The sequence below is a fragment of the Syngnathus floridae genome, chromosome 14 (genome assembly GCF_059516105.1).
Source record: "Syngnathus floridae isolate MCC-2025c chromosome 14, RoL_Sflo_1.0, whole genome shotgun sequence".
Classification (NCBI taxonomy): Eukaryota; Metazoa; Chordata; class Actinopteri; order Syngnathiformes; family Syngnathidae; genus Syngnathus; species Syngnathus floridae.
In genome coordinates, this window is record NC_142426.1 from 4,558,729 (window position 1) to 4,686,435 (window position 127,707).

Below are 127,707 nucleotides of genomic sequence, written 5' to 3' on the forward strand. Positions count from 1 at the left end.
TCGCCATTGCGATTGGTTGGCGGGACAACACTTTGGTGGTGTGCTCAACTCCAGTCCAAAGTAAATCACATCTTTGTGTGTTATGCTTGTCATAAAAATGTGTTTTGAGCGTATTTGTTGGCACACGAGGGGATCGGGGACTCATTGAATAAACAAAAAAGCTGACAACTTGTCTGATGTAACACCGTGACCTTCCTTCATATTCACACACGATGTATTTTCTTTTTTTCGAACATTACGATTATTTCCCCGCGAGACAACCGCACGTGTCATCTCAGCACTTTACCTTTTCTGATACCCAAATAGCTGCGCGTCATGTGACAGCGTCACTTAAGATTGAATTGAGGATGCGGCAAAATGAATTTTCGCGTTATCTCAAGAGGCCGGAAGTCATCCGAAGACATCAAACCCGAGTTTTTTGTGGTTTTATCGGCAAGCCTGACAAACCTAAATCTTAAAGTTCATTCAGCGGTATCCATTACGCCCGCCCCGCCTCCCACCCTGGGGAAAAGCGGCAAAGCGTCAACTACTTTGTCCACATTAGCCACGTCCCCCAGCTCAGACAGGCACACTTGGTCACTGTCCCAGAAATCACAGTGCCCCAGTGGCACCCCGAGAAAGTTAGACAAATGGAAGGCCAGAGTTGAGGAAAAGTAGGGCAGACGGTCATCATTTACTGTTTTTTTTCTTTTTTTTTTCTTTGTGGTTGGCCTGTGATAGCAAGACACCGTGACAAATGGATTACATACTGTGTGAAAGACATGGCCCTGACACACAAAGACAGTAACTGAGATGAAGAACAAGTGGAATGTTTACTCATACAGTTCTTGTAAGGAACCTTATGACAAAAATGCGGACAAATTACAGGTCGGCCTACCAATAGCAAAAATACATGTGTATTAGGAAACGGAAACTATATTAAGGACAATACGGAACCCCAAAAATTTTTTTCCAGCTAATCGGTCAGTCAGCTAGATGTTAGTAAGTTAGCCAAGTTAGTCCTGCTGCCATTCTATCTTGTCCGTTCATAGGTCAATACTAGCTACTGAGATGGTGAGCGAATGTCTCAAACCAAACTATAAATAGGAGATTCACAATTTGGAATGATTTTTTTCCAATTTTGCTGGCAGTCTAAGCTGATCTAGGTTTGTGAGAGAGTGAGAAGAGGTTGAAGCATAAGCGCAAACAGGAAGAAGGCTGTCCTGCAGGTCTTGGCTTGTCCAGTGGCCACAGTGAGTCTCGCAGGGGGAGAGAGCAGGATGACAATCTGTCCCACAGCATGACCCCGCCATCGCCCGCCTCACTGCACTGGCTCTTAGGGAGGACGGGAGTGTGTGTGTGTGTGTCTGTGTGTGAGTGTGTGTTGTTCCCTCAACGCTGCGGCAGATCAGATGCAAGATCCAGGAATCCATTCTACTATGTGCTTCTGCTAATGTCTGCTCATTGTGTGCATTTCTCTGTTTGAACTTATTCGGGTGAATATGACTTATGAGGAAAATCGCTGTTGTGTGTAGAAATATGCTGACTTATACGGCCACGTCTTTAAACAAGTTTCCTGACTGAGCTCAACTTTTTTAAATGAATAGCATTAAAAAATGTCTTGAGCGATTGTGCCTTGGGGTTAAGATTTTTTTTTCTGCCCGATCTACTCAATGGCCACCATGAAAATGACATGTTTGTAACCGTAATGCAGTTAAGCTAACAGTTAGCTTTTTATTGATTCTTCGATGACTATTACTGGAGATGCTATGTAGCACCAATTTGGTCAGTTTTGGTATTACGGCAGATTTGGGGAAGAGTTTGCTCATTGTTGAGGGAGATTTGATGGACTGTTTGCACACATTTCCTCGTTGTGTGGAGTCCTCCACTAAGGTCTAAAAAAAAATAAAAAAATCTGAAAACTGTGTGCATTTTGGCTTGAGCAACCACACACAGAAAGAAAATGCCTTTCCCTTGCTTCTTGACCTGTGACTTGTGGTTTTTTCCCCTGATTAATACACAGAGGTTCTATTTGATATCTCCTCAAAGGCGTCCATGCTTGTCAGTGGTAGTACAACAGGAGACAGGCCGGGAGGGAGACAAAAACACGGAGAGCAGAGCGGGAGGAGAATAACAACACACACATATTCAGAAGAAGAAGAAGAAGAAAAAAAAAAGCATCTGCTCAAGCAAGACGATGTATTTTCATGCATCCCTGTCTTAAATGTCAAGATTTCTTAAACCTCACTGACTACAGCATGGACACCTCTCCAAGGTCCAAGAGAACCTGCATTTATTAATAATTAGCTCGAGACAGACATATTTCTTTTTCCGGAGAGAATAAAATTTCACAAGTTCTTTTCCAGTCATTCTTTTTTTTGTTGTTGTTGGCCCGAATCCCGTCGAGCGATTCAGACGTAGCATCGGCCTGGCTGCTCCCTCCTCTCCTTAATCATGCCTCTAATACCCTCCAGATGAATAAACAGCGTCATCCCGCCTCTCTGCGCCAGCCAGAAGGCTCCTCTCTGCGCTCTTGAATCCAACTTCCAAGCAGCAGCAGCGGCGGCGGCAGAAGAAGACGGGACGCGAGCAAAAAGATGACAGATGGAAGGGTGGATCAATGCGGAAAGCGGCGCAAACGGCAAAGTAACAAAAGCCACGGCGAGATTTCCCCGCTTTTCCCAATAATTCGTCTGATCTCTCACTCGACACAATTACCACTGTGATGAGTCTCCTCATCTTTGAGGAGACTCCTACGGACATGCTTGTAATTTTTTTTTTTATTTCTTCTTCTTTTTGTTTTGGTGCAACCTTGTCACCTCACACTGTGTCCACAGACTGCACAGGGAGGGGAGGGGGTGAGGAGGTTGGCGGGTGGTTGTGTGCGGATGCTCCCTGGAGAAGCAAACAGACCCTGGACCAGCACTTCCCTGGGCCCACTAAAGCGTGCCAGAAGATTCCCGCCATGTGTGTAGAGTATGTGAGCACAAATGGCTGACAGATTTCAGGGTTAGCTTTTTTTTCCGCCTGCCCTCTTGCATTGTAGCTTGATGCTAATAAGCGTCGCGCAAATACATGATGATCATCATCATCGTGAGGCCGGACGGAAAACAAGCGAGCGAATGACTACGGGGCATTTTTTACTTATTCATCCATCACTGCAAATTGATTTATTCTGCTTTAGCTATTTATCAGCAGAAAAAGATCAAACAAAAAAACAACTTTGCTGAATGACAAAAGTTTTAGTAGTAGAAGACAAAAGGCTGATCTTCCTTCCTACTCCTTTTTCACAAATTCTTAATGGGCGGCTATGATTGGAATATACAGTGAGGAGGCAATAAAAGTGGCATGGGTGCTTAAGTTGCTATCTGAATTTTACAACTAGGGTGACCTTTAATTAAATTTGCTGTGTAAATATGCCGATGAATCAGCAAGGGACATTGTCAAACCAAAGGTGGGAAACTCCATCGGTCAGGTGGCATCTTCTCAATTTGCATTTCTTTTCAGGTCATGATGCGGCCTGGGCGAGTATTTGGTTGGAGTTTGGCTAAGCTGTTTAGTTTTAGGAGCTAAAATGCACAAGTAACAAACAAATTTTGTCCTTCCAAAAATTCATGGTTATTGTAATGCGACGTGACAAAAAGAAAATGTGGCTTTCTAAATATGGAATTCTCTAGAGCTGAGTGAGCACTCTGCTTTGGCCTTTTATACGCGAGAATGTTAAAAGAAGACGCTGGCAAAGGCCACTGTGGGTATTTATATTTCAATGGCCTTGCAGGCAACAATGTTAACATTATAGAACTGAATTTGTTCAATTCAGGTTTTTGCGTGAACATGGAATTTTGGTCACCAAGATGTTGGCGCTGAAGTGTATTTTCCGTTTGTCAAATTGCTAAATTTTAGCTAGAAATGGCAAAAGCCGTTGAGAAAGGACTTAAGACACCGTTTGCCGTGTCATCAGCGACTATAATTATAAAGCGATGATTTATTTGCTTTTTGAGCCAGAAAGTTTAGCCTAGGAAATATTCACCGCCTTTTTTTGATTTAAAAGAACACATCAGATCATATCTTAAAAACGGACTGCTGTCATGGATAAATAAGTGAAACACATTTATGAGAAAATGAGTAAAGGTATTTCACACGACGCTTTCTATTAAGATTGGCCACACATGAAAGCAGCCATCAACTCGGCCTCTGGCAGCCTCAGCTAACCTTTATCCTATAGGGTCTAATTAATGTTGGCCTTTTTGAAGGGAGGGCCGTCCGCTGTTGACCTCTTGTAGGCCAAATCCGTCCGTTTCGCTGCTGAGCCAGCCTGCCTCTCTTAGCCACCATCAACCGTAGTAGCGCAGAGTCCCTATTAAGACCTGCGCTTGGAAGCAAACCGTTTAATTATTTACCAACAGAAGGTGGGGTGGGACAAGGAGGGCCTATTTTTTTTTTTTTTAGTTTATAAATGAAGATTTATTATCATTGGATAGCGTGGATGAAGAAAAAAATTACAGTGGTTGTTCAAGACACACTATTTCAATTTATGATGTCGTAGAGTGAGAAAAAAATTATTTCATTCATACAGTTTGTCAATTTGTCTTTATACACTGAAGTGTTTTTTTGTTTCTTTTAATAATACCAAAAATAAAAATGGCAGTGTTCTTAAATTCAATTTAAAAATTGATTCGATATGCAAGTACATTTAGTTACGAACTTGGTCACAGATTATTCTCATAAGTCAACACCCCCCACACTGTATTCTAACATTCATAAAGACACGAACTAATCAAATGGTGTTGAATTATTGTAGCATCGTATTTTTTTTTTTAGGTCATGGAAATTGACTTGGCAAGATTGTGTGTATTATTTTGACTTGCCAAGTTTTTCAACGCGATCTACACAAAGGGTTAACTCGGGGCAAACTGTTTGTATTCTATCTGCATTTCTGCACAATACAACAAAACATGCAGAATACAAAAGGGAATACATTTGGTGGTGGGGGGGAGAGACAGAGCAAACAATAAGCGCAACCACATGTGACAGAGTTTGACTCTGTGTGCGCATTTTCAACGCGTGTGTGCGTGTTGAAGTGGGAGACAACTCGCCGAGGAGGGGCGGAGGAGGGGGGGGGGGGGAGATGAAGACAAAATGCAGAGAGAGAAGCAAGACAGGAGGGCAGTGGAGAGAAAAAGCAAAAGGCAGCAATCACATTTGCGCGCGTGCACATAACAAAAAGCTCGACAAAAGAGGAACACACCGGGGTATTTGCGGAGCTGTCGGCAGCTGTAGGCGGGATCCTATGAAACTTTATTAAAATCGAGGCCCGTCAAGAGGCGGAAACTAGACGACTGGGGCGACGAGAGGAGAAAGAAAGGAAGTTCCGATAGAAGGGAGAGAAATTCTTTTATTTCAGCCGTACATCAAGTCACCTCCCTACTGATCTGTGCTCCCCTTCCTGGTGTGGATAAAGCCCTCCCTCGGGGGGGCCCAGGGTAATTTCCAGAAACTCAGGTATTAGAAAAGTCCGCTTGGGGACCTGCCACAATATACCTTCACAATTTCAGATGCTCTAGAAAAGAAAAGTGGGGGTGGTTTGTGGTAAAACCCCTAGAGCCCCCCCCTACCCCCCAAACCACTACCCCAGCTCAAATTTCTGAAGTACAGACATATGTGTGTGTGTAGACGGTGGCCCCCCATGGGATTGAGCACCAGCAATAGAAAATCCACTGCATGGAGAAGAAAAAAAGCATTTCCTCTCTGGTCTGGCAGGAGTGCTTTTTCTCCTCCTCCTCCTCCTTTTCCTCCCCTGGCTCCCACCAGAGGCTTTTTACAAAACATGTGTTGCTGACATGTTGACAGATTGCTCAGTGAAGTGTTAGGCGCGTGCACACGGCCGGCCATTTAGAGGAGGGGGGGACATGGCTTCCTCGCCAACATCCTCTACCTGAGGCACCATGTTTTATACATCATGCGCACAGAGTCTCCCACCCACCCTCACGCAAAAGAACAGGAAGAGGGGAGGGAAGGATGGGGGGCCGCGGTGGGGGGGTGGGGGGTTAATATGAAAGGTAAGAGAGTTGCTCACATCGTGAAGAAAGCAGTCAGTGCAGAATATTTCAGAAGGGAGGGAAGGAAGGAAGATGGAAGGAAGAAGGAAGGAAGGAAGGAAGGAAGGAAGGAAGGAAGGAAAGAAGGAAGGAAGGAAGGAAGGAAGGAAGGAAGGAAGGAAGGAAGGAAGGAAGGAAGGAAGGAAGGAAGGAAGGAAGGAAGGAAGGAAGGAAGGAAGGAAGGAAGGGAGGGAGGAAGGGAGGAAGGGAGAAAGGGAGAAAGGGAGAGAGGAAGGAAGGAAGGAAGGAAGGAAGGAAGGAAGGAAGGAAGGAAGGAAGGAAGGAAGGAAGGAAGGAAGGAAGGAAGGAAGGAAGGAAGGAAGGAAGGAAGGAAGGAAGGAAGGAAGGAAGGAAGGAAGGAAGGAAGTCACCATCATAAAAAAAAAAAAAAAACTCCCTCTACTTTACGCCGTTCGTACTGTTTGCCCTAACCCTATCGATGTTTCCATCAGAGGATGGCGTGATGACAACGGTTAAGAATGACTGCTGTTAGATGGATTCATTAGCCCGCGTCAATCCAAAACATGCTACAAATGACGTGTGTGTTCGGATTAAACAAAAAAAAAAAAAGGCCAACAGCTCCCGCAACAGACTCTTATCAGGTTATATCGACAGCGCTCGTCCTAATCGCCCTGCGGCTTCCAAAAGTGCTGCCGTGGCAACAGGATGGAAATGGGGATCATAATGTATTCATGGTGCCGGCAACCTAAGGGGATGCGGCACACGTTCTCCGGGGACCGCACTTTACCCGGAGCCAGACGTGTCTGGGCAAAATCACTCCGCACAAGACGGCAGCGGAATACTGAGGAGCCGTGACAGGATAGAGGGAGGGAGGGAGAGAAGGAGGCAGGGAGGGAGGAGACTCGCACAGAATAAAACAAAGACAGAGGCACGAGCTCGGACGGTGAGTAAACAGCACCTTCCGGACTGCCGTCGGAGAAATGTAACACAAAAGAAGACGAAACGAGAATGAGGGGGGGGCTCCCACCTTGAGAAGCCACTCGCTCAAGTGGCGGGGAAAATAAATGGCAGAGGAAATGGGAGGAGATGATCGGGGCCGCAAAGGAGACGCGGCCCTTTGGCCACGGGTGAGAAGGAAATAAACAGCCGGTGCGGTAAATGAACAGGAGAGGACGGACGGGGAGATTGATGGCCCAAGCGATGGATGCTTGCTTGCCAGAGAGCCCGCTTAGCCAGCCGTGCGCATCCTGAAATCAAATCCAAGGACCGGTGAGATGATTGCTTGGCCGAGACGCACTCGCTGACCTTCTCCGGCCTAATCAATTCCCACGCATGTTCCTCTGTACACAAATATAGGCGATAGATTCATATGGAAGTGAAGAGGGTCACGCCATTAGAAACATCTCTCAGTGCTCAATTTGCGGCGGCAGTAGTTGGTCTGCAAGGACCCATCTGAATCATTAAGCGAGAAGTGAATCCGCCATCTTGCGTTGCCACTCACTTGGCCGGCCTTCATTGACTTCGCCACCCTTCTGTTCCTAATATTGTGACCCGTGAGTACACGTACGTGTGGATTCATCCTGCAAAGTGGAATAAAACATTGAAGAAAGATCTAACTTTAGGCTGCATTTTTATGTCAAGGTCTTTTTTTTTTTTTTTCCCAAGCGTCGCCTCAAGGTGCTAATGCAAATGCGTTGCAAGTCTCCCGAAAACGAACAGATTCACCCGCAAACTCTTGCTCGCCGCACTAACTATCCTCCACACGTAGTTCACCCTCAGGCACTGCACCGAGGGCCATAGACAACTCCCTTGTCTGTCCTTCCTCCTTTCCTTGTAGCTGACAGGGTCTTGGACTGCTAAGCTCCAACGTGGACACTTGTGTTTGTAATGGCGGCGCAATCAAGGTGGAAGGAGGAGACGTGAACAAAAAATAAGGTGAAGAAAGTGATATGCATTCATACAATACTCAAACGATAAATCAAAAGTTACTCGTACTTAACTATTTTCTATCAGGTGCTATATAGTCAAAACTCCAACTAAGGTTTTGTTTTGGAAAAATATATGGCCATGCTGAGCACATCTCAATCCACTTCTACGCCGGAGATTAGTAATCATCCAGGGTCTTGGTATTGATGTCCAGGCTCAGCTTGTTTGCATATTTACTGGCTTTAGAGTCCAGTCGCCTGAGGTAAGAGGCAAATTGCATTCCTGCTCACCCCCACGCTACACACACACACACACACACACACAATCAGTGGCACGCTTTGCATTTGGAGAACCCCTTCCATCCTATCCTCCAACCTTAACATGCTGATCAGTCATCTTGCAGCGAGCATCCGAGCAGCGATCTCATTTGGCTAACATCATCACAGCCTTAATCTGGTTGCGGAGAGCAATCAGTTTACTTTGGAATTAGGCATTCCGCCGGCGGGTCCACAGAGAGGGAAGGCTCGCAGGATTTCCAGCGTGCAAACCAAGGCGCGGAATGCATTCCCGCGTTTGATTGGGTGATAACAACCCACACGGGCGCCGCGTGAAGAGGAATGAACGGCCAATGGGAGGCCGGAATAATCAGGCTCTTGGATTAAAATACAATCACAGCACCTTTTTCATTCTGTTGACTTTATTGGTGGGATATGTTCAACAAAGCCTGGCGGTTCACCAAAATTGCGAACAATCTGCTGCAAATCCACAGCTACCCAGTTCGGAATACAACCAGCCATTTTTTAGCATATTGCTTTTTATGAATTCAATTGTCTGCTTTTATCGCAAAGAGGAGCAACAATTTGATTTTGCGCAGCCTTGGGCGAGTAGCCGCCACTCTCTCTTCAGAGAGGCTCTCCGATCGATCCATCGATTGCTCGGAAACGATCACCGGGTAGCTTGCTTGCAGGTAGAATAGATCAGATGACCTTTCCCTTCTCGGCCGCCACTGCGCGCCACTCTTAACGTTACGGCGACAAACTCTGTTGCTTGGCGTTCCGGTTCGGCTGTCGGCGTCAGAGAACCTCATTTGCGAATGCCACCTTCCAGTCGGAACACGGCAATTAGCGCTTCAATGGGAACCACACACGATATTTGAGAGTCCCAGACCTTGTGGGTGGCTCGGCTCTCCGTATCCTGAAGTTTAGGAGTGGCCGCTCCCCCGGCAGCAGCCCCCCCTATTACCCCACCCGAGCGCTACAGCCCGGCCAACAAAAACATGGACCCCAGGGAGAGGTGGAGGAGAAGGGAAATGTTGAGTCCACCATCGACCCAAAAATTTCCCAAAGGCGAGCAGGATGCCGTCACAGCTGGCTCTGCTCTGTGCAGCATTAAAACCTCAGCCGCCACCCCCCCGGGAGACATAAACCTGTCGGAATGGTCACTCTTTCCACTGCCCTCCGTTTCCCTCTTTCCTCTCCTCCCATTACGGGCAGTTTTGGCATAGATGCCATTGAAGGAAAAACAAGCCTATGGGGATGGATCAATGCGTGCTACATTTCCATGCAAACTTTTATGAACTTTTTGGGAGTTGAAACAGGATCCAGTCGGGCCACTTGACATTTCCGCTTGCTATAGCGTCAATCGAAAATGAACAAAAACATTCAAAGACCTCCAACGAGACACAACTCGTTGTTGCCAGGGTAAAGAGTGAATTGCGATACATAAAATTAAAAAAAAAAATAATAAAAGTCTATCAATAGGTTCCACGGCAAATGCAGCAGCTAGCAAAGGCAGCTCTGTGAGCTATTGCCATCCACATCCGACGCTACGCGAAGGAGGTCGAGTGAAGCCTGCGGGGCGCTAAAGGACGTGTCATCCAAAGCGCCAAGCCGACGCACGCAGGTGCCGCTACTGCCGCACGTGTGCGTGAGTGAGCGAGCGAGCGCTCCGAGCAGATACGAATAAAAGCGGCGAGGACGATGAGGTAGAGTCGCCGTCGGGCTCGGTCGTACGAGTCGAGGCTTTCCGTTCTTTTCATTGTTTTTCAGGAGGATACGCGGCTTTCGTCTGACAAAGGCCGATAAATACTTTATACGGTGCATAATGTGGCGGCGGCGGGCTGCACGGCAGGCTGAGAAAAAGAGGGGCACTCTCATGAGGGCATATGCTTTGAATTCCTAATGACACTCCTGTTAATGTTAGCGCCACGGGCGCACCGAGAGCCAAAGCCTGCGACTTGAAAGCTCCCCCTCGTCTTTTTCCTTCCTTCCCAACCTGGTGTGGGCGGGCGGTCCGGACAGGACCCCGGCCCGGATCGCATGCCAGAAGTGACCGTTTTGGCAAATCCTTGTAATCAGCGTGCCGTCGCTTTATAAGACGCAGATCTAATCGGGTCTTGCTCTTGTCATCTTGTGTGAGCCATTTTGAAGCATATTTAGCCTCGGCACGGTCTTCTTGGCATCGTAGATGTTGGATCAATGCAGAAAGTACGGCTAATGGGATCCTGTTGGAAATTGTTGCAAAACACGGCCCGGCTGCCAGCCCAGCGCGCCGCTCATAGTCGCTCGCTCGCTCAGAGTGATGTTACTAACTATTTCCATGTGGTCGACCCCAAGGCTTGATGTAAACGGGAGGAAAGCATGTATGGCAGCTTTCGGGAACGCTCGCCGTCAGATGGCATATTACAAACATGTCGGCGCCGTTTCCATCACATTGGTCAGGATGTTATTGTTTGGAGCGTTCGCGTTGCCTTCTCTCATAAATCCGAGATGCGCTTTATTGAAGCCGAGCGCGAGCGTCTACGGGGAAGAAGGGGAGAGAAATCTACATAATATAAATCCATACGTGGCCCAGTTATCTCTCTCTGCTTCTGCGTCGCACCCTTTTCTGATTGATTCCTTTATCTGGGGGAAGCAGAAGACATGCTCTGTTTGCTCGCACAGTGGCTGGCAGGAAAACAGAGAAAGACACTTATTAAAAAGGTCATCTCGCAGAGGGTTAAAATAGCCGGGCGCCGATCCCTCCAGAGGGGAGGGGCGGGGAGGAGGGGCTAAGGACACAAGGAAAGGTGTTGCTCCGGGGAGCCGTAATGAAAGAATGGCTACAGATGTGCCTGCCCGTTTGGAATTCAACTTTTAGAGCCTGAAATCTTATTTCTCTTTCCTAGTTTGCTTCAAAACAATTTCACTTCCTTTTGTGAGAGACAAAGCGATGGTGAAGTGTTGTTTTGGCGAGCCCTGCGGAAAAAAAAAAAAAAGAGCCTCCGGCCTCTCGTCTCTTCCCCAAGGCGGCAGGATGCTGATCCCCACATGGAAATCTGATCCGCAGCCATCCTGGAGCCACGGGGGCCAGCCCGCCTCCCCCCTCGTCTCGCCTCGCCTCCCCTCGGAGCCCCTGAAGTTGAAGGGGTGCTCTGGTTAGGGGGAGGGCGGGGGTGGGCATTCCTGCAGTCCCACCCCAACTCTCCAGAGGAGCATTCTTGCAGCCGTGCCCGTAGCCTTCATTTGTGATCTCCGGGGGAGCATTCCTGAAGCCCTGCCCCAGCCGGCCCGGCCGGTCCCCAGGGGACGCATTCCTGCAGCACTCGCTCTCCTTCTCCCTTTCCTCCCCTCCATCTCCCTCCCTCCCTCCCTTGCTCGCTCCCCCTCCGGCAGCCTCTCGCCTTCCTCTGCAGTCCAGCATTAGCACGATCGATAGCGCCGATTGCATCTGGGACAGAAGGCAATCCATAGCCGCGCGCTCCCTTAGCGCACTGCAGTGGTCATGGCTTAAGTGCACCGAAAGGTGTTATACCTCCGCCAGACGGAGTGGGGGCCGGCCGGGGGAGACAATGGTCGCCATTGATCGTGGTGACATGTAACATCTTTTTCTTACTCGGGCGTGGCCCGCATGCGCTTCGGACTACTTTCAGAGTTTTCTGTCATTCCAACGTTGAATATAAGCCAGACAACTTTGCATGAGTCTGCTCTATTGTTTCTGGCTAACAAACAATAGCAATGTTTTGAGCACCTGCTTGATGATTGTGGGTTATTTTTTGCACGCCGAGTCACTATAAACAATTTTATGTTTGTTAGTCATCATAGGGCAGCTCAGCATAAGCAGGAAAGCAGCTGGCGTTCTGTACATTTGCAATCTAACAAACCATGTCATCCAAAAGGCAAAATATGTCCATTTTTCTTCCCCCAAAAAGAAAAGGTTTCAAATGTGGATCTTTTCACAGGTGCTGCTTCTTGACTAGAAAATGTTTCCAATAAAGCATCCATCTGTGAGCGGAAGCTGGATGTAAGGCAAATTAATTGGCCATGGATGTCTACATAATGCCGCAAAGGAAATCTCCTCCCATATTTCTGACTCTACACTAACACAAAGCTACACACACACACACACAAAGCTACACACACACACACACACACACACACACACGGAGCGGTACTTAGTATGCCATCGCTAAGTTTCTTTTTTTTCTGCCACTGTTGTTTGAATACTAATCGAGTGTTTCTGCACAATCACAATGCCCTGATGGCAATTAGAATCTTTTGTTTTGCTTTCTGAGGGGGGCTCTTATCTAAACTACGTTTTTTTTTTGTTTTTTCTATCAGCATCGAGCAATTAAGAGTTATTTGTCCGTAAGATTGACATTTATAAAAGCCCCGGCTTCATTAGATGAAGAATATGGCCGAGTCAGTCGTGACCACAAAGTACAACCGGCGCCCGACATAAAAGCTTCGGATCACATCTCCAACTCTCACAACACCGCCGACTATTTCGCCACAAAATAAGTCTAATTACAGCAAAGAGAATTTTAATTCCAGCCCTTGCCGCCTCTTAAATAATGCCCTTTGTGTCTTGATGTTCCCAAACAGGCAAATCAAGAGTTAGACGGATGAAACTGGATTAGAAGGACAACCGTGTTAAAGAAGGTTCAGCGCCGATACGTTCCGCTGAAAGGCTTTCTCTTGGCTGGCGGTGAAAGCCAAGCGTGCTTTGATTTTTCACAGTGGCTCGTCGCTCTTTACAAATGCGCACACCCGAGGCCAACAAGCACGTGCATGCGCACGCCTGCCATAATAATGCACACCAGTGTGTGCCAACGGAAGGAACAAATGAATCGGCACGTTTGCATTGTCACTCGCCGCTGTAGCTATCCGGACAAGCGCCCCAGAAAGTGGATGACTGGATAAAAAAAAATGGACGGGAACCCTACCTTAGTACTGCCTCTTCCAAAATGTTAAAAATAGCACAGACAACACAAATCATTCATGATTCATTGCAAGACTTCCCAACTGGAATACAATTTGGAAGCATCGAGCAGACGCAGCAGCAAAGAGTTGCGGGATTTGCTCGAATGTATTTATCCATCCTTAAGAAATTCTGTTTGAAGTCATGGGTGAGGCAAAAGGAGGTGCACTACTTGCTTGCCACCAGCAAGGGCACTGTAGCTTCAATTTGTTGAACGTCAGATGCGGCCAATGTTATACAATTTCGGTTTCTTTGTGTGTCTTTGGCATGTGGAGAAATTGACAATAAAGCTGACTTTGACTTTGACAATAATTACCAGGATTATTGAATAATCGTTTCTTGCTTTTTTTTTTTTATAGTTGTAGGCTGTTTGTAAGTATATATTATATTATGGGCTTCTATGCAAATGTATATAAATATATTTTACTTGATGACAAGGCTGATTCAATCACATACGCTGACACGGCAATAAAAGTCAAGTTCAGTTCTCCACAATATTACACTATGTTGGGCGCGAAAATATTTTGGAGGAATTTAGTTGTCAAAATGGATTACGTCCACTTGATTTTAAAAAAAGGACGGTGACAGAACGTCGGGTGTGCAAAGGAGGACAGCATGTCCCGGGCATGGGAGGAAGACACACACATGTACCCAGAAAAACCTTCAAACCACATCATTAGTTCTCCCGGCCCCCTTGTCAGAGTATTTTTAGCAGCATTCATCCATCAACAGGTCAATGACACACACTGCCAATGGCAGCCTTCCTTTTTGCGCGTTAGCATCGGGAGGCCGTTTTCTAGCCTTGCCTTTATAAGGCGGCGCTTTGCAAACTCCACTTTGGGGACATTACAACAGTTCATTCAACTCAAATTAAATGGTATATCAAATCAAAATGAATTGAATGAATTGGTCAGCTTTAGAGATCGGTACCAATTGAAATGCGAAAGGTACGGTAAGCCGTGACAACGTTGTGCTGTCATTAGCTTGAAGTCAAGTAGCGTGAGGACAACCTATTTGTACGCCACATCTGTATTGATGTGCAGCAAACATGACTAATACGCGCCAGGCCGAGCCAAAGTGGCAATCTGGCGTGGGCGGCGCTCCCCCTCAACGGCGTATTCTCCGGCGAGGGTGAGAAAGTGAGTGGCAGAGTGGCGGGCAGGCGCGGTGGGCTGAGCGTTGTTTACCTGTCAGCTGGCATTGATTAATCTTGTGTTCGGTGAGATCGCTCAGCGACTCGAACACCTGCCGGCAGCTGTCGCAGCTGTGCGGCGCCGGCTCCTCGTCCTCCTCCTCTCCCTCCTCGACTTCCTCGGGAGAGAGCAGCCTCTTCTTCCTCAGACGCCCGCTCTCCGCGTCCTCCGACGCCCTCTCGGGGGCGCACTCTGGATCTGGAGAGCCACGGGAAATGACACAGTTCAGAGAGGAAGGGAAAAAGAAAAACGGGTGACTCACCAACATCCTTTGGGCGGCAATAAACTAGCTTTGGGTTTAATAAAAAAAAACAAAAAAAAAAACAATAATAAAAAGTTTAATAAAAATGCAGGTTCACTTTGGACCTCTGTAACTCAACCACTTGTGCCATTGCAAAATTGTAGGGCAGGTGAAAGACACACACACTCATACACACACACACCTCTGTTATTAGAAATGGTTTTATGCCGCGTTTGCCCTGCTTCACCCAAGCAAAACTTCAGTATATGAAAGCAGACTGATGGGAATAAGTGTAGTTAATAAATTGTGGACTACAGCTTTTGGCTGGACTGGACTGGACCAAAAAAAATAAAAAATAAAAATAAAATAAATAGCAGAATGTACTGTAGTTGTGGACTGCAATAGTCAGGAGACAAAACATATTAAGGAGAAATTGCAGGCCAATACACACAAATGTGACGTCTGAGCGTGTGTGTGTGTGTTCTACTGCCGCCATGACACACTTCCCTAAATTATTCAGCCTGGCTCGCAGGCAGCAGCGGGTCACGCACATCAATATCCTTCAATCCATCTGCGCGTTTGTCTCTGGCCGGCGTCGTGCAACCGGAAAGCGGGAAGGATGACCACCGACGTGCCGCTTTTTAATCACAACAACAAGAAGCCGAAAAGCTTGCGCGGGCCGACGTGCGCTTTATGAGCGAGCGGCGAGCTGCGCTTTTCGCCCCTCCCCTGTTGTGAGCAATGCACTTCATAATAAAGCTGATTAAAAAGCCGGCCGCACTTACAATCGCGGCCACCCTGGCTGAGACCCCATGGGACAAAGGAGCTGGTGTACTAGACTGGCAGCCATTTTAAAGCTCCATCATGCACGCCTGGACTCCAAGTTCAGCTTTTTTTAGCATGATAAGGTACCAATTGTCTAAAGTGGTGCGCAAAAGAGGAAAAGGTCCTTTGATTATGCAATGATTTTGCAACCTTTTTTTTTTATCTTGCACTTGGTAAATACTCTATTATATATATATAATATATATATATATATATATATAATATATATATATATATATATAATATATATATATATATATAAATAAACACACACACATATATATGTAAAATAGAAAAAGATAAAGAAAAATGCAAATAAATCAAAACTTTTTTCAAAACCAAAATACTGAAAATTAAAAAAAAAAGTCCAAATGAAATCAAAAGTAACTACAATGAGTCCTTGAAGGGTTAAGCGGTAATGTAAACATAAAACAGCCTACAATTGAGCAATAATGAGCATAAGTGCTGCTGTTTTGGCTAGCAACTGAGTTCTTAAGGGCTGAGTTAATACTTTGAAGTGCATTCGTTATGCCACACAACTCACCAAGGCCACACAGTCTTTCCCCACCTTCTACTGCCACCCCAGCAAACCTCCCCAACTCAAAGTATTGATGCCACATCACACCCTCCATTGTCCTTCTCTCCTGCAGACTGAACATGCCCTCTAAAAATATCAGCCCGGTGGTCCCTGGTGGGAGCATGCAGAAGAGAGCGGAAGGTGTTTCATGAAAATGAAAATCCCAACTCAATCCTCACAGACGTGAGCGAGCGAGCGAGCGAGCCTTTGTCGCTCTGGGGGCCAAACGGTGCACAATATAGACCTCAGCTACTGACACCGAATGACAATAGGTACTTGAAAGTCAACTCTTTTTCGAGCATATGCCTGTGAAATCCTTTATTTTATTTACTTCAAATGCTGTTTAGAATACCTAATTTCTCTAATGATAATGCTAAATCTCTTCTATTTCAGCACGTAATCTTTTCTGGCAATATTATAGACTACTAGAGTTGGCATTATTATTAGTTAGCCAACTTAATGGTCAAATGATTGTACTGATCATCATTTTAGTATGGGGCAAGGTTTGTAAATTTTAAACAGCAATGTTAGCGTGACATGAGACAAGGTGAGAAAGTTCCTGACGGGCCCATTAATCAGACAATTAAAGAAGAAAAACTGTGGCTGACTCCAGCAATGGCGGGGAATTCATTCTCATTGTAAGCGAGTGACAAGCTTGTGTCAGCAACATTACTTACTTAAAGGTAAAGTGTAAAAATACAAAATAGATCAACAAAGTTGACAACTTAAATGTGAGGCAAAGTGCACAAGTGCCTAACAGTAGGGTTAGCACCAATGCTATTGCTAACACAACATCAGAGGTGGTTCACAAAGCCCACAAAGATTGAAAAGTCACTCATATCTTTAGCAATCCCATAATAAACAGAACTGTAATTTCTGATGCAATAATGAATGCAACATGTTGGAGGTGGCAGGGGCAGATAGGACATCTGCTGAGGGGAGGAGAGGGGAGGGGCCAGCCGGCCAGCACTTGACACGGCAAGGTCACGTCCAAGCCTGGGATTACAGAGCCACGTCAATACTTGAGGTTCCTGCGCCCGTGGGCCTTTACAGTAATCTATCAGATCAGGACATCTCCTCACAGCCTCTGCGGGCCGGACAGCAGATCAATAGCGTCGCGCGCAACCGCTACCTGACGATCTCGCAACTCAATCTTGGGAGGCAAAAGACCCCTTTTGCAACATCCCTGCAAAAAAAATTCTTAATGAAAGGGATGGAACGAAGATTGGATGGAAGGATTTATTCCTCCCTTTCACTACCTGTCTCAGTATGGGCGGGCCACCATAACAGGGGGGAGGCAGGGGGGTGAGATCCCCTGCCAGGGACCCTGTGCTCCCTGGTGGAGCTAATGGAGCGCAGAGGAGAATATCACTTCAAGGCTTATAAATATTTAAGTGCAGAAATATTCAATAATATAAAGGGTGGGGGTGTCCAGGGGGCTCTTGGAAGCATAGGATGAAACTTGTGGCGTAATAAATGTCACCAGAACGCCACTAGAGAGTCTATCATATGATGGATGTCTTCAGTTTAGGGTGGAGAAGATCAGGACGACGACGCTACATTTGAAATTTGGGGAAAGTTTTTTTTTTTTTTTTGCAGGTGGTAGTTGGTGCAAAAGAAAACGCAGCGGTTTCAAGCCGAGCTGGCTCCGTCAAGGCTTTTGAGCTTCTTTGTGCACCCGTTGGAAACATAATTACCCGCTCAAGCGGCTCTCCTTATTTCCCCATCGCTTCCCGGAGATCATGATCCTCTGATGCCCCACCCTTGCTTCCTCATCACCCCCTCCTCCAAAACCACCCCCAAGTTCAAATTAAGAATTTATTTTAACCAGCGAGCGGCTTCTGTCGACACATGTCGGCAGGCCTGATCAAAGGTGAGTGCGCTCCTTTATCAGAGTGTGGGGGGGGGGCTGGGGGGCTGTCAGGAATAGGAGGACATTAAGATTGAATAACCTTCACATGCTTGGCAGCACCTCATTACTTAAATATCTAAAAACTTGGGTACTATCTATACGCACATACAGTACATCCACAAGTACAGTAGGTCACATTTGCAAGCTTCACGCATTGTTAACCACTATTAATAATTAAGTGAGAATTTAATGCATACGTCTAATTCTGTGTTTGGGATCCCTGTGAAATTCTTCTTGGAAGAAAAAAAAAAAAAAGAAGATGAATCATGGAGATGAAGATTGGCAAAGCGACGAGTCCTATTTTTGAGACACGACGACGCCATTTTTTCCAGAAATGGGAGAAGGAAAAGGGACGGAAGCGGGAAGAAAGAGCGTCGTAGCATGTGGTTTGAATTACACTCAGCCTCGCAGTAGCGTCTTGAGCCTGGCTCGGGCTGGCGACCAAAAAGCCTCATTAAGTCTCGCCGTTTGCTCTTTATGATGCCGTCTTTCTGTCTTTTGTTGGCGTTTGGCTTAGCCTCCTGTCAAAGATGAATGAGAAACAGGAAGCGGGGGGCCTGCAGACCACTCATGGGGGTCGTCCTCTTAGAGGTAGCTGCGATTAAACCTGAAGCTTGTCGGGGAGGGGGGGGGGCTTAATGGAGATTGTGGCCGCGTCCATCAAAATGGCAAGCTGGGCTGTCACCAAGTAGTCTTAGGGCCGTTCTTGAAATGAAAATAATTATATCACCAGGTAAAGGTCAGAATGTTATGGAGCGATGTTTTAAAAAGCAAGTTCCAATATTTGTAGAGAATAAAGTTGTAATATTAGGAGAATAATGGGATAATATTCGAAATTGCTAGAATACTAAAAAAAATATTAAAAAAAAGGAGTGAGGATAAGTCGAATATTGCGAGAAAAATAAAATATCTGTGGTTATATGGTAAATGTTGTTTTGATTATGAGCATGAAAACAACATTCCCAGAAACACACGTTCAAAAAAAAGTTGAAGTTGCTGCAGTAAGATGAAAAAAACGCATTTGGTATGAGAATAAAGCCATACTATTATGAGAAAACAACTTAAAAAAAATCTCCCAAAATACTACAAGAAAAACAATATTCACAGTGGTAATAGGAGGATTTTTTTTTTTTTTTTACTTGAGTGAAGTCAATATTATGGGAATAACACACTCAGCAGCAATGCAGGTTACTCAATAAAAGCCTCAACAACAGGAAACGCGTTTCGTCGTCAACTCAACAAACACACACGCACACACACATACACAGACACATGATCCACTTTCCAGACAAAAATGATGAAATATGAAATGGAGCATTACCGCTCGGAATGGCGGCGTGCCCGGGACTGTGCTGCTGCTGCTCCTCTGTCACATTGTCTTCTACTGCCACAAACCCAGAAAGAGAGAAAGAGGGAAGGGAGGGGGAGAAATAGTCAGGCAAAGATGTGCTTAAAAGTGCAAAAACAACTTTGACACACTGAGATTTCCCTCTTTCTTTTTTTTTTTTCATTTGGCACTGAAATCATAGGAAGGCGGAAAAAAAAAAAAAAAACCTGCCGGGATATTTCAACCGCTTTCGGCAGATTGGCGATCCACACAAGGCTTGTTTACGACTTCTTGTGGCAGCAAGGCAAACAACCACCACGTAAATAACATTCATGAATAAAAGACGGCTCCAGTGAAAGCTGCTTCGGTGAGAAGGTTCGTGCATCAGGCTGCGACTTAAAGGGACGCTGACTTGAAAATAGATGTGCCAAAACAAGCAGCACTTAAGTCCAGAATCCAAAATAGGGACAGTTGATCAGCACTCCAGACCACAACATGGCCACTCCTCAGTGAGACTTTTTGTCATCCTGACCACCCCACAAAAAAAAATTCTAGCTACGTCCCTGCCTAGCAACTCGGATAACTTTTAGGCAGCGACGGCAAGAACGAGACAGAACAAAATTCCGGCTTTAACATTGTGAGGTTTCCAAGCGGCGTGTCAAGTAGGAGCAGTGAAATGGATTTTAACAGTGGGAAGAGAACAAAAGCGTCTCCCACCTGTTCCATGTAAAATAAAGGCCTCGCTGAGGGCTTCTCATGCCTCTGCGTTCCACCCGTGAAGTTGAATTGCATTCTCCATTATGTATTTTCCAGCCTTTCATTTCCGCCAGCTCGGAGTGAAGGGGGAGTGTGACAGGACCTCCCGGCAGGGGAGCCCGCCCAGCCCGCCATTGACTGCCGACGCAGGAAGTGCAGCGCTTTTAAAAGCGCGCAAAATATCCTGTACTTTGCATAATTAAGACGAGATCCTATGGCGGCAGAAGCCTTTCGACTCGGGGGAGCGCCAGTCACGTGCGAGTGGGGAGTCCAAGCGGGGTGAAAAATGAAGAGGAAAAGTTTGGCTGTCGCAAATGAGAATTGCAGGAGCCGAGCACGGCAGAAAAAAGAACGAGGGAAAGGTCAACGTTAACAGAAGGAGAAATGTACTTCAAAAAAACATGTCACAATATTGCAAGAATAATGTTAGAAGTGGCAAGAAAAAAATGTACAATGGTGAAATTGTGAATTAAGGAGAATAACGTAAAATTACAAGTACAAAAGATTTTAACAAAAGTTAAAAAAGAAAAAAAAACTACGACAAAGTTGCAATATGTGAGAATTTTGTTTAAATTTAACAATGTCAAGATAAAGGATAGTATGGGATTATTAGAAAAAATAAAACCATTACGAAACTAAAGTTGCAATGTTATGAGACATAAAAATCTGGAAATATGATGACAACTGAAATAGTCAAGATATTGAGATCATTTCTGCGTTCGGCATTTTTTGAAAATGCAACATTTCTCGACATTACAACAAAACCAGAATTTTAGAGGAATGAAGTCGCAATTTGGACCCGAGCAATTAATTGGCCGACCGATTTAATTGGGCAATATTGGTCATTTAATATTTCTGTAAGATTATGACATTTTCTCGTGTCAAGACTTCTTTCCCGTACCTTTACTATGGTGTGTATTTTCCTTTCTGCGAGTAACTACATTTTACATCCAGCTACATCCGATTATTTTGTTGAACCTTTTGAAAGACTGCCCATGAGCACTCTAATTGTAAATGTTGCCCAACGCCGCATACGCCAAACAAATCAAGGCCTCAGCTATTAATTAGCGGCGTCATTTAATGCAAAGAGGCGCGGTCGGACAGCACGGAGGGACGTCCCCCGGCGCCGCCGCAGAAGACGGAATCAGCCGAGGCGCTCCCGCCGGAGCGGGCCTCGGTGACTGACGCCCTGAGAGTTTAATGAGTTTCTCCGCCGCCGCCGAGCTCCTCGCGCCTGAGATCATTTAAATGGGGCCAGGGATGGGGGGTCCTAATAAATCCCCCGTGGTTCCATCAGAGATTGGTGGTAGGGGTTTCTCTTTTTGTTTTGATTACCATCCCTGTTGGTGAGATGAGGGAGTTCAGGCAGAAAATGTTCTTTTATGATACCATAAGAAGCCCTGGCGGTCAGGGAATGATTTGTCGCCCGCTGGAAGCATATTAAAAGTTTGCTCATTATGACAACTTTGAGAAGAATTCTGCATGTCTCTAAATCGTCCGATATCAGCGCGAGAACGTTTTGGGTTTGGTTAAGCGCACCTGGCTTGTGATTCTGATGTTTCGACTTGAGCTCATTGAGTCAATGGAGCTTAAACAGCTTGAAATTTTAAGATTGAAATCTTATATATTTAAAAACACCCAACCACATCATGTAATGTCAGAAAACGGATAGCTTAATGCTAACATATAATGCAAAACGCCATTGACATGCCAACGCAAATGAGAACGTTGTTAGGACGATGGAGTGGGCTACAATTTGGGGAGGGCAGCAAATACAAATATACGAAATATTATCTCGTACCGACACGGAACCGATGTGACGTGTGCTCGTGCGACGGCACAGTCAGTGCTATCAGTTAATTAATGTTTGACAAGTATTACTCGGAAAAAAAAAGCATTTGTTGATACAATACCAAACCCACACGGGATCGCTCTCCTTTGATTATCAAAGTGCAAAGCGGGGTAAAACAAAAAAAAAACAACAACACCTAATCCCACAACAAGTGTTGCAGCATTAAAGGCCACTAATTAACCGAGCAAGCAAATACCAAACACACACACACACACGCACACACACACACACACACACACACACACACACACACACACACACACACACACACACACACACACACACACACAGGAATGAATGGAGGCTAACTGTCATTTTACTGTGAGTGACAATCCCCCAGATGGAATGTTTCCCTTTTTGGGGATGAATTAATTGCGTGCAGACAAAGCTACACAGATTATCCATTTATTGACTCTTAATCGGCGTTTATTTGAAGAATTTGTAAGAAATGACAATAAAAATTCCACAATACGTTTCAACAAGGTTGACTAGCTGCGGATTTTCCTATACCTCGTGATTATAAAATGCTATGTAACTCATTCTCCCTAAGTAAGCATTAAGAAAAAAATGACTTAAAGAATTAAGAAAGTTCAAATCTTTTGCACAAGTGTGTCGATACAAAAATGAGGTATGAGCACGAGGTCAGAAGCAACAGGTCAGAAATTGCAACCCGGAATACATCCCATTTCTATTTTATCCTATCCACTTGTTGCTTAGAAAGCTGCTCCGACGTACGGTCCACAAAGTTCAGCAAAATTCTGTCGATTCACGCGGACAAATTCACCTTGCCATACAAACAAGGCAAATCCATTAGCAGCGAATGGCTGCCGATGAGCATTTTGTGCAGATTACATCGAGCTTGCTTTTCCAATAGCAGCTTTTGGATCCCCAATTCAGCCGCCTTTTTGTGCACACGCGTGACTCATCCGCTTGGTTACAAGGCGTCCGGACGATACGGTGGCAAGCACAATGGCGCTGTAATCCGCCCTGACTGACCGCGAAGGAGATGCTCGCCACGGGGACTACAACTCAATTTAGCTGGGGGTGCCGCAGGTCAACCCTCTTCAATTAGGCCCGGGAGGAGGCGGGTGGAGGACACGCACACATGACTAACTTTCTTAATGAGCATTATTTGAACTGATGATTAGTGTCATAAATAATTTGCAATGGAGCAGCATGTTAATCACGTTGCATAATGTCTGTAATCCTTCATTTATATATAGAAGGGAGGATTCATTAAGAGTGCGGCGCCGTGATTGCAAATGTAGCGCCGAGTCAAGTCAGACGAGAGGGATGCAAATAAGCCGGGCGACATCTCATTTGGGTTTGCAAAAAAAAAAAGGCAAACGCGGTGGGGATCAATCACTGTCTGGCGATCAGACCATCCATGACAACAAGACAGACGCACGCCGCGAAATAAGAGGAGATATCGGCCAGCTCCCGTGACGCACCCGTCCGGCTCGCCTCAGCCGCGTGTCAAGCGCGCTGACAGCCGTGCTAATGGGATTTTTTCCCCCCCTCTTCTCCTTTAAACCAACGGCTCCATCATAATTTCCTTAATGATAATCCTAACCATATTTTTGTGTCACATTAGAAACGTGTTAATGGGTGTTATGCCACGGTCCATTAACGGCCTGCAAGACGGCACGGCACGTTCTGAGGCAACCGCAATGGAAATAGAGCTCAAGTATGCCTTCAAATGCTAATGCTAATGCTAATGCAATGCACAGTGTCAACATTCCAAAAAGGGGCAAGGACTAAACGCTCCCTGATAGGATGTAGCTACATTTAGGGGGGGGGGCTAAAAGACTAAGTTAAGTTGCTACAACTTTAAAATATAAATTAACATTTATGGGCAATATATTAGTTGGTCGAACAAAGCAAACAATTCAAATTTGCTGAGTTAATTGGTATCTTTAAGTTGGGGGACAACACAAGGGACAATTGAAAATCACTTGAGCAGAATCGAAACTATTTTGTTGAAGTGCCCAACTAATTTACCAGCTACCTCGTGGTAGAGTGTCCGCCCTGAGACTGGAAGGTTGTGGGTTCAAAGCCCGGCCGGGTCATACCAAAGACTAGAAATTGACTATTGCCTCCCTTGCTTGGCACTCAGCATAAGGATTGGAAATGGGGCGTTAGATCACCAAATGATTCCCGAACGCAGAGGACAAATTTCATCACACCCAGATGTGTGACGATCATTGGGACTTTAACTTTATAACTTAACATTTTATTGAAATTTGGAGTTCCAAATCTAATCCATCTATGAAGAGTCCAACGACTTGATGTAGCACCCAAAGTTCACCCACGCGGAGGCTAATTGCAGCTCCTCCACAGCATGAAATATTTAAGGCCGACATGACACGGCACCGATTTCAGCGTCGCACTCAAATGCAAATGGCGCGGAAAATATATTTATATATGCGCATGGCCGACGTGGAAACTCATCTCTTCGGCCAATAAACACGTCAGCGGCGAGGGCCTTGAGAGTGCGGTCTGTGCTTCGAATGAAAACATCCACGCTGGCTGGCGCGCTTCATTCAGGAGAACGCAGACGACGGGACGGACAACGTGGCAGTCGTCGCTCGCGTGCGGGAGATCCGCTCGCACATGGCGTCTCACGGATTCTAGAAACATCTCGCGTCTGCATATATGTGCTCTCCTCGCTCCCTTTTTATTCCCCCGAGCAATAAGATTGCCCGCTTTGTCTGGCATACTTAATTGAAAGACGAGCTGCAATGTTGCCTGTCCTTTTCTTCTTGTCTGTCTGTCCTGACGGGACCAAGAGCAGATTTGGACACCCTCAAGCAGCCAACGCTGAGGAGATGGCCAAATGAAAGAATGCAAGGCAGCCGTGCTAGCATTAGCTTGCGCTAAAGTCTGGCTCGCCAACGTTTTGGAAGGTGACAAATTGACCTAAAATCGATGTGAAAATTAAATAAGAATGAAACCCTAACAATTGACTCCAAAACGCTGATAAACATTCAATCCGTGGAAAATAGGGGGAGGAAGGGCACTGACACCCCGCGGATGCGATCAATGACGTCATCGATGTATCGCTCATAAAACGCTAAATATCTGACGATGCGACCCCACCGATCATATCCTAGAATACACGGATCAACTTAATTCGTCACAATGACGACAACGTTCCTCGAAAATCACAATGTCCTACGACTACTCGGTACTTTTCGGAACAGACCCCCGCGGGCTACTCATGTGGTCCATGCCACCATGACCTTTGCCCTAAAGGCATCAAAAAGTTAAACTGCAGGCAAAAATAAATAAATAATCTTGCGGGCAAAAAGACATTTTCGAAAGAGCGAGAGGAGATGACGGCGCTTCCTCTCTGAACAATAGCGAGGCAGACGGAATGACAAGGAAAGTTATTGTGGACATCTGTATAAGTGTAGCCCCCCTTCCCTGAGGAGTCACACAGACAAAGAGCAGTAAATAACATCTGGCTCTCCCCTATTTTTTTAAAAAAAAAGAAAAAATCGACGACGACCTGCTTTCTTTCGGTCGGAACGAAGACGTAAAATGTTGATTTCTCTGCGACGATGACAAAACAAACTGGCTTCATTTGCATACTAATTTGCTCACTCTGTCTCTCGCTCGCACAGCAGTCTGAACAGATGTTTTGCATGGCACACTTGTAGCATGTAGCAGGCTGCAAAAACGCACAAGTGACGAAAAACAACCAAACAAACGGCTGTAGCGGGAGGAAAAATAGGACGGCGAAGAATCGAAGACGTGCACGCACTCTCGGGGGGTGATATTGATTGCAAATGGTGGCTGCACTACTGCAGAGCAATTCCTTTGTGATGAAGACTTCCGAGGAGGAGTGACGAGGTGGAAAAGATTCCGATGCATGATCACAAAATTGGGGACGACACAAAATTCAATGGCTGCCAGATGGATGAACCAGAGCTCAACCCCCAGCCCGCCCTTGCCAAAGTATCCATCTTTGCATGTCTGCATCTATTTCTCTGACCACAGTGCCCCAAAAAACACACAAAAAAAGTTGAATTTTCAAAGTTCTTTTCGAACATGTGTCCAACTTTTTGCCTCAAAGATAATGCACACACACACGCATACGTACAAAAAGTCTCACTTTCATCCTGCTTGACTTTGCTCACGTGACTGCCGTGCACGCCATTCCTTTACTTAAAGTTGGCTGCTTAAGGATGACTCCGGATGTTTGCGTCTGTATACGCACAGACGTGCGCGCGCGCACACACATGCGTGCGCACGCACGCACGCTCGAACCCGCCCTCAACGAACCGGTCCAAAATGATTTTTCCATGCGCAAAAAAACATATCCAGCAAGCAGGAATGCGTCCGCAGCAAAGCAACATTTCAGCTGTTGCTGGTGTTATTGTTGAAAAGAAGAAGAGCAAATAAATTGTTTTGGGAGCCAGCTTACCTTTGAGGGATCTTGGCTTCGCTTGCTTGCGCCGCGACATGATCCTACACAAAACGTTGAAGTTGACAATGTGCGTAAAACGGCTCAGTGGCAAAAACGTCTCGAAATGCGCGTGGGCTCGACCGCGGCTGCCTCGCTACCATCACCGGCGCGCGACGCTAAGCGATTTATTTGGAGGAGAAGAATTTCTTGGCTTTTGTGATGAGCAGGTAGACAAGTCGTGTTTTAAAAGGTCCGATTTCCCCGGGAAAAGTGCGAGAACGTGGCTCTGGTGGTGCTGGTGGTTCCGTCACGTGCTGCCATTCCCCGTGAAAATGTCACGCGTGTGCACGCTCAGGAATAAAAAACGCAATATTTGCTTTTTTTTTCTCGCCCCCCGCCACCATCATCATAATCATCCGCGGTGGTGGAAAAGAGCTCTCCGGTATGAGAGTGCAAAAGAAGAAAAAAAAACGTGCAACAAAACAAACCACCCTTCCGTTAAAAAAACGAGAAAAGGGGACTAAATAAGAGTTTTGGGGCGGGTTATCCAGCTAAGCACACGAAAAGTAGTCGCGCGTCAGAGGACTAGAGCTAATGTAGAATTAGGTGCGCGGATGTGCTCCGAGTCTACGTCTAAATTGCTCTTAAAAGGAGGATGAAGAAGCAGAGAGAAGATGGAAGCTCCCTCCTCATCACAAACCTGCAAGGTCTTGGACTGCGCTGTCGCTCCGGTAGTCCACATAATAATGGAAAATGGAAGCAAGGCCCCCAAAGCCATCAGGATGGCTCCAGAGGGGGCCCCTACCCCGCAGGGACTCGCTCTGTACGTAATCACTGAGGAAATCATTGTCAGCCTGCCTGCACTCACACACAGACAGAGAGGCATGATTAAAATCCGAGGGAGCGCTGCAAGATGTGGACGCCTGGATTCGCACCGGTCTCCGGATCCGGAGTCGCGCTCCCAGCCCCGCAAAGTAGAAAGTGGGCCTGGCGGGCTGGCTCGCTGGCTGGCTCGCTCGCTCGCTCGCTGGCGTCGCCTCTTCCTGCAGTCCGCCGGCGGACACTCCGTCCGTCGATCAGCCCGTACAGCAGACGGACTGGTCCCCCTTCTGGTGAAAGAAGAAAGACACGTTTACCTTCAGTCATGCACGCACGCGGTAAAACACGTTTCCCTCCACATCAACTTTTACGACTTTATAAAAAATGCAAAATGCATGACATTTTTATTTATTCACTTTTATTTTGGTGGGTTTTTCTTTTTGAAGATGGATGGATATGCAGACAGGTGAAAGACAGGTAGCTACGATGAGATACAGATAGAAAAATGCGATATATAATACAATAAAAATAGACAGACAGGTACAATGTGCTGCTTTAAATATGATATTATTAAGATATAATATCACACGTAAATTCTGCACGGCCTCTTGTTGCTAGGCAGATTTCAATCGCTGGTACAGTAAGATTAAGTGAATATAAAATGTGTATGATCTTTTATCGGAGCTTACTAAGCCTTTCCTGGATTTTTTTTTTCTTTCATTATTTGCACAGGGAGGGTAGGGCGCCCCTCAAACAGTCTTCTGCGGTGGATGGAAATTAGCAACACCCTTTGATAGTCTTTAGTGCAGTGCAATTTGACTTAGTAAAAGCAAAACGCACACCATAAAAGTCAATAGTTAAAATTAATGATGTGACTCCATAATGAAGCTGTCTCTATTCTATAGGGTATCTCTACCTTTCAATCTAAAATTTGGAGTGCACAAGCCAAAGTGGTCGAAGACAACAACAAAATAGAAGCGGGACCTGCCTACACATTCTTGCGCATAGTAAATTGATGGGGAAAAAAAACGTGATGCAACGATTGCACAAATATTTATAACAAATTTAACTTGTCATCTCACAATGTACATCAATAACCATGCCCAAACATGTACATTGTAAAATCGAGCCGTTGCTTTTTGTAGACGTAAAAATCTGAGAGGATTTGACATTCATTAATCTATCACCAAAAACAGCAAACTAAATAATGGGTCGCCGTCTAGTGGTCGACAGTGGTATTACACCCAAAATAAATGGGAGACTACAAAATAGTCTGGATGCCCCGAGGCACCATACTGCCATTCACTGGTTAGTCTTGGTACTACAACAAACACTTGATTTGAGGGATTCTGAGTATACACCACGGAACATAAATCAGTAAGCACACGTTTATTTATTTTTTTCATCATGTGAGGGCTCGCTTACGTTTTAAACATCGGTTAAAAATCGTTTTTTGTGTTTTAGCGTTCAAGAGGGACTTGTGACCTACATACACCTACAAAGCTTTCACTTTGCATGCTCAATTTTCATCCTTTATTTAATCTGTACCCCTTGCCTCTCAAATGAGCCCCCTCCTCAACACACACACACACCCCACCCACACGATGCCACACAAACCAAAAGATCAATAAGACAAAGCGTGACAGGGACTGACGTGAGGCGCTTTGCTGCGTTCAAAGGCCTCACAAACTACAGTAAACTTGGTAAACACGCATATATGAAAGGACTATTTGTCGGCGCTGGGATTCTGTCAGGAGGTCTCAGCCGCCTTAACGCTTCAATCCCAACAATGCTTCCCCTCACAAAGTTCCCTCTCGCTGTCTCGACGCACTGTCAGACGTCCCTCCCAAAGTTTTACCCCCCAACACACACACTGCTCTTCAAAACACAAACAAACATCCTCCAGGGCTCTTTGCTACTTTCATTAGTGACAAAGTAACTGGGAAAAGGCTTGACTTGACTCACTTCAAGTCTCTTAAGTCACACTATACTCCCTTAACCACAAGCCCCCCCAACCCCCCTTCCCACCATCACCCCACCCATGTGAGGAGGAATATTACTCATGACGCTCCAAAAACTGTCTGACTCTGCTTGCCCCACAGGAATTACTTTAGAAATGTGGAGAGAGAAAAAAAAAACAATCACATCTGCATTTATTTCCCAGGAGGGAGATAAATGGATAGCCAAAATAAATAAATCTGTTTATCCAATTTGGACTATGAAGACTTAAAAGGGATAGTGATTATTTTATATGGACACAAATGTAAATGCAACTTTTTATATCTTTGCATTTCTGTGCAATGGACGAAATTTTGATTGAAAAAAAACAACAACCTCATTTTACATTGGCATTATGTGAATTCATACTATTTTGTACTTTTCTAGCATTTTTATGGAAATATTATTTGGAGGGGAAGAAAATGAACAACTTACCTGTGCCTGTTGTTTGTCCTCAGCTTGATTTGTAGGCATTTAATTGTCGGGGCGAGTATACACAATGATGACTAGTATTAATCTTAAAACTTTATCACCGGGTCTAATCAGGTAGTTTGTCGATATGGCAGCTGCGTACAAAGTGACGTGACCCAGGAAATACAAAACTCCAAGTGGAAAGGTGACACAGGCAGACAGAAAACAGCGCCGTCTGCTGTCAGGTCAGTGCACCCGCCATATTGGATGTGGCGCTTGACTGAACTTGTACAACGACTAAACTGCACAAAGTTGATGCTAGAAAGAATTTAAACAAAAAAAATGTGTGCGTGCGTGTGTGCGCGTGTGTGTTGGATCATTTCAGCCTCCACTCTGTCTCTCGGCAGGGTCGAGCTGCTCCCCTCCAAGAATTGTCGGACCTCAACTGGAGGCTTTTCCGTGACCTTTTGGCCTCTTCGTACTCTGTCCATTTGGCTCCCCCCGAAAAATACAAGATAACATGAAGAAAAATAACACCTAAAAGTCACGACTTAACTTTTAAAAGAAAGTTTGAATCGTGATGACTTGTGAAGAAAAGAATAATCACTGAAGGCTATTGAGAAGACTTTGCTTATAAATGGTGAAAAACGGCATCTTAAAAAATGCAGCCGGTCAATTACGCTTGTTAGAGGAGGGCATATACACAGACACGCATGTGCACCAAACACACATGCGCACGCACACACGCACACATTTTGACTTGCCTCATTAAAACCCATCCAGCAAGCAGAACTCTGAGATGTGAATGCCTCCCTTGAGGAGCACAACACGTTCGTTTCCAGAAAGGCGAAATATTCAACTTTTTTTCCCTCCCTTCCTTCTCCTCCTCACTTGCTTGTAATTACTGACGTTGCCGGAATGCATGACCCCGAGAATAAGGCCGCGTCCTACGAGAGCCCACCAGACACATCACCATCTCCGGTCCGGCTCTCCGCTGTGCGCACGCTCCCCCGTCGGAACGCCACCCACACCGGGCGCGAGTGAGGTCGAGGCGGCGCCCCCATCACCAGAAGGAGCGCCCCACGGGGACTTTACACTCGCTCTAACGAGCCAAACTCCCGAGGCTGAGCAGAAAAGAAAAACAGCTACGATGATAAGTGACGGAGAGCGCTGCAACTGAGGCCTTGTCTCGCAGCAAACTGATTAAAACAAAGAACAAAAAAAAAAAAAAGCATTACAAGTTGGCAAGCTCGAGCCAGAGTGCAGCTTTCCAACTTTGTTCTCGTATAAATTGTTAAGCAATTAAACACTGGCTCAAGTATATATATATATATATATATATATATATATATATATATATATATATATATATATATATATATATATATATAGAGAGAGAGAGAGAGAGAGAGAGAGAGAGAGAGAGAGAGAGAGAGAGAGAGAGAGAGAGAGAGAGAGAGAGTCAGAATGTGTTTGACTTTTCCGATTCTGCTGTATCTGTAATCTGTAATCTGTAGTGAATGGTCCTCCTGGAAAGTGACCTTCCAGTCACATATCCACAACTTCCATCTTCCCAAGCCAAGGAGCCCGCCGAGCAACTCCCAGACGGGGTCATTAGCGCAGCGGTGTCACCGGGCAGCAGATCACGGGCCAGAGAGGCGGGCGGCGAGAGAGGGGGACTCTTGGCACCGCGGTGGCTGCTGTGCGCTTTGACATTCAGGGCTGGCTGATCTATGGGGCTGGGGAGACAGTGCCCTTGCTCTGGGTCTTAGTGAGGGGAAGGTCCTGGCAACGTTACCCTTGCTCGCTTACTTTATCATAAAACTCAGGTCACGAGACGCCGGACGGGCTCGTGTCCGCGTCACGACCTGAGCTGCAGGACTGCGACATTCAGTGTCCTTTTCAAGCAACAATATTTATAAATATAGCAGATATATACGTGTTTCGATACTTATATGGAGTTAATGTAGTCTAATATACAGTGTTGCTCCACTAGCATTGCTGTTAGCGAGTATTCGGACTGTAAACATGCTAACAGTAGCATTCCTACAAAGTTAGCATAGCATCTGAAGTGCGGGACATTTTAAGTCACTCTTGTCGCCATCTCAATCAACGAGGTTGGGCGCCGCCACAAAGCTAGCTGCTACTTTCATGCCTATTTAGCAACTTTTCCGACCCCTTTAGCGACTATTAAGAAATTAAGTAGCAATGATATTATTCACAACCGATGGATAACCCGTGCAAGAGGCACGTCCCCTCACAACGTGTCCTTTAATGTATCTCGCACACAAACATCAATGAAAACATAACCTCCTTTCTTGAGATCATTCCTAGTTAACAATATTGTTGTATTCCTCACAAGTTGCCATTAAGTATGCACAAAGACATGCGCTTGGCACACGGCGCCATGTAACCACTACGGGACGGATTCACGGCGCGATCAAAAATCATTCTGCTGGTTTTTATGTCCTCTTCTGAAATGGCTTTGACCTCCAACTGCAAAATGGCCACCACATGCCAAGAAAGACAATCCCCCCCGGGGGGCCTTACCGCAGTCCAGCATGGTCATAAAAGACACACAAAAAAAAATCCTCTTGGCACCGTCACGTAAAGGCAACATGAAAAAGTTTTTCATTAGAAGATGAAAATAAGCTGTTTGCAGCAATTGTGTTTGTCCTATTTTGTTGTGTTATTTGTTGTAAGATGTTTTCTTTATATTATGATATTTTGTTTTTTTAATCATGAAATATGTAAAAACAAATCAGAGCAAAACAGTATTCTTCATGATATTTGGACTCACTTCAGTTTCACCATTTCATGAATTTCTTCTCGTTTGTTTTTCCAGCGTTGTGGCTGTGTAACGCGAGTTAGTTAGTGACTACTCGAGCCCCCCACTAAAAAGCTGCTGTTGAGAGTAATGAGCAATAGCGCAAATGAGAGCGGCCATCTTCTCCTCCTCAGCAGCTCCAATTTACTCCGGCACATTATCCCTAGAAAAGTGGCAGCTGTGCCGGAACGCTCGCGCGAAGAAGGCGAGTTGGAGAACGCGGGCCCGGAAGGATTAGGGTTGACTCTCGCTCCCGAGCGACGCCACGCGCGCATTATTCATCCCGCTCTCCTCCTCCCCTTCCTCAGCCCTCTTCACCTTTTTCGCTCCCACCAGCCCACTGACTCGGCGTCTCCCCCGTGACTCCCCCTCGCGCGTGCGTCCCTGACAGTTGCATAAGCCCACAGAACCTCTCTCTGGACCACGGTGGCCGGGACGGCGTTAATTAAAAGAAAAGGTTAACACACACGAGGCTGGCGGGAGGCACATTCCTGTGGGGGGGCTCCCTTGGTGGAGCATCTGCTCGGTCCCCCCCCTCAGAGAACCCCCCCCTTCAGGAAAATTGTAGGACCCGAGGACATTTGCCAGGGTGATTGCGTCCGACAGGGACATAAAGGATGACCCTCAAACTAAAGAGGCTGCAGCATGTGCTTCCACTCACCTGTCCGGCTCGGGCCTTCTTGCTTGGGAGCTGATTAGCGTGTCCCAGAGAAGGTCTCACCTCCCTAAACACCGCCCCCACACACACAAACACACACACCTTCATTAAACAGTGGGACGTGTGCCAGCTCCAAGTGTCATAAAGCAGAGGAGAAGCAGAAAGAAAGCTTGAGAGAAGACAGCACCGGAAAAGGCGCCAATATGGAGGAAGTTGCGGGCACGTTTGACGTACGGGATCATTAAATAATGATGAATTATCACTTCATTGGGTTGGAAAAAAATACATATTCACGCGGGGAAATTGTTGGCCTAGTTAGCCTGGTATATGCTCGCCGTTTGGCATCAGGTGGGACTTTGTGATGAATGGGTCACAAATAGCTGCGAGATTAAAGCACTGCACCCAATGAGAAACGCAAAAATGATTTTCAGAGGAAAAACTCACACTGTTGTTTCATTTAGGTATTTGAGACACAGATGAATTCTAGGGTGACGTTTAAATACAAGTTGTGCTTGCAGACAAAAATAAATAATAATAATGTAAAGGTATTCACAAAATAGTGCCAAAATAATCAACATCGCAGGAAACGTCATTTTTTAAATAAAATGTGATTTACTTGAAAGAAAATTGTGATTTACACACACACACATTTTATGTAATAGATTCCGACTCCTCACTTTTAAGTCATTCCCATAAACACACAAATGCTTTTTAAGACAAACGAGAGGGAGTGAAAGACTTTCCTCCCCCGGACTAAACAATCAGCGATAATTAAACATCTATCCTCAAAGAAGTGCTCCCACTGGAAGGTTGTTTAGTTTAAGGATGTTCTCAGCGGCTTGACTCACAAGGGAACCCCCCCCCCTTCGCCACGTAGGAAGCTTTCTACCTCTAACAAGGCTTAATGTTCAAGTAACAGAGCGCCTGATGAAGTCTGACAACAAGTTTGTCTTTCCGAGTAGAAATCAACAATATGGAGTCAACATTTGTATTTACTGCACCTCGACTTGCTGCACAAACACGACTTGCCGGCAAGTCTTGAGAGAGTCGAGAAGGAGGAGGCGGCGCTCAAAAGCCTCGGGTCCCGTGCCATGTGACCTCCTTATTGTAACGAGAGCATTTCTCCTCAAAACTCTTGACTGCTGAGGAGGGGGAGGAAGAAGAGGAAGGGAAGGAGGGGTATTCTTCAGAGGAGCTCTTGGAAAACTCTGTGTTGAAATCCCAGATGAAGTCCTGTCAGAGGGCTGACACGGAGCATCCGGGGAGCGCTGGGGTGGAGTGGTGGTGGGGGGGGGCTTTGGTGCTCCGGGTCTGGACACTGGCCTAGTTTCCCTCCGACCCTGCACCACAAAGCCCCACCTCATCTGTTCTTGACTGTCATCCTGACCTCATTGAACCAGTCTTGTAATATTCCCCATCACTTTGGAGGTGACAACAAAACACAGAAGCCCCTCAAGTAACAAAAGAAGATATCCAATTCAGTTTGAAATGAAGCTGACACTTTCAAACTAATTTAGCCTGTTTTTCCAATGGATGACAGAACAGTTCACTCCTGGCGCCATCAGAGCGAGCGAAAACTGAAAAAGTCTAGATGATTCCTCTTGCTCACCTGAAAAAAGGCATTCAAAGCTCTTCTGTCATGTTCATGTCACGGCGTCAAATATGTGCTTTTAGTGAAATGTCAGCACGGGCGGGCGTAAATGCTGCTAGTTTGTGTCTTGTAGCTAGTTTGATGTGTCGGCAATCCCTTTGCTAGCCCAATAACTGGCTCACCCCAACGCTTCTCTTTCATGCTGCCTCCTTTATTCTCATTCTTGGTGGGATTCCTCCAGAGGTACATGGTGTGCCTCTTAATTTCCCCTGGGAAGCGTGCGGGAAACAGACACTAGTGATTTTCCAGAGGATGAAAACATTGGAACAGGATATCTGCGGCACGTGTACTGTTGCCGGGTCAGATAAGCAGTTAAGCGGGCGGGTGCCGTAACTTGTCACGAGTCTGTGCTTTGCATCCGCTCTTAGCTTTCCTGTCTTTTGTCTTTCTAGGGAGTCAGCACATCTCCGCCGGAGAGAGAGAGAGCAAAAGAGAGAGCGGATGGACCTCGGGGGAATCATGTGGCCCGACGGGTTTAGTTTGTACAACCGTCACATACCTGCGAGGGGGGTGGGGGGGGTGATGTGAGCGGCTGCTCCTCTGAGGAGCAAAAGTTTCTGCCATGTTTACTGTCGTGTTCTAAGGTACGGCAACATGGCTTCAAACACATCAAACGCGTCTACAGGAATACTGATATTGGGAATGCCGTGGGGAAACGCACCAAAGGCACGAGGAAAAAAAAAAAAAAGAAACAACACACAGGCTCGTGCGTGCCCACGTCTGTGCCCCGAGCGTGCGGGAACCACACACAAATGCATCCATAATTTAAAACAAGCATGTTTTTTTGGTGCTAGCAAATAAATGTGAATGCTTCGAGTTAGACATCATGTTCATCGTGAAGGATTTTTATCCAGGTACGACGATCGAAGAAACTAAATTGCATAAAAGAAATGGTCAATGTTGTAAGTCTTGTTGCCATGGAAACAATGCTAACTATTGCATGGATGGTAAAGACACTCAATGGGCTTTGTTCACATTGTTGAGAGACAAACGTAATGGAAGATGCCAAACAAGTGACACCTCTGGCCAGCTTGGTGTGAATGCCAATGTTTGTCCACGTGCCCTGCGAAATTAAGGAATGTCTGTTTTAATAATCACAAGCGACTGTCGTCAAAAGATCTTCTCAAAAATATTGATGGGGGGACAAGGCAACCTCTCAGCATCGACGTCTGTGAAGATGGCTACACATGATTTACGGAGCACCGCTGATGGATTTACCGAAGGGGGCGTTTGTTTGCCGCGCCTCCGAAGGCGGGAAGACGAGGCCGCGCGTCTCCGCCTCCAGTCCCGACTCGTGGGGACGTTGGACCGGATTAGACGGCTGACAGCTGGGCCACATCTCTGGAGGCTGTTGAGGGAGGAGCACCCCCCCCCCCACCACCACCACACTCGCTGCCTGCTCGCCTGTGCACCAAGTGTCAATTTGAGCACGAAGGAAAGATGGAGCGAGCCGAGGAAGTGAGTAAGTGAGGGTCCGCTGGTGGTCCTGGGTGGGTTGATATCAGTGGTGCATGTACACCGTTAGGCATCAGGAAACACACAAAGCACTCCACCAAGCGTAGACGTCTTGACCTCTCTCCTGTGATGATAATAGTGAGCACCACATGCTATCGGGCCAGCATATTAAACAGGCGGCATTAGCTTTCCCATTAATTGTTCCACAATCATTTTTTTTTCCCTCGCCAAAATCAAAGCTTTTTAATAATGCAAAAAAATAATAATAATTCTCGCCTCGGGTGGTATCCTGTACAATTACAATCAAGGTAACAAAGCTGCTCAAAAATCAAACACTGGTTTTATTTCCATTTGGGTTGATGGGAGACGTAATTAAATGTGACTTCTCTAAGTGGTGGAATTGTTTGACGGGCTGACTTCCAACACGGACGTTAACTTCCACATGAGACGATTTTGATCGTGGCGTGCACAACAACAGCCGCCATTTACACGAGTATGACAGATGTTGGTCCGTCGCCGTATACGAATGTTGCCTAATAGGTTCTCTTGTGTTTCCTTCGTCGTGGCGAGGACGTGGGCCGCAGGGCCGCAAGTGGACTTTATTAGCCCGCCATTTATTTTTATAAATGAGAGACGGGGCCGCACGTGGGGGTGGAGGCCAGTATGCAAATGCGGACCCTCATTAAACAGCAGCCGCCTCTGTTGTTTGTGTTCCATTAACGAGGCGCAAGCAACCGGGCTAACTAATGACAATGTAATGATCAGAGCCCTCGTGATGAAGTCATCACAAGCCTTGACATTTACTCCTTTTTGATGTCATCGAACCCTCACGTCCCACCCGAACGCTCAAGGGGGTGTTGTGATTGAGTTGAAAGACTGTTCTGTTCCTGCTTCCCCGATGATACGAGGTACACAGGTATGGGAAAGATTCCATTATTTTCCTTAATTCGTCACATGGCTAAGGTAAATCTAAAATCCATTTTGGTGCATTGTAGAAGGTGGAGATGTTTATTTTTTCACAGTTTCAAACGGAGGTCCCACTCTGCCCCAATATCGTATGGTGTTCCACAGAGTTCAATTTTAAGACCCCTGCTGTTTTAATTGGATTTGCTACCCTTGGATTTGAACTTGAGAAAGCATGCCAGATGACAGTATGTCTCTTTAAGCAACATGTACGCTTTCTCTGGAAGGCCTCTTGATCTGTCTGGAGGAAATCTGAGACTCTTGAACCTCTGAAATCCCTCCAGAGCTGTAAATGTTCAACCTATTGATGTTCAGTCGGTGAATGAAAGGCACTAACTTAACCATGGGCGGGGTCAAAGTCAAAGTGGGGGTGGTCATTATTTAAATGAGCTGAATACCGACGTCTCAATTTGGTAAAAGGCTTGTTGAGAGACATTTTCAGAAACGGGCAGATTAAGATTTACATGGTTGTTTAATTTCACACTTGATGGGAAAGCAAGCACTCCAGAGACTCAACTATTTGTATAAAAACAAAGTCAATTTTCCATAATATGTCCCCTACGAGTCTTATAGTAGCAAAAACACAATACCTCCCTATTCCCATAAAAAAAGGGGGAAAAAAAAGAGGAAAAACTGCAACCACAGCAGTTCTATTTTTGGGGTCTCTTAATTTTTCCTGATGAAGTTGGGACGCTGCCGGTGTGTGCGTAAAGATGTTTATCTGGACGGCTTTGGTGGAAATGAGGAGATTAACCCCACATAACTAGCAGACATCTTCCAGTTGATCTCAGCATCATTAGCGCGCATTAATAGCCCGTGAAATGTGTTTTTCGCCCCTCCCCAGTATCATCTTAATTACATGACATCTGACTTGGCCATCTTAACGAGGACTCTCTTTGCTTTGGGACTTGCGAGGTGCGTTTATTGAGTCTTCCACACCTTATCCGAAAAGACTGTCTTTGGCCATTAGAGAGACAGATTGACACAAGTGTCGAATAAATCTTCATGGCACTGAGTCAGAAATATAAATAGAGCAGCAAAGATAGATTTGTCTGCCGTGTTGATGAAGTTACCTTTGGGGGAGAACGCTAGAGTCGGGGGGGTCGGGGGGGGGGGGGGGGGGGGGTGCACACTACCTTTTTAGTAATGAGGACAACTGCAGACTGTGTGGTCTCCTCATAAAAAATGATAGGTTGGGAGGTACCCCACCGAAGGCCTTGCTGATTTGGGGGAGAACCAGCCCCACCTGGTGGCTTCATATGGAGAAGATGTGTTTTTTTTTTCCCCTATCAGACACATCACACTTCCTTCCTTCCTTCCTTCCTTCCTTCCTTCCTTCCTTCCTTCCTTCCTTCCTTCCTTCCTTCCTTCCTTCCTTCCTTCCTTCCTTCCTTCCTTCCTTCCTTCCTTCCTTCCTTTTTTTCTTTTTCTTTCTATCTTTCTTTCTTTCTTGAAAGCAAGGTCCAATTACATCTCTATTGCTAATCAATGTGAGACATTAGGGCGTGTATAAATCACACTCGGCCGGGCGGTTAACAGGGGGATGCCACCGGGGACGTGTGAGCAAAGCAAACAATGTGACGCTCGGACTAAACAATGAAGACCCAAACACCGTTCTCACGTCCACAAAGCAGATTCATTAGACAGATCTATTACGATTTTGTCGGGATGTCTGGCATTTTAATGGCGTAGATGGGAAAAATCGTTTGTTTGCATACAAATGAAATTTTCCACATTTAAAAGAAATGAGAGGAACCACTTTGATTGCCGCTGTGTTCACACCCACCGAGCGCAGACCACCCTTTCTTGAATGCTCCGGCTTGCTCGCCAGGTCTAACGCATGTCACAAAAACATAGCTAGCCTTTAAGTCCATTATCTTAATGCAAATGTAAAATACAACGTATATTCCCAAGTGCAATTTCTCCTTATTAAAACTCACAAAAATGTTGTGGGCTTTTTTTTTGTGTGAAGGCTTTTCTATTTATTTCTAACTGCTTTGCGTGTTGTGTTCTGTTCTCTCCAGCAGTATTTTGCAATCTAGGCCCAAGTGATTATTTGCTATTTACAGCGACTAAACAAGCAAAGAGCACCAGAGGTGTTTGTCAAATATCTGGGAGTAGCGAGGTTCCTGTGTACATTTTTAATTGAAGATGTCGTTATTGTGCCCCGAAAAGCCTCGCTTGCAAAGTGCACACGCAGGCGTTTGTAAAGCGAGCTCACTACAGACGGGGACCATGTGAAGAAGACTCTTTGATGTCTTTGGGAAACGGGCATAATGCATGTGTAATTAATAAGCCATTTGCATATGATGAACTGGGGCACTTAGTCAATGTTCTTGGGATACAAATACCTGAGGAAAACAATAACAGTAGAGAAAAAAAAAAAAGGATGGGGGGAGACAAATCTACAGCCAGCTACGGATTAGAAATACATTAGTCGCTAATTATGTGCTAATTGGCAATATTTTACCAGGTGTTTGTACTTAACTGGTGGTAATGCCCTCTTGGAAGGAGCGCATCGCATCGCAGTATCCTCCCCGGTATCTCTCGGCCCTTGGTGATTAGGATGCAGCCAGACAGCTCCAAAAAGAAGGATGATCATATTAATGATGGGGCTAATGACAATGAGTTGGAGCATAATGACCTACCTCACTAGAACACTTTTGGGTTATACATACGTATATAAATAGCACTTTTCCAGAAACATTTGGTCATTTTAGATGTTAATGAATGAGATGTTTCTATACATCTTTATATTTGATTTTGCATGGAAACTCAAACGTCACGTCTCTGGAGTCAGTCCACTTTGCAAGAGTGCTGACATGGACTAGTAAATGTAATGACGAAGACACAAAAAGACAAGCACGTATCATTTGGGAGTCGATTACAGATGCGGCAATAAAGTTCGCAACAACACAGCCCACGTCGACGCTTGTACATGTCCATGCGTAAACCATTTGGCATATTATTTCTTTCATTTTTTTTTTTTTTATGTTGGAGATTGTCGCTAGTTATCGTTATGACGATGATGCATAAAAAGCCTTTGGTGGTTTATGACAAGCTGTGTATTTTACGCTCCATATTGCACCCTTGTGAGTGTTTTCTTAATTGCATGTTCCTGTTGAGTACACTTTATTTTCTACATCCTGTACAGCACTGGCATGTATGGGCCACTATATTAGGTACACCAAGCTAATGAAATGGAATTAGAAGACCTATGAATGAAATATTTGTTTTGCTACGAGTCTCAAATGTTAAATTGACAAAGAAAACTGAAATTTGCTAAGTGAGGAGGTGCCGTTGAGATTTTTGTGTGATTTTGCCCCAGTTTGTCGTCAAAGGATTGCATCACGCATGTCTTTTACCTCTTGTGACTCAACCTTTCTTTTCTTTCTTTTTCCTGCAGCTCCCTCAGCATAGTTCGACCTTGACTGAGAGGCTTTTTTTTTTTTTAACTTCCCTGAACATAAGCGTCGCACTTTCCCGTAATCCTCTGGGAGCGCTGAGGTGAGAGCTGTGGCCCACTACAGCACTCCAAGTGGCTGGCAGCAGATCAAAAGCAAAGCGGGTTCTTGAGCTCATTCCAATTATAACGGCACACACTATCGGGTACAAATACAAACAGCACGTAAGCGATAGTGCCGGTGGCCTGTAGGAGGGCTGCCAAAGAGCAGGCGGCATGCTAATCAGGATACCTCTCGCCATGGGCTAGTCGGGTCATGGTCTCCCATCTTGCCCATTCCCAGTCAGGCAGGGAAAAAAGGGAGAAAATTCCCGACCGGGACAATCCAAGGACATAATATAAAAGCAGCGCTTTTGCTCTTTCGAGTAAAATGAAGTAATGCACGAAAACATACCCCCTCCCTCCCTCGTTTGGATAGCCCCCTCGGAGCTTGGCGGCTCTCCAGAGCCACGCCGGGGCAGTGGAGCAACAGCAGGAGCCTGAGAGAGAATCGCACATTGTGCACGGCAGGACCTCACCAGCGGAGGCCTGCAGGCACAACTCTCAAGGACGCGCAGAACTGGGGCAGAGAACTTCCAAGCTTCCAACTGGCAGGGTGGAACCACACTGTGTGTGTGTGTGTGTGTGTGGTGTACTGGCTAAAAGTTCCCTGGATTCATCCAGGAAACACGAGGGTGATTTAGACCATGAAACAAAAACACATTTATTTTTGAGGACTTTTCGAAAGGATCCATTGGCCAAATACGTTCTATCGCTAAATTATTTCTGTGATGGTTCCAATAAGAATCCATCTACACTGACATCTGTCCAATAAGAAAATAGAATGATAACATTACTGAAGATGATCGGAGCAGGTCGGTAGTTTGGTGGAGTGCGTCAGGATCTCAAAAATGTGTTTTGTTGTTTTAAAACGGCACTGAGGCACAGCCAGCAGCAGTCCAGTGTGGCACAGGTTTACCGCGCCCGTCACATCAGGAAGAAAAAAAAAAATATAGGAACCACGCCGATGTGAGATGGACTACCCCCAACCAAACGTTAGCACATCGACCCGCGCCACCATCCTGGGCTTCTAATGGAAGCCCCGGGCATACAGACGCCTCCTCGACTTGGACGCAGGCGTCAAGTAGCGCGCTCCTCATCACCGGACGCAGCGGGCCGCGCCGTCCTCTTTATCTCTCCCTAGGACGGGCTTTTTGGGAACATTGCAAGCTCACGTGACCAAATGAGCGCCTTCTAATTTGCGGCCTCGGATTAAGGCTCGGCCGGACGCCCGAGAGAATCAATGGCGTTATTTCCCTAAAACACTGATGTGGCGAGAAGCAGCTCGCGGGGTGCTTTTAATGCCGCCGCGGTTCCAGTGGCGACCGGGCCGTATTGATTGCGCCCGGGCGCAGCTACGTGCATCTTGCGGGGATGGATCTATTTGTGGTGCTCTGGGCTGGGATAGGGGGGGCTCCGCCGGCGGGGCAGAGAGCTCGCTCGGCCAATGCCAAAAACATCACAACGGCCATGTTTACAGATTACCCAAAGGGAAAGTAAATTACAACAATTATGCAGGCGGCGGGAATACCGATAGAAGCGTAGCCGCTCGTTCACCCGGAGAGTTGTCTTTGCCAGACGAGAACGAAGACAAAAGCGCGCACTCGATTTGATTTGATGGCTAAACCCTCAGCAAACGATGGGATTTAAACTAAGGGGGTGGGGGGGAACATCACATGCATGCAAAATAAGTCGAGGTTGTCAGCTTCAAGAAATCTTTTTGTCTGGCACAATGGCGAATCAGCGCTGTCGTAGCTTTCGAGACTTCGGGTCATTAGTTGGAGTTTTGAGAGCAAACTCCCGGTAATCACAGGACAACGGCAATTAATCATGAATGTAAACATTTGGCAATTTGCAGCACAGACAATCCATTTGCTCTTGTGTTATCGCTATCGGTGCGAGCTAGAAGAAGGAAGAGTCTTATCCAAAAATCACAGGCCTTTGTTTGCTGCAGCGCTGACATATTCATGACCGGGGCCATAATAGTCAGATTCCTGTTGGAGCCCCCAGGGGGAGCGCAGAAAATGGTGTCACATCCAATTACTGCGGCACACTGTAGCAGTACGTATGCAGCCATCTCCAGAAATCACAGGTGCGCACACACATTGCGCTTTTCAGGTTGCTTGAGAAGCATTCTGAACGGCCCCACGCACGCTCAGCCTTTATGAAGATTGCAAGAGCAGTCAAAAGAGAGCGGGCTTATTTTTTTTAATGCAGACAGAATGCAGCGGAAAGACTCAATTTGAACACATTAAAATTTTGGTTTCAGGTCATTCTGTTTCCCTTAATGCACAGGTGTCCAACTCAAGTCCCGGGGGCCAGATACGGCCCGCCACATCATTTTATGTGGCCCGCGAAGACAAATTGTGCATGACATTCGTGTGTCATTAATAGAATTGCAAATTGTCTTCACTTTTAATATATATTTTTTAAAAATATTTGACCAGTTTTTATTCGTCTGATTTGAAAACGAGTTCTTTGTCAGTTTGTTTTGTAGATTTTACTGTGTATAATATGAGGTGCTCATACATTTATTTGGGTTGACAGTCATAATGGCCCTCCGAAAGAAGCTATGACTACAATGCGGCCCGCCAAAAAAATGAGTTTGACACCCCTGCCTTAATGTTTAACAGACACATACTCCCAGGAGTAAAAATAATTTTAAAAAAATTCTCCACAGTTGCATGAAATTTACCCCTACTATAAAATGACACTTTTTAAATAATAATAATCATAATTTCACTTTAGCCGACAAAATGGAAAATATTATTTTTGGAATACATTTTTGAAAATAAAAACAGCTCGACAAATCATATTTAAAATCCACTTCAAAATATTCATCACTTGGATTTGCAACCTGGCACCGTTTTGAGCGTCTGATTATCTTTGAAGATTAGAATTCTGCCTGCGCACCTTTTTGTGCTTGCCAACGAGGGGAGCAAAATGACATTGTGATCATAGCTGGCAGGCAAGACGTGATCTCTCGCTTTCTTTCTTTCACTCTTCCTCCCCACTTTTTCCTCACTCCCCCCCTCATAGCCACGTTCTCCGTGTGATAGAAATCCTTCGGGGAGGTATAAGAGCTAGTTATGGGGGAGATGCAGCAGGCTCCACAGTTTAATTGGAGATGTGTCACACTAAATAAATGGTGCAAAAACAAGCGCTGACTGGAGGCTTGAGGGAGGGGCCCTGGGGATGCTGCCCTGTTTTATTGGGCAGGAGCTTTGCACCGCTCCAGGGTGAAACGGGGCCAACCGACAAAGCTGCGGCGTGCCTCCCAATGACAACATCTCGCCGACGACAAGGTGTTGCATACGTGCAATTCATTACATCGGCAGCATGGGATATTTTCACGTGACATTGCGCCATCTTCCAATAGGTGGCAACCAAATCAACCAGTTTATCAAGAAAGCACACGTTATTATAAGAACAGGAAATCTTACTGAGTCGCCTTGGCACCTCCTCATCCTCCCCGAAAGGCCTCAGACAGTCGCAGGAGGAGTGACCTTGCGTAACCCCGGCACCGGCTGCGAGGGCACAGCTGAGGGCAGCATCTGCCAGGCTCGACTGGGAGTGGAAGTAGGGAGGGATGGGGGAGGGGGGGCAGCCACCACCATTGCCAGCTCTGCCAAGCCACGAGCCGGGTTCAGGGAGCCCCAGTGGCAGATGGGTTGGGCGGGGCAGCCAGCTGTGGAGCAGCAGGACGATGGTGGTGGTGAACTGGGAGGTAGGCGCCGCTAAAATCTGAGCGGCAAACGTAGCACCAAAATATTTTGTTAACATAAAGACTCAAGTTCAAAAAATGTACAGTGAAGAGTTAAGAGTAGACAAAAATTCGAGTTCTATAATAAACCAAAAATTTCCAATATTAATATCGTTAAAAAAAAAAAGAAAACAACTTAATAACGAGAGTGCAAAAATACATTAAAGATTCCTCCAATTTATTATCAGAATGTACAGTATAACATTACCATGACACAAATGTGAACGCCGTGTGGATGGGAATGCAAAAAATTTCAAAACAGCCATAGTGTATAGAAACAATAGGAGAGGTCGGTGTTGCCCTCTCCACGCCACGCCGCGCCGTCCACGTACGCATCAGCAAAAAAGCCGGTGAACACAAACTGCACAAGCAGCCATGAAACTGGACATGAACATTACGTTTTACTTCTTATCTTAGATGATGTGACAGCTGTTAACATTCACGTACGACACTACTTAAAAGACGACAGCCTACACACGTACTCCGATGAAGGAAAACATTCCAGCATTGCTAGTCGTAATATATCGGAAGGAAACTACGACTTCTTCCATTTGCAGGAAAATGAGGCCAAACTGAAAGGAAAGAAAAGGAATATCTCGACTCGTATCATGTTATTCTTATCCCGTTAACGGATTTCTCGTCCCTGCTTCATACTAGCAAGTTTCTCATAATTTTCCTTTCGTTTTTTTTCTTTTCAGGCTGGCCCTTCTACACTTTCTACACGACCAATACGTTCCCTTGGGTTCGACATACCTTAGCACACCTTTGGCCACATCTCGTCAAATTGTGGCAAAAGACATCTTTTTGTTTATTTTCTCTTCACCACCGAAGTTGGCACAGTTTATTTAGTACAGCAAATGTCTTTTTTTTTCTATATAAAAACACGTTCTAGTGGCAAGTTTGCTTTCCTCCTAATTACAATTTGAGGAAAGCAATTGCAAATCGTTTGAATGGTTCAGTTCATAACAACAACAATGTGCTGGATAACCCTCCCCCCCAAAAAATAAACATTGTTGACAGACAACTTAGTACTAGCTTCCAATGTCTTATACAAATTCATGTCTCTACAAAAGAATAAAATAGATTTTTTTTACATCATCACATACATCGAGACGTGTACCTGTGCGGGCACGTGTAGACTCCAAAGTCTAGGCCGTGCCCCTCTAGCCTTTTACACACACTTTCCACCTACTGCTGGCATTATTGCTTCTTCTTGTTAACAGGGATCCGAAGCATGAACCACAGTAGAACCACTTTTGAATCGTCTGTGAAAAAAAGAAAAAAAAAAAAACTCTGGCGTGCAGTCGACGTAATGCTCAAGGATAAGGCAGCTCCATCTTTAAGGCACTGCCGCTTTGAGACGTACTGGACCACAAAAAAGGAGGAGGGGATGGTTGAAATGTTTATGAGCCCAAAATAGGGAGGGGAATGGATTTGGGGTTTTTTTTTCCGTGTTTGTTTGTGCTGCTGTGACTCATATCATCTGTGTGGGCGTTTTTCATTGCTGGTAATTTCCATACTGGCCCTGTGAGGGAGGATGGGGGAAGAAAAAAAAAAGGTGACAGGGCTTAAGTTACCTGTTTAAAAATACAAAATGCATTAACACACACACCAAAATAAAACTGAGCTATCAAGCAACATCTATAATTGACTTGACTGCACACCATGACGTATGGCTGCGTTTGCATGTATCCACCAGCAGATGGAGGCAGATCCTCACAAGTGGTGAGCTCTTACAAAAAATAAAAAAAATAAACACTAGTGGAGAGAGGGAGTTTTGCAGCAGGGCTCTCTTGAATGATGGCTTGAGCAGTGTTTCTCAAAGTGTGACCCACGGGCCACTGGTGGTCTCAAAGAAACCCCAAGTGATCCGTGACATTGGACAAAACAGTTAAGCAGATTGAATGGTTGTGTAAAAGAGAAGTGTACCTGTTGGTTGCTTTGAATGACGAAAGGAATTTTTAGGGCCGTGCCGTAAAGTCCCATTTTGGTATTTTGATCTTCTTGTTTTTCATGGTTTGCATTTGGGAAGTTTACATCCAAATTGGTCACCTGTGCAATCTTTCAAGTTGCAACAGATTTTGTGTACAAATGATGTAAATTAACAATTTTTTTTTTTTTTTTTTAAATCGTGTGAACAAGTTTGAGAAACACTGTACTTGAGGAGCTACTTTTCAATGAGATAGATTCAGGGCAAGGAAGTAGTAAGCTAATGTACATCTAATCAGGGGTCGAAGTGTGTTTAATTTAAGAGTATGACTTGAATCCAGGGCAAAATACCTAAACTTTTTTCTTTTTTTTTTACACAGATCGGGTAAAGCCACATAAATGTGTTTTGGCTCTTGGCAAAGCATGCTGTGTTCCCGGACCTCAACTGCGTATAAATTCGACCCCTGGCTAACCAACGGTGTTAAAAAGGAATACAAATGTCTAATCTTATCAATCACCTTATCAAAGAAAGAGGGGAAGAAAATAAAGGAAAGAAAAGAGAGAGAGAGAAGGAAAGCATAAAATGCAAAAATTGAGGCTAGGTGTTCAAAACATCTAGATTGGACGTTGAGGTCTTCACAGCAACCATTTACCTTTGCTTCTTATAGAGCTAGTCAGGGGGTTCAAATCCCCGGGCCTTTATTTCCTCATGTGCCCCTGAATATTCAAAGATAAAGATATCAAAGTGTAGCTCGGGTCCCCGACACGAGAGCACAGGATATTACAGGGCGAGAAGAACCACGGCAGTTAGCGGCAAACCTAAGGAAGAAGCCTTCATATTTGATCCCTGAAGGGGAGGGGCATGCCACGTTAGCCAGAATACACAACCGAGGTTAACACAGGAATGGCAGTAGCGACAAACATGAGTAAGCGCAAATACGATGAGAGCATGCACAAAATACACACCGAGTCAAAAAATGCGGGACGAGCTACAGTTGTATCGGATCTCGCCGCTGGCCGCGCCGGGCGCATACTCACCTGGTCGTAGCCGTAAGGGCGCTGCTGCTGGGCCTGCGGGGGTCCGGGCTGAGGGGGGCGATAGCCGCCGTACTGCTGCCCCTGCCCCTGGGGGTAGTTGGGGTACTGTCCCGGAGCATTCTGGGAAGGCCCTAAAAGGCAGATTGGACCAATTTGGTGCAGTTGCATCTCAAGTTTGAATCTTAAACACTTTCGGCGCAAGAGTGCCATTTTGGTTTTTTTCTGAGCTATTCTGTTGAAGAAGTCTGATCGTTTTAAACCTTAGCGGGTCTGTGAAGCTTTGAGGACACCACGATGAAATACGGTAATGCAATGCTTCATCATGAATTTTTAGTTTGGGTGGGAAGAAAAAAGAAAAGAAAAGAGAGACTCTGACATAATGAGCAGAGTTGGCGGAACTCTAGGGAATCCCTTCCCAACCATTAATTGGATGCCATAAAAAGTTGATGGATGCCAACCAAAGGACGTCCCAAAACCGGACTCATTTGTTTAGGCGACGTTATGCCGCCAGCGATTCAGGTTGGGGGCCAACACGTTAGCTCCCTTGTGGAGGGAGACATCAAGGAAATGATGCTGGTCTTCATTAGAGAAGCAGACTTCGTTATAAAAAATGAGGAGCGGGCAAGAGAGGGGAAAAAAAAAAAAAAAAAACTTTTCTCAACCCTCGCATGGTGAATCCAAGATGTGCGAGACTAAGCAAAGCCTCACGATGCCCACGCAGCATCATTAGGTGCTCGTAACGCCGCTCAGCAGAACCCGGTGAGGGCTGGCGAGCAACCAGCATGTGTGGCAGGCAGATGGAGCTCACCTCGCAAGCTTCGCCTGGCTGCGAAGCTCATTACTAACTTGAGCTTTGGCCCGCACTCAGGTTGAGGGATGGAAAGTTCTGGAGGGAAATGGGATGAGGGGAAAAAAAAAACTTCCTCCTATACTAGCATTGCATGAAGACTGACAAAATGGTGGTTCCGCTTCATTGCAATCTCTCACTAGGAAACCGGAGGCATTGATTTTCCTCTGCAGATGTTACGCCGAGAAGGTGGTATTAAGACTCACCGTAGCCCTGCTGCTGTGGCGGGTAGGCCTGCTGACCCGGGTACTGCTGTTGAGGTGGGTAACCCTGCTGCTGTGGGGGGCCTTGCTGATAGGCCTCTTGCTGTTGGCCGTACTGGGCATTCCCTTCGGAGCGCAACATCAAGACATGTGAGCAAGGAAACAAGCGGGTCCCAAAAAAAATGCAACGCATCGGTAACAGAGCAGAGCTGTTTTATACACGAGATTGTGCAGGTGTGCCTAATAAAGTGCCCAGTGACAGCATGTCAACACCAGGTTCATGTTAGTAGGAAAAATATTCCTGTCCTTTTCAAAAGGGAAAAAGTCATGTTATGTGTGAAAAGTCATAGAAATAGAGTGTTAGTAGAATGGGGGGCATACAAAGTAAATGTTAATTAAGAAAAGAAAGTAAAAAGGCAATGAGGCTGTTACGAATCCACGTGAATGCAGTTGTGCTTCGCAAGCGTGGTGGAATTGTTGAATGGACTGCTGATCCTTGGGGAATGGCAAACACTATTTGGAAGCGATGATGTCATTTATTAGGCCAAAGTCACTTTTTTCATTTTACCACCTAATCATAAAGGTGGGCGAGGAGGAGGGGGGCTTTGAATCACGCAGTCTCTTTGCATCATTTGTGTGTTAACACAAGGTGCTGGGCTGACTGGAAGGATTTCTCCTACCTTCAGAGGCTCCCTGTCCTGCGTGACTGTACTGGTCCCCATAGTAGTCTTCCTGCCCTGGGTACTGCTGAGGGGGTCCTACATGCACATACACAACATACACACAAGTAGATTCAAGGTGCTGTTGGAGCGACCGGCTGTGTGAGGATGAGGAGGGAAGGTGTGGCATTTGGATTTCCGACCACTATTCTGGAATTGTATTGCATCCCGGATCAGGAGGATGTTTTGCGGGCAAGCCGTGTGGAGATGTGGGGAGAAATGGGAGTGAGAAGTGTAGGAAAGTGGGTTAGGGAAAGGGAGGAGGAAGAGCCACACTCACGCGCACACACACATGGGAATTGGGTTACCTTGCTGAGGCGGTCTATACGGGGGCATGGGCCTCTGCCCCATGACGTGATTGCCCTGGTTCACCTGGCCCATCATGCCCATGGGGTTCTGCTGGCCTTGGTAGTGCTGGCCGCCCCCGCCGGGAGGCATGTTGTACTGCTGGGAGGGAGGCTGCTGGTGCATCATAGGGCCTGACACGGATAGATAAGACGGAAAAGCTCAAGAGCACGGCGGCGGGAGACATCCGTCAAAGTCGCAAGCCAGCGCCTTTACCTTGATTGGGCTGCATGTTCATACTGGGTCGTGGCCCGTAGTTGCCCATGGGCTGGCCCTGCGTCATGTTCATCTGGCTTTGTGCCGGCATGCCCTGCGACGAGGGGACGGCGTGGTTGTAACCGCCCATGGATCCGTGGCTGCTCGGGGGCATGTTCATAGAGCCGGCGGGCATGTTGGGGGGCTGGTTGGGGCCTGGACCGGGGCCCTGCATGGGCATGTGATTGGGCCCTGGGGGTAAACAACATTGACAATGCGGACAACCTGGCTTACGAGAGGCGCAACAATCAATCGACAACTAATCAATTAGCAAACTAATTGCAAATTATTTCCGCTAATCAGTGAATCTCAGATCTTTTTTTTTCATTAAAAATTGTCCAAATGCTCAGAATTTTAGCTTTTCCTAACAGTAAATATCCGATTTCAATGTCATTAATGAAAAGAGAAAGTGTTGAGGTCCAAGACAAACAGGTGACATCATCCTAGCACAACCTCCCTTGCAGGTCTGCGCTGTTGCTAAGCAACCCAAGTGAGAAGGACTGAAGGGAAACGGAAGGGGAGGGGGAGCAAGATGGAGGGAAGGGCCACTTACCAGGCATTTGTCCGTTCATCTGGTTCTGCATGTGTGGGGCAGGTGGCCCGCAACCCACCATCCCCTCGGAGGGCATGTTATGACCGTGACTGGGCTGAGGCGGACCTCCGCTTTGGTTCATCCCACCGGGGCCCATCGGCATGTTTTGAGTGGGTGGCTGCAAAACACAACTGAATTCAACTAGAGGCAAGATTCGAACCTTCAGGTCAGAACTGCAAGGCAGACGCCCTTAACACTTGTCACAGAACGTATGATTACTAAAAATCAATCACTGTGGCTCCTCTGTTTAAGACAGACTTCTGTGTGGACAGGATTTCATACAAAAAAAAAAGAGGGAGAGCTATCATCATCAGCACCTTACAAATATTCCAAATCATGTACACATACTTACTGCTGGTAGAAGAGACTGCATGTTCTGATTAGAGTCTGCTATTGTGGCCAGGTACACTAAATTTCTGTGCAGTATTTGTTGATACCTGTCGAAGTGCAGGCAGTTATTAATAGCAGTCCATTTTGAAAGGGGAACTCCAACAACAGTGGAGGACAACTCACTGTGAACACTCTGTTGTTTTGCCCTTGCTCTGGAAGTCCATAATACTCTGAATCAAATGGTTATTTTCGTCAAGTAGCTGCAAAAGCGAGCAGACATATAACAATTATCCACTGCGAGATAGATTTTTCACATACAAATCTAAATGAACGATTTGACCGCAGTAATAAAAAGGGGGCGTTTAATTATAAAACGTGCCTTTGAAGCTAACAAAAGAAGCGTCTTGCTAGCTTGCTAATAACGAGCTAACACAATACTAAAAACGAGCTCGGTATATAAAATAAATTTGAACGTGTGAGTGTTTTATGGTCTGCACATGGCAGGTTCAGATTCACCACGCCGGGATTAGCATCATTGTGCCCAATCCATCCATAGCCAGTCGGACTCGAATGGACTGCATCGATTAGCAATAGCGGCTAGCAGCGTCTCAAAAAGCACAGCCTCCATTCTGCGACGCTTTCAAAAAGACGAATTACCTTTTGTATTCCAGCGGGGGTAATATCACCCTTGCCACGCTGTCTGTGAGGTACGAACGCCACCGACATGGTGATACCGGAGGAAAATTATATGACCGATATCATAAACCGCAAAAAAGTCGCGCGTACACTTAGCAAATCAGTACTGCACAACTCCGATGATTGAACACACTAGGACGACGTTGTAATGCATTCGTCCGATTTAGGGGGGGGGGGATATATGAGATTTGAAAACCTGTTTCGAAAGTATTTATGCGATAATGCCTGTGCGGTGATTCATATGGCATTTAATGACCATGTAAAACAAATAATACTTTCAACATTGTTATTATATTGTTATAAACACATATATGCTTTCACAATCAAACTCGTGTGTCCCCTATGCTGCGTGTAATGAAACAGCCCAGAAGCCACAGGAAATGGACCCCTGATTTGGGAGATTAAAAAAAATAAAAACGCTGTACTTGAATATTTTTCTTAGGTTATCGTTGACATAAAGAATTTTTTTAAAATACAATAATTAATTTTTAAGTACACATCAACATATTTTTCGTGAAATTAGCTGGTTTAACGAGTTACAATTTTCGTATTAGTATCTTTTCCGAGTTCAGAGTTCATGCGCATGCGCTGTGCTCAACTAGCGGCATCGTTCGATTTAGTGGCTCACGGCTAAAAACTAGCTGAATCATTTGGCTAAAGTCTCCCATTGACTCTTCTTATTACACACTTCTTGCGAGGTTATGGCTGCAAGATACGATAGAGCCATCACCGTCTTCTCCCCGGATGGCCATCTCTTTCAAGTGGAGTACGCGCAAGAAGCTGTAAAGAAAGGCTCCACAGCGGTCAGTTTGGAAATGAAACTAAAAAAGCTAAAGCCAGCGCTAGCTAGTTGGTTTTCCTTTCTGTTGACGAAGCTCAGAGTCCATTAAAGTCCGCCTTACGAATTTTGCAATAGGCTTAAATTGTAGGAATTATGTCCTACACGGTTGTTTCGTTTGAGAAAAACTTTTAACCGTGTGAATGTGTTAGAAAGCTGCCCTAATCAAATTAGCGGATCAAATTTGACCCGTGATTTAACTCATTCTGAAAATACTTAAAGTCTGTAATTATTACCCAATATTGTTTTCCATAGCTGACATAGTATTTATTTATATCCATGCAAACACTGTTTTAAGAAGTGCCATAGGTTAGCATCAAGTCGCTGTGTCATGCTCTCTGAGAGCTTTCAGTCTCCAAGTTATCAATTTGACAAAAATCACCAGAGCACCGTTATTAAATATTAATTTAAAATTCAAAAAAGCAAACTGGTTGTCTAATTACAGTCACATTTATAATAAATAAATGTCACTGTCCTTCATCATTAAAATTCCGTAGCTTTATAATATTTAAGCGCCATGTTTTATGTTAAAGCCTTTGTTCATGTATTTGGCTCAGGTTACCACAAGTCAATCTTCCATAAAACCCACAATATGTTGCTTTTGTCTGTGTGTGTGTGCATATAGGTGGGAATCAGGGGCAAAGATATCGTCGTCCTCGGAGTTGAGAAGAAATCGGTAGCAAAGTTGCAGGAAGAGAGAACCGTCCGCAAGATATGCGCCCTCGACGAGCATGTCTGCATGGCGTTTGCAGGTGAGCCATGGAGGACAATTCCCAATAATTCATGCACGCAAGTGTTAAAACGTAGTTTGTCTCTTGTTTGTTTGCTCATTCCTTTTCACTGACCTTTTTCAGGGCTGACGGCAGACGCTCGTATCGTGATAAACAGAGCGCGTGTTGAGTGTCAGAGTCACCGCTTGACTGTGGAGGATCCCGTCACTGTGGAATACATCACACGCTACATCGCCACCTTGAAGCAGGTGGATATTCCCACTATGTTCAGTTGAAATGGGTTGCAAGCTGACTGGTCACATCCATGTGTTTTAAAATGTTTTTGATTTTAGCGTTACACCCAAAGCAACGGTCGCAGGCCATTTGGCATCTCTGCTCTGATTGTCGGCTTTGACTACGACGGGACCCCTCGGCTGTATCAGACCGATCCGTCGGGAACCTACCATGCCTGGAAGGTGGGTGATGGCTTTGGCCTTGTAGTACTCACATGTCCAAATGTTGAATTGAGAGCGCCATCTTCCGTCTCCTGTTAGGCCAACGCGATTGGCCGCAGTGCCAAGACGGTGAGGGAGTTTCTGGAGAAGAACTACACGGAAGAAGCCATCGCCGGAGACAATGAGGCGATCAAGTTGGCAATCAAAGCTTTGCTCGAGGTGGGTTTAATGTGCTGGGAAATACAAAGGAGAAAGCAGTGGAGGAATAAAGTAGAAGCAAAAAACAAAAACTTGGAGCTTATTTGCTGCATCACTCTAATTTTCTTGAACCTTTGAGATCATCATCCATCTAGTCTTCAAACCGTCACTTTGTATTCCTTCAACAGGTGGTCCAGTCGGGAGGGAAAAATATTGAACTGGCTGTAATCAGACGGAATCAACCACTCAAGGTGATTTTCATTCGCGCCTCCTCAGTTGTACATTCTGTATTCGAGTTCCATCTAAGCTCATCATGAGCATCTGTTTACCTGTGATCAGATCCTGGAGTCCAAGGAGATCGAGACTCTGGTGGCTGAGATTGAAAAGGAAAAGGAGGAAGAGGCTGAAAAGAAGAAGCAGAAAAAGTCGACTTGAAATCTTTTTTTTTTTTGGGGAACTTGGATATGGAAGTAGCCTTTTGGGGAGGATAAAGGGGGACTGATAACTCATTTATTTCACTGTAAAGAAGTGAATCCTAACTTGAGATGTACCATCCCTCCAGCTGTTCCAAGTGTGTAAATACTCATACATACACACAGCACTCAAGTTAGGCTTCACACACGGACATTTTTCTATCATTCATCTTTGCAAATGCTTGGATGGTGACAAATATCACATGTCCAAAACCAACCGTTCAGATTTGAAATTGGGAATAAAAGATGACTTGTTTATAAAGGTCTTCATTCATATCATGGCGCAAAAAAAAAAAAGACAAAACACATCCCAGTAGAGTGAGATTTTTAGTGGGCTCGGAAAGAATGTAAACCCTGGAGGAAGCGGGGATATTATTTGCAGGTATTAAAATATTCATACATATTCTACTGGTGTGACACGTCGCAATCTTTGATGTCAAATGGCTAAATAGTAAACATGCATGAAGTCATTTAAAACATCTTCAATACCTGCTTTGTCCAAAATCTTTTCCAAATAATATTCTGTGAAATTATTTAGTTGCTAATATGGGTTGCATGTCAATTTTGTAAGCTGTATCGCTCGTCCTCAGCCGTCATTTTAAAACAAATTAGTGAGGGAGGTGTGAAAGCAGCACCTAACTGGGGGAGTGGAGGGCTCCCCCTTTTCACCTTAAATTCGCTTATCAAGCCAGCGCTGCTGTGAATTCTCGCCGACACAATTATGGCCGGCGGTGTGGAAATGGCGTTTAATGGGATCCTGGCCTCACACCCCAATGGGAACTTTCGGGGACTTTAATCTGGGAGCCCCTTTGAAAAAGTTGTGCTCCGCTGTGCCAAGGGGCCCCCGGGGGGCTTCCCTCCGACTCTCCAGCAAAGACATAATGGTGAATTCTTAAAGTCCTTCATTTAGAGTCATCTCCCCGAGACAGGATTTCCTGAGTGGATGCGTTGGCTGCCTGGACAAAACCCAAGTGCACTTTGTTTGCCATTTGTCTTGTTTGGAGCTTCTGCACTGACCAGTTTGTGGGCGCCAGGATGCCGTAATGAAGAATAAGTCATCTCGCCATCACAGCGGGCGTGACGTCACTCGCGTTGGTCTGCTGCAACTGAAGGTTTGTCACAGCTGCTCGTTCGCCTTACATTCCTTAGATAAAATAGAGTGAAAAATAAAATCTTTAATATACTTTTCATACCTACTATTACTAAATATTTTACTATATACTCCAGCTTTTCAAATTAAAATACTCATTAATATTTGGCCTAATATGCAATGATGTACAATAAATTGAGCGCCATTTCACTTTCTAATGATTTATTGAGAAATCCCAGTTAGCACTAAAGCTGATAATGAAGTGAGTCGGTGGCTAAGCTTAGCCGGACATTATTGAAAAATGTCTGATCTGGCCCTCTCAATCGCCTAAGCTTATTTTGTGCTTCAGCAAAACTCTTTTTTTTTTTTTTTCCAGCTGCTTGTGGCTATGGAGTCTTGTCTTTCTTCCCTCCCACTATTCCCCTTTCTTTATTTATTTTTCCAGCATTGTTGTTGGCCATAATCAGCTACTGCTGCTGCTGCGCCTGAGGATAAAGTCCATCTCTCTCATCGCCGGCTTGGGCTCATCATTATTGCAGAAGATAATGGCTTCACCAGAGGTCATCAGCGGAGGAACGCGGCCCGGGGACATGTACTCTCCGAGCAAGAATGCACACTGCTGCGGGCTGTCAACTGAGTGCATTGTTTGTATGCAAACACACGCGCACTCACACACACACCTGGATTTTAGGCTTGTTACACATATAAAAATACTGTTGACCTTTTCACCCCCCCCCCCTTTCTGCTTCATCTGCCATGCATTTGCAGTGGACTCAACACTGTAAACAATTTGGGGTTTAATCAACACACTTGGGAGAAAATAGGTCTTTCAAATCAAACCTGGGGTTCAAACCATCATCAATTCTTATTTCACAAACGCAATACGAATCAGATTGTTTACACTAAGGTGGGGTGAAAAAAAAAATGACTTAAAGCAACCTGTCCGCCAGAAGATTGGAAAATTATCACAATTACAGGCAAGTTGTAGATGTTTATATTTTTTGTGAAGGGGGGGTCACATCTTAGTAGTACTGACGGGGGGCTTTTTTTACGACGAAGGCGTCTATGTGTACCTTCACCAGCAGAGAGCAGTGTTGCCTCAAAAGCACCATCATCGACTCGTTTTTTCCCCTTTCATCTGGCTTTTTTCATCTTACAGACTGACAGTGTGACACCTATATCTTGCAGACATGTTTTTGTCTCTTTACTTAAACCCACGCACGCACACACGCACACACACACACAACAATGTGAACAAGGCAATCCGTGGAAAGAGCGTTTTTTTTTTTTTTCTTCAAATTGTCAGATGAAACAGCAGCATGGCTTGTGTCCCCAAGCCATGGCCAAGCTGTCAAAGTGTGTTGGGTCGTAAAAGGCTACGCTCTCAACACTGTCCCTTTTCTGCTTGTCACACGTCGACAGCTACACACATCAACTATTTGTGTGTGTATAGCCCATTGCCCCCCACCCCCACCCCGCACCCTGGGGGCACTTGCAATGTAAAGTTAACTTTGGGCATATCTGCACGCCGGCTTACATATCCAAAAGCAAAAAAATAAAATTATGTTTGCTTTTTATGCCCCCCCTCCCCCCTCCTAGCTGCAGGGAAGCATTTTAAATGTCATTCCATTATCTCCTATCAAAAATCTCATCTCCTCTGTCCCTGAATCTTATTTTGAAGTCTCCCTCTCTTTTTGATTTTGAGCACACGGTTCAGTAACAGATACGGCTGACGGCTTGATGCCTTTGTGTCCGGTGAAAAGTGCAGGAATACTAATAGTTTGACGGGAAACAACACTGAAGACAAGGTTTTGGGTTTCCCCTCAAGAGTCAGCTGTCAGGGCTTTTGTCCCGCAACAGAAAATCCTCCTCTAATTGAAAGTTGATACTGAAGAAGAAAAAGACAAAGCAAAATGTGGCCGAATGGTAAAAAAAATAAAATAAAAATCAGTGGGAGGGCTGCAGGGCAAAACGCCATCGCCTTCGGGGCCCGACGACCTCCCGGCGGTTTGGCAGAAGCCACTCACACATCACATGACATTACTCGGGATGAGGTTACAGGAAAATGTCAGCCGATGCATAAGGAGGAACCATCGGCCCGTAGGATGATTAGATTGCCCCGGGGAGGCGCAATCTTGCATTCCCACGATTCCTCTCTTTCCACCCACGCCCTCTTTTCATTGTATTTTCGCTCTTGCTTATTGCATGTTTTCAATTTGGACAATATTTGCACTATTATTATTAAAGAATTAGTAGACCCCTTTTTCCCTTGATGCCTAACAAGCCACCTTCAAAAAAAAAATTGTTTTTCATGCAAGTCTGTCTATGTTGCCCCGCCTACTCTCGGTTAGTCAATTTTTTCCCCCAATTTAAAACAAATGTTTTCCGTGACCATCAGAAGAAGACGACAGGGTAGAGGAGACGGCAGGAGAGTTCAGTGCAGATGTCTGAGTACGTCTGACAGAGAGGACAGCCCCCCAGGCAGGTCCCAGCCCTACAGCACTCAAAATGACACATGACTGCTTTGACTTTTGTCATCCTCTGCCCCTAAACCCAAGCTGCCAATACACACTGAGGCAAGTCGTGGACACACACACACACACATGCTCAAAGACACAGTCACACACTGTATACTGCTTGGATTACATTATCTGTATCCCCGGGACACGAGCCCTCCTTGTTGGATGACATTTGGGCTTGCACAGCACTAAGGTTACCTTTTTTTTTTTTTTTTTTGCCCCTGAGTTAAAGATGCCTGTCTGCGGCATGCATTTGAAATGAAGGATGGAAGGGGAAGTGGGAAATCAGATGAGAAAGATTTCCAAAAGCACTTTGATCAGGGGCATCAACAGTCACGCGCAAACTTGTTAAGCAGTATGTAAATTTGGGCTGATACTGAATAAAGTTGCCAGAATGGCATGAATCCATTGTGCTGCGATGATCAAAATAAAAGAGGGCTTCATGCGCTGCGGGGCAAGAAAGTCACAGACATGAAGGCTTCCCCCCCCCCCCCTTCTTTCCTCCTATCAAGGGGCTGATGGGATGCAGAGAGGAGAGATGGAAGGCAGGGAAATGAAAGATAGGGGGGAAAGCCTGGAAGGATCTCAATCTAAATTAGCAAGAGTAGCAAGGAGAGTGTGCTGAGCGAGACACATAATCGTGATGAAAACATCAGCACTCACCCCGTCACTCGTCGGGCCAATCTCAACGAGAGCTCAAATCGTATCGGAAAGTGGGAAAGACGGAGTTCTGGCCAAGATTGGTATTTTCCACCAAACGTCGTTAAAAATCAATAAGCAACTTGCTCTCGTACAACACACCGAAATCCCCGAAAGTTTGGCTGATGAAATTACTTATTGATCCGACGTTCACTTCAAGTACCTCAAACATCTTACGTAAGAGAGCGGAAAATCAATATTCTTTTGATAAAGAGCAACAATCCCTGAACATTTTTGCGGATATTGTTTTGAAAATCACGATTAGGAGAGACTTGAAAGAATGAGCTGAGCGCTCGGTGCTGATTAATGCCAGAATTGTAGACAGTTTAGCTGAATTGAACCTGAACTACATCAGATGTACTCTGTTATAAAAATAAAAAAAATCAATAAAAAAACTAATAAAACATCCCAAAGTATTCTACGGCCCTCCTCACATCAGCTGACACAGACATACAACTTGCCGCCCATTTTGTCTTACTCTCTTCTTGTTCCCCCATCACTTTCTTTATGTGTCCCTCGTTGCCTCTTTTGTCTCCGCGACTGACATCGGGAGATGGATGCTCGTTGTCACGGGGACTCTTGTCGCCTGTCAGCTTTAAAGCAACGGGAAACAAAAGGATCACTTTCACAGGTGGGGGGAGAAAAAAAAGTGGATGATTGTGTGTCACACCATGGAGTGACTGTAATCTAATAGTCACTTGAAAGTGGCTCTGGATCTTCACCCTGCCTGGCTACCGAGTCATGGTCAGTAAAATCCTTGTTCCGAAAGTAATTATGTGAACAAGCTGATTTGGTTGTTCCATTTCACATCGGATGGATGTTTGCAGTTAACGAGCAAACACAATGGAAACTTTTGTGATTGCTTCCTAATTGGCGAAGTTATGCGCCCAATTGAAAGTCACTTTGCTTTTATTCCGGCGTGGCCTTGGCCTCCCTCTAGCGCAGTGTAGCGCCTGTAAATCTGCCTCCCTGCTGACAACAAATAAGCACACACAGAAGCCCCCCCAAATACAAGCTTGACGTTTGCAAGGTGAGGAGGAGGAGGGGAAAAAAAAGCTCGGGCCCTCAGGTGCGTGCCCTCGTAGTCTTCCTCTGTGCACCTGCACCGGCTCTCTCAAGTATGCCGAGTGTCTTTCGGCGCACAATGGAAGGCCCGCGGCGCCTCTCTCCAGCTGAGAGCCACCTCTCTCCAGAGGACGGGGCCAGGCAAAGTGCCAGCACTAACAACTGATCCCGGCCGATAAAGGAGCCAGGTTGGCCGGCAGGAAGGAAGTGACTCGGCAATCCTCCACTTTATGTTCCCTTTGAAGGGAAATAGTTTTCAAATGTAAACAGTAATTGATTGTGTGTGGTGCGTATCTGTTCGTGGCGCGACGGATCAAAACATTCATGGTTCGGTTTGGATCGCGGATTTAACTCGTTTTCTGGATCAGTGAAAGAAAAACAGGAGAGATGGATTTTGCCCATTAAGTAAAAAAAAAAAAAAAAAAAAAAAAGATTCAACACAAAATGTCAACTATAGCCAGCAGGGCATTCAATGCTAGCGGCTAGCTGATGGCCGCGAACTTACACCATACCAAAGAGCGACATCGTACTAAACGTACTAGAATTAGCGATTGAATATGATTTTGGTTGGCCTTATCCTGATGTACTAAATTGCGTCAAGGCAATCAAAAAAAAAAATCAAGCTAGCCATCACCCCACCAGGCGAGCCACCTTCAAAATAAAAGTCCACTGAGGCTTTTAAATTGACCAGTGTCATAGCCAATGTTGTGTAGACATAGAGAGCACACATCTGCATGATCTGACCCGCTTTTTTTTTTTCTTTTTGTGAGGCACGCGATGCAGCGTAGTCACGGCAGGCCGCATGAGCCAGCGCCAGATCATTGGCGCACTCACACTGCTGGGGGGCGGCTGACTCCAGCAGCGGTTCGGCGAGACGGCCATGGCGGGTCAGCCAGGCCGCGCAGCTGGGAGGCCCCGTGGCCAAACGTTGACCTTCTGCGAGCGAGTCAACTTTACATGCAGCTGCACTTACGATGAGCGAGAAGTGCTGCACCTGCAAGTCCTCTCGAAAATATGGCACGGTGTCAAGGAGGACACTTGATTCCCTAACACCAGATGACTCAGTTGGACTTCGGAGGTTCTGCTCTCAGTTTAAGTGTAATTGAAGCAAATTTGTCAAATGACTTTGCAGGGCCAAGTTGAGCATGAGACTTAATTGGATTTCCATCGCCGCCTGAAACACAACTTGGCAGACTGCAGGGGAGACTGGAGGTGACTCGGGGGTGGTTTTAATGCGGCATTTCACACGCCACCCACGACACCTGGGCACGACCCCCCCGAGCCAGCCAGGGTTTCCGTATCCTGCCACTCGGAGTCAGCGAGTGATGCCGTGGTGCCAAAACATCGTTTTTCTGCTCATTTCAGCAGGTCAAGGTTGGCCTCCATTTTCCTCACATGCTTGCCTGATGGGGGGGGCGGTGCCCCCCGGCAAGGTCGATCAAGCGTTATTTTTATAGCATCACGCTAGTCAGTACACTTTTCTGCTGGCTTTCTCCTTTTTCCGTCTTATTGTACACTATTGATTTCTGTCAGCAGTAAGCTATATGTCCATTAAGGCACAGATTTAATAGAGCGACAATGGAAAGCGGCTCCATTTGTTCCTCCAGTAGTGTAAGTGTTCATTTTGAGAGTCTGATACTAACCCTGGCCAGAAGCGAGCGCTGGATTTTTTCGCTGTAAATGGAAAACGCCGGAGGGCTTTTTCATTTTCTGGGCCCAGACGTTCCCTTCATGGTGTCGGAGCCCTTGTGCTCACAGAGTTCATGTTTCGCTGTGGGCCTTTTCTTTTTATTTATTTATTTATTTTTTTTATTCTGTATTTTGTTTTATCTCATAGCTTAGACTAGCAGGGCTTTGACTCCCAGGGGACTTTGGCGTAGCAAGAGCCGAGATCAACAAAGTGAGTTTGTTTATGCCGGCTGTGTCCGCATGTTGTCGACTTGCACGTTTTCTCCGTCTCCATTTCCTGCCTCTCCTTGCCCCAGGGGAACGCAGCCCTCTAATTGGATCTTGTTCTAATTGAGCCTAATACTGGAGCGAACCGGAGTTGGGCCCTGTGGTGATGAAGAGCTGAATCAAAACTAAGCACAAAAACTTTAAACTGTGTACGTGTGTGTGTGTGCGCCTGTGTGGGTGTGTGTATGAGCTTTTTGGCCTGCATAGTTTTTGCTGATTTTATTTAAGTACAGTGGTTGACTTGGAGGGGGAAGGGTTGGCATGTTTTTTTTTTATTTTTGGCTACCTCACTCATATACAACTAAATCACATTAAAATGGAATATATTCCCCTTCAGAGAGAAATGTTTTCATTTGGTCAAATGTGGTTTTGAAGACTGTATCATTCTTAACATTTCATTTCGGATTTGTGGATTTTTTTTTTTTTAAAGCAAATTATTGCGTCATTGATCCCAATTAAACAAACCCCAGCTCAGTTGTGATTGAATCTTTATTTATAATTTAGCAAATAGGAAAAAATATAAATATATATTATAGGATTTTTCTAGGGACACAAATGTACATAAAAAATAAATACATTATTTATTTATTTTAAAATAAGTTTTATAGTTTTTTTTAATAGTTTTTCAAATCATATTTTATAATTTAACATTATTTCAGTTGTTTCTCGCTGACAACCCCTAAAATGCTGCATTGAAGCTCGTAGAAAGTTTCAGATTTGCCAGAGTATGTTTTGGTGATGCAGTAAAATCAGAAACATTTCCATATTTGTCTCTTCATAACCAACCCTCGCGCAAATATCACGTTTCACAAACATTTGGGTGCATACAAAGTACACCAGGTTATGCATGCGGCAGTTTTACCAGACGTTAAACACACACACACACACATACAAATGGAAATGAACAACAGCTGCTAAAGGGCAAGGAAAGGAATGAATACATTTTTGCCTCCAGCTAAGACTGTTTTTTTCTTTTTTTTAATATATTCCTGTCTCCCTGTGAATCATCTTAAAACAGGAACAGACACATCTTTAACAATCACACTTTACAGTGTGTCAACACTGTTTTTAAAGCTGTTTGTTCATATTTGCCTTCTGCATACTGGAATGAAAAGTCACATTTTAGACAGCTTAATTCTATCCATCCATTTTATTTAAGCAGATAATTCACGAGCATGGCCGCTTTAGAGGGCCTTGTTGTCAGCCGCGAGTGTGCACACTCACAAAAACCCTTTAGGCAATATTCTAGCAGACATAAGCTTGAAGCACTTATATGACGCTAGCTCATGTAGCAGCCATTTTTTTCAGGTTGTAGTATTGGTATTTTATTTTGACAGTTGACAGTTGAGCAGGATCTGTGTTCAGCTCAAGTGCCTTAAACGCAGGGGTGCCTAATGTATGGAAGTTGACTTGAAGTTGAATAAGGTGACTCATTTGCTGTTTTGCCCCCCACCCCCATATTTATTGAGACTGGGCCTTAAAACCAGGTGCCTCTTGTAGTCCGAAAAATGCGGTAATTATTCAAATATTGCAGTATAACTGTTGTAGCAAATTTAGACATATTTCTTTGCACTTTAAAGGGACTTTAAGTCCACGTTTGAGTCACTTGTACTACTTGTACATGCCTGAAGAGGGGAGCTGGGTGTCACCCTCGTTTCCATCCAAATAGGTCACGCCTCAGCGCCCCGAGGCCGTGTGCCTTGCCTGGAGCCAGGAGGACGTGGGCATGGCGAATGGTTCCAGAACAAACACAGCCTTGGAAAAAACGTTCTCGCCCTCAGGGGCACTGTGGCCCGGGGGCAAAGTGCTGATTGGAAACAGTTGAAAAGAAGAACTTTAGGCGGGGCCGGGCAGGGCGGGGGATTGTTTGGTTGTTATTGCGAAAGCCACGCAGCTGCTCGGGAGCTTAGAATGTCGGAAAGATGAGGGCACGTTGTGGCCTCGAGGTTTTTCTAATCAACATGAGACTGTACATGTGCACACTTAGTTTATTTAAAAGTTGTGGGGAAGTGCAGGACCGCAGTGCAACCTCCCCGCCTGCCCCCCCTCGGTCCCCCTAGCCCCCAGCGCTTTGTGTTGGGAGCATTAAACAAACAAACAAATGGTCGAAGAGCCCATTACTCACAGAAAGTATGCATGTGTGTTTATGTGCTTTTGCACCCCTCCAGGGCCCCGCGGGCTTCCACGTCGGCCCGTGTCTTGAAGGTGAGAAGGCCTGCTTGATAATTGAACGCCGCCTGGCACTTTAACAAATGTATTGAAAGGAGGAATCGAAAAAGCCGTTAATGAGATTTAACGCCCTGGGTGGTGTTGGGGGCGATCCTTCTCATAATTTTCCCAATCTAATAGTTTTTTTGTCAAACGTTGTTTTGTTTACACCCACATAAGACACTCAAAAGCAAAGGTGGTGCAAACAAGGCCCGCGAGCTGGATGCGGCCCTCCAAGTCATTTTATGCTTGCAGCAATCTTTCTTTGGCTTTTGTTATCCATTCCAAAAATTATAATAATAGTAGGTGCCAGGTGGCAACGAGAAGTTTACGTACAACACGGCGCAGCTCTGCTTCTGACCAGGAGACACGCTTCTGATTCTGGCTGGCAAACCTCATGGCTCGCGACATTGTTTTGGCAGAAAACCAAAGTTGCAAATGTGAATATTGGTACATAACCCCGGCCCCCCCCCAAACAATACCTAGCATGTCGCTAATGCTAACTTCAAGTGGCATTTAAGCAGCCTCTTCTGGGCCTTTCAAATGGGGCCAAAGTAATAAGTTATTCCAGGTTACTCTATATTTATTCTATAGTTAACTAAATGAAATAATTAAAACTAAAATGGAAGAAATATTTTTGTCAATGAACTAAATATTAATGGACAGATTCAAAAAACTATCAAACTAATACTAAACCTAATAAAAACAAAACTAAAATACAACATCCGTCCGTCCGACCATCCATCCATTTTGTCGCCAAACTAAAAATGAATAAAACTTAAATGAATGATATTTCAAGATCTCAAATTCACTGTTAATATTTTTATAGCATACCAATGTTACCCAAGGTACGTACCAATTTCTCACGTCGTAGCCACAGCCATTTACCGTCTGTAGTTGTAACTTTCAAACCGGACCTCTGAGGGCACCTGTAACAAGTTTGACCCCGCCCCCATCCCAAGAAAAAGTGAATTCTTTCAGACGTTCCAAATGAAACAAAGGGTAAAAAAAGAAAAACGCCAACAACTGAGTGGCGAGTGGCAGCGCGCATGTCTTTGTACTTGGGTTTGTTTACCTCACAAGATGGCTCCTGGCTCGGAGAATGAGCCATGAAAATGGCTGCTGTGGCTGGCCCGCGGTGCTCCGTATAGATTGGACTTTTCCACGTGGCGGCGGCGGGGGCTGCTGGGATACATACCCAAGGGGATGTGCTCTCATTAAGGACAGTAGCCAGGGGCGCTTTTTACACTGCTTCCTGTGGTCGCTGACCTTCTTTTTCTTTCACACGGAGGCCTCGCGGCTGCTCCGCTCTCTCTGCTTCTTGGGCTTCCTTGTCGCTCCCGACGACGCCCCCGGGGTTGCGTCACGTGGCCTGAGTGACTCCTGACCCGCCCCGCCCCGCCTGCCTGCTGTTTGGCGCCAATACAGACGGCGCGAAGGGTCACATGTGCCCCCAAAATGGCGGCGATGTCCCCGGGCTCTGCGAGGAAGAATTTTCCCGAGTTGACAGTGTCAAAACATCATGTCAAAAATGACCAAGCGGATGTGTCATCTTGAAGCGGCTGCGGCAGAATTCATGTGGAAAAGGTTTGTATGCTGCAAACTCAAAGCTAAATCAGTGATGGGAGATATTTTGGAAGACTTTTGGTGCTTCATTTGGGTCACACGTGAGTCACATGAGGCACCTCAATGTGAGATAAGAGCCGCCAAGCAAAGCCCTTTGCGGGAGCCATTTTTGGGTTCTCCAACTTGAGCCAAAATGGACACCGCGAGCCTCACTAAAAAAGCAACGGAAGATTCCCCCTAGCCAACCTGTGAAGAAAGCTGCTGTGATTTTTTTTTTTTTTTTAGAATATTAAATAGTGGCATGTACATTATGTATTATACTAAATCATATTTCAAATATATATTTACATAAGGATATTACTATATTGATTTGAATTTAAATGGGGGTTATTTGATGTTAAACTATAATTTTCTACTTTTAAGTTGAAGTATTATTATGGAAAAATAAACTGAAACTAATCAATGAAATGGTTTTAATTGTATTATTTTTATATTATTAGTGGGAAAAATGATTATTAAAGTCAAAATGTATTGCAATTTCTTACCTAATAAAATGAAATGTTATAGTTAGCAGCGGTTTTGAAGTGTTAAAAATTGTCTAAATTTTTCAATGGGTAAGCCTATAGAGTTAATCATTGATTAGAAACTCAGGGCTATTTGTTCTCTTCCTGAAGTTTCATTTGAAAAATATTAAAATATTTGAACTCTGCAGAGCTTCCTCATTTTCACTGTCTTTTAATTCTTTTTTTTCCCTTCAGAAGAACGATTATGTTGAAATGATCCCTGCAGGCAAAGGCACCGTCGTCCTTCACTCGCAAGCAACTCGACCGCTTTCAAAGTAGCCTCCATAAACTCTCGCTATCCCTCCCTCGGTGTGTCACCAGATGTGTGAATTTGCGTTCGCACAAGTCGTGCACGCGCACGCACGCACGCTGTACTCGTACGTTTGCGGTTGGCGCAGCTCGGCGTCTCCAAAGCCCCAGTTTGATGCCCTCGTCTCACGATATCCAACCCCCACTCGCACTGCATCCCCTCAGGCCTTTGTGGGTGTGTGAGTGTGCTTGTATAAAATGGCTACTGAACCAAGAGGGTATTGTTTCTCTCCGTCAGGGTTGCAAAATTGAAGGTTCACATCCGAGCGCGTGCTCGCGTTGCATACCGAAAGTCGAAGCACACAGCAAGGCGTATTTAGACCCTGTATAAAATTTGGACTTGTCTTGGCGGTGATTGAAAAAACAATGAGCTTTTGTTCTCTAAGTGGTGCAAAAAAATGTTGTGTAAGCCTGAAAGCACTGAAGCATGTTCAAAGTGCACACGTACAGTATACTGGTTGAGAGACCACACACGACGAGGGCAATAGTAGTTGGAGATGAAGAATTCGAAGAAGCTAGGCTAACAGTTAGCATATCCGGTCTACATGCTAGTCACCTCATTCCTGAGGGCTCTGATGTAAAAGCAATTATCGGCTTAACTTCTTGTAAGACACAGGAAGTAGCAGTGAGACATTTGTTCCATCACATTTTGTTAGATGACCCTAATAAGGAAAACCTGTCGAGATTTTGTTGGGTTTCCAAATTGCAAAACCTACAGGCCTTTCAAATCCAAACCAGGGATCTTTTTTTGAGTGTACACATTGTAACTCCTACCCTTGAACCCCCCCCCCCCTGCGGCAGCCCTTCACACAGTTCAAACCAAATTTTGAAGACGAAGCTCCCCGCACAGCGTTGCTGGCGACACCGCCGCCGAGCCGCAAACTTGATCGGACGGCATCGGGTCGTGCGCTCGTCGGTCTTCGCGTATGAGTGAAGCGTGGAACGAAAGCGACAGCGGGCAGCAGGGACGAACCCGTCAGCCACTCAGATCACATCAGGTCTGTCGGGACACATTGGAGCATAGCGAGCCTGATGGGCTTGTAGCCCGCGGGGGTGCGAAGAAGGCCAGATGACATACAGTCGCAGAGGGGGGGGGCGGGCGAGGACGAGACGAAGAATGCGGGATGGCACATCCTCGCTTTGCTTTTAATGCTCAATATGTTCCAACGACACGCGTCAGCCCCGGCGTACACCATGCACTAATTATACAGTAGCGCCGCACACATACGATAAAGTATGCACGCAGACATGTCTGCCCCCCCTCAGAGCAAGCGCCATAAACACGTAGCCTGGATCTCCCACCAGATAAGCTGCATCTCCCACAACATGGCACATATGCTAATGTGAAAGGCAGGACTCTTTTCTTTTTTTTCTTTTTTTTTTTTTTTTTTTTTTTTATGGGCTGCACACGATGCATATGCTCGTACGTGCGGATAAATGTGCAGACACGCTCGGGTACATATGTCCGCAGGGGCTGAAGCGGGAAATAGACACTTCTCTTCATGCCTGTTCTTTAATTGGGGCATTTATTGTTTTTTGTTGCGGCTGCCGCTGCTTTACTTCATTAAATTAAAGGCGCACGTATCAGCACAGCCGCATGTTTTCAAGGTTTGTATAAGCAAGAACGCTGCCCTCAGCCATTAAGTTGCAAATTAGCATATCGTTTTGACTGTGGGAAATGCCAGCCCAAGACGCTTTTTTAACATTTTCACACTAATCAACTTGACTTTAACATGTTGGATTTGAGTTTGATTTGCTTTCATCACAAATATTGTCTCCCCCCCCACCCCTCTCAGATGTGTGTGTGTCTGGGCATGTGTGTTGACTCTATGTCACGTTAGCATATTTCAATGCGCGTGTTTGTTTTAGGTGGAGGCTGAAAAGGACAAATTGATCTAATGTTGAATATTCCGTATTGGTTTTGCTGTAATTCTTTTCTAATTCTTGGTTTATTCAATTGCATTTCCTCGAGGCTGCTAGGTATGGAAATAAGCCCCCACCCTCCCTCCCTCCTTCTTTTTGCCTGTGTAAATTGCTGCTATCACCTCGAGCCTTTTGAACAAGATTACCCAGATGGCCTCGCATGGTGTGCCTGAAGTTTTATTTTTCCTCCTTTGCCTGTTTTCTCCCTTTTGTTGCTGCAGGGGAGAAGGAGAGCGAGCCGGGAAGCCTGCTGAAGGCTGCGGGCCGAGCCAGGAGGCTGCAGCTGTGGCAAAGAGAGATCTGGGGGAACAAGAAGAAGAAGAAGAAGTGAGTTGGAGGAGTGTGCAAGTGCCGTGGGCTGAATCAGACTGGTGCAAGGGGGTGGGGGGTGTTTTGTGTGTGAGGAGTTTGCGGGTTAGTTGAGGGACTAAAAATCTGAAGGCAACAATACCAGCTATTATTAACCCCCCCCCCCCCCCTCACCTGCATCGGCTGTAAATGGGACTGGGATAAGCCCCCCCAGGCTGGTAGGTATACAAACGTAGTGGATCTGCACACATGTTTTGAGTAAAGTGCTCCCAGAGTAAACACATATTTGTTCAAAACGTACCTGGTAATCAGGTTGCGAAACCCTCGCAGAGGCTTTCCACCAAAGAAGAAGAAGGCTAATCTAAAGCCAAGATCAGCAAAGATCTTCCTCATCAACCCCAGCCCCCTTCGATCTTCTGCTCTTGTTGCCCTCCTGACCTCTCCGCAGACAAGTAGCCTCAAGGCCAGTCAAGGCTTCACATTCCCCGGTTGTGTCATTCCGAAAGGATTTGCTCACCTCTCGAGGAATTATGAAGATCCATACAGCCAATCATCAAGCTACCACTTACGACGCTGTCCACCAAAAGCAACTAACTTTCAGCCTTACTGTCCAAATCCAGCCCGCCAACTAACGGTGGCACCCTCCCACCAGCCAAACATCCAAATAATAATAATTCAGGTTATGATAGATAGCCACCCGCCGCGCCAGTGGTTATTGTTGCGCTAGTGCTAACGTTCGTCATTGGCTTTCCGCTCAGCGTGGCCTGGACATAATCTGCTGCTGGTTTTAAGCCCCGAGCAAGAATAGCATTTTCATACATTAAGGTGGCACACAGATAGAGAATTATGCACAGCTAAAATGTTCACCTGTTTATTATTCGAGCATGCTACATCCAGACTAATCTCCAAAAAGAACACGCCCAACCTTCAGATTGCTGATCTTGGCCAGGAGGCAACAGTGGAAGGAGATGCTCACCTGAGATAAATGAGGAGGGCGAAGAACTGCATATCGTAGGATATATGCTTATAAAAATTATTATTGCATGTAGCAAAGCAGCAATAGAAAGTAATGTTCCTCCTGAATGCATCACTTGCTTGTTCTTTTTAAATTTTTTTGCTTGATGTTGCGAGTGAGGCAAGGAGTGCAGGAATCTTCAAAAAAATATTTCTCCAAATGTACTATGTCCAAAAAAAAAAAAAGTAAAATATCCAAACAAGACAAAAATATTAAATTAATCAAAAGTGAAACAAAAAAAAGTAACTAAATTGAGCAAGCCGGAAGCCGATTGGAAGACGCAAAGAATAAGACAACACAACAAAACATGACATAACAACGAAACGCAAATCCAAACAACAAAATCTCGGATCGTGGCACAGATCGACTTATGTCCCCGCAATCAACAGTTCCTCGCGTGGCGGACTCTCACTGTTTGTTTGTTTAGTAGAATTTTGCTCTCTGTCATAATGAAGGACTCCCCCCCCCTTTTTTTTTTTTATCTTGTTCTTATTTATTCTCATGGCTGGAGGTAGAATGTGGTGGTTGATGAGGGGCTGAAATGAACCGAGCCTTAGCCTCAGCCCGAGGGCCGCCGCGCATATCTTAGCATAAGTGATGGCCGACCGCGGGGCTCAAACGTTGCCGAGAGAGCCCCCAGGACAGCCGGCCCTGACAGATCATGTATTTATAGGTCTGTTGAAAGACCTCTATTGTGTCCCACATAGCCCGGGAGCACGTCTGTCCTCTGTATTATAATAAAGCCGGTGGCCTCAGCGCTATGATGGATGGCTGGCTCTTGAATGGCGGACTCCGCAATCATCGGAGCGGTTCGGGTCCGCCCCGCGTGAAAGGATCCCGCCGTAGAAATGTAACCTCTTAATCAAGGCCAGGTATCCCGTCTTAATTGTCAGCCATGGGACGAAGGCGCAGAGAGAAAATGAGTGAGGGCGACTGCTGTTTTTTTTTTTCCTGCGCCAAAGGATACATTTGCAATTATCTCAATGGCTTTAAAGGCCCGGTGGGCTTTTTCGATACAGGTTAGAGTGAGGCACCTATGGCATTTAAAGGCTGGCCAGATTTCATTGCTGCTCAAATTCCATCACAGCCTCCGCTCAGCCATTTTGCACCACCACTGTAAAATGCAGCGTGCATATATTGGGAAAAAGTATCTGCCAAAAAAATGGAAAAGTCACACACGGACTTGGCAAAAACGAGACAAAGCTTGACTTTTCGACGCCTTGAGCCTCACGAGGCGAGTGGTGTTTGAGCTGTTTCCCAATCGCATGTTCTCCTCTTACCTCTGGAGTAGAATATAAATGATACACTCTGAGCGTACAGTCAATGCCAAAGGGCCCGCAGGGGAAGACGCAGCCCCGTCTCGGAAAAACCTCCTCACTGCAAGCGCGCCTCGACTCCAGCCTTGACTTTTCTGACAACGGTAAAAACAATGAGCGAAAAGTGAAGAGAGCTTTACCTCAAATCCGTCGCTTGAACAGAGAGATTTTAATGAGGGTATTCATTTTGTGTAGCGGTCAAGGGCTGGACCCGGTGGACATTTTTACAATATCCGCAAGTGGAGATCCTCTCACTGAAATGCACTTTGCGAGCGTACGCCGCTCTCTCCGCGCTAAATTGATAGAAAACAAGTCAGCTGCGTTCTCCCCCACAACGGCGCAACCCCCCCTTCTACCCGTTTACCCATGTTAAGACTATTTTTCCACAACTTTTTCAAATTAGTCAAGTTTTTATTCTCATATTATTAGGATTTTTCTCTCATAATACAGTGCAATGCTTTTGCTTGTGCTTGAAACTCAGCAGCACAAAGTTCTTATTCCCTCCACATTATCCAAACAGGTAGTGCCAATTTGGGAGGCATTATCTCACCATTAGTCATCAAACTACACAAATTCCAAGCTCAAAGTCTGTATAGACATTTATTCATCACGCTAATGCACTAATTTCTCCGCTAGAAATAATTCTGTAGCCGTGATATTAAAAGAAACATATTTCTAAGTCTTCAGACTCTCAACTGTCTTTGAAAATTTGAAATCAACCCCTGAGGCTGAGGCAGGGGGAAGACAGAAGGGCGGCTTGAGGAAAAAGTAAAATGGCACAGGAGACGTGTGGGAGTTGTTGTTTTTTTTTGCTTTTCTTTGCCGTGGGTTACATTTATAATCATCCCGCTGTTGTAAAATGGCCGAGGGTGGCATTTTCAATAACGGTAGGACACATCTGTGGAGCTCAACTAAAGATCAACACGGAGGGAGAAAGATGGTTAAAATGACTTTGTGTAACATAATGGCGAGCTGACTGCGTCCATCCGTTGACCCTGCGCCGCTCACTTTCTCCAAGCGCTATTCCGCCTATGGACGATTTCAAATAATCACTAGATTGACCCTTTCTTCTTTATTTCGTCACATTTCACGACAGGTTGCTTTCATTCTTATAACCAACAAAATTATAGGAGTTTTAAAATATTGTTGTCATCATCATGGAGACTCCTGATCACCTTCTTAAGCATGTTAGCATTTAACTTGTGTTGTGGGTTCTCCCTACACCACTCCACACACAAAGCGCCAAAATGTGAATTTAATTGTGTATATTGTAGCCTACTTTTGAGAAGGGATAATATTTTAGTTTGATCTGCTCGCCAGCTACTATCCAATGAATTTGAAAGCAAAGGGAAACCTGCAGCCTTGGAGGTTGAGGCTCAAGCTAAAAAAAATAATAATAATAAAAAAAAAAGCGGGGTGGGGGTGGAAGTAGGGCACAAGAGGCCTGAAAGGGAGACGTAGCATAGCATCAAGCGGCAGATCGCCGCAGAAAAGTAGCGATTCTGCCATGAGGGATGAAGACAAGATGACAGGACTGTGTGTGAGTTCTCACTTTTTTTGGGGGGCCCCGCAGGGATTGTGTGGAAGCACAGCTGACAGGACTAGCGACATTGCAAATAAGTAAAGGAGGCCTCCGTGCAGCCACTGGTGCACCGACGTTTATCATACTTGTATGAAAATCGTACTGTAATAATTTACTGCCCCTTGCCATGTATTCCTCCTCTGTCTGTGTTTCCTTACGTCAAGGAAGTACTTACACTCTGAAATCTGTGCCTGGCTTGACACCTAAAGTCCAGCACTTTAGCTAGTGCAAGTGCTATGATGCATACTTAAATTTTCCTAATGCGGTGGGCACAAGCCAACCCACACTTGGGGCCCTTTTTTTTGTGTCATGTCAAGTGCCAAGTGTAGTCGAACTGTGCTGATGGGCAGAGCTTTCTTTCGTTTGCGAGACTACCCATATAGAAGGGGGCGTGTGCGCCGGTGTGGGAAGAAACAACACCGTCTCCCAGCTCCCAGAGGGATGTGCCCCTCATATTTATGAATTAAATACGGTGACGTCCACTGTAGTGAAATAACAATTCCCTCACAAAAAATGAACCAAATTTGACTTTTGGGGAGAACATGCAGACCTGAGCCATTTGTGAGGCACACGTGCTGCCCACTACACCACCGTGCTGCCCATTTCAACCAAATGTAAGCTCAAAGTTTTAAAACAAACTTTATTTCGGGATACAACATATATAAATCTTTCTCATTCGCGTTTTATGGGGGTAGACAATCACAAATGTCCGCGCAGTCTCTAATTCAAATGTTGCAAATCTTTCCATTGCAGATGCGTCTCTTTTTTTTTTTTTTTTATTCTGTAGATGATTTTATAAGAAAACAAAAACATCAACAAGAAATCAAAACAAGTGAAGAAAAAAAAAAAAGATGAAGAGTCCAGAGAACGGAAAAGTCCAGCAGAGTCTCTAATCTAGCTGCTCTTGCTTTATCCGATTGGAATTGAGTCCTCCTCGCTGAGCCGTCCTCCTCAGTTCCCGCCTCAGAACGTACTCGCTGAATTGGGATGAGTCCACGCCACCCCCGCAGGAACCGGCAATCTCGAAGCCTCGTTGCTGCAGGCGCTCCAGAACCTGAAACGAGGAAAGGGCACAATATATAAAAACAAAAACTTGCTCTTGCTGTATATTCACACCTACGGCACTGGTGAAGCTTGGGTTTTTCCTCGGGGGGAGCCATTTTTACAAAACCCCCAAATTCTTCACAAAACGCCAATGAAGATGCACCAGATGTGGAAAAAAAATCCCGGAAAAACACCCAAAAGTCAATGATCTGGCCTGACACCAGGGAGATCCAAGTATATTTCATGGGGGGGCAGTGGCTCACCCTCTCGCTCCACCAGTGACCTACAGACAATTTAGAGTCCTCCACAAAGTACTTTGAGTGTCTCTTCGCAATACGCCGTCGAGCAACCCAAAAACCGACTGGAATCTCAACGAGACTTTCATCGGAAAGTCTCTACCTCGTATTCACGTCCATTGTTGTCTAGTGTGTGTTGGTCTGCGTACGTGTTTGCGAGCCCGCCGCCTCGCAGACATCCACAGACGTGTCCCGGGGGCCTGTAGGATCACATTCCATCGAAGAGGCCCCCGGGAGCAGTGTGGCTTTCTCTCCAGTACTTGGCTCAGTGTGGGACGCTCACCCCCCTCCCCCATGCGTTTTTCCCTATTTCTCCCCCCTAGCCCCAGGCCCAAGCCTCTGCCGAAACTACAAAGGTCCCCCATACTGCTTGCAGCCCCCCCCGTCCTCCCTCCCCATCTTTCCCTGCCTCCATTAGCCGCAGATACAGCATCCACCGCCGGCGTGCTTTAATAACCAAACAGGATTATGGGCCCCGCCTGGGGATAAACTGCCAGGGAGCACGCTCACTTTCTCTCTTGCACTCACTTCAGAGGCGGTTTTGTTGTTTTTTTTGGGGGTGTTTTTCAGACTGTCCAGATCAATGCCAAATCTATTCACATATGCCTCCAATCCTTCAATAATGTATCAGACGAGAACTTAAGTAGCTGAAAAGCTGACTGCTCACTGTTAAGTAGGCCTCCGCCAAAGCTATCCGGTCGTACAGTTTTCTTTTTTGTGTCAATATTAGGGTCACGATCAGCAGCAATTCGCGTCGTTCTTGCCTGGACAGAGTTGAGGAGGCAATATCCGTTGAGCGGGAAGCGGATGACGTGCGTGGAGTCGTGGTTCCAACCCGCGTTGACCAGGTTGCACATGACGTCGCCGATCTCGGGAAAGACGTCCTCGATCAGCGCCTTGTCGCCGCTCAGCGTGATCCTCTCGCCCAAGTCGGGCGTCACGCGTACCACCACGCATTCGCATGGGCGCGACACCTGACCCAGCTCCTGGTCCTGGCGCCAGTGCTCCAACTCGGACAGCATGGGCTGCAGCTGGAAGTATCGGGCCTCCTCGTACAGCAGGCTGTAGTCCTGGTGGGGAAGGGGAGGGGGGGGGGCAAGGACACAGAGACACACAGCGCTTAGCATGAATAGCTAGGCTTTATTTATTTATCGAGCTTGTCTGTGAAACCTTTGAGTCAGCAAAAAACGTGACAAGGTTTCTCACTGTAAATTTAAAAATCTTACTTTAGAATTCCATTTCTAAGACTACAATATTCTAACGTAATGAGTCATGTCCGCATGTTACGAGGTTCGCAACAGCGGCGCTTCAACAGAGAGCACCGCTGGGCCTGTGAGTGCATTTGAGTTCTCAGCGCCGCTTGACTCGGGCCTGTCTTTTGTCTTTGCTTATTTTAGCTGACATACTTTCCGCTGATGGAGCCTCAGTGTGGATAATCTATCAGATGATGTGCGTCTTTGCTTTCTCCCGAGGGGTAAGTCAAATAATTACTGACTGAATGTTGCACAAGAGTTGAACGGTAGGAGTACTAATGGGTCACATGTAGTGTAATTCACCCTCGGCACACAGGACTACTTATTCACGTCACACAACCACCAATTGTTTGCGCTCCTCCTATCGTCCGTCTTTTGGCCAGTGGGGACCCTTGCTTGGAAGATGTTTGCAGCAATTCCAACATGCCAAAGGCGCATGTTATTGTGCACGCGCGCCCACTTGCAGAAACGCTGAGTGGCCGATGAGGTTTTTCTCTGGGCTTACTTTGAAGTCGTCTGGGATGAGCAACTTGGACGTCCTGAGGAAGTTGAGGATGTAGCGGAACATGTGTCCGTCCCTGTCAATGAAGTAGTGCTGCTTCAGGCTGTCCAGCACTATGGGCTCGGTGCCATCAAAGAGGCGACCGATTCTGTGCAGTGACAGGAGACATGTTGGAAGCAAAGAGAGTGTCAGCGTCGGAACAGAAACGGCCTCTTTCGATTTAGTATAGCGCTTATGATGGCATGTGGTTGGGACACATTATTGAAAATCCTACTGACTGATATGAAGTGTCAATTGTCCCAACCTGTTTCTCCACCCATGACATAAGCAGTTCGGGTGGGTGAAGATCCAGAGACACTTTTAAGCAACTGCCCACACGTAGCAATTGCTGCCTCTTCACGCACACTTGCATTTATATTCTTTGTGGTTGCATGAATATCTCACAAGAAGATAGTCTAGGGACAAGACTCAGGGTAACTACCTGGTTGTCATGGTAACAAAAGCCAGTCTTGCGATCATCCCAACAGTGGAGTATGTATGCAGTGGCTAACTTGAATGAGATCAATTTCAGCAAGGCAAGATATGGAGGATTTTTAAAGCTGGAGTATGTAACCTTTTTTGGCGCCCCCTATGCTGCAATTCAGAATTACAACAACAGAACAGAGCTGTGCAGTTGCTTCAACAAGACATGTTATGTTGCTTGGATGCGTGTTAGCATTCATTAAAATAATATTGAAAAAAAACTTTTACGCTATATTTTTTCACTTTTACTCTATTGTGCAGAGGCAAGACAATTTAGTGGAATAATGAAGCAAAAGAAAGAAATTGTGAGAGGTCAGAGCCAGCTGGTTGTGCTCTGCCCGAGGCGGTGTGCTGCTCGCCCTCAGGCGCGTCACCCACAGCGACCTCGGAGCCTCCAGATGGCCGCATGCCCTTTGGCCTTTTTTTGCTGCTGCTGTGGCATCTGTCCAAATAAGCCCGTTGTCTTTGTCCGCACCCTGCGCTCAACATCTTAGACTAGATTTACACTGTACGTCCAAGATTTCAATTCTTATTTTTCGTTGAAATCATTTTTGAGGGACTGTCAACCCTTGGCAGTGACAGAAGTAAACAATAATTTGTAAATATTAGAATTTTGTTAGTTGTGTGGAATTGGTTGGTTGGTTGCACTCTCCATTTTGCCTCCCAGTCAAACGACACAAAGTAACTCACCGAGATTCTGGGAATTTGGTGAGTGTGGCCAGGCTGCTTGTGTACATGTGTCCGCCCACGTCGATGTGCACCGGTGCGTTGGACTTGGTGAGCTGCGCCGGCGTGGGGATGCCCTGGTTACTCAATGGAGACACCGGCGAGCGTGTGATCATGGGTCGGGACATACTGGAGCGATTGTCCTGTTGGCACACATTGAAATTGCACTTGATTAGTCGAGCAATTCATTTTCTGGATCTAGGAGCCAAAGCAAACTCGACGCAGGAAGGCCAGAGCCCAGATTCACACCCTGAACCTCAAAACTATGAAGCAGATGTGCTCATTAACACAACATATTTGGGGGAGGCAGTGCCCCCGGGCCCCCCTTAGCTCTGCCAGTGTACTGTGCTGAAAATAATGCCTACTTTTATAGACGCAAAATGCAGTACGACTTTTTAAAAGATACTTTTTGGCACATAATGACTTCTGTATAGTATCTATTCAAACTCCTGCGCCTAGAATCAAACCCAGAACCTCTCAAATGTGAGGCAGGCATGCTAACCACGACTTCCGCTCTGCTGCCCTTCATTTAATCATGTGCAAAAATGAGACAATGAAATAAGTTCAGAGCTCGACCTTGACCTGAATGTTGCCAGTATCCACAAGCACTCAACCCCTGCAGGCTAAAAAGCAAATTAATGTTTTTTTTTCTTCTTTTTTGTTGGAGGGGGGGGGGGGGGGGGGCGTGTAATAAGACTCTGGCTCCTCTTAACCTAAAAACACCATTAACAGCACACTGGGTAGGACAAAAAAAGTTGACAACTAGCGATTCTAAAGCTTCACTGTCAGGATCACCCAAAAACATACCATCATGCGTCATGCGTAAAATCCCCCCACCCACAAAGCAATTGAACCTTAACTACTAGTGACCCCTCCTCCCCCTCAGCCGATAAAAGCAGCTTTTACCTGCGCCGGCATGACGCCGGTAGGCGACGAGGTCACCGAGTGGTCATTCTGCTTGAGCGAGGCGGCGGGCAGTGGTTCTCCGCGCACGGCGTACATGAGCGACGTCTCCCGGCACTCGGTCGCCCGCATCGGCGCTCGTTTGAGTGGAGCGTGCACCGCCGCCTCGTCCGCGGAAGTGATTGGCCGCGGTCGCTTCCTCGCCTTCTGATGCGTCAGGTCCATGATATCCGTCTCGTCCATTTTTTTTTTTTTTTTGGTTTGCTGTCACGAGATTAGATTTCTTGTCTTCTTTCGTCCGTTCTCGTCTTTTTGGTCGGCTCGAATGTGAGGAGGAGGACGCGCGGGGAGAGCGTGGCTGTCAGGCGGAGCAGCTCGCTCGCAATGGCTGGGAGAAGTCAAAGCCCCCGACAACATTAGCATCGCAGCGCCCGCGGCTCTTCGAGGCTGTCGCTCTTTCAGCGGCAGCAGGTACGAGTGTCGCATTTTCACGGGCAAACCAATCCTGTTTCCAGACCGGCTTTTTTACCCCCTTCCTTTTTACAAAAACGGCTCTGAAGACCCCCACCCACCTTCTTCTTGTATGGCTGACCTGTGCCCCCCCCTTTTTTTTTTTTTCCTTCTGCCCCTCCTCACGATGATGCTCAACGAACACACGCGCATAATATAATGATGGAGAACCTCAACAATCAAAAAAGATCATTTAGAGATGCACTGGAAGCGTGGATGTTGATGCTGACACTTGTAATTGACCGCACTATGATTCACTGAATGTTCAGAACTCCTGTTTCCATCTCAGGGTCACTTGACTTAGCAAAGTGTTGGGTTTTTTTGTGGTTATTTTGTAAAAACAAAAATGTGAGAAAGGTCGTTTATTCATCTACTGTACTGCGCAGTACTTCAATTAGTGCGTTAACTTGATATTAAAAAAAAAAAAAAAGATCCTCTTCCAAGCTTCACGAGTGTCAATCAGTTATAACCCCAATTTTACCTTCAAAAAACAGTCGGGTCAAAAATAGCCCCAGAAATTGGTTGTTTTGTACGAAACAACTCAGAAACCCATTCTAATCCAACTTGGGTTATTTCAGATTTAGCTCTTTTTAAAAAGTGTGTGACTTTATCAAACCAATGACATGTCAACATGTTTATTGCACTAGTTCTGACGTGATATAAATAAAATAAATGTATAACCTAACGACCAACCGAAAATAAGTTTTTATTTTTCTGGGCCAAATGACCACATTTAAGATTTGAAGTCTGTATTACACTTCACTGTCGATTTGAATTTGATTAATGGTTCAGCCCCCGTCATAAGTCTTGCGGTCTGTCGTACTGAAAATACAGAGTGGTGGCTACACCGATTTTTAATAAGACTCCGATTGAAAAGAATGACTCGGAGCGGTGGCCTTAAAACATGCACACCGGCACGTCTTGCTGGCAGTGTGAGTTTCACACCCGAGACTACCCAATTAGCAATTAAGCTTGCCTTTGAGTGCGGGCCCGCAATGTGCTGTGTGATCCTGCTCTGATTTGCATGCCATTTGTGCACGCGCTGATAAGCAGGCAGGCGGCAGCCATGCATAGTTTTAAAATTCAACTCCAGGATCCCTCGCAGAAGGCAGAGGGAAGCTGCGGGGCAAATGAGAGTGAGTGAGGGAGAGAGAAATCACATGGCTGCTCTTCAAAAGGCGACCTGTGTAAGGCAGCCGGCAAAGTGCGTGGGATCGCACTCAGAATGCAGGTAATTTGTTCCTTGACTAATTTGTGCGGATGATGCTGCCTGCGTGTGGAGAGCGAGAAGTGCAGTGTGCCCGTGGAGAGTTAAGTTCTGAAAACATCTCGCTGGAATTGGATTTCCTCAAAGCCTTGTCATTGCAAAGGTGGATAGAGTGTAAAATCTGTGAGGCATTATGGAAAATAGGAGGCTGAAAGGGAAGTGGATGCAGGCCGGGTGGGTGGGCGGTAGCAATGGAGCGCAAAGTGGTGTCGAGTCGGTGGAGCTCCGCTCAAGCGTGCACCTGCCACGTTACACGTGTCCACCTCACATTTAAATACGTTTGGAAGACACGCAGCGATATCCAAATGAGAAAAGGCCTAAGACAAGGAGTTTGATACTTTCTTCTTCTACTACTCCAATTCTGTGACTCTCTGCTACCTCCTACAGGTCACTCTTGGTACTACATCAATTAGGCTTGATGAAGTCCTTTGTTGCATTGGCAGTGTGTTGTTAATTAAACTTCTCGCCATTCATTTGCATTTTTTTGTCCTCAATTGGTATCTCCTGAATTGGAGACTGAAGTGACATCATGTCACATTTGCTGTAGCTACTTAATCTTCGTTCATTGCTTATGCTGAAAACTGCTTTTCATTTCCTCGATATTTCATCACGGGGTAGCATGACTTAATGTGGAAATTTTTGATTCGATGAACTATGCTGCTGTTTCTGAATTAATGGTACGTTGTCAGGGTGGGTGAATGAGACTTACTGTTTGTACGCTTCAAAAAACTTGTTTCAAAATGTATTTGCTTGTTTATCCCACTCATGGAATCACGCTGCTCCATAGTTAATGGAACAAATCAGAACCAGAACCGTTGAAACCCAAAAGCCGGACCAGGCCTCCTGTCAATTCCTGTCCTGAAAGGAGCAAACCGCACAGTATCAACTTCCAGTCACGGAGTGTGGCGTCAACATCATGCAGCTTTTCCATGTTTCAATTAGCATTTCAGATCAGAGCATTAAGATGCAGTGGAAAATGAGGCAGACTGGTATTTACATAATCTGAATGGGTTGTCTCTGTTTTCTTGCCCCACGGCCATTTTGTCTCAAATGTCCACAGTACGGCACACGTTGGGCTCGCTTAAGTCAAAAAACGAAAACCGATACCCCATCACGTTGTTTACTCTTCTGCCGCCGAAATGTTGCCATCCAACTTTTTGCTTTGATGTGGTTACAAATCTGCACTGCATTACACAAGGCATGTTTGTCACATTTCTCATGTATGACAGAACTCAAATATGAGAACCAGATACTCTTGCAGTATATTTTGTCAATATATGCTATTAGAGACTTATTTATTTGCAGGTTAGGTGAGGTTAGGAGCACTTAGCTGGCCCTTTAAGAGTCTTCTCTGCATTGAACAGTGCCGTCATGAGTAACCAGAGAGCCTGCAATGATGCTGTGTAGTTTTCGAACAGCACCACCAAGTGGCCACTACTGGGGTCACACGGCATCTCTTTTCAAATGCCTCCATTTCCACATATATGGCATAATAGGCTTCTTGAGCGCACACGGGTGTGTTTTCAATATTTTAAATTTACTATTTGATTGGTTCGAATGTATAGATAGCCCTGGCGTGCAGTTTTTGGGTTGGGTGTTCTTTTACATTATGAGGAATGAGTCCAGACTTGATCAACTATGCTGAACCATTTTACGCGTCGTATAAAAAAAAAGATGCAAACATGTTTTGATTATTCTCTCTGGGACGATTTTCTCTATTCTACGTTTTTAAAAAGGTACATCGTGTCTCATTCGAAGAGAATGAAGGGGAAAGCGCCTGGGGCGTAAATACTCCACAATGGCGTCTTTCAAATAGAAGCTGAGGAAGTCAGGAAGTCGGGCTGCGTGTTGACACCCCGAAAACAAAATGAAAATATTTTGAAATAGTCTTGAGGAGACTCGAGTCAGTTCAGAGCAAGTTTAGCGAGCGTGGACGCGTATATGAGGCGCTGTCGTCGGCGCGCACTCTTTTTGGGGGTGGGTGGGGATTTTTTAAAAGGCACGTTTTCCGCGATATGACATGACACGACCCGGCGCCGTGTTTTGGGATTTAACGTGAATAAAGCCCGAGAGGCTGCGGAAACGCCAGGAAGTGGTTCAACGTATAGTTGAAAAGTGCGCCGGCCGGCACATGCGTAAAAGCCGCTGCGCCCCCCTCCACGACACCCCCGATCCAAAGCCAGAAAAAAACATCTGCGCTTACCTGGAGGAGTCAAGTCAGTTTTTGTCTGCTTAAAAAAGTGATTCTTCCACTATCTGCCTCTTCTCTTGCTACCGCCAGCGAGAAATGCAATAGCTTGGCTAAGGTAGACACAAGAAAATGGAGAGAATAGATGCTCCCGGGCTCCCCAAGCCCTCAAGGCAAAGATCAGGATACAATTAGCTCATGTGCCTCCCAGTGTAAGGGAAAAAAACAAACACGCAACCATGGCTTTTTCTTTTTTCTTTTTCTTTTTTTGCCTTTTATACAATCAAATGGAGGAATCTGTTTCTTTCCCGTAAATTTAAAAGAGCCTGCCTGGCGTCTCACAGCAGTGATGTTAATCGTTATGATTAGTTTTGATGGAACGTTGCCTGCAGCTAGTGGATGGAGTGTTTCTATTTTGCCAGGCATGGGAGAAAAAAAGCACTTGATGATAATTATATAGATTGCTGCTGCTTTGATTTTCTTCTTCTTTTTTTTCCCGAACACTATCAAATACAACTGCTTCACTCAATCACTTGTTGAATGGTTTCTGCTATGAAGAGAATGACTTGGTCGCTATTAACTTTTTTTTTTCAAACTCTTTCCCCCTGCAATCAAGTCTGAATCAGTGCCTGAGGCTTGTGTGTGCGTGCATGCGTCTGTGTGTGCGTGTGTGTGTGTGTGTGGGGGGGGGGGGGGGGGGGGGGGCTGTGTGTGTGTGTGTGTGAGAGCTCATTTCAAATGTTCAGCCATGCAGCAAGATGGAGGCAAAGTGAATTACTTTGTAATAAGTCTTTTTGTTTTGTAGCAATAAGAAGTGTATCTGAATCGCTGGATATGTAACTTATTGTCCAAATGGTTTGCATATCTGCCTCACAGTTCTGAGGTTCTGGGTTTGAATCCAGGCAAGTTTGGTGACTTTCCATAAAATAAGTCAGGAAATACGCCAGACCTTCACCTCCCACATGGGGAGCGTAACACCAAGGCTTAAAAGTTTTTTGCCCTCAAGCTTTGCGGCTGGCACATGATTCAGCAGAGGCTCAAATGGGGAGGCTGCACGCACATGCACACACACATTTTGATGCCATTAGTCTGACAAAGCACCGTGAGCACAGGGCGCCCGCAGGCTATCTCAATCCCATACGTTCGCCATTTTCCAACCAAACGGAGCTCATTCATAGCAGGGGTCCCTGCACGTCGGATTCGGATTTCCCGCCAGGATAATCGTTTACAGACGTCCGATAATCGGTATGCCAGTACTCCGCTGTAGCTGGGCCTAAAATAAACAATGCAAGTGCCACAGGTAGATGGCAGAAGGTCCACTTTTTGTGCAGTCATTCATTTGGCAGGTAAACAACCCGAGGGGTTTTTCTTGTTGTATCTTTGCTCATGCAAACGCTCGAGTGCGCGCATGTACGTGTAAATCCAGTCCAACAGGGCCGGTCCACACGACACTTCTTTTAAGTTGTGATATGCGGTGCTTAACGTTCTTTTAGAACCATCTCAATTTACCATAATCACTAATATATGAAGTCAGTGGGAAATCTGGGCTCCCAACCTGTACTAACAATCGGTCCGATTTTAAATTGCAGACGCTAGCCTTGCTGATCATTATTGATAGAGCACTTTAAAAACAACCACAGCGGCACATAAAGTCAAACTCTTGATATTTAATAAACAAAGACAGTTAGAGCAGTGAATGAATAATATTCGCCTTTTTCATCTTCTAATTGGTTGATAAAAGCAAGCCAAGTTCAATTAGCAAAACACATCTGCAGCTATCTGCACCCATAATCAAATTTGACTCATTTGTTTTCAATCAGACATGCAAGTAAACGTTTCCATATACGGTAATATTTGTTATTATTATTTAAGGGTGATGTTCAGCATCAGGTGGAATTTTTTTCCCCCCGAAACGTCATTGCTATAAATCACAATGCATAGATCCAACTTCAAAAATGAAAATATCCCAATAAACTAACATGCATTGCTTTTGTATAATAACTTATTGACGGTTTCTTCGTTCCCCAAATCCAGTTTAGATGGACTGTCCACCTGTGAGGATAAGTACTCTAGAAAATGAATGGATGGAAGTTGATGAGTTTCCCGGAACAAGCGGCGCGCCCTTTCAACCCCGACAGTGGACGTGACAGTGAGGGGAAGAGAGGAGACGGAAGGAGGGGCGAGGGGTGGGGGGTGGGGGGTGTGCTTGCTGGGAGGCTCCAATAAAATGTAATCCTGTTACACACGCCCCACTTGAGGGCTACAGCAATAATAAAGATTTCCCTAATAACGCCGACGCAGACCGAAAACCCAAATGGAACACAAGTCCCGCGGTCAAGCGGCGCACTTGTACATACATCCTCTCATTAGCTGTCGGGGCGGTGAGAAGGCCTCCGAGACGCGGGCGCGGTGCCGCGGCCAGCCAAGAGTTAAGTCAAACAAATGTGTTTCATCAAAGTGCACTTTGCGCTGCTCTGCATCAAGGAATTGCGAGAGGAACGAGCGGGGTGGCGAGTCGGAAGCCCCGAGGAAACCAATCAGCACTTGCCAACCTCGCTTCTTGTGTCAAAAACAACAGAGGTGCAGGTGCCTGCTAACACAAAGGATTCTTGCTGTTGCAATCAACAACGCAGTCTGGAGTCCATCTCAATATCCATCTCTCTTTCTATTTGTCCATCCCAGGAGTGTCAAACTCATTTTTGTCGCCGGCTTCATTGTAGTCATAGTTTCCTTCAGAGAGCCATGATGACCGTCAAGGCCTTATCTGTGTATAGGCTACACAACAAACTGTTTTGAAATTAGAAACTAGTAAAATCTGTTGAAATATTTTAGAATGGGAATAAAAAATTGCCAGCAATATCTTTATTTTTTTTTTAGTGAAGACAATATGTAATTTTAGGAGTGACACATGAAGATGACGCACAATTTGTCTCTGCGGGCCACGTAAAATGATGTGTCGGGCTGTATTTGGCCCCCGAACCTTGAGTTTGACATCTTCTATCCATACTATGTCCGTCCATTCATCCAGTCGGTATATGGACTACTAAATTTCAATGGAAGCAATCCATATATTGTAGATATCAGAGGAACCAATGAGACAAAATATTTTTCATATCGAATTAAGAGAAACAAATTAACAAATCGAATTTATTCATATTTGTATATTGAATAATTTGAATATCAATGACAAAATTGTCTATTTGAAACCTTTTTTATTTGATCTAACTCATGAGGACTTGGAAAAAGTGCAAAATGCTCATTTCCAACCCAAATTATAAGTCAAAAAACTATATCTAACAAAAAACAACAATCATGATCTGGAATATCTCTAAAATGATCAAATGACTTCTTTTGATGGATAATGGCGATATTGTGAGTTCCATTGTCGGGCTTTTCACTGCAGGACCATCTTGACAAACGCTCCAATGTATCCAATGTGATGCTGTCATTAATGACTTCTAACACTCCCACGCCCTCTCCCATGCATTCCCTCCAAATATTCATCATGAGTGAGAGCAAAAATCAATCATATTCTCAAGACGGCGTGAATTATTAAGCGCGCCCGTGTGACAAAGCCCGGCGACGGCAACGGTACTTATCTGCACGCGTGTGTGACAGCATCAGAACCCGGCGTCAGCCCGCCATCCTGTTCCTGCCCCTCCCTGCGAGCATCTCACTCAAGGCATTTTGCGGAATCAAACAATTTCACGCAGCTACTGGAGGAGGAAATGAACTGGGCCGCGAGCAATCATAAAATTATACAAATGTTATTACAGACTCGCCTGCTACTGTCCTACTTTAATTCAAATGTGGGCACTCCGGGCGGTGCTTGTGGCACAAACCTTCCTGAATAAATCAACATTAGCTTACGTCTAAATTATTAAGGAAGTGGGAGACTTTCTTGTTTATAGTATGAATTATTGAACGAGTGTTTAACGCAGTTTTTCCTCCACGAATCCACAAATATTAATTGCTAATGATCTTTAAGGTGTGGGTTTTATCTTTTGCCCCTTCTGTACCACGCTGGGGATTGAAATTGCAAATGCAAATGAATTGTCAAGTTTCAAGAAGTCAGTCTGTACTTGATGGGAGCGTTAGAAAAACTGTTTTGTTAGCTTCAATTTGATGAATATTGTAGTTGGGAAAATGCCCCCGGCCAAAGCCACCTTGAGTATATTGACCATATTTCTGGGATTTTTCTGATGTCTTTCAGAAAAAGAATATAATACCGACAGTCACACTTGGTGGTGGTAGTAACTTTGATAGTCCAGGCCTGCTTTGCTCCTTCAGGGCCTGGATGACTTGTTGGGATTGATGGGCCATATCCCGAAGGACAATGTCTGGCCATCAATTCATGACCTCAAGATGAAGCGCACTTGTGTTCCGCAGCAGGTATGTTCAACGATCCAAAACACACCCGGAATTCAACTTCTGAAGATCTTTAGAAATCAAAATGAAGGTTTTGAAACGACTTGGTCAAAGTATGGCCTTGAATCTGATTGAAATGCTGTGACCTATAAAAAAAATGTTCATGCTCAAAAGCTGTATGCATATACAGTATAATTTTTATATAGTTCTATACAATTGTTTTTAAGAAGTGAAGCTGGTTTGATCCGGTCTGCTTATGTCCTCATAGAGCCTATAAGGGTAAGAAAGATAATTAAAAGATTAGCCGATGTTAGCCTCATAGGAACTCTTGCAGTGTAACAAGGTGCAAATGACAAAAAAAAATTTGGTGATTTGAATTTCTTGTATTGCCGCACCAGTTTTTAGTACTTCAGTCTCAGTGAACAATGAAAGTTGCACAGCTCTTGGCTGCCCTCTGCTGGAAAAACACTTGAGCTCAGGTTTTATTTGACACAGGAGACCGCTAGGTGATGCTGTTGTCACATTTAGCCTGCGTGCAGGGAATTGATGAGCTCATCAATTTGTATTGTGGGGTCAGCAGTACAGTTCTGGTAATGTGACGTCATGAAGTCGGAATGGAAATGAGCAACAAATATAAATCATCTAAGGTGGAGCGATAACGCAAAAAGATTATTTATCTGCTTGTCTTTGATTATATGAGCAGTGAGTGTGAAACTATTTTTGGGGAGTAAATCATGATTAAAAGCCAAATAGAATTGAACCCCCCCCCATAAATTAGACATAGCCTATATGTGTACATATATTTATACTCTTGGTAAAACTTCATTATCAATATGTTTACATATATTTATACATTTGGTTAAACTTGATCACATCATAAAATTCACAGCACCAATTTCCAGATCAGTTGACATTGATAGTTGAATTCAAATAAAAAGTTAAACTGATTCATCCATTTTAGATGTAATAAAAGTAGTAAACCAGTGCATGAAATTTATATATTCTCTTAAGAGTGTACAATTATCTTAATGTAAATTCCCCAAAATAAAAACATTTTGTTACAAACAGTGCATTTCGCATGATAGCATAAAATTATGCACTGAAAATTAGACTTTACACTGATCTGATGGATAAGATCGGCATAGAGTTTGCATTTTATGCAAAAAAAAAACAGCATTTTATGCAAAGCCAGTCATCGGTATGTCATAATTTGCACATCGGTCAATGGCGTCATTGATTGGATTAGCAAAATTACACGATCTCGTTCATTTGAGGGACGTTCTGTACTGCAAGCATTAATAACGCAAGGTTTCTCAGCCTATTGTCATATCCATTTTTTAAATTTTTTCAGCGCTTTTGGAGAGAATTTTCAGGGTTTATTATTCCCCCCCCAAATGCATTTCAATGGCTGTCAATTGGACATACAAAAAAGGCTAGCTATTTGCTAATAACAGTGCTGGACTGTACAGTAAATAAACAAGTGGATCTCCTGATTGGATCGGTGACAGGCTCCAAAACCCTGATCGCGTGAAGCCTACTGAAAAGTCAGTCACCTTAACGTACGTACATTAGCTGTATGGTAATACGCTTAAACACGAGTCAGAGTGACACTAATCCCAAAATAACAAGGCCACATTTTCTTCTTGACTGGTGCATGATGATCCGCCGTAATTGGTAGACCTTCAGCATTCGCTTGGACTGCAATCTGTCTTTCTGCTGCTAGCAAAGCTACATGTCATCGAAATTGTTCAGTGCACAAACCCTGAAAACGCATTCAAGGATGAATTATCTGAAGGCATGGGAGGTATAAGGTGAAAGGGGGATGGGGGGGCTTGAGATGAAAGCCAAAAACTGTCCAAAACCAAATTCTGTCCTATCGTCTGCTCTCCGGTGCGTTGGCTTGTCATACAGTGGATAGCACTTCTCTCGTTGGCGGCGGGTCTTTTCGCTCCGTTCTCCTCTTCCTCTTGACCGGCTGCGTGGAGGCCATACCATCCTTGAAGGCCCCCATTTGCTCCTTGGGAATCACCTGCCCTGGACTCGGTTTGCCGGAAGATGGGCAGAAGATGAGCTCGTACAGGAGTGCGGCGATGATGGCACCCAGGAAGGGTCCCACCCAGTAAACCTAGAGCAGGAGACAAAACATAATAATTTTGGAACATCTCAAGACACCATACATTACAAAATAAATCACACCGTTATGTTTAATGGTATGATTTTTAAAATCTGAAGTTGAAGGAAATGTTGGGATGTCATCAAGCACGCTCACCCAATGATCCTTAAAATTAATCGCCATCACCGATGGGCCGAAGGAACGAGCGGGGTTCATACTGGCTCCTGTGTAAGGAATCTGCAAGGCGGAAATGCCGATATTACTCGGCACAATAATGGTGAACGCAGAGGTCAAATCATATGGTGCAAAAAACGTTTGGATGGTGAGTACTCACCCCAAATAAGTGACCAATCGTTACGGACACGCCGATGGCCAGGGCAGCGGATCCGCCCAGGTCGGTGCGTTTAGGGTCGCATGAGGCAAATATGGTGAAGACCAGCTGGAACGTTAAGAGAAGCTCCACCAGTAGGCCGATTCCTCCCGAGACATCTTTACCCAACTGAGCAAGCGCAAAGATTTTGCTCTGAATTTAAAGGACAAGACAAATGAAGAAGATGACATCCAGAGTCCTCACCCCGGTGACGCCCAGGTTCACCCGGAAGTAGGGGGGCGAGACGACGCGCACAATCCCGCCACCTGCGACTGCACCAATTAACTGGGCCAGCAGGTAGAACACCCCCTTGATGATGGTCACTTTCTTGGTCACGACCATCGCCAGCGTGACGGCCGGGTTGATGTGTCCGCCGCTGATGTGGCCAAAGCACTGAGCCAGCGTGGCAATGGACAAGCCGAAGCACAGCGAAATGAGGACCTTGCGGTCCGACTGGGTTGGACAGCTCGCTGTACTTGTGCTGTTTGATGAAACTGACGCCCAATCGATGGTGGAGCCAACGCCGAGGAACACGAACAGGAGCATTGCTATAAATTCGCCACCTACGGCTCTCCAAAATTCCTTGGTCTTTAACTGTTCCACTCCCGACATTGTCCTGTGACAAAAAGAATGCGCTAAAGATTTACAATCATCTGCACACAAGTGCGTGGATGTATTTTGTCCTGATTGGTGTTTGCTCCCACTACCTTAAGGAGCTCGATATTTTTGTCGACGACAATAATGACAAGTTGTATTGTACTTACACAGCAGTAGCAGGTTGTGCAGACCTGATGGCCACTCTGTCAGTCGAACGTGATCCGTCTCTTGTGCCTTGGGATTGCACGTCTGGCATCACCTCTCACAAATTCTAATGCCTGAGCAAGTTGGGAGGAGTCAGGGAGGAGCAGGGAGTCAGCTTTTTAACACATGTTGGTCATGATGAGATTTGTGGGTGTGTGTGTGTGGGTGTGTTTGTGTGTGTGTGTGCGTGTGTGTGTGTGTGTGGGGGGGGGGGGGGGTATTTGGTGTAAAAGGTTTGAAAATTACAGGAATGAAAGAAAGCATTTTTTTTCATTTTGGGAAGTACAATTATTTTCTCATATCATTTCGTAGACTACATTTGAATAATTTTTCTTGGTAAAATGAATCATCTGAACTACAATTTCTGGTGCGTTCTTGTGCTGTTTGAGAGTTGGTATTCCAAAACTCTGTTGGAAATAGAAACTAATGGACAGTTAAATGTAGGTCGAGTCAGTAAGCATCAGCCTGGGCTTTAAAGGACATCACTAAACGACACATGGTTCCGTGTTTCAAGCGTATCATGCGTAGGTATTTATGTGGTGTTTTACCGTTGATAAAATTTCCGAGTGTAAATGAAGTCGTCATACTCACAGCACTCTCTCTTTACCTGCAGGTGTGTTGATGCTCTCTATATTTTAAATGTGTTTAACCCGCTAAAGTTTTTTTTTGATAACCCAAAGGTAAGTTATTACAAAGTTTTAAAGTGAATTTAACTATTGTAACTTGCTAGCCTGATGTACTAAAGGCCGTATGTGTGGTTACGTTAGCATATGAAATCATCTTTGTGTCGGCGACCACGACCGACGATTCGTCGATAAAAAGTGTCCTAAACACTCTGATTTCGTCGATAAGTGAGCTCATTAAACACTCGCTGCCCTTTGACGCCAAGCAAACGTTTTGGATTGCCTAAGCCGTCTTTAATACGTTTCGAACGGAAAAAAAGTTTCATTTTTAATATCGTTCAATTGCTTGGTCTAATAGCTTCAAAATGGCGTCTTTCTCCAAATACTTAAAATGGCGAAAAATGAGTAAATTGTTTCGTTGACTTGACCTTGTTTTATGCTGTAGGCGTGGAATGGTTTGATGGAACATGATGTTTAAACACTTTTTTTGTCTGTTTTTATTGACAGCTATGTGGTTGAATCCTCATGTTGGGGTCAGACAACTCAAGATCCTCAAAATTCCGAGGTAACACGAAGACAAGGGCAGCTTGACAATTCTCATTCATAAGGCTAGGATGTCTGCATAGTGATGATTAAATTATTAATATGCACAACTTGTTCAAAATGTCATTTTTAAGAATGATGTGCAAAGTGTGGGTCTGCCCTCCAGTTTCATTCCAAAACCGTGCATTTTAGGTTCACTGAAAACTATTAGTTGTACGTAAGTATGAAGATGAATGTGTGTTTGTACCAACAGTGTAAAGGTGAACTAACCGTAGTGGCTGGGGACATTTATTCACTTTTTTTTTGGTGTGCAAAATAATAAACAGTCCATCTTGTTTTCAATTGTCAATTACTTTACTGGTTCTTTTATCACAAACAAATTATTTAGGTTATTCATCAGATGAAGGCAGAAGTGATAGCCGAAACATGTCAACTAATGAAACCTAAATAATTTGTGATAAAAGAACCAGTAAAATAAATGAAATAATAAACTGTTTAAAACTAATTCAGAGTCACACTTTTCTATTGAGTACTTTTCTCACTGCACTTAGCAACGTGCATCCCACCATCGACAAACCCATTTAATGACCAATCTTAATTTTGCTTTGAAGGCAATGTGAGAATGTCGCTACAGTAGACAATCATTTTATTTACCTCATTCCATTTGACCTAATTCTTGTACAACTTGTTCCATATGAGCAATTAACACGCTGTGGCACGAGCAAAGACTAATATAGCCAGCAGGCACATGCCTTTATTTTATGTTACATTGATATGTAAATCACGCACGTAAACATTAACAAACCACATAAATCATAATGAAGGCAGTTTTGCTATGAAAGCTGCGAGGCATTACGCACATCGGGGGAGGCCCTCTCTGCTAATTATTAATATTTTGCCACAATTTGCATGTGTTTCAAGTGCTGTTAAGTCGCTTCATGTTTGTTGATACAGTGCGTTGAATTGAGAGAACCAGAGGACGATGTTCAGTTTGTTTGAAGACGAACCTCCAAAGTTGTGCTGTTGAGATTAGCGCGTTACCAACAATCTCTTGCTGTTAGCATAAATGCTTGAAACGACCTACGGCGTTAGTTTAATTGCAGTAGCTACATGGAAGGGAGGTGGTGCTGTCCTTCATTAGACATCATACAATTATTGGAGATTAATAGGACACATGCCGAACAATCAATTCCATCGCCTCGCTAAACAATTCATGCTATTAACAATGTAAAATAACTCGCACAGCCCAAGGGAATCAACCAAGGCGGCTGCACACTAATGGTTTTTTGCTAACAGTCATAACGGCATGCTTGGTTAGTTCCTGTCCTTGTTGGCGGCGCACCACGCCAAGCCTTTCCTTCTCTTACATAAGTTAAAGGCTCTGACACTGAGCCAAAGTCAGCGTGCCCCCCATTTGGATGACAAAAAGGGCTTTGATGCATGAAGAACTGAAAGGGATCATTTGTAAGAAATGGTGATATTTGCTGAAATCTGGTTTGAGTCATCATGCGAGATGTATCTAAAAAAAAAATCAGTTTACAAGAATAACAGAATTAACCGTGTTTAGCATTTTCTTTGCTCCCTTGTATTTCAAAAATGAGCAATCTCAATAAGCCACGTTAAAGGAAATTTTAAACAGCAAAACAATTTTGTCCTGGACTTGAAATGACTTCAAAACTTTGGTTCACTCTTGAGTCTCTCCTTGCGTGTCAGAGTTGTCGAGACCTCGAGATGATTTTTGCTCACTGGACAAAAGCAACTTGACCTCCCGAATGTTTTCTGTGCCGTGAAACTTTCATTATTTGTGCGAAGGTGCCGGATGTTCTTCAGGGAACGAGCGTACCTCTATCCTTTGTGGTGCTCCATAAAATAAAGGTCTAGAACAGGTGGTGATCTGCCGCTCACTGGCCAAGGATCATAAATGTCTTTCATTCACGGCAACCCAGCAACTCAAACCCATTTGTCAGAAACTTTCCACTCAGTGGGGGGAAACAAGGTGACCCCCTGATGGTGACATTTTGAGACGCTTGGAAATTGCCTTGTCGCATGTCAGCATTGATCATCACAATTTCTCTGTTGTGAAGAAGTTAAAGTTGTAAAAATATTTTTTTTTTTAGCATACATAAAGAAGTTGAATTAGCACCAGTAAATACAAAAAGCTGTTTGGGAGGTTGATGGATGGATTTTTCTTGTGTGCACTGTCAACCAAAATTTATTTTCATTTCCAAAGTGATGAAAGCTGAGCTGTTTTCTGTCTCCGATTGCATCACAGAATAGGCAACATAATGGGCGAGATGTGCTGTGGATGACGTGCAGGATGTCTAAGCATCAAGCAAATTAGTGTGTGAGTAGTGACTTCTTTTGTAAACGTTAACATGTTTTATTTTTTTTGCCTGAGTCAACACTGCAACATTATTGCCTGTGTAATGCGATGTTGAAACAGACTGGAACTTCTTAATACACAATAGTTCCCTCTAAAAGGCAGCTCGACAACTGCACAAACGAATGTTGTTGCTTTCGCTGACTGCTTTTGCCGTCAAAGTGAGCTAAAGGGGAAGCGGCTCCAAAAAACAACAGCGCCTGACACGCGTAGACAGAACGAACACAGCCTCCCTCATTACCGAACCCCGGCGGAGATGAGCTGTCAGGCCGCAACCCGCAGGAGCACGCTGCAGATGCTGCCGAGCGTCGGCCTCGCATCCCCCGGCAAAAGCAAAAGATGATGTCGGCGGGAATCAGCATTAGGAAATGTTTATGGAAGAAAAATTCACATTTTGATCACGGCAAACTTTTCTTGTCTTCTTGAGAGTCTCGTCTGACACTTGATCAGAAAACCTTAAATAGCAAAAGACACATTTTAGGTTTTATTCTGTGAAAGACAATTTTATTTAAGTTCTTTCATTATTTAGACATTTTCAGCAATAAAAAAAGTTTAGTCATGTGACATATCATTTGACAGGAAGTCAAATTCCTTGTTTGGCACGCTCAAACATGGCGAATAAAAAACTCTTGAATCTCTTGAATCTTGAATCTCTTGAATTTGCAAGCTGAGCCTTCATTGGTTCTTACCTGAGACGCCAGCACGTGCCATGTCATTTTCAGTCACAGCAAGTGGCAAAATGTGTTTTTAAAGGTGTCAAATTAATTAGATTAAATCAATTAATTAGACAAAATATCAACTTTTTACTGATGACATTTATTTTTATGCTCTTCCAGTGTGTGGTGTACTCCGGAACCGAGCTAGTAATGACGCCTGTCGTAGAACCAAGACAAAATATAAGAAAGAAACGGTAAACAGCGAAAGCGAGCCAAACTGTCACTTTAAAATAAATCGTGAATAAGCAGATGAATAAGCAACAATACGAGTGACTAATGAGGAAGCAGTAAATCAGGGAGGATGACCAAGAAAAAACGTATCGGGGGGAAAAAAATGTATTGCGACAAAATTAAAAACAGAAGTGAGACAGAATGCCAACGATGACCGTTTGACACTGAGGCCTCAATATGCGCTTCAAACACGGAAGTCCAATTTCAGAGAGTCACAACTTCCAAGCTTGCTTCACTTCAAATCATGATGCAGAAACTTCATGGCTGTCGTCTGAATGACTTACCGTCGCGGTTTTAGTCCAGTCAAATGACGATGACGTGGCGCAGGGGTAGTTTTGTAACAGTAGCCGCTGTCGATTGTGTCGTGAAGCCATGTAACAATGTGGCTCAATTTAAATTAATGTCAAAAGAAATAATGCACCTCAATCAAAATCTTTTGAGTGTTCTCCATCCCTAATCATGGCCGTATAATTACACAAAAATAGCTAAACGATGACACCTTCCCCCAGAATGCTCTCACTCAATAATATACACATGCTAATCAGTCTTTATTTGTAAATCGAAGATGATAGTCAGTATTGGTGTGTGTACGTCAAACATTTACGAGGCAAATATAATCAACATGCGAAAGTGTGAGTGTAATGTGATTGTTAGGCAACGCGTCTGGGTGTCGATAAATAGGCTTCATTGCGCTCTTAAGAACTGCACACTGAGTGTGGAGTGCAAACTTGCGAGGTCAGCAGTACTTGATGCAGCTCAAATAGCCTCAGATAAAAATGATAATGGGAGTCTAATAAAGTCATGTCACGTTTTGACACGGGGCACAGTTTCATTGCATGTGGAAAATTGCCAGAATAAAAATGGTAACAGGCTGGAGGATAATCAAACCATTTGGAGATGATAATACATGCGTTGTACTGTATAACCACAAATGTTTTTTTTTTTTTTTACATCCGGACCAAAAATAACTGCAATTTCCGTGGGAAACCTCAGAGTGGAGCCAGTGTGCTTTGCAACAATTGGAAGCCGGCAATGCAAACCACTATTGCTCTCTTTATGCGCGTCACGTCACGCTACTTGAATGTAATTCCACCGCATGAAATTCCCCGCCAGCTTTCCAAAGCTGAGCATATTTCAATCAGCCTTATCTCTCCATTCACAGCATAGCGGTTTAGAGAAGAAGCACTCGGAGGCCTCGCAGGTGTGCCCAAAACCTCAGACAAGCGTGCAAACAATGCTTTGATGAATGGGATGGTTGGAATAGAAACCCGGCATGCAGTGATCAGCATTGTTTTGATTGTGCTGGAAACATGCGAGGCCGCACTTTTATCAAAGAACATTTTGTGTCTCCTAGTGTGAATGCGAAGTGACTGACATTCATTTTTAATACGGTACAGTTGGTATTTAAAACTAATGAGCCAGGTCATTTGCAAATGGGGTAACCGACTGTGCAGGGTTCCACTCTATAAAAGAAATGGAAAAAAAAACTAAACACATTTTAACCAACCCAATTTCTGAAAAAGTGGCCAAATGAATAGGACTCTTGAATGCACCGTGGACCGTGTGTGAGCCATGGGCCTGATTTTACCCACACCTGCTGTAACACATTCTTACATAATTTACATTGTGTCTTTGATTATTCTCACCAATTATCCTTTGGTGTTAAGCGAGTGACTTTTTTTTCCCCCTATAGCTGGTAAGAAATGATGTAAATTTCCTCTTACTAATTTAAGCAATCACAATTTCTTCATCTCAAACTTGACATGCGTGTTACTTCTCGAAACTCTAAAGCAGACGTGCTACCTGCTCTCATTATAGCATCGCGTCTTTCGATCACATGTCAATGTCATGCTAACAAGAGCGCTTCATGCTTGCTTACGGAAGAAGCTGTGAGGTTTCCATAGCAATAACAGAAATGCTATTTTCATTTGCACGGAGTGTAACCGCAGCGTAAATTACGACAAATCATGTAAGCTGTCTCACTCAGATGATTGCCCCCCACCCCTATGCTTGACTTCAAACTGCATAATTGATAGCCTACAGTAAATGTTTTGGAGCACATGCTTCGGAGGACTATTTTCCCAATTGGTGACATGTTGTTGATGAACATTAACCCCCCCCCTCCAGCACCATCCGCCCCTGCTTCAATTGTCGCACGTAACCCACGTTCTGCTGAGACAATACTTGCAGTACAGATAATGACACAAAAAAAATGGACGCTGTATTGTTCTGCTTGCAGCGCACCAATCCGTCTGCTCCTTTTTAAAACGTTGCCGCAACCCACTCCCTGATGTGCTCGAAAGTGTCCTGATGATGTTTGTCGTGGGCATTTGTGCGCACTGTTGGCCATGTTTTTGTTGTTATTTTTCTCCAGAGAGAAAGAGGAGGTTGACTTGGGAATACAAAACCTCAGAAAAAAATGGCGCGCTCTGGAGAAGCGGGGCAAAGTTAGTTGCGGTTGAAGGAAAACGGGCCAGAGGAACGACTCCCTGGTGTAAGTGGATGCGACAGCTTCTCACCCAGGAGAGCACTTGTACTGAGCGCACACCGGAGGCCGGCAGGGCCACCTGTCACACAGATCTGTGACTAAACAACTCTATTAGCCAACACGCACGGGGAGGCACAGTAGGGTGGAGTGCACCGTGTGTGATTGGCGGGCACATGTAAATATACTGTTTATGTATATACACGTGCCACAATGCCGAAACGCTCCTAAATGTTGGAAAAACTGTTAGACACAAATTGCCCCCGCATAATACTGTCATGCAAATGTGCCGAAGGAAATGCTTAGCTCACATTCAGTCCGACTACAGTATTAGGCTAATAGGACTACATTTCCCATGATTCTTAGACACAGAAGCAGGAAGTAGTTTTAATTTACCGTATGACGAATACAAGAAAATGTAAATTGAAGTAGAGACGACAAAATGAAAATTTAGTGCGCCTTAAGATCAGAAAATATGCTAGTTAAAGTTACATTAACCAGCATGAATGATTCTCAAAGGCCATGGACAGATTAGAATGACATGAGGGACGCTTGAGTTACTAAAATGGCTCAATTGAGTTTTGGTCTGTTCTTGAAGCAACCTTTTTGTCAATTCGGCTCATAGAGTCTGAAAAATACATTTGACCAAAAATGTTTTGCCATATTTGAGTCATGTGCCCAATGTCCTCGTTTTTCTGCAACTATCACGCTAATCAGGCCGACCCATCGTTGTCATTGCTTTTGACATTGTATCTCGCTCTATGTATAGAAAGGCCAGTGTCGCCATTACGCGTCGCCATGTGGGAAGAGTCATAAAGCCGGGGGCCGAGCCAGTCAGTCCGACGTTAGTCCGCCCTTCACATGCACTCGACGTGCCCGTGGTATTTTTTTTTTCAGCCGCTGACTTTCATCGCAAATGACTGTTTCGCTCAACCCACAAATGGGAAGTTGAGTATTTTATAAAAAGCAATTCAAGTGCCGATCTTTATGTTCATCATTGGCTCGTCGCGTTCAGCTAGCTGCCTATGGATTTGACTCTCCATACAGTAGCTGGTGCCTGAAGAGCGGGATTTACTCCTTCAGGAATGGGCCTTTGGCAGGCTCGCTAATGGGATATGGTCCACAGCTTCACCTGTTCCAATGAATTTCTCCCCTTTGGAGCAGCCAGTTTGCGTCACGTGATGGGGAGGTAATGGGGGAAGATGATTTGAGAGACATTGCTCACTGCTCATTTCATTTTTTTATTTTATTTTACTCCCAGCAGAGTAAAACATCACCTGTGTTCTTGCCGGTAGACGAGGAAAAGGAAAACGCCAAAAGGCTTTCAGGATGAGGGGAAAAAAAGCTGAAGAGCAATTTTGCACTTGAATGCCACATTTCCACCATGCGTTAGTTTGCTCCACCGCAGTGCGAGATGGTGACAGCGTGTAATTCATCCATGAATTTAACAAAGAGAACCAGCACACCATACTTGCTCACATGAGAGACACTTAGGGTCCCGCCCCTCATTTGAATAATAGTAATAGAAATAATAAATAAATAAAACTGCCAAAAAATGATACAAAATAAAAGTTGAAAATAAATCCTAAGATAAAAAAAATTAAAAGCAAAAACAAAAACAAATGTGAAAATACAAAAAAAATATATATATACAATTAATTTACAAATATTTAAATTATCACTGTTTTGTTAGTGGCCGATGCTGATGGAACAATTTGTGTTCAACCTCGGAGGCCCCACTGAAAAGTAACACATTTACGAATAACCCAAATAATACTCTCACTCATTCTTTTGTGCAAGTCTTTTGACAGCTGGCTGATAAAAACCAAGGCTAATAGATGTGTGTTCTTGCCACATCGGGGGCACAGTAGATGATCCTGTCACTTGAACAAGACATTGGTGGAGTATCTTCCTCCAGGGTTGCAATTCTCTTGTGTCACTTTCCTTCTGGCTGAAACTGATGCTTTAACCTGAAAAACCCTTCCAGGAGTCATGCTTTAACCTGAAAAGCCCTTCCAGGAGTCATACTCGGTGTATGAAGAAAATATGATGCAATGATGAAACAAGCGTATATTTCTGAGACTGAGAATCATAGATTTGGCAGTTTTTCCAAACTGCAGAGACGGTCCTAAAAAGCTTTGCATGTTAAAGTTGCCGCACCGCGCTTACGCCAACCTACCTAACATAGTGTTATTTAAACTACAATTAACTAACTAGCTAGCTACTAGTGTGGCTAAATACGTTGCAGACTCACCCTCAAGTCAGTTTCACCTCCGCAGCAGCGAATAAGTCAGACCAGTATCATCAAAGAAAGATGAAGAAGCCATGCTAATTGCTAAGCTAAGCTAACACGGCTAGCGCTTTTAAACACCAGAACTAAGTGCTTTGGGCTTATCAAGTCCATGTTTCATAAACGTCTGTCTGGAGCTGCGTTAAAGCGGAGAACATCCAACTTTGAACAACCACAAAAGAGCCAAATTAAGTGTCTAGTCACCGGAGAGAAAATCTACTCGCTAAACAAACCAGGAACTGGAAATTACACCAAACGTCGTTTATATACATAGAACATCCATCCATTTTCTGTACTGCTTGTCCCCATAACAAAATTTAGAGAAACACAATTACATATTTACATTAAAAATATTTACATACTATGTTCCCTTTAAATGGTTTGCGCTTTCATATGATAGCCCCTTTCAGGCCATTCATATTTCAACATGTATGCGTCCTTGAGCATCAAGCAGTTCCCCGGACATTGATGGTGAAAGTCGGCCTTACAAATAATAAAATAAATAAAACAATCCGTCTCAGTCATCGCTACCTTTTGTTCGAATACTCCCTTTGAGCTTGTCCTTTACACACAAATCAATACCTGCATCATGATGCACTTGGCTTCTGGTGCCTAACCACAAGAAAAACAAAACATCTGCACTTTGCTTCCTTGGCATCGTGTAACAACCGGGCGAGAATAAATTTCACCCATCCCAAATGCCCGCTTCCTCTTTTTTGGCATCCTGCACGCATGGCATTTTAAACATAAGTGAACATGAAAAGTATGTCGCTGCGAGGAAACAGAGGTGACTCATTTGCGGATCAAAGTATTTGTGTTGCGTGCTATGCAAAACAAACGCCTGACAGACTGAACATTGGTTTCATCTATTTTGGAGTTAGCACACTTTGAAAACCCGCTGGGAAGCTTTGGTCATGACGGCGCTCTGTACTAAATGTGTCCATTCTGCTTTCTGCTTAGGGAGAAAAGGTTATTTGAAGATAAAATGCTCATAAATACTTTGTGCAGGAGATTGTGGTCAAATCTAATGGCGTCGTTGGCCTTTTCTACTCAGATTTTCTTTGTCTGCTTCTTTGGGAAAAATATCAACAAGCTGGAATTGTGAACCCCATAAAAAAAAAAGAAATATGAATGGTTATTGAAATGATTGACTGATTGACTACTGGCTTCAGGTTGGTTGTGTTACAAACGGAAGTAATTGTGTGACATTTTTTTGGCGTAATCAACATAAAACATTTTTTCTTCTATTGTAATGTGTAATCAGTATGAAGTAAACCTCCCATTTGATGTCACTCTGTTGGATGTCAACACTGCCTTGTGACATATGCAAAATAATGCTTTTAATGTTCCCAACCTTTTGCTAGATTGAACGTTCCCCTAAATGTCGCCGACGTCAGTCAAAGTGACGGTGATGTGCGGCGTGTCGGGTGGCGGGCAGCTGGGCGGGAGTCAAGGTGTAAGATGGACTAGCTGCGCTTATTGACCATGACAGGTGACGCTCCCTTTCATTCTAGCGAGTGCTTTGTCAAGCCGCTGTGGGAATTTTGAGCAGATTCATTTTCTGGTTTTCGTGTTATGACCCGTCAATACGGAAGATAATTTATTTGGGCCTATTCAGGAAATCGGGTTGTCAACACATGACTCACAAGGTGGAGTCATAACAAAGATTGATGACTGGCTTGGGGACTAAAGTGACAATAAGATGTGGCTCATCACACACCGGTCGTTTTTGTATTCATTAAAAAAAAATCCTTCGGTTACCCTTGACGAACAGATTGTTAATTCGCTCTAACTATGTGGTTATAAAATATACACGTGCGATCTCTAAATTCATTTGAAATAAATCAAACAGACATGCGAGTAAGGATGCGACAATTTTTGGTGTTTATAGTGTCAAGTCAAATCAAGTTCAATCAAAAATGTTTTGGGGAAAAAAAAGCCTCAAAAGTCAAATAAAATCAGGAGTTGGGCTAAAAGAGGTTCGGATGATGGATGGAAACTGTCATCATGCATTATGAGATGATTTTTTTGTTTTTTACTTTTTCTGACATTCCCGCAAAGAGTAAAAGGATGTTGAATTCTTCAAACCAGAAAAGCCACCCACTATGATGGGAATGGACCTTGTTGCTCTTTATGAGCCATCCAATTCAGAAAATGTCTGCAACAGAAATTGTGACAACATAATAGCACACATCTAGCAGGAAAATGACCAATGAGGCTTTCCAACAAAGGTGTTTTTTTTTCCCAGTATACAATTATTTAAATTGTTCTCCCTTTGCTTGTACACAGATAATTGGTTCCCTGGAGTGCTCTCCTTCCCATCAAGTGTGAAATTAAAATCCAAAGCCTCTTCCGAGCTATAACGCTGTCATGCTGAGGAGCTATCATGCTAAAACATCCAAAATTTGTGTTACAACAATGATGTCATCAAAAAGGTAGGCAGAACCGCAAGTTGTTTATTCCATGCACAGATTAGCGTTAGCTTCTGATGTTAGCCACTGCCACATTTGATTGCAAGGTGTTGACACGGAGGTGGCGTGTCGTATTTGACGTTCACAAGCTGCTCACACACTGTAATGTTATGAAGTGCTGCCTCTGTGAGTGAAAATGCTTCCATTTAATTACGGGAGCACACTTTTGTCAATGCTTGGGGCTCTGCTCCTAATTATACACAGCAAGACTACAAAAGGTAAGAACATCCACACGATCCATTTCCCCATTGGTATTATGATAAGTGTCCAGTCACAGATCAGTGTTAGCTTCTGATGTTAGCTACTGCCACATTTGATTGCACAGTGTTGACACGGAGGCGGCGTGTCGTTGTATTTGATGTTCACGAGCCGCTCACACACCTGTAATATTATGAAGTGCTGCCTCTGTGAATGAAAATGCTTCCATTTAATTATGGGAGCACGCTTTGTCAATGCTCTGCTCCTAATTCTACACATTCAAGACTAAAAGGTAAGAAAATACATTTCCCTATTGCTATTATGATGAGAAGTGTCCGGTCACTTGCATGCATGAAACGGGCCCCTAAATTTTGTTTATTTCGTTTATTTCAAACGTGGAAAAAAATAAGATTACTGTACACAAATGAAAAGACAAAATATATGCATATATATATATATATATATACACACACACATACATACATACATACATACATACATATGCATACGTATATATACATATACATACACACACATAAACTAAAAGAGTAGCAATCAAGATATAACCAAAAAAGAAACCATAAATCATATTCACATGCCTGAAAAGGAGTTCGAAGAAGTATAATTTATTTAATCCCACCCCCTTTTAATAATCCCTACATACCCACCCATAAATCATTTTGCCTCACTTATCCCAAAGAAATACTAAATTACTAAATCATCTTCCACCTGCTGATCGCTAGAACACTAAACATATACCTACACAATATTAATACATACATATATCTCACACACAAATATTTAACATACAGACATAGTTCAAATACAACACAAAGATACCTGAATGATAAAAATAAACAATAAAAAAACAACACGAACAAAACAATGACAGACAACCAAAAACCAACAAAGAAATGTAAATAAATAAATAAATAAATACTAAGCACCCCATCATACTCAAACACCCTCATTTCTGTACCTTGTAAAATATCAACCGGACAAGAAATTTGCTGTGTAAAGTGTGCAAAAACTAAATTATCTTCCACCTGCTGATCGCTAGGACACTAAACATATACCTTCACAATATTAATACATACATGTATCGCACACAAACATTTAACATACCTCAAATACAACACAAAGATACCTGAATGATAAAAATAAACAAAATAAAAAAACAACATGAACAAAACAATAACAAACAGGCAAACAAAAACCAACAAAGAAACGTAAATAAATAAATACTAAGCACCCCATGATATTCAAACACCCTCATTTCTGTACCTCTGGCTGTGTTCTTATGGAACACCGCAACCCTGCATCTCTGCAAAGGTCTTCGTACGAGGTAAGTCATTTTACTTTGTTTTTCGTTTTATTTCTTTTAACCGACAGAAGTCTTAATACATAATGGTAGTCATTAGCTTCGGTTTACATTGCAGCTTTCAAATGGAACCCCTGCTATTTTCTACATTCACGCATGCTTTCACAAACAGATGGTGCTTGAGTCATATCACAGATTTTAGCAGCAATGTGTTTTAGTTCAAACCCTGCCTATAGAATTTTAAGATTTTGAATGGAACAATTTCATTAGTGAAATTGAATCGTCCTCAAAAGTAGCTTGCCTTCAGGCGCTCATGTAACATTCAGAGAAGAAATGCAATGGTCAGCTCAAATTGGCCTGACATTCAGGGGAAAAAGACCAGCTCCCTCCGCTATGGTGTCCGTTCCATGCACCCCCACCACCTCCATCCTAAAATGCTGACATCAAAACAAACAAGACAGAGAAAATAAGCTGTGGCACCACGTCAAAAAACAGCTGTCAAGCGTCCCCGCGTGCCGTGAGGAGGGACGTTGTTTGGGTGACAGCCCAGGGAAAGGTGTTTGAAAGACGCCTCCAACCAAGAAATATGTTTGACGTAGACGCCCGTTGCCAAAATGTCTCGCCGTCAAAGAAATGCTGCGTGACCACGGCACGAGACGATCGCGTTTGAGTCTCTGACTAAAATCTCGCCTCGTTTACATTTTGAAAACTTGCGGACATTGTTAAGAAACTGCCAATGTCTCCAGAAATTAGAGCCACCCGGTCCGACGCAGCGACTAAATAAAGGAGCTGCTTGTTTTCTCGATGAATAGACGATAATCACACAAAATTGCACTCGTGCGCCGTCCCTCGACAATGTTACCACGGTGATTGCTTCTTATCGGCGTAATGATATCACTGCAATCTTGCTGGCAGGCTCCCCTTGTGTATTACGCATCATATTTGCTGACTCCAACATCGTGCTGCCGTACCTGCTCCTGGAAGGTTTTGCATCAAATAACAAGAACAAATACAAGAGACCGCTGTCATTTATTATTGATTACACGGCAAGATAGTGAAATAGAAAGTACCGGTGAGCTCCGGCACCTTGGCATAGAATATTGATGTAATATGTATGCGGTATGGTCACAATGTGTTTGAGGGGCCAAGCGGATGACCTCGTCTCGCCAAATATGTTAGGTTGGCGTTTTTAAATTCATTTTTATCTTGTGGTTTTTATCTTGTGGCGCTCAGCAGCACAAATGAATGCACTCGTCTGCTAGCTCCAACCCGCTGTTGACGTTTCCTTTCTTTGTCGGCGACCACACGCGCGAGACATCTTTTTGCTTAAGGAATTTTGGCAGGCACAGTTGACGGCTTTGATCCCCAGAGTTTAATTTGCATCATATTAAAGTCCGTGATATCCTCGCTGATAGAAGCGTCTGCAAGGAAACAATTCATTTGACGTGTCGCTAGTTCTTTTTAGTTGCAAGGATGTTTTGCAATATTATTTTTATTATTAGGATGCCTTAAAACAGCCTCGAGTTTAAAAAAAAAAAAATGTTTTATTTCTTTCTACCTCCTTGAACATGCAAACTATGCCCAAGGATGAAATGTCTTCTTTCTAAATCTATCAATGAAAACTATTACCAGCTTTAGACAAAGCAAGTAATCGAGGGACCAACAGACCAATGAAAACACGGATCACCGTTGTCGGTCTAGCACTTTCTGTAGATGTACAGCATGCCAAAAATAAACACGTTACCAGAGATGAGAAGAGGACTCTGAATGGCTCGCACTGTTGCCACTCTATTTAGTGCCCAGCATGTGAGTATGGCCCTCACCAGAGGTTCAGAAAGTGTAGAGAAGGTAAGAAAAGCCAAATCTGCAGGGGGATATGGACCTAACAAGCTAAAACAGTCTCTGAGTTGCCTGGAGACGGTGGCACAGTTACAAAGCATAAAGGGAGGAAATAAAGTCCTGCCAAGCGCAGGGAAAAATAATGAAATAGCTGGCAGAGAGAGAATATGACTAAACGGGTGGCGGCTATGTGGAGGCCTTACAGTTGCTGCTAAGGATAAATGATGGACGTCAGAGTTTGGAATCAATCCGGGTGGCACATTTGATAATCACAGAGGCGGTGACATTTTGATAAAGCCCTTTTTAATGCCGTACGCGGACGGCAATTGTTAGCAAATAGTCGCCAATAGGACACTGTTGAGTGCTCTGGAGTCCCGCGAATGACATTTTCCAGCGCCAACCTTTTTCTTAATTAGAGAGCAAATCATTGAGGCGTCTTATTTGTAGTGTCGCTCAGAGTTAATAGGTGTCTTTTAGTAACTAATCTGGAGCCCAAAAGTTCCCTTTTCCAAAATGCAACAAAATGGGAGTTGCTGGTGGGATTTATGGGATTTTGTAACGCCCTGCAGGTACAATTTTTCATATCTGCTCGCTCCCTTCGCCTTTTTGATAACTTGGGCTCTAAGCCCTCAGTGGGAAAGTCAAATCCTTCTTTGCTTCTTTTTAATCTGACTTTTGGGCACTTTCTACCGAGTTAGCAAAAATGTAGGAACCAATTCCTACGCTCAGTCATATGAACAATAGATCTATCTGGTCACCAGTTTGTCGATCTTACCCCAATGTTGTTATGTACGCACAACCAAATGGTATTTGTCTTCAAATTCACAAATCTAATTAAAACGGAATTGGGCCAGGTTTGTTAACTTCACAAAGTACGCCGTGTGAGCCGAAGAACTCGTGTTTCCGTCATTTCCAAATATGACCTCATTTAAAGTTAGGTAAACTTCAAATCGTGTCAAAGTCAGCGTTTATCTTTCAAGCTGTTGTCTTAATGTGATTAATTCTCGGATATTACCATCCGTCTTTCACATAATTAATTGTCTTATGAAAAAGGATAGCTGATGGTTCATTGCGATATTTTATTCTTCATCTTCTACCTGGTGTCGGAATTGGTGCTGCTACTTATTCTATGTCACATTCTCTTAAACTGGTTTGTCAAAGGTTGATTGATTTTTTTTTCTACTAATCAACCCGTCTTGTTTTCAAAGGTCAGTTTTGACGACTGAAAACTGGGACAAATGAAAACAAATAAAAATGTGTTTCAGTCCATCACAATAGAAGTAGTTAAAATAATTTTATTTTGATGTGCGGTCGAAATCAATTCAAAATATCAACCTTAAGCCGCCAAGGTAAAAACAGCCAAATCCCGTCTGAGCTTGCGGTCGTCCTTGTGCGGCCATCCAAATACCAAGCCGTCTTTGTGCTCTCGCTCTCATCTGGCTCGTTGATCTTTCCCGTTGCCACTCGACGAGCTCTGACTGCAGAATATCAATCAATTGCACCACGCTCACGCTCGCACGTTGCTCACCTCTGCTCACCTCTGCTCTCACCGTGGCAATCAACTGATTGTGCTTCTTCCGTCTGGTCGCCCCACAAACCTATGCTAAAATGTCAAACAAATTAGCTAGCGTAATACCTGTTAGTATCTCCGGAGTCAAAATCCAAATTCAAAATTCACATTTTAACCATCATGGGCATATAGTGTACATTACTTTGGCATTTTTCAATATCACATCGCGACTATAAAAAAAAAAGTGGTCCGTACTTGAGCTTAAATAAATGATGCTTCATTTCAAACAAACTCGAATGCTACTGCCAGTCCGCCCGCCCTCGCCGTAAAACCAAATTATCCTCGGGCATTTGTTGTTGTCTACCGTAAAGTGTGGCTTAATCTGTTGGATGCTCCAGATGAACATCACTTTATGGCACGGGAGTTCCTAACTATGACAGCTGTTCTGCATAAAGCTCACAGCTGCTGCCAGCCTTGCTGTTCAGTCCAAACGATGCCGCTCGGTGCTCCTTAATGGCGGATAAGCCGTTCTATTTTCAACGTTGTCATCTGTACCTAGAACTAAAGGAACGTGACAAAAATGTCCGTCGTTCCATGATCTTTGTTTAAATCTACTCTTGAGTACGCTCATTCAACAAAACCGTCTTTAGCGCCGCAATGGGAATAGGAGGTAATCTTCTGAAGACGGCACGTCGAGAATACCAAACCGCATCATCACACTGTTGAAGCTTTGCTGCAGTTTCTCGGCTTGTTGTGTAATCTGATGCAAGCAAACGGCCTCGGAGAGGACTTCTTACACTTCCTCCTACAATATTAATGAAAAGGAAAATGCGTACGGGCAAGTTTGATGAGTTCTTTCCCAACGGCTTTGCTCCACTCCCACCGCTGAGGTTAAGATCTCACCGATGACCTCATCATTTAGAGTATTAACATCAGTATAATGTACAATACGACGGCAAATACTTTTCATCACTGCCTCCATCAATAATGGAAGTTCACGAGGTAACAGTGCAAGCAGCTACTAGATATGAAAAGAACAATTTGGTTCATCAGCCGCCTACACATGAGGAAAATTAATTACGGTTATTCACTTACTCGTCATGGACATTAAAACCCGTTTATAGTTTTCAGAGGCCAGACCTCTGACATTCTTTTAACAACTTGGAAGGAATTAATTAAGATGGAGGAGGAGAACAAAGTCTTGATTTTTCAAGTGGTCATTAAGATGTTGTTCTTCAGACTAATGACGTTCGCCATCAACTGATGCAATAATGACCAACGCTGCTGCTGCTGTTCTTATCAGTGACTGCAGATTTCTGATGTGCTGAATGCAGCATGTGATTATTATTATTATTATTTTTTGTCTCTAAATGATTTCCACACAAGAGAATCTAATTTGTAATCAGCACCCGGCGCTTGGAAAAAATACAAAAAGATGATCCGCAGAATACCGAACATTGGCTTTGCTATTTAAATCAATACGTCCCTCATTACGCTGTCCTGAATATTTCATCTGAAAGACGATTACTTCAAATGAATCATTTAAGTGCAGTCAGCGTTTGAGGGGTTCAGGGCTACCCTTGTCCCAGAGCTTCTAAATCCGACCGCCCCAACGGCAAGGTCTTGGATCACATTTTGAGATGTTTCTCTCGCACGTTGTCAGCTTAGCACATCAAAGATTTGAGTAAAAATGCACAGGACGTTTCTGTGACATCATTCGAGGCAGAAAAAAATTAAGCATCATGATTTGGTGGGGAAAAAAAATCAAAATTTCAGTGACATCAAAACTGACTGGTCTTTTGTGTTTGTGTTTTTGATCATCGTATTCTAAATAGATTTTGCTACAACAAAGCAGTTTTGATTTTTTTTGTAGCGTCATTTTATGTCGCTGGCGATTTTATTCCATCATTTCTAATCATCCAAACACTGTGTGACTAGACTATGAAATAATAACAAGATTTTTGGTAACTCCCTTTATTTTAAGCTTCCAATTACTGCAATGGATTCCATCCACTGTATCGAGAATACTTTACATTACTATAATGAGAACCGAGCTCATGAAAGAATGTTTCGGTTCAATAGCACACACAATTATACATAATTGTATTGCAAGGAAAAACAGATGATCACATTTCTTTCTATTTTTTTATGATATTTTTTCTTACACCAGTAATGTTTTGGCAACCATTTCGAACTGATGCTACGTGCGTGCAGTACATGCCGCGCTGGAATAGATTAAACACCAAAACTGGAGGATTGTTCTTATGTTAAACCATTTATATTTGCTTTATATTCTGCCGTGTTTATCTGTAGGTCTTTGAGCTACTGTATTTAGCTTTTTTTTTTTTCAATATCTTTATCAAGCAACCTTCTTGTAGATTTCAGTGTTTACTTTAAAAAGGCGGATCTCACGAGTGGATAAACGCCAACGCCAAATAGCGGCCCCAAGTAGCAGTTGAAAAGCAGCGCTTCCCTTGACATCAAATGAAGAAACAATCATAAAATATTGAGCGAGTAGATTTGAACCTCCCGTATCTCCAGGAGGGATAAGCATGAATCCATTTTCCCGCTCTCTGAACTTCATCAAGATGGAGATAAGACTTCTTTCAAGTGTTGAGCTGTGCTGGATATTAACTAATGCAAGGTCAAAGGTCAGATTAAGGGAATGTCAGTCCTTTTCCTGTTTCCCAGTCCGACAGTGAAGAATGGTGTCGGACTGCGAGTCGTATTTAAATGTGCCGTGCACGGACGGATGAGTCGATTGTATGAAGGGCTCTCGTTTCCCCGCACATCCACACTCATTCGTAGCCGCGCTCTCAGACAGGTTATAATTTCTGTGTAATTGCCTCCATTAGCTTGAATGGCTCTTGTGACGCTGGAGTGTGTTTTGACATATTGTGAGTACAGCGAATGGGGCATGGCCCCCTTGCATCTCTGCTCTCTCTTCAAAAGGCAAAAGTCTCGTTGTTATTGACTGGATTCATCAGCATCCGCTAATGCATTCATGCATTACAGGAAATTGAGGTAGTCGTTCTCCAAATCAGCCTGGGCTCGTTTCAGGGACATCCAACTGGTGCTGCCTGACTGTTTTTCTCATCCCTAGCAAAGAGATTGTTGTCATTACCGCCGATATGTAAGTGATCATGGATACACGCTGATTACTTAACCGCAGAGCGTAAAGTCCACGTGACGAAGATTTCTGCAATCCAATTAAGGTAGAAAAGTAGAAGAGAGCAGCTTGGACTTCTGAATTGGAAGTGAAGTTGAGGGTGAAATGATGGAAGGAGGCAGAGTTCTGGACCAGTTGAATCCATGGCCAACATTTATTCCTGTTAAGCATTGTAACAAATTATTCAAGAAGTTAAATATGACCTCGATGCAAGCCCGCTTTTCACCTTTTGGTATTTGCAGCTGGATGCGTCATCATTAGTTCAGCATGTACACAAAGAGCGGTCTGGTCTGAGCGTGCACAACACAAAGGTTTTTGTCAAACAGAAATGCGATGCAGTTCATGAAAGACAAAGAGCTTCATTCAAATTCCTGTCGGCATTTCCCCTACACGACTCCTACAAAAAAGTCGAGCAGAAAATTGCTCAGAAAAAGCCATTGTTTATCTGCCACGCCTTTATATCCTCTTCTAGTTTGTCCTTCCAGAGAATGCTGATAGGGACTTATCGCCTTCCATCGCTCCCACTACTCCTCCGTATCACTGCAATCCTACCGAATGGCAATCTGCACTTTGTTCTCTATGGATCAATGGCTCATATCAAGTATAAACCAATTTCCTTTACAACAGCTCTCCGGGAAGTAAACAGACTCACTCCCTCGGTAGCTTGCCGAACCATTGCTCAAATAAATGTTTGGGAACTTTGGTCGACGGGGGAAAGTCGAGACGGTGTTAAATATGGCGGCTGTCGGATGGAAACTTTACAAGGCCGCTTTATGACAATTTTATGTTATTCTGCGGGCACTGTGAAAAAAATGCGTTGCGAAATAACTGAGGAAAACGATTTTGTAATTCTAATTCCGGCACATATAGTTAACGTGATGTAAGAACGCAACGTGTGTTATTAATGTCAGGTGGAAAGGATGTATTCGCAAGCTAGCTGCTGCCAGAACCATATGGGCAAGTTAATTCTCAGTGAACACTGGAATGGTTTGATCTCCCGTATGAAGCGTTTTCTCGGAGCCTCCCACTTAATGTTTTGACACCGTTCCACATGTAAATGCTCAGCGCGGCTCTGGTGAATACTGAGAGCTCTCCTTCGCACATGAATTGTCAGAGTGCTTGGAGATCATTTAATTCTTTGGAGATGGTGATTAACACATGCATTCGTTTCAGGCTGTGCACCTCTTTGATGCTAGTGGAGGGATAAACGCCACTAGAGGGAATGAGGAGGGGGAGGATTGTACATTGCCACACACCATTACCGTGATGTGTGGCAACGCGTGGAAAAAAAAAAGGAAAAAATAGCCTCCGTCAAAAGAACAAAAAGCACTTTACGGCTCGACAAAGACAGCACCGGGCAAACTAGTAATTATTCTCGCATTTCGCGTGTATCAACAATGGCTCGTATTGACATCCTGTTCACTTAAAAGCTACAATCCTCGGCTCTGCTGAAAAAGATCAATGTATGGATTTATCAAAAAGCGCAAGGTGTTTACAACAACCCAACTGTGACCACAATCTGTCTCCATTTACACATCGTATGTTTGTATGAGTAGTTTCATCAAATGGGTCTTAATCCGGTTGTCCTGGTTACTACGCTGCAACGGCTCCTCAACAAAACACCTACCGAAAACGGAATGAATCTTGAAAAAGTGTATTTTGATGAAAGAATGTCCGTCAGTCAGCATATTAGAAACATTAAAACACACTTTGGAAAGTCTTGATGACAAGTGAGAAGAGGCCTATAGCAGCTGGTGGCTAATTAGGTAGCGGCTAACGCGAGAAGCTAATCTTGCAGTCGACACCTACACTCAAACGTGAAGCAGTCAAGAGTTAAAAGGCCACTTCGCTTGTGAATAATTTCATCATTTAAGGGAGCAGTTTTAACCAATCCCTTAAGCACACGAAGTTTGCTGCCCCTTCACTGATAATATGCCAACACCGACTTTTGGTTGAATCTCTCATTGTTTTTAAAGGTCATTGGCCATTCAGAAGCTCATGCTAAAGGGCATCCGGGCCAGAATGAAAACAAGGTGAAGGTCATTTGTAGACTAGAAAATCGATCCCTACATATATTATCTCTCATCTGTAAGTTTATGCCATTATTATCTTGGGCAACTTTACTTTTTATAGTGGAACTCATTCCGTCAGAGTTCCTGAGAGTTGGACTTGGACTCAGATGCCTGACTTTTGCCCCATCGTACCTTAAAGAACTTATGGTGCCGTATTAACCCAATAGAGCTGCCAGAGCTTATTTTAACTTAGAGGTCGAGCTGTCAGGCTTCTCTCCTGCGGAAGCCGTTTCCTAATGCTGTCTGGAGGGCAAGACACTCTTTCTCCCTTCGTGAATAGACTTCTTTCCTTTTTGATCGAGGTTATAGTGGGGGATGAATCAGGCTTGTCCTAGCTCATCTCCTAGCTATGCTGCTATTGAGCTAGCGTGCTGGGTGATTTGTCCGGATACGCAGAACTTCCCCTCCCCTCCCTGTCTCTTCTATCAATCTTTCTTACATCTTTATTTCAACTTGCAGATACAGCGATCCGCCGTTACCAACGCGCTATGTTACATTTTTCTGTAGCTACGCCGAAATGTTTCCATGCATGTGGAAAATCATTGACCCCTTTCAGTTTGCACCCATCAGTATCTTGGAATTAAAGAAATAAGAGAGTGATGGGGGCCTGGGGAGCGAGAGAAAGAGGGTACGGTGCTCGCTACATCATGGCCGACCTGTCATTACATGTAGACAAACTGCGCAGGGATGATGGGGGAGGACAAAGGAGGCGATTAGTTGGACAGAGTAGCGGTAATACACTCCCAGGGGCGCAGTAAGTCGAGCCGCTCAATGCTGCGACCAGGTTCGCAAAGCAATTAAGCTGGCCGTGAGAGTCAAAGTGGCTTAGCCTGACGCCGGGCAGCTCCGCTCCGCCGTTGAGAGTGGAGGGTCACTTTCTCTCCCGATCGGTCTACCTGCGTGTCTTAATACGGCCATCCACACTGGCTCCGTGAGATGAGAACACGGCTGAAGAGACAAGCAGGGGCCACCGCCGTACACGGGAGCACTTATTCTTCTCCCCGGTCCTATAATTGCGCCTGACACATCGGTTGCCTCAGCTCCCAGATCGCCAGCCAATAGATAGTTGCTTTTATGCTTTTTTTATTCTCCGTGTCTTAATGAATTATTCATGCAGGGGTGAATGAGGGGGTACAGAGTTGTAGCAAGTAAACAGAGATGAAGAAATGGCTCCTATAGAATATATCAATTACCTCGCATAGCGAAATTATGATGTGGCCACATTTTGTTATTGACACAACACTTAAGTATTAGTCAAGCAACAACAGGTAGTTGTGACGTGTGTTTGGACTGTAATAAAAACTAATAATGTCAGCACAGACATAATTAATTTAATATTTTCAGCTTAATCTGCATATTGTTACTGTTATGAAGCATTTTTGTTTTAAATCTTTTAAAATGTTGGAGAAATGCAAAGTTTGTATTGGGATTTTCGTTTTGACTTCTTTTGTAAACGATTGATCTTTCTAGACTGTAAGTGCGCCTATTGCAAGAACTGAATGGGATTATTTCTTCCTAAATATTCCATTTTTGCGCTGTTTGATCTCCACAGTTCGAAAAGTGCAAACATATTCATAAAATTGCCATTGTGTCTACTTGTCATTTTACAAGCAATGCTGTATGTATTAGCCACGACCGCCAGGCAATCAGAAAAGCCTATAAAAACCTCAGTGTACTCGAAGCATTTTAAAAGTAAGGCCCTTGGACAATTCTCAATCCTCAAAAGGTGTATTTTTGATTTACTTTTTTTCTTCCCGCCTCCATCGTCCGCTAGCAGACTGCAAGACAAGCAAGATTACAACAATGAAGGCGGCAATGCCTTGGGGGGAACAATTTCCAACTTACATTCACAAGCTCTCTTCTCACCTTGAGGGTCCGCCGAGAAATCTGCGCTCCCAATTTCCAGCTTCCTGGAGAATGTGTGTGAGCCTGGCTGTCCTGAAATACGTTCTTTGCTGCGTTTCATGAATTGAAAGCTAAACAAGTCTCCTATGTAGAAACATCACAGAGCTAAAAACGCAATCATACAAGTATTTGTCCTCTAGTTTCAATTTACACCAATTAGTTGGCGATAAAATTCATGCTTGTTAGGATGGCTTAGTCCACACATCATTCATCATGTTAGTTAAAGCCACAAAAAAAAACTCTGCTATCAAACGCTTGCCACCGCCGCAGAAAATTGCTCGCGCTCTTTACCGAGGGCAGCGAGAAATTCAATGTCCTCATTTCTCCAAGTTATCGATATTCTTTGAACTTTAACACGTCGGTGTCGGTATTCTGCAATGGTTTTTCGAGTGTCTGGTGAAGGGCGGCTCTCGTGTTACAAAGGACAACAATGCAATCAAGGCAAGGGCAACTACCCAAGTGTGAATTGACCACATGGCCGTAGTGCATTGTGGTCCAATAGTGCCGATAGAAAAAGCCAACAAAGTACCAGGAATGTCAAAAAAAAAAAATGCAGTGATACTGCTCATCTCCAAAAAAACATCCCTACAGCGAGTCCTTTTTTATTCAGCTGGAATTGAGGCCTTGGTCAAGCCCCAAATCACAAAAGTAGTTAAGGCACGCCTTCTTTACTTAACGAATAATGTCCGCAGGCCGCGTGCGTGTCTGTCCCAACACTGTTGACATGAAATGATCAATGACAGTAGATCAGCCCCACGGGAAGTTGTGTGATGCGCATCGCATGATGAATGGCTTCGCCGGCTGTCATGAACTGCCCCGGACCAGCCCCGGTGAAGGCTTCATAAATCACAAGCATTCTGAGATGTGAAGTTCTGTGCACTTAATAAATGCTAACATTCGCAATGCTCAACTTGCCTGCCTTTTGATGTCTCGGGCAACATTAAAAGATCAATGTTTGCCTCCAATTTGGATGGTTTATAGTCGCTGTTTTCTCTTGACACTATTCCTATTAAAGTGCCCGCAGTCTAACGATGAATTACCGTATTTGCCGGTGTACAGGTCGACTCGGTGTATAAGTCGACCCCCTAAAATTCGACGGAAATTTACGATTTTATGATATATCCTTTGTATAAGTCGAGCTCAATTGTTGCATTATATTAAACTTCAAAATTCAATATGCGAAATTTATTGACGAAATGTGTTCAAATTCCGGGAGGCCGTGCGCATGCGGCTGTTTATAAGCACCGCGGAGGAGATCGCGGCCGGCGAGCTCGCGCACGCCACCCGGCACCAACGGGAGGCCGGTGTTGTGCTCGATTTGGTTCCCCCGTGAGATTTTGTTCCCCCTGCCGCGGGAGCGCGCACGCCTTGTTTGGAAAGCGAAAAACCGATCCCGTACGGCGTCGTACGGCGTCAGCACTATGTTGTTTTCAATAAAAACATGAAGAATTCACGTTTGCGTCAGTCAATTTTAATTTTTATAAAGGATTATTCTCATTTGATGTCTTTAAATTCATCCGCGTTCTGCCATTGAAGCGGGGTGCATTCAAAGACCAGTCGTAAAGACGGAACACTCACTCACTTCACCAAAAAGCAACGATATAATTACGTGAGCTCTTTGCATAAACCTCGATGCAAAGAAACTCCTCCTTTTGGGTACCGTTACATGCTACAAGGAGTATATATTACAAAGGAGACTTTATTCTTAATTGTAATCATCATTCATCCATCCATTTTATTACTCAGGTATTTTCAAAGCGAATTAATATTGTTGCATTTATTAATTTGCTTTAAAATGACAGCGCAATATAATTAAAAGCTGACACTCTAGCAATGTCAAACGTTTTCATTGAAGAAAAAGCCACACACGTTTTGTGATCAAATCTTTCATAACGACAATGATTTGAGTGAATTGATTTGAATGAATAATTGAGAAGAAATTTCAGTTCTGAAGGCTCCTTTTGTCCCAAGCAAAGTGAAAGGTGGTGGGATAAAAATTGTAACAGAAACGCTATAAAAAATGTCAAGGCGTGAATATTTGTGCCCCCCTCCCATTTTGAGAACGGTGAGTCCTGGACATCGACTGGCTTTTTTTCTGTCTTCCTGGGGGTCTGCTCAGGTAGTGTGGCAAATTTGAACAGGTTCCCTCATTCCTGGCCCAAGTTACAGGGGGGGAACATATCCTCACGGGTGGCCCGTGAGGATATGTCCCCCCCCCCCCCTTATTTTGAGAACGGTGAGTCCTAGACTCCAGCTGTTTTTTTTCTGTCTTCCTGGGGGTCTGCTCAGGTAGTGTGGCAAATTTGAACAGGTACTCCTTGTAGCATGTAACGGTACCCAAAAGGAGGAGTTTCTTTGCATCGAGGTTTATGCAAAGAGCTCACGTAATTATATCGTTGCTTTTTGGTGAAGTGAGTGAGTGTTCCGTCTTTACGACTGGTCTTTGAATGCACCCCGCTTCAATGGCAGAACGCGGATGAATTTAAAGACATCAAATGAGAATAATCCTTTATAAAAATTAAAATTGACTGACGCAAACGTGAATTCTTCATGTTTTTATTGAAAACAACATAGTGCTGACGCCGTACGACGCCGTACGGGATCGGTTTTTCGCTTTCCAAACAAGGCGTGCGCGCTCCCGCGGCAGGGGGAACAAAATCTCACGGGGGAACCAAATCGAGCACAACACCTGTTATAGCTCCAAGCCGAGCGGATCGGCACTTTATAAGCACCGCGGAGGAGATCGCGGCGCCTCATTGGACTTCCAGCGGCCGGCGAGCTCGCGCACCCGCCCGGCACATCCGGGAGGCCGTGCGCACGAGCCAAGTGGCCAAAAATAGCCCCCGCCGAGCGGATCGGCTGTTTATAAGCACCGCGGAGGTGGTGGCGGCGCCTCATTCGACTTCCAGCGGCCGGCGAGCTCGCGCACCCGCCCGGCACATCCGGGAGGCCGTGCGCACGAGCCAAGTGGCCGAAAATAGCCCCCGCCGAGCGGATCGGCTGTTTATAAGCACCGCGGAGGTGGTCGCGGCGCCTCATTCGACTTCCAGCGGGCCGCGCACTCGCGCACGCCGCCCGGTTCAAATTTTCTAAGTGCAACGCACAATGAGATGCATGAGAAACGGCCTTGGTTACCATCACATTTGAAGCGATGAATACGAAGTTAAATTTTATGACTCGGTGTATAAGTCGAGGTCGATTTTTTTCGGTCGATTTTGGATCGAAAAAGGTCGACCAATACACCGGCAAATACGGTACTCCAAATCAAAGGAGCCCTGATGGCCTGCCAGCAGCTTATAAAGTATTCGAGCAAGATGGACCGTTTACGCTCCTCGCCGACATATGGCAACGAATTTGTCCCCTTGGCCTTTTCTTTCACTCAACAACTGCGGAAATTCTTCAAAAATATTTCACAACTTAAATAAATGAGAAAAAATGACCAACAACTTGACATTTAATCTTGCTCTCTGCTGCCACAATGATTTTGGCTCGGAATGTTTTGATTATCCACAAAAACAACCCCTTGGTGGGCGGGCCTTCCTGCTCCTTACCTGCCAACGGATTACCCCTCAATTGTCTTTGTCGTCATCCAGGAATTTACTTTTATTAAATGATAAATTCCCTAATTTACATGAGTTACATAAATAGCGTAGCCAATTGTTTAAATTAACTGGTGCAATTTACACAAAAATCCTGTGGTGATTGTTTCTGCATACTAATTTACAGAAAATCTCCCGTTCCTCATCTAATTTAAATGTAGTTCCAATTCTATTTATTTATTTATTTATTTATTTTTTTAACATTTGTTTCCACGTAAGTCATTATGCTCTGGCCACAATTACTCTCCTTAATGGTTGCATTAGTAAGACGGGCCATTGGAAGAAAATCTTGAGTATCATTATCCAGTCAACCTCCAAACCACCTGCGCGCACTATACCGTAGACTGGCAGTTCATTACTCGCATATTTACGTACCCGTGGGACGCCGAAAGGACAGCGGCTTACTCAACGGCATGGGTGTCAAACTCAAGGCCCCCGGGGCCAGATACGGCTCACCATATCATTTTATGTGTCCCGCAAAGGCCCGTGCATCGACTTTGTCTCAGTACTAAAATGACGCATTCTCTTTTGAAAAAAAGAATTGCGAGCAATTTTTATTAGCATTCATCTTTTTAGAATCTTTGAACAGGTTTACTAGTCTCTGATTTCAACACGAATTATTCTTCAGTTTGTTGTGTAGCCTATTATATATAATATAAGGCGCTCCGAAGGAAACCATGACTACGATGCGGCCCACGACAAAAATGAGTTTGACACCCTAACTCTACCAGATAAAAGGAGCCCTTGACGCATTATCAGTGGAAATGTGCAATACTAGCGGGATCTATTTAATTCATTGCCCTCACTGTGTATTTACCAAGCAAAAACAAAATGATTGTCACATAGAATTATTTGGCCATGAGATGTTTTTTCTGGCAGTGGTGAGCTGGCCCCCGCATCCCTTTATCGTGGTGGAGCAAGGTCAATGCTCATGGAAATCACTCCACAGAAACATGATGAAAAGTTGCAAAAACCCAATATATGCGTGATAACTTCCAATAGACAAGGTTAATTGCCGGACGCGAGAGCTCTTTTAATTCACAACTTACTTTGGAGATGTCTCTGCCCCGGAGGCTGCAAATTTTGACCAAATACGTGTATATGTTGGATGGGGAATGATGAAAAATTCAGAGGGAAATGGAATGAGTGTCAAAATGGCCCTCAACTTTCAATTTCCACAAATACATGATTCATGAAAAGGACAATTAACATACGTACGCTTCCTGACAGAATTATTAGTGATCCCCTTTGTGAGGACTTGCACGATAGCAAAGTAATGAACATAGAATGCGCTATAAGTTAGTGTGTCTATTTAAAGAAGACCCTGCTCATTTTTTGGAGCGACCAACTCAATACCAATTTGTAGTTAAATGTCGCATGTTCAAAAAAGCAAAATGCAATCTTTTTTTTAAATGAAGACAGCCACTCTTGAAATAAATTGCTCACAAACGGCATTGGGAATTCATAATACACCAATTTATGTTCCAATTTATGATGTTTTTTCTCTGAATTGTATGAATAGTCGAAGCAGATTGCACTCTGCATCATTTCGAAGTCATCTCTATTGTTAGAGAATAATTGTAATGTTTTCAAACAAACTTTTTAATGATAACGGTATGCTTCCATATAACTGCATCAGTCGAGTTAATGACATTTTTTTTTCATGCCACCTGATATATATGTAAATGATATAAAATGGCATTTTTCATAAAGTGTGCCATTCAAGGCAAAACCACCATTGCATGAACAATTTGAACACCTTTCCTTTAGCCTGCATTATCTCCGGCCCAGTGCTTGCAAGGACACGATTTTGCTTTTTCATTAGTAGTCGTAACCTATAAGAAAGCAGCAAAGTTAGCACCCAGAAGAGAAACCTCGTGTTGTGAAGCATGTCTATACATTAATGGCGCTTGTTTGCTCTGTAAGTTAAATAACAAAGTCTGGCTGTGTTTGAAGGCCCTAGTGCAGAATGGAATATCAGCCGGCAGACATCAGCACTCCCATCACTTCGTCATCTTCATTGCCACCAAGGACAATGTTACATGAAGTGAAATGTGTTCGAGGATGTTTCACAGTCATCCAAGGCATCTTAACGTCCTACTGGACACCATACAGATGGAAAAATTACCACTTTTGTTGTTTTCTTTCAACCAGCAGCTCACAAAGTGTACGTATGCCAGTCAGCAATTTTGGAATGCTATGAAGTACTCGTTCACAGATCATGGCGTGTTCAAATAGTTATCAACCCCCTTCCTGTTATAAGCTGATGTTTCCCTTGCCAGAATTTCCATCCAAGCGTTCATGTAGTCCAGCCAGTTGGCGTCCCCTTTTTGTGACCTTCCCTCGATTTCCACTATTTTGATATTCCCTGTCCAGCTTTGTCTGGATCTGCCCAGTGCTTACCAATGTGACCGCGTTTGCTTGTAACAGCGACAGTTTCGTCAGTAACAACCACTTCCAATTCCCTGTGTATGTCTCTCGATCCAAGGTCACTCTTTGTGCGGTTATGTTACTCCGGGTAAAGCCTCTGAAATTCAATTGCGCTCAAAACAGGCTTTGTTGGAAGATTGCCAAACCCAGATAGAAATAATTGTTATCACGAATTAAGAACAACTATGATGAAGCTAAGAAAGATCCATTTCATAACCTGCATGTATTATGGAAGTAAATCAAAACATCCTGCAAGTATTAGAAACACAAAATACAGGTGGGAGAAGAGCTACATTGAGTCTTGTCGCCATTTGTCACGTGCAGAGTAGATGGAGCCTGACACGGGGTGAGAGACGGGCTACGCCCAGGACAGATTGCCAGTCAATCACAGGTCTGGCCACCCAAGCGAAAGAGACAGATGATCTTTAAGAATTCACTCAAAAGTTTAGCCATCAGATGATGTCCTTATTACCCCCAAAGTCAAGTCATTTAGAGCAACGTGTATCTCCACTTGATGGACAAACTCGACTTCAGGAATACAAACAGAGCAGATGGCGGAAGCCCTGCAAGGATGTGCTCGGCTAATTTGTGTCCACAGAGAGCCATCGTAGCCATCCAAAGGAGGAAAACTGACTTAGCTTTATTGTGAAAAATTCTTTCAGAACATTCTTCTGAAGGCGGATGAACAAAATTAGATTAAGCTGATGGAAAAGGTGTCGACATTAATGCCTTGGCTCGTTAACACTGCGGGTTCTCCGTGACCAAAGTCTACCCACGGCCCACATGTGGCTACTATTACAAGAGGCCTTGCGGTTTTGTAAGCTGGTGACCCCCAACTGCTATGAATCAAGCAGAAGGAAATGTCCTCCCAAAATGTTTATTTTGCCTTCGCTCTGCTGCCAGCAATTAAACGTCTTAATATGGTCTCGGAGTTCCTGTGAAACCCAGACCGTGTTTTGCTGGAAACATTAGTGCACAACATCTGGAACCATTGGGATTCGTTTTAATAGCGAGGTTTTACTCATCTTATTGGATTAAAAATTGAAACGAGTCTCTGTTTGTACATATAAGAGATGAGTATATATTGCTATGCTAATCAAGTGAATGAAAAAGAGAAAGACCAGCCTTACCTTTTTGAGGACACTTCTACATGTCGAGTTTCCTCAAGGTTGCTTGAGGACTAAATGTGTCACTTAAGATGGCACTTTTATGTTTGACATTTAAGATTTCCGTGGCCCTTGTCTCATTCCTCGGGGCGAGTCTGAAGTGGTCTTTAAAATGCAAAGCACATATCCTTGTGGGAGAGAAGCAGCCGGACATTTTGGCAATGGAAAGTGGAGTTTTATGTAAGTCTAATCTTTTTGCTCAATTGCTTCAAGATGAGGTGAAGCAGCAATAGCTTCGCCACAATCAACAACATTCATAGCAGTCAATTAGTCAATTGATTCAAAATTTTCTGCTACTTTCCACGTCAACCAGCTATTTTTTGGAACTGTACTGTCCCTCAGCCAAAACCACACAAGATGGCAAGATTTGTATCCTTGGTTGTAATTGATGAAGACATTGACGTTGCATGGTCTTTCTGGCAATTTCCTTTTAGCCATATCCTGAGGAAAGCCAAACCTTGAAAGCTGCACTTGTGAAAATAGGACAGGAAAACAAGGATTGCGAAAGTGTCCAAGCAGCTCACGAGCCTGTACAGCATCAAGTGAGGCAACCCAGGAAAAGCCCCCCTCCCCAACCCCATCAGATATGCTCTGCTAGCAATCACAGCCCACCGAGTCACATGGAAAATGTCAGATAAACATCATGCTGGGAATGGGCTTACTCTCCCATTTGGCAGTGTAAGTGCTTTAAGAATAGCACCAGAGATGAAGCTGCTTATTTTAAGTGACACCTGCAGTGTCCAGAGGTCAAATAAAATCTACAAGGTTAGACGAGACAAACCAGCGACCACGGATTGGTGTGCCTTGTCACTTGTTCTACCTCGTGTTGTTCTCTTGTCAACCTGTATTATGTACTCAGGCAAAATCTATGAGAAACACGAGGAGTGAAACCCAAGTAAGGCGCTTAGAGTTCTACAGCGAGAACATCGCATTAGAACCAAGTGCGGACTGCTCTCAATCATCCTATTCGCAGCCTCGCGTCAGCGTTCACAAAAGCTTGTCGTAATTTCCTGCGAGACCGCACCAAACGCAGTTAGGAACAGCTCGCGCTTCAGGAAGGTATTATAAATCACACCAGGGCAGCTCTTAGATTTCATTTCTACTCAACGTTTTTCTCCACTCATCGACCGGAGGGAGAAAGTTTCCTGTGTAACATCTCCTGCTATGTCCTGACATATTCCACAACCCGGTTAGACTTACACCATCTCATCTCGCTTGATACGCTTAAAAAGCCATTTAATGGTTGAACATTAAACTTATTTCATTCACTGGACTATCACAGTCTTTACTGCGCTCCATGATACATTTAACAACCTTGAAATTCTTCAGAAAAACCTTTGACGATCAGAGTCTTTGGAAGGGTATGTTTCAGAAGCTGACATGAACACAGCTCACAACTCTTGGTAAATAAAATGCTTTACTGTCAGTACTTGGATTGCAGTCCATTGAGCCGTATTTTTCCATCATGTGAAAGTCTGCACACCATCGTATACTCCGCCACCTTTGTTTTTGGCCCAAAGCGACTCTGCGGTCGATGGAGTGCGTCTGAAACTAGATGGCGGAGTCTGGTGTTTTGTTTTATTTGTTCCAAGCACAACGTCCAGTCGTGGTGGCATGGCTCTTGCCTTTAGCCTCGTGTTAAGGCCATCTCTTGCATTTTGTTGTAGCCAAAATTGAATGCAATCCCCCTCGCACAGTGGAGAAAATGGATGTGGCACCCGTTTCACTTTGTCTAATAACATTATTACAATCTCTGTGGGGATTGCCGTGCCACCTCTTCCGTCGCCTTCCTTGGCGGTCATGGCGACCAAAAGCGTTTGGCGGAGAGTGCTGTCAGGTCGTGACGGATCCAAGTTGTGGTGGTTTGCTGGCTGCGGCACTAAGGAGCAGTGTTTAATTAGCCCTGCTGCGCTGCTCCTGTTTATTTCCCCTGTGGCTCTGCGTGGCCAGAAAAAGAGAGACAGACAACGCAAGACAAGACAATCATCATGCACACTTTAACACACAATAGAGACGTATAGCTTATTCACAGAGATGGAACACCCGACACCCACATAAGACCAGACTATATTTTGATATTTTCATTTTCTGGAAAATGTCATTCGTTGCAAGTTTGGCGAGGCTTCTCATAAGATCGCCTATGATTATCATTTTGAGTTTCTACAGTAATAAGACTGTGCTAGAAAGTTTTCGCGATATCATTTTTAAAATGGCTTTTGGCTTTTCTGAGTTCTATACTATACGATACAATTGGGTAATAGTTTTGTCAAGAGCTAAACGTGCACTGTACCAGCTAAGCACTTCATCTGGCATTGCACTGCTCTACATTTCATGTTAGCTAACCGGTTAGCCTGTAGCCTGCAGCGACTCCTTGTTCACTTTTTGGTGTATCCATACCTGACAGAGGTGTAACTTATTTGCCACCATGAAGGTGACAATTTGTGACTCAGATAAGCCGCGGTATGATCATGCTTGGCTGCGGTAGCTAGCTAGTGTGTAAACTGTGGGAAACTATTTTCATAAATACAAATGACCTGATCTATCTGTCAATTGTAGAACCCAAATGTACCCCTCGGGCACACATTTTTGCTACTGCATCCTAAAAATCCATATTTTTTTTGTGTGTAATCGTAAAAATAAATAAATATAATTGTACCTGCCTCTACCAGTAAGCATCCCCACCGTCAAAACAAAAGCCTCGTCGCAAGTTCCGTTAGATCTGCGAGTTTCTCGGCGTCCTTGAGGGCATCGAGTCTCTTTAAACATTAGCTGTTTGATTTAAGTGCAGCTCCAGTGAACTGGAAGAGAATTACTGTCGATCGCCCCTAGGTTTTTGTGTGGTGGCGAGAAGCTTCAAATCAACCAAATGGAGCAATAGGAGAAGACAGATATACCCGAGGACATGCTGTGAGACATTTACCTACAGTATTCGTCAACATTTTCCAAACAGCAACTCTTGCCTGCTGCTGCCGCTCCTTTAACTTTGTGCAAATCAAATTTGGAACACATGGCGTGTTTGAGATCAGTCCGACTACTCTGGCACTATCCAAACTGTGAAAGTAGGACTGGCACTCAAGCAAGTGTATGTCCTCTGCCAGTTCTTTCTTGTTACAAAAACATGATAGCCAGAACCAGCCATGTGATAAGAACCCAACCGCATCCTTTTTTGATGTTCAGGTTTATCCTCTAACAAAATACAAACGAGTAGGGGAATAAGCCACAAGAAGGATGTTCTTAGTATGTAATGTTGGACACAAACCAAAGCAGGAAGGACGTTGAGGATTTCTTTTGAGGCTCACGGTAGTGTAAATATGAGGCCCCCCCCCCTCGTCTCCATCTCCTGTGATTGAGTCATCGGACTCACAAATCAGGTAGCCAACGGGGAGCTGGGCCGGCGGGGACGTAAAGGAGAAATATTTGCGTACGACGTTGCGAAGACTCCTGAGCATGGCAATGAGATGCACAAAGGCAGCTTTATTGACGTTATGAATGGCTTGTAGACAACCTCATTTGTCTGTTAGCGCGCACGCCTCAGTGGAAAAGATGGAGATTAGTGATGTAACCCTTTGCTCTCGCCGCCTTATATGGCCAGCTTTGGCGTTTCTCTCCCAACGCCTGTGAACGTGCATTAAGGAAGGTCCTCGGCTGTCGTGGAAGAAGCTTCTTGCTTTAGTGACTTGACCTGGAACACTTGGAGTAGGAATCTCGATCGATTACTGATGACACGCTTGATACATGATTTGATGAGGATGAAGGATTGATGGATTTGTAGCTGCATATCAATTTAAACAATTAGGGAACCAGTTTGCAAATTAGAGGCGGATGTTTAGAATGATCAGCAACAGTCACACTAACAGCTGAGTCGTTTTGGATGCGCAATTATATCAGCAACACTCCCAGTGCTTCTTCATCTCCGTTTCTTGTCTGGCAAATAAGGCCTATTGTTCATTTCCGTTTTTTTTTTTTTTTTTTGCCTCCGCCTCGCCAGAGTTCAGGACACGTGTGTTGGCAGGGGAACTGAGCCAAGTGTGAGCAAACAGTCTCAGCATGATCATAGTCGCTGAGTAGATGAGATCACGGCGTACGGTGCCGAGTGAGGCGAGAAGTGAAGTTCTCCCAGCCCGCAGTTCCCCACATGAAATAGCGAGGCACGTCAGTCCGCACGTCTCGCTTTCAAGAGGACCGAAACCCGACAGCTGGAAAGGCCTCTTGTTTACTGAGGTGACTGCGTCGTTACTGTAGGTGCGAGACAAATGCCATGTCAGAATAAGACAGGCTAACAACCTCCGTACCGCGCCACATTCCAAATCTGCCACCTTGTGCATGATTAGCACATCTTTTCCCCTGCAGCGAGCGTTGCTGCTTCCTGGCGGAGGCAACAACTGTCATTAAACGCCGCAGGGAGCCAAAGTTCAGCAAACGCCGTCTGCGGCGGCCTTGCGACGAGCACAGACAGCAACATGCATAATTGCGGTGTGGGAATGAAAAGCAAGTGTTGCTGTTTACTACTCCGGGGCCCACTTTCCGTTGGTCCGATTTGGACAACCAGTGATACAAACAAAAACGAAGTGGACATCGCAATAAAGGGCCATTTGCGACGTGGCCACCGCTGTCAACAATGTCGTAACGTCACCTTAAAATAACTACTTCATTACACACTGAAATACTTGCGGTCTATAATTCTGCTGCTCCACACCTCTGACGTTGGCTGTAAAATCGACCTCAAAAACCTCGCCGCAATTCCACCCATACGCTCATGAGGGAATTCGGGCCTCTACATGCTGTAAATGCACACCCACCCATCATTTTTGGCTAGATGCTTTCCCTTCTGGATACAATTAAAATCCCACTCAGAAATACGGCACCGTGTTTCTATTAAATGTTTTTCGTACACTACTGCCAACAGCTCTGCAGCGTTCTCCCTGCTAAGACGTCTCCTACTGAGTGGTCTGAAATACCCGTTTGATAATTCCTGAGCATCCATTACTTTGCATCCACAGCGCTAGCTAGCATACAATGAGCCCGCTTGGTGTGTGGGCCCCCCACCACCGTAAATCTGCTGTGCTTGGCTAATGGCCCTCTTATCGTCAGTAGCGACACTTGAGGCTTCCAAGAATAGTACATAGTGTGTTATATAGTATTTCTATCGAAGCTCCAGTGAGCTCGAACCTTTTTTGTCCATCTTACAATTATGTTAGCAATTTTAGAAACACTGACGCTTATATGAATCATTATCTGAAGGCGCAGTCTGGCGCGACGCTAATATCCTCATGAATAAACTCTAGACCTTCCATAGGAGAGCGTCAAACCCCTGCTCGCGTTTCGACGGCTCTCGTTGCACCTTGTTACGGAAGCGGGTCTTTGCTGTCTCACCTCTCGGCTCACCTGCGAGAATAAAAAAAAAAGCAAATGGGCCTCGCTGGGGGTCAGGGTGGGAGGGTGCAACTGTCATAAAGCGGTGCTGCTCACAAGCATATCCAATTATATGTGCTTGCTTATATGCCGCTTTGCTCTGGTAACCAGCGCGTAACGTTATCATTACGCCGTGGACGTGAGCAATAACAGACATTAATGTTTACGGCGTCTGCCGTATTAAAAGATATGAAACTTAATGGTGATTCATGTTTTTTAAGCGTCAGTGCTTAATGGCAACAATGAGACACAATACGTATGTAGTTATTTTTTTCTTCAACTAGCAGCTAGAATGTGTCTGTCGTTGTCATAGCGACGCCGCATCACCTATTGGAGCTGTGAAAATGGGCTTCAAAATTCACATTCACACTATAGGAAGAGTCTGGAACGTGATAATTCAGGCACATTCTTTCTTGCTGCACTGACACGGACATAAATGTCGATCCATTTTGTCGTAAATATCCATGAACTGGATGTAGTTTGATGAAATACTTTACTTGATAGCCTTACTGAGGAAATAATCTGTGTGAATTTAATATTTGAAGGCAGCACATGTCAATAAAATTTTCAACAAAATATTTTGTTAAGTTTTGCTAATGTGAAAAGTGACAAAGAAATGAGTTTGTCAGAAGTAAGTGTGCCTTGTATTGTCCCCCAACTAGGCTTTGTTGGAAGACACAATTTAATTTATTGCCATCAATATCAACAATTTATATTTGAAAGTTAACTTGTAGTCCCAAAAGTTTTTTTTTTCCCCCACTGTAGCTTCATTCAGACACTTGTGCAAAGACACAAACTTAAAGGCAACATGACACGTTATTGTCATGTTTAGTTACATTTAAACTAACTGTCCCCACATGATGACTTTTCTTCAGAGCTCATGATTAATTTGGACAGCAAAATAGAAAGGGGGCAATTTGGAAATCTCGTTCACGTAAGCGGTGTCAACAACCGCTTGCCTTTGTCATGTGCAGCATCCTCTTTGTTGCCTTGTTGAGAGAAAGCAAAGCAGGGTGTTCTCATCCTGCAGTCTGAGCAAATTATTTGGATCTACCCCGTCATCCTTCCTCCACCTCGGCTTTGTAGGCGGCCTCTCTCAGAACGTCTCCCAGCGGAGTCCTCTCAAGTCAGGACGAGCTTGCGTCGGTTGTGCTCCTCTATCCTACCCACACGTATTCAAAGAAGTGCTTTTGTCTCAGCCGATCGGTCCTCCGGCAAGCCTTGGCAGCCAGAACAGCCTTTCAAACACAAAAGAAAGCAGTCCACCTTAATTCCGTCTTTGGGAGATGCAAGTGCCGCGCTTGGCAAATACAGAAACCCCTCCTCCTCCGCCTCCCACCTCTCGTTTCGAACTTCCCCACTCAGTCCTCCTCTCACGCTAGACGATCAAGCCTCAGAGGAAGAATTAAGTCAAGAGCCTGATGGGATTTTTTCCTTGGGCTGCCAAATCCCGCATGGTTGCTGATGGAATGCAGCCCATAATTTTCACATCAATTTGGATTTGTGGCTGTGCCCAGTGCGCGATGCCCAGTCATTTGCTTACAGAGCCCCACTTACTGGGTTTAGGCAAATTCACAGCCATTGTTTCTTTGCTTAGATTAGAGTGGCATGTCGCGATAGCCTTGAAGCCGCCGTCTTCACCGTGAGTGGGCGTTTCCATTTGCTTCAGCACAGTTTCATAAAGCATCTCCCGGCCGCATGTTTTTATTGACATGCAAATCACAACTCGGCGCGTTTTTGATATTGTCCTTAATAAGATGCGCCACTGATGCAATCTTTTGTGGACGCGCATTATTACCCCCGCGGCTTATGTTGTAATACACCAGAAGGCGTTGTGTCAGATATTCAGCCAAGGTAATTTCCAGAACGTGTACACAAATGTCATCCTCGATGAGGTTGCACCTAGTAGTCCAGAGATGATGATAGACGGTCGCCAGCAATCAACCACGAGCCTTCGCTAATCCCTTTCATAAAGTCATAACGATGCAAAATCTTTGCATGGAAAACCCAGTTGAAATCAATCAATCCATTTTCTCCTGCCATTTCATGGTATTTACATCTTGACGTGTTATCAGAACAGAGCAGGATTGTTTTAAGCACTAAGTGAGGCTTTACTAAACATTTCCCGTCCAAAATCTTGTACAGGTGAGTAGCTGTCTCCAAAGCACTGCGTCAGAACTCTCCACTCATTTGGAACGCATCTTCAAACAACACATTGTTGAAAGCAAAAGAGGCGCGCCGAAAGAGAAAATTCGCTGGCTTCCGCTCTTCCCTCCGTTATAAAGTGTGATTGATCACCGCGTTTGGCTATTAATGGCGGCGCAGCTCACATTGAGACGGAGGATAACAAGGTCACACCCCCCACCTATTTTGTGCCGGCAGGGAGGCGGATC

At 44.5% G+C, this 127,707-nt stretch overlaps 5 protein-coding genes and 3 long non-coding RNA genes across 22 annotated transcripts in view; 3 read left to right on the top strand and 5 right to left on the bottom strand.

Moving 5' to 3' along the window:
- Positions 1–27,141, bottom strand: part of LOC148387176 (zinc finger protein 521-like) — a 73,764-nt gene extending 46,623 nt beyond the window's left edge. For 2 of the 3 annotated variants that reach the window (XM_088395682.1, XM_088395681.1), the window contains exons 1-4: positions 26,997–27,141; positions 26,315–26,358; positions 19,272–19,334; positions 14,390–14,593 (exon numbers count right to left, since the gene is read on the bottom strand). In XM_088395682.1, coding sequence (XP_088251808.1) covers positions 14,390–14,593; positions 19,272–19,334; positions 26,315–26,354 — 307 coding nt within the window. In that variant the 5' untranslated portion in view covers positions 26,355–26,358; positions 26,997–27,141. The remainder of the gene's footprint in view (positions 1–14,389; positions 14,594–19,271; positions 19,335–26,314; positions 26,359–26,996) is intronic. The other variant, XM_088395683.1, reaches the window with a different exon arrangement.
- Positions 27,142–44,500: 17,359 nt separating this feature from the next.
- On the bottom strand, positions 44,501–51,440 carry ss18 (SS18 subunit of BAF chromatin remodeling complex). Of its 5 annotated transcripts, XM_088396970.1 has the most exons (11): positions 51,259–51,439; positions 50,785–50,861; positions 50,624–50,708; positions 50,233–50,389; positions 49,641–49,871; positions 49,388–49,558; positions 49,041–49,118; positions 48,364–48,486; positions 47,311–47,441; positions 46,926–46,989; positions 44,501–45,868 (listed from the first exon to the last, which is right to left on the bottom strand). In XM_088396970.1, the coding sequence occupies exons 1-10, from the start codon at positions 51,325–51,327 to the stop codon at positions 46,972–46,974; spliced, it is 1,140 nt and encodes a 379-aa protein (XP_088253096.1). In that variant the 5' UTR covers positions 51,328–51,439; the 3' UTR covers positions 44,501–45,868; positions 46,926–46,971. The 5 variants fall into 5 exon arrangements, with proteins under 5 accessions (XP_088253096.1, XP_088253093.1, XP_088253094.1 ...); XM_088396967.1 differs by lacking the exon at positions 46,926–46,989 and having other exon boundaries at positions 44,501–45,608; positions 51,259–51,440; XM_088396968.1 differs by lacking the exon at positions 46,926–46,989.
- A 433-nt stretch (positions 51,441–51,873) lies between these two features.
- On the top strand, positions 51,874–54,233 carry psma8 (proteasome 20S subunit alpha 8). Its single transcript, XM_088396325.1, has 7 exons — positions 51,874–52,100; positions 52,761–52,887; positions 52,990–53,114; positions 53,199–53,321; positions 53,400–53,519; positions 53,687–53,749; positions 53,838–54,233. The coding sequence occupies exons 1-7, from the start codon at positions 51,999–52,001 to the stop codon at positions 53,931–53,933; spliced, it is 756 nt and encodes a 251-aa protein (XP_088252451.1). The 5' UTR covers positions 51,874–51,998; the 3' UTR covers positions 53,934–54,233.
- A 30-nt stretch (positions 54,234–54,263) lies between these two features.
- LOC148387179 (uncharacterized) lies at positions 54,264–64,902 on the bottom strand. Of its 5 annotated transcripts, XR_015862603.1 has the most exons (4): positions 64,584–64,902; positions 64,365–64,437; positions 58,758–58,872; positions 54,264–55,115 (listed from the first exon to the last, which is right to left on the bottom strand). It is a non-coding gene; the product is annotated as an uncharacterized LOC148387179 (long non-coding RNA). The 5 variants fall into 5 exon arrangements; XR_015862602.1 differs by lacking the exon at positions 58,758–58,872 and having other exon boundaries at positions 64,584–64,893; XR_015862605.1 differs by lacking the exons at positions 54,264–55,115; positions 58,758–58,872 and adding an exon at positions 60,642–61,398 and having other exon boundaries at positions 64,584–64,897.
- Positions 64,489–70,207, top strand: LOC148387180 (uncharacterized). Its single transcript, XR_015862606.1, has 3 exons — positions 64,489–65,095; positions 68,091–68,396; positions 68,491–70,207. It is a non-coding gene; the product is annotated as an uncharacterized LOC148387180 (long non-coding RNA).
- Positions 70,208–72,711: 2,504 nt separating this feature from the next.
- kctd1 (potassium channel tetramerization domain containing 1) lies at positions 72,712–81,492 on the bottom strand. Of its 3 annotated transcripts, XM_088396324.1 has the most exons (6): positions 81,318–81,492; positions 79,824–79,972; positions 76,399–76,577; positions 75,190–75,334; positions 74,196–74,501; positions 72,712–73,145 (listed from the first exon to the last, which is right to left on the bottom strand). In XM_088396324.1, the coding sequence occupies exons 3-6, from the start codon at positions 76,560–76,562 to the stop codon at positions 72,981–72,983; spliced, it is 780 nt and encodes a 259-aa protein (XP_088252450.1). In that variant the 5' UTR covers positions 76,563–76,577; positions 79,824–79,972; positions 81,318–81,492; the 3' UTR covers positions 72,712–72,980. The 3 variants fall into 3 exon arrangements, with proteins under 3 accessions (XP_088252450.1, XP_088252449.1, XP_088252448.1); XM_088396323.1 differs by lacking the exon at positions 79,824–79,972 and having other exon boundaries at positions 81,318–81,491; XM_088396322.1 differs by lacking the exons at positions 79,824–79,972; positions 81,318–81,492 and adding an exon at positions 77,341–77,886.
- Positions 81,493–86,458: 4,966 nt separating this feature from the next.
- aqp4 (aquaporin 4) lies at positions 86,459–89,722 on the bottom strand. 2 transcript variants are annotated; one of them, XM_088397052.1, is made up of 6 exons: positions 89,546–89,722; positions 88,918–89,028; positions 88,358–88,769; positions 88,118–88,282; positions 87,940–88,020; positions 86,459–87,795 (listed from the first exon to the last, which is right to left on the bottom strand). In XM_088397052.1, exons 2-6 carry the CDS (start codon positions 89,004–89,006, stop codon positions 87,574–87,576), a joined length of 969 nt encoding a protein of 322 aa, XP_088253178.1. In that variant the 5' UTR covers positions 89,007–89,028; positions 89,546–89,722; the 3' UTR covers positions 86,459–87,573. The 2 variants fall into 2 exon arrangements, with proteins under 2 accessions (XP_088253178.1, XP_088253179.1); XM_088397053.1 differs by having other exon boundaries at positions 89,562–89,720.
- On the top strand, positions 89,238–101,247 carry LOC148387183 (uncharacterized). 2 transcript variants are annotated; one of them, XR_015862743.1, is made up of 5 exons: positions 89,238–89,634; positions 90,085–90,142; positions 92,393–92,464; positions 99,587–99,714; positions 100,512–101,247. It is a non-coding gene; the product is annotated as an uncharacterized LOC148387183 (long non-coding RNA). The 2 variants fall into 2 exon arrangements; XR_015862744.1 differs by lacking the exon at positions 99,587–99,714.
- Positions 101,248–127,707: the final 26,460 nt, after the last annotated feature.

Excerpts from the sequence above, each read along its gene's own strand:
- kctd1 (XM_088396322.1), bottom strand. The coding sequence starts at position 77,580 with ATGGACGAGACGGATATCATGGACCTGACGCATCAGAAGGCGAGGAAG. Across the intron at positions 76,578-77,340 it reads CCGGCGTCATGCCGGCGCAG|GACAATCGCTCCAGTATGTC; the intron begins GTAAAAGCTGCT and ends GTGTGCCAACAG. Across the intron at positions 75,335-76,398 it reads ACCAAATTCCCAGAATCTCG|AATCGGTCGCCTCTTTGATG; the intron begins GTGAGTTACTTT and ends GTCACTGCACAG.
- ss18 (XM_088396967.1), bottom strand. The coding sequence starts at position 51,327 with ATGTCGGTGGCGTTCGTACCTCACAGACAGCGTGGCAAGGGTGATATT. Across the intron at positions 50,390-50,623 it reads TGCAGTCTCTTCTACCAGCA|CCACCCACTCAAAACATGCC; the intron begins GTAAGTATGTGT and ends TGTGTTTTGCAG. Across the intron at positions 47,442-48,363 it reads GCCACAGCAGCAGGGCTACG|GGCCTTCCCAGAATGCTCCG; the intron begins GTGAGTCTTAAT and ends TCTGCCTTTTAG.
- aqp4 (XM_088397052.1), bottom strand. The coding sequence starts at position 89,006 with ATGCCAGACGTGCAATCCCAAGGCACAAGAGACGGATCACGTTCGACT. Across the intron at positions 88,021-88,117 it reads CGATTGGTCACTTATTTGGG|ATTCCTTACACAGGAGCCAG; the intron begins GTGAGTACTCAC and ends TCCGCCTTGCAG. Across the intron at positions 87,796-87,939 it reads TTAATTTTAAGGATCATTGG|GTTTACTGGGTGGGACCCTT; the intron begins GTGAGCGTGCTT and ends CTCCTGCTCTAG.
- psma8 (XM_088396325.1), top strand. The coding sequence starts at position 51,999 with ATGGCTGCAAGATACGATAGAGCCATCACCGTCTTCTCCCCGGATGGC. Across the intron at positions 52,101-52,760 it reads TAAAGAAAGGCTCCACAGCG|GTGGGAATCAGGGGCAAAGA; the intron begins GTCAGTTTGGAA and ends GTGTGCATATAG. Across the intron at positions 53,750-53,837 it reads GACGGAATCAACCACTCAAG|ATCCTGGAGTCCAAGGAGAT; the intron begins GTGATTTTCATT and ends ACCTGTGATCAG.